The sequence below is a fragment of the Haliotis cracherodii genome, unplaced genomic scaffold (assembly GCF_022045235.1).
Source record: "Haliotis cracherodii isolate W230 unplaced genomic scaffold, xgHalCrac1.p SCAF_3, whole genome shotgun sequence".
NCBI classification, from domain to species: domain Eukaryota; kingdom Metazoa; phylum Mollusca; class Gastropoda; order Lepetellida; family Haliotidae; genus Haliotis; species Haliotis cracherodii.
Genome location: NW_027266286.1, coordinates 13186892 through 13331070, shown reverse-complemented (window position 1 = coordinate 13331070; position 144179 = coordinate 13186892). Strand labels below are relative to the sequence as shown.

The 144179-nt window shown below is 39.0% G+C and overlaps 5 protein-coding genes and 3 pseudogenes across 5 annotated transcripts; 5 read left to right on the top strand and 3 right to left on the bottom strand.

The window, feature by feature from the left end:
- Nucleotides 1-195: 195 nt before the first annotated feature.
- LOC139475233 (leucine-rich repeat-containing G-protein coupled receptor 4-like) lies at nt 196-4454 on the bottom strand (annotated as a pseudogene).
- Nucleotides 4455-12660: 8206 nt separating this feature from the next.
- On the top strand, nt 12661-14206 carry LOC139475232 (toll-like receptor 4; annotated as a pseudogene).
- An 11402-nt stretch (nt 14207-25608) lies between these two features.
- LOC139474590 (toll-like receptor 4) lies at nt 25609-28314 on the top strand. The gene has a single exon (XM_071257662.1). The coding sequence runs from the start codon at nt 25609-25611 to the stop codon at nt 28057-28059; it is 2451 nt and encodes an 816-aa protein (XP_071113763.1). The 3' UTR covers nt 28060-28314.
- Nucleotides 28315-43639: 15325 nt separating this feature from the next.
- On the bottom strand, nt 43640-46090 carry LOC139474591 (toll-like receptor 4). Its single transcript, XM_071257663.1, has one exon. The coding sequence runs from the start codon at nt 46088-46090 to the stop codon at nt 43640-43642; it is 2451 nt and encodes an 816-aa protein (XP_071113764.1).
- A 17914-nt stretch (nt 46091-64004) lies between these two features.
- LOC139474844 (toll-like receptor 4) lies at nt 64005-72840 on the top strand. The gene is made up of 2 exons (XM_071257992.1): nt 64005-64291; nt 70098-72840. Exon 2 carries the CDS (start codon nt 70103-70105, stop codon nt 72551-72553), a length of 2451 nt encoding a protein of 816 aa, XP_071114093.1. The 5' UTR covers nt 64005-64291; nt 70098-70102; the 3' UTR covers nt 72554-72840.
- Nucleotides 72841-86981: 14141 nt separating this feature from the next.
- Nucleotides 86982-89424, bottom strand: LOC139475925 (toll-like receptor 4; annotated as a pseudogene).
- Nucleotides 89425-107232: 17808 nt separating this feature from the next.
- LOC139474979 (toll-like receptor 4) lies at nt 107233-116080 on the top strand. The gene is made up of 2 exons (XM_071258182.1): nt 107233-107519; nt 113338-116080. The coding sequence occupies exon 2, from the start codon at nt 113343-113345 to the stop codon at nt 115791-115793; it is 2451 nt and encodes an 816-aa protein (XP_071114283.1). The 5' UTR covers nt 107233-107519; nt 113338-113342; the 3' UTR covers nt 115794-116080.
- A 19253-nt stretch (nt 116081-135333) lies between these two features.
- LOC139475727 (NXPE family member 3-like) lies at nt 135334-143573 on the top strand. The gene is made up of 4 exons (XM_071258915.1): nt 135334-135428; nt 137390-138046; nt 138367-138428; nt 142795-143573. Exons 1-4 carry the CDS (start codon nt 135334-135336, stop codon nt 143571-143573), a joined length of 1593 nt encoding a protein of 530 aa, XP_071115016.1.
- The last annotated feature ends 606 nt before the right edge of the window (nt 143574-144179 follow it).

The window sequence follows — 144179 nt, the reverse complement described above, 5'->3', positions numbered from 1 at the left end:
CATGACCATCACAAAAACGTAATGTCTTATTCCATAGAAATATTATGATAACACCTAAGGGACCGGCGCTTCAAGAGAAAGGGTGGGTAAGTAAAACTAATTTTAATTTTCCGGAAAATTCTTGAAAAAAAGTGATATTTCAGTGTGTTGAAAAAAATGAAATTGCCTGCCACAAAAAAATATGGATCTTGTATTTTAGAACTCTCTCACTCTCTCTCTCTCTCTCTCTCTCTCTCTCTCTCTCTCTCTCTCTCTCTCTCTCTCATTTAATCTTTCTTTAAGCATTCTAAAACTTTCAGAGTTTGTTATTGAGTTGTTAGCATTTTGTCAATTGCAGATTTCTCAAAGATAGCTTTCTGAAATCTGAGAATGATTGGAAAAAGGTATCACTTATATTACCAATGTCATTCCATGATAAGTAAACGTGATTTACATGTTCCAAACCATGTACACGTTTGAAATGTATGTTGTTCCAACCCAAACGAAAGGCCTTTAGGTTATCTGTATTGTGAAATGTCACATCTTGATCTGGAAGATTCATGTCAGTTACTCCCGTTGCATCAAAATATACAATATTGTGGTAATTGTGCTGCTGGAGGCCCAAACAGTTGTGTGTTTGGTATGCCATATACTAGTCGGGAAAACCCAAACAGTATTATGGAAAAAAAGCACCATCACCAACCAGAAAGTCTTTAGACACATCAAGCATTTCAATGCATCCCCTGAAAGGATCTTTATTGATAGAACCAGTTTCAATCAAGTATATACCATTTCTTCTCAATGATACATATATTTGTGTTAAATACTTCGTGTTCTTTTATGTTAGTATATCGTCATCAATGTCTTCCTTGTGTTGGACTGAAATAGTACTTGTCCCATTAAGCCAAATCCTACTCCTGTTCCTGCCTAAAAACGAATAGAGGATGTGTAAACTCTTCTGAATTCCTATTCCATTATGAGATAGTTGAAATAGCTTGGTTTCATTTAAACTCTGGAATATTGTATTTTAAAGGTTTTTTTTTTATTAAACAATCTCCTCCATAAACTAAACGCGAGTCCATTTGGAGAACTTTTAAATTGGCGAGTTTGGAATCTCGATTTAAGTCTAAATATATTCTGTGAAGGCTGCTGAGAGGAGGAAACACCCGATCAAAATATGATGTCAAATCATTCTTTTCAAAAGTTAATATATGCAAGTTCTTAAGGTCACGGAATATGTCACCAGTGAAGGAGTCATCGAGTTTGTTCTTGGCTGGTAAATTAAACAAGCCTCTGACGAACCTGGCTTGATTTTTGAGAGAGAGTTTGAATTATACAAAACGTGAGTCCATTTGGCGAGTTTGGAGAATCCGGAGCCTAAAACGGGTTCTGGAATTGAGTCTAAATATAGACTGTGAATGTTGATGAGAGGAGGAAACACCGGACCCGGATATGACGTCATACTATTTTTCTCAAGATTTAATGTATGCAAGTTCTTAAGGTCACGGAAAATGTCATCAGGGAAGGAGTTATCGAATCTGTTTTGGGCAAGTAACAACACCTTCAGATTAAACAGGCCTCTGAACACATCAGACTCGATTTGTGAGAGTGAGTTTGAATTAAGATTAAAAATGTGCCATTGCTCAGACTGGTTAGATTATTTCCACTATAGTCAACTGCGGCTATATTACATGGCAGATCATTTGGAATGTGTTGCAATTGTACCCCTTTGCAATCAGCAAATAAACCATATTGTTGGTCATAATGAAGAACACATGCATGCTTCTTCCCTCGGCAATAACTCGGCTGAAACAAATTCCATTTGACGTAAAGGTGATGGATGACACCAGGAGTTTGCGAAAGAGGTAAGCATGTCCTGCCCTCCCAAGGGCACCTGTTATTTACACTATTAGCATGAGAAATGTTTTTATGGCTTAGCTTTACACCCCACAGCTGTATTGCTGTTAAAACTACAAAAGACATATGTTAATTTTGAATTACGTCTGCTGTGTACAAAGTGCAGAGATTCTGCTGACTATGAGTAAAGGAAAACGTTAAAGAAATATATTCGTGTGTGTGTGTGTGTGTGTGTGTGTGTGTGTGTGTGTGTGTGTGTGTTTGTGTGTGTGTGTGGTGTTTTAATGTTCTTTTGTAATAGACTCATCACAGATAAATGCTACTAAGCTAATGTTGAACCACGGGAACTTCTTTCAACCAGCAGATTTATCGAACCAGTTCAAGTAAATACAAAACGTCATTGCAAGAGAATAAGCAGGCTCAATTATCCACCAAAACAGATTTGGCGTTTAGGGCAAATTTGCAATAATATCCTTGCAACAGAATGAGCTCATGATTATTTTACTCCTGTTTTTTCTTCAAATGGGATCCCGGCCACTGGAAAGAACGAAGCATCGGAAAAACACTAACGCCACTGATCAACCGTGAACAAAATTCCAAAGATCCCATACAATATACGTTGGACCATATCCATTAACCCACAGTGTTGCCTCGTGCAGGTTGACTTGACTAGATTGTTAGTTGTGCATGTCAGACATATTAAAGTGTCTTTGCTAGAGACATGTCTTGGTCATTGATACCTTACACCAACCTCAGACATTAACATTAAAGTACCAAAACTATTCCACCAGCAGTGACCCAATGACCTTTATATCATGTATATCAACATCTAGACATCTGTGGGATTCCGGGTCAAAATAGATTTTGCAACATACAAGTATACTTTTGTAAGATGCGACTAAATGGATCGGTGGTTAGATTCGGTGTCTGAAATGAATGCAGTATATATATGGTACTCACTTCGGATTTGGACATGATCTAAATTCAGCGTTGAAAAAAGACCTTGTTGATACAAGGGTGGTGTATGAATACAACATTTGGAGCTTATGAGCTTACAGACTGATCACTGAAGGTGCAAACTGGCAATAAAGAACGCAGCTTTCCCCAAGACCGATTATAGGAACTTTAAGATGTCGATTTCAAAATTCATAATAACAATTATACACACAAACATTACTAAGTTAGAAATACATGCAATACATCGGAAAATATAGCACCAAACTTGGTCCAGCTTAGGTAAGGGGGGTCCGCGAGACTCATCAAGTCATTTTGTCATTTTGTCTATGTGATTTCTTTGGAGCCCACTTGGTTCAAAGGGCACTGTTCTCATTTAATGAAAGCACAAGGTCGTAAATAGACAGAGATGATCTTTCAACATAATGTATTGTTTATTCGTGATGTTCTGAACTTAATAATACCACGACACTACAACAATATAAAGTGAGAGTCCATATACTCTGCCAAAACTCACTGACTTCAAGAAAAATAAAGTTTAGATGCTCATGCACAGTGTGTCTATGCATTGCTGGTGTATTGATTGAAATATAGCAGTGTCTACCGTGGGAAGATTATCTGTCAAGATGTAGAATAGACGTTTCAGAGTACAGTTGCACAGTGCTACGGACGTCTCGATGCGAATGACCAGACAATGTAAAAATAGTGATGAAACTGATTTTATTAAACACTGTTTTACGCCGCGTTTAGAAATATTCCACCAATATCACGGCGGCTACAACTATTGATGGGTCACCCATATAATTATGAACGATAGAACTGAAGGTCTCCTATTCACATCTAAAACTTATAATAAGCAAAGCCCCAGTTGTTACAGTCCATATTGATGTGAATGTTTGTGGCTGTAATATTCAAAACAATATTTGAACCATGCTAATTAATTCAGTATCAGGTAAACGCTGAGCAAATTTTCACAAATTTAAACATTGTGTTCATGGTCACAAATCGTATCGCCCGAACACAACTATTTGTCAGTTGCTGCTCGTGCAAATCAGGATATGGACACATGGTTATAAATAGTAGCGAATAACCGGAAACACGTCAAACAATGCGTCGATTTTTGAGTGTTGCAAGTCAACGTAGTGCTATTGGCATGCGACAATAGTCAACGTCAGATGGCTGCACGTCTTAACGTCACTTAGAGAGGTTTTGCGAGGCTGTGGTAGCGGTACCAGGATAGTTGAACAGTTGCCTATGCTTGAAGACCAGGCCGTCCGAGGGTCACAACAAAGAGGCAGGATAGGTACCTTGTGAACACTCTAACGCCAATAATGTCCGCATTAGCCAGGCCACCATACGAAGCAGATTGCGTTCTGTTGGTCTCTGTTCTCAACGTCTTGCAGTTCGTCCACCACTGACACTACGTGACAGACACGCTCGTTTGCAACGGTGCCGACATCATCAGCGTTGGAATCAACATCAGTGCTATGTAATGATGAAAGCAAACTAAAATGTGCTTTTATGATGGCCAAAGTTTTCATGATGCTACTGTAGTGGCGGATAATCCATTTGGGGGATGTTCGATAATGGTCTGGGGTGGCAAGGACACGATTACACGTTGTTGTTGGAAATCTCATTTCATGGAGTCGAGATACTGGCCCCATTGTGGTACCATTTGCAAAATATGACACTTCTCTTCATAACATTCAGGTTAAAGATGGATTTGCACGGTATACATTTATCTTGGTACAAAATCGGGACAGTAAGACATATCATGCAGTGAACACCTTTCAAACGAAATTTACCACAGTCTTATGACTCTGGGTAGATTAAGACCCACAGCAAAACATGTGTAACGAGGAGACAAATCCTTATCTGAACATCTTTTCCAAGTATAATGCAACTGATTCTTGGCATGCCACAAGAGAAATCAACAAGAAATTAAAATCTTTGTCATGGGGACACGCGAAGTTTCACAGACTGACGTGGCGCGAGCAACTTTCGGACGAGTGTGCCTCTGCCAAATACATTTCATCACTTGTCAATGTTGTTGGGTATTACCAGGATCTTCATGATCATTGTCGTCCAGGTTCCAGATTAGCAGTCTCCAGACCTTTTGGATGAGGTACCACATGTGATACTCGCATACCTACCACCGAAACACTCTCCAGGTCCACCAGTAAACCCGTTCTCTTAATTGTGCAAAACTTCACTTGACCAAGACCACTAAATAACAAACTATGAACACTTTTGTGAACGTATCCTTATACGGCTTTCACCAACGTTTAACCAGAAAACAAAACGCAAACAATGTGAAATCCTGAATCTAAATACTTAAGGAATCTGTTATCTGAATCTTTGACAAAAAAGATTCCCTTCAGAGTGAGGAACCGACATTCGAAACACAAGTACATTAGTCAAACGTCGTCTTTTGAGATCTTCTACACAAACACTATTCCTATACCTAGCTACAGACACATAAACAATCAACACACGTAAACGTATCTTTTAAAGTCTCAGTCATTCCTCTCAGTCACAGGGCACTGGTTACGACATTTCACGCTGCCTTTGAACATCCTGGACAAAACTTCCTATTGACACATTTCCTTTTGTAAGACTGTCATCGTGCATGTTGAAACTCTTAGGCGAGAAAACCCAATTTTATGTTTCCTTGCGAAATTTATCGTGACCTATAACCTACTTTATTCCCGTTCTTGCGTGTTTGTGTTAATCTAATGTCTTTCAACAATATGTTATACATTTTAGTCATTACACAAATAGCTTCTTTATCTGCTTGTGATGCTCACTGGTTGGTATTTATATATCCCAGATACACTGTATTGAATGAAATAATGTATTAACTTTTAAGTAATGTTGTCATTATTTGCCATTTCAACAGAAAGTCTCCAATGGAATAGTCACGTATCATGTATTTTCTACCAGCATCAGGGAGACAGTACAGAGTGTTTTGGTGGCGTTATAGCCATGATTAAGATCTGATCCATACTCGATTATTTACATTTGTATGTTTGTTGTTTAACGCCGCACTCAGCATTATTCCAGCTACACGACGGCGGTCTGTAAATAATCGAGTCTGGACCAGATAGTCCAGTGATTAACATCCACGAAATTTGGATCGATGCCATGCATCAACCATATCAGCGAGCCTGACCACCCTATCCAGTCAGTCGCCTTTTAAAACAAGCATAGTCGCTTTTTATGGCAAGTATGGGTTGCTGAAGTGCTATTCTACCCTGGTCCGATTATTTACAGACAGCCGCCATATAGCGGCGTTATACAACAAACAAACAAAAACATAGCTACGAATCCATTATAGTGTTTTCGGGACGATTCTCACCGGCCTATACAAAAGGTCTTCAAAGTGCACAATGAAAACTAATATTGACTTTTTGAATACTTAAAAGTCCCAACACTCTTAAAGTACATAAACGTATTTAATTTTAGAAATAATGTTTGCTCTATCCCATGTGTGATGTTATAAAGCACAGTTTTGTCCTGAACTGTATATTATACTGAGAACGCCCGCGTCTCAGTGCTCAGTTGACGTTATAATGGGGTAGAGCAAACTAGTAACTATAGCAAATTTAGAACTAACCTTGTGTTGTAATGATGATGGATTTGAAATATAATCTGTAGTTTGTAAATTGAAAATCTTCGAACAGGGCGATCTTATTGGCTGCTTCACCTAAATACCTGCAAAGAGACAAAATAGGTTTTAAACAGCTACAATTTTTAGGGTTTGGGTTCAGGTTGAAATAAGTCACATTTCATTATCTTGTCAGTGTTGGATTACATTTATTTCTTTATACTCATTTGGGTCAGTTTATCACGTGACTTGTAGGACCGAAGTAACACATGCATCGTAGGCAGTTTGGCGGGGCATAGGTGTTATAAGAGAGTTTATATATGTTATATATCCTGAGTTGTGTTAAGTTAAATACATCTATATTAATATTCACAGTGTAGACAATGCAAAACAGATAACAACATCTTGACTATTATTACCATGACCAACAATAAAGAGTCAATGTATGGGCCAGCTGCTTATAAATAAAGTCGGAACAAAGAGTGAATGAGTGAGTTTGATTTTACGCCGCCTTTAGCAATATTCCAGCAATATCACGGCGGGGGACACCAGGAATGGGATTCACACATTGTAGCCATGTCGGGAATCGAACCCGGGTCTTCGGCGTGACGAGCAAACGCTTTAACCACTAGGCTAACCGACCGCCCCTTCGAACAAAGATGTATATAGTTACATATATATATACATGTTTGGTTAGGCAGGCCCGTTGGCCATTGGAACGTGAGGTGGATGAGATGTGAATTCTGCATACATGTGTCGCACATACGGCACATTGCAGTATGACCGTGAATGGCTCCTTAGGGATAAATGGACAATGCTTTGTATCTGTCGGGAGTTGACTCTGGGGCAGCAACGACAGAGGCTGGTCGAGGTAGGCCTGGCAGATACTAACTGGATACCATGATTATGATTATGAATTACCTGCAAAATACAATTGGAATAAATGTTGTGGACCCATAGACTTGTGTTGTCACATGCAGAAGTCCCTGGTTGTTGTGTGTTCAGGTGTTCTCTGTCGTAAAATCCCACCCTATGTTTCCACCACCAAATGCAGCACATGTAAGCCATTGAAGTGGAGTGATTACAGAGCTGGTTGCACTTCATGATACGGTAACTAACGTGAATAGATCGATATTATTTCATAGCAATAAAGATTATGTCTTGGGATTGATAGTCTAATCACCCTGATAAGGTAGATAAAAAGTCTGTGTGCATGATTTGCGATTACGATTACTATGTGTAGGTCTGTGGCCTCTCAGTATTATGAATAAACACATATACAATTTGCGGTTTTACTTTAGGAACAGCGATACAAGGCGAGCCGCATTGTACAGAGTGTCTGGCCTTATGGATTATTAAATATACATGTACCACTATTCTGTTAAAGATGACAACCGAGTTACTGGGGCTTCCTGAATAACAATGTTCTCTTACTTCCAACACATTCCTTCTTACTCAAGCGGGGGCAGGCTGGCCCAGTCGTCTAATACACAACAATTCGCTTTGCAGATTTGCGTCCCTGGGGCACCTATGATCGTTGGTTCGAATCACGATTCGCCCCGACTTTGTTTCTTGGTTTGTAAGCACAATACCCGTGCTCGTGGGTTCCAACGAAGTGGTAAACGACTGAGACCTGCTTCACTTTTGGCTTCTCTCCCACATCAAACTGACACGCCATAGTATGAATGGAATACTATTCAAAGCGGCGTTATACCTCACTCGCTCACTACTTTCTCAAGCTAAAATACATCCTTACTTTCATACTTTTAAGGTTTCAGGAAAATATTTTCAGAGTTATTGAACTCTGTGAAGTTGTACATATGCTGTGGGAGTCACCGTTGCAAGATGCATGTGGGACTTGTTCTCTGCTGCTAATGCACGTTCGCCAAGGTCGCAAGTTGATCTTTACAGTGCATGGCACATGGCAACATACTCAAAAAAGACTTCAGATTCGGTCACACTGTCAACCTGCCCCTTCCACCCCCTGTAATAAGATGTAATATTAAACGGTGGGTCTCTAAAAACTTGTTTTGAGTTAAGAGCATGTCGAACGCTGATGCCAGATTACTCCATCAGTTACAATAGTATGTAGATCAATGCTGGATAAACCATTGAAATTGGAATGCTACATTACTCCATCAGTCACAATAGTATATAGATCAATGCTGGATAAACCGTTGAAATTGGGATGCTACATTATTCCATTAGTCACAATTGTATAAAGATCAATGCTGGGTAAACCGTTGAAATTGGGATGCTACATTATTCCATTAGTCACAATAGTATATAGATCAATGCCGGATATACCATGGAAATTGGGATGCTACATTACAACCATTAGTTACAATAGTTTATGGATCAATGCTGGATACACCATTGAAATTGGGATACTACGTTACTCTAAGCAGTGAACACCTTTCACACAAAATATACCACAGACAATATGATCTTGTCTGTCCCAAGCGCTCCCCTTCCCCATTCTACCCGTCATCTCCGATCAGCTGAACACACAGGAGAAATAGCACAAACTGCATAGTATGTGTACTTCCTTTGTATCAAAGCATCTACATGTTCATTTATCTCACCTGTAAGCACAATGTCTATCTCTCTGTGTGACAGGCTGCAGGTTACATATCCATAGAACAGTCCAGAGTGTATCTTCCGCCTTCAAGCCGTTCACTCACCCGTATACACAGCGAAGTTAACAATGCTGGGTTCCCCGAACATGAGGACCCGCATGAATAGGTTGACTGCGCATTGACTGACATTGAGTAAATTTGAATACTACTGGGGTATAAATATCAGGTTACTCGGGTTGGATGATGTGATTAGATTTTCTAACGATAACATAATTAAGTTTCACATCTTTAGTGTATGGTTGTTCTTTGAAGGGCAAGTAAAGTCAACATAGCAACTTTTCAAATTTTAATACTTTCGGCAATATTTAATCACAATTGCCTGACCAAAATTATATGTGACTGAAACGAAACATAGACATTGACAAACGACGAAATCGTCCTCCAAGTGAAACAATTCAAGGTGAATTCCTCTTGTTAGGGTTAAAACTAGTAAGGATAATTAATCAGTAATTACTTTGACCCGTCTTGTCCCGTCTTGGCCCAACCCGACCCCGCCCTGTCCGGCCCCACCTCAACGTAATCCCCCCATACTCAATAAACGTGTAAAGGAAACTAAAAGCGAAAAAACCCTTCCCACAGCCACAAACAATCTTTCCCAAAAGCAGATTCGATTTTACAATTCCGAGCATCATCAGAATGTGACTATGAATCACTATTACATAGTGGGGATACCAGGTGTTCGCGAAAGGATAAGCGTATATTGCCCCAACGGTGACACATGTCACAAACACATGCAAAGGCAAATCAATTGTTCACCGGAAAATAAACATGGGAACATGAGGAAATATATATTAGAAGCATTAAATAGGATTGAAACGTTGTGTTTGTATAATAAAGAAGTTGTTTTCCATAGTACTCCTTGTCATATTACTGTAGGTTAATGTTGCAGTTATACTGTGTGAGGTATATCAGTCTGAGCGCAAGGATCACTTTGTGCAACGGATATAAGTAAGTTTGAGAAAGTAAGTATTGAGTTGGAGTTCCGGGGCAGAATGGGTCCCTTCTACCCATCTTCAACCGACAAACAAGGTAGATAGATAGATAGAAACACAAGAAATCTCCCAGATGTGACCTGGTTAGTCGGTCGCACTATCGACCACCGATTTGTCTGGTCCAGATTTCAATTATGCTGCAATAATGCGGCATAAAACACCATTCACGCGGTCTCAATGAGAACGTCGCTTGTTCGCCACCATTCGAACATAGGATAACGAGCAATTCATTCGTGCCAAGCGATGACAGTAGATCATTCTTATGACACACCATTTTCATTCTTAAAACAATTTACACCGGGGATCTTGAAGTATTGGTGCCTGAGACCACTACACGGTTTTAGAAACTAATGAATCACACCAGAGAGAGTTTCACCATTCCGGTTAGGCTTCTACAGAGAGGGGTAATCCAAACAAACGCTGCCTGTGCTATTACAGCTGTAAGCCTTCGTTACGGATGACAGAATAAGAAAGGACGAATTATGGTTTCTTATTTTTTCTTCGACATTCATTTCTATGTCATGATTGACCCTCTATAAACTACTTAGAATGCACGTAGAAACTCATTTTGCTTCAATGACACAACATTCGTCATGCTTAAATGACATGACATTCGTCTTTCTTCAATGACATGACATTCGTCTTGCTTCAATGACATGATATTCGTCTTACTTCATTGACATGACATTCGTCTTACTTCATTGACATGACATTCGTCTTGCTTCAATGACATGACATTTTCGTCTTGCTTCAATGACATGACATTCGTCTTGCTTTAATGAGATGACATTCGTCTTGCTTCAATGACATGACATTTTCGTCTTGCTTCAATGACATGACATTCGTCTTGCTTTAATGAGATTACATTCGTCTTGCTTCAATGACATGACATTTTCGTCTTGCTTCAATGACATGACATTCGTCTTGCTTCAATGACATGACATTTTCGTCTTGCTTCAATGACATGACATTCGTCTTGCTTCAATGAGATGACATTCGTCTTTCTTCAATGACATGACATTTTCGTCTTGCTTCAATGACATGACATTCGTTTTGCTTCAATGAGATGACATTCGTCTTTCTTCAATGACATGACATTTTCGTCTTGCTTCAATGACATGACATTCGTCTTGCTTCAATGACTTGACAATCGTCTTGTTTCAATGACATGATATTCGTCTTGCTTCAATGACATGTGATATTTTCGAGCTGTAGTGTATGTAACAATCATTGCTCCAGCTGTAGTTCTGTAGCAAACGCAGGCGACATTTTAAACATATATTTACATGTAAATCTGCATACCTGTGTAAATATACACGTCTGAGTATACGTGTCACGTGAACGCGTTTACTCTTGTTTGTATAGTAACACCATGAGCAAAGTTGCACCTTGTCTGGAGCTGGTGGAAATGTAAATTGCACATTTTCACTGTAAGTATATGTTCCATGTATTATTGACGTGAATGAAAAATTAACATCAGAAGAACATTTCTTCATATTGTTGATTTCAATTCTTTCGAGCCTTTCATTGTATTGTTTCAATGTGAGCAAATGTTCTCACTGTGTAAAGCTGAAATAATGCGTTTCCTTCATAGTTCAATCTGTTTATTGGGGTGTGTGCTAATTATGTGAACGCAATGTAGGGTTTATGGTGTGCAAAGAACTATACTGAATCGACGAACACATTGCCTCACATCCGCACTGTAACTATCAACGTGTAAATACCTTTACCTTTAACCCTGTTTCACCTGACCGGAATTCGCGTTATATAATAATCTATGCTGTTTTATGGCAGTGTACTGTAGGGTTGAACAATGATTGTAGCCGTGTTATATTGTTTCTGGTGAGATTCGCGCAATGCATTATGTTTGGACCGTGATTAGCTGATTAGAGTGATTAGAGTACTATTTAATGTAAGCAGTTTTAAGGAAGTTACTATATTAAGTAATATGTAATGTTCTAGTGCCGCTAGACTGGTTAGGGCACTGTGTAGAAATTTCCAGTAGCTAGTTAGACTGTATATAAGGGGGCAAGAGTTTGCTTACGCATCTCTCAGGCATTTAATTATATCGAGACCAGTTTTCGTGAGAGGATCACTAATCGTCCCTGATTCCTTGCCTAGGCCCGTCTCGGAAGCTTGACCGCTGTTGCCGCCGTGAATATATATTCATTCTCATAAACATCTAGGACTTAGTCTCCAAGAAGATTGTATGTGGAACGATCACATTGATAGCCAAGTTAAGACAGTCAGTCCAATGATTCACTGTGTCAGGAGTTTTCGAGTATTGCTTAAATAGAAAAACACCGGAAACTATTTGATTATTGTTGCCACACATGGGACAACTGTACAAAAGAACAGACGTTACTACTTGAAAAGCTGAATCCAGATCCACTCAGAACTATTTGTGGGGCTGTTCGTGTCACTAGTCACGGTAAACTTTATAAAGAAACAAATCTTACGTCATTAGAAGAAAGAAGGCATTTTCAAAAGTTAAATATCTTTTATAAAATGGTTAACAATCTAGTACCGGACTATCTCTCAACCTTAGTTTCAAATAGAGTGTCGGATGCAAGTTATTATAATTTGAGAAACTGCTCACAGCTGCAAAACATAAAGTGTAAAACAAATAATTATGCCAAATCATTACAGGATTGAAGGATGTTTGAAAGTGTTTGCTTTGTCTGACAACTATATTGTTGGGGATGCAACTACAACGGTTTTCCTGTTTAGATTTTCTAAACTTGAATATTTTGATGTCAGCTTTCAAAGGCAGGATGATGAATTTGAGTTTTGTAACATTAAATGGAAACGTTTTAGTTTCCATAGAAATCAAATTGCCCCCTAACCTTATATATTTCGGTATTTCTGGTTCCATGGCAGTTGCCAGAGGTGTCAAAGAAATCGTCTTTCAAAACACACACAAACTTTAAACTGTAATGCTTGCTTCTAACTTGTTGTTTGGTTTAATGAACGTGAGGGGTTTGGAAAATGTGAGCAATGTTGATTTGTCAGGAAATAAGCTTGACAATGTGTTTGATTTTCACTCATTTGCAAACGCAAAGCGGTTATCTTTACGAAATTGCAAATTACATTTTGCCCTTGAACCCTTCAGTCCACACAGCAAATTCAATTCTATGTAATCTGTAGCATATTTGGATGATTCAATGAAACAGCTTCGATATATACAATTGCAACTACATCCACTTTGAGATACCATCATTCATCTAAATCTATCGCATAATGAGTTTGACTCAATTCCCATTGAAACACTTGATTATCCACGCCCTATCCATATCGATTTGTCATTCAACCTCATGGGATATCTGGATAAAGATACCAGATCGAGACTCGATTTGTCAGCTGAAAAAAACAACCCCAAACTTATTGTCCAAAGTAACACCTTTTCGTGTAGCTGTGAAAAATCTAGACTTCAGTCTTTGGTTGATGGATACACAAGCGATTGACGAGTATGACAGAAACTTCGCTAGCATTCTGAATAATGGCAGAATGACGGAAACCGTTGATATGGCCAACAATTATGGAAAGTCTCAATCGCCACTGTAGAGGCAAATTGAGCCTAAATCTCTCAGTCACATTTATGGTGGTAATATTTACTTCCATTTCTGCATCATACATGGTCTCCAAGAATCCAATACGATCGTAATACTTTGATGAGAATATTTGCATTAGGAATCAAATATTTAACACCCAAAGATTTTGCTTTCACCTTCTGTGTCGGATATTGTGACGTTGATATCCCTTTTATCTATCAGAAACTGCGACCAGCATTGGAACTGTGTAATTCCCCTGTACGTCTCTTCCTGAAGGATCGGGATGTTCTTCCGGGGGTTGTAGTCGCCGACGGTATCATTTGCGGTATCACTAACAGTTGGAAGTCTGTCCTGGTGATTTCAGATGACTTTCTTGAAGATGTGTCTCATTGGTCACAGTTTACTCTTGATGCAGCCCTGTACGCCTTATCGGATCTAATTCCTAACAGAATTATTGTGCTACTTGTGGGCGCTGAGCAGGTGGAGGATCTCCCCGAGTGCCTGCTAAATGTGGTGGAAGAGGAGTGCATACTACGTGTTGAGGATTACCAGGATGGGAATGAGACTCTGTGGAAGGATCTGAGAAAACTGTCAGTGTTTGTTGAGGTCATAAGTCCTCATTGTTAAAAACAGAACTGCTGTGCAGCAACCCAATATATGGTAGGGAGAGGGCTCAGCTGGTTGAAGTCTAGCTGCCCCATTGTAATGTTCTGGTAGTTGGCGTTTTGTGCCCCTTTTCATAATTGTGAAATGTCAGATGATTTGGCATCAGTGACAAATCTCTCCGATTTGCCAAAAGTATTGTGATCTGAATCTGAAACAATGTTTGACTTCATGAATTAATTGTAAATTAATTGTTATGAAAACATGTCTCCATAAATATTAAAAGTCTTCGGTATACTTACATCTGAACTTTTACAGTTTACATATCCTTTGATTTCTATATTTTCTTTTCAAATTAAGAATTTATCAGAAATGCATCCAAAGTGAGCTGTAATTTATTGCATATGTTTGTAAGGTAGCATTCAGTAAAAGTACGTATACTGAAAATAAGGTTGTTAAATGTAGTACTGCTGATATGAACATGTTTGGTTTTGATAATCGTTGATTATTACAAATATATCCATAACCGTGATTTTATCAGTGTATCTGGATTTTATTGTATCATCTATTTATTTGGCTTTTAACATCTGCTTATTTGGCTTTCATCATCTTTGTGTCTGGCTTAACCTTCAATTATTTTATTTAAATGGGAAATGTTTTACAAGTGTTTATAGAAGTTATTTAGGCGTCTATGTTCACATCAAATTACTTAATCTGTAAAAGCAGATGAAATATTTAGATACTTAGAAATCGTGGAAGAATCAGTTTTATTAACATTTTCAAAGAGGTTATAAAAATTTATCATCCAAAACTTGCTCCCACAGGAGATATCCCTTGGATGAGATCAAGCGATATCTTCACTCTCTATGTGTGTAGCTGAAATTTCATATTCATGCTACATCTTTACAGCCTTTGCTGTGTGATCACAAAAGAAAGCCTTTGTCATATGCTGTGTCCATGGCTGTGGTAAGACATGTGTTAGCTTCCAAGGGAATCAAGATGTGTCAGGACATTCCTTCCACGGCGGAGAATTCTGTCTGGCGAACTAATACAAAAGATGTAATTCTGGAAAAGTTCAGCTTCCCTAAGGTGTCTAGAAATTAGTTCTCAACATATTGCATTCCATACGTTTGGAGAGAGTGAGTGAGTGAGTGAGTATGGCTTTAGGCCTCTTTTAGAAATATTCCAGCAATAACACAGCGGGGGGACACCAGAAATGGGATTCACACATTGTGCCCATGTTGGGAATCGAACCCGGGTCTTCGGCGTGACGAGCGAACGCTTTAACCACTAGGCTACCCGACGGTCCCCCATACGTTTAGAACTTCTTTGTCATGTCAGCTTTGGGGTAACAGGCTTATGCATCTGTAATTTACTGTAAGTTTTAATCTCTTAAAATGCTCACTAAATTGCATTTTATCATCGTTTAAAGGCAACTTTATTACACTGGGCTGTTGTTTGACTTATCCGTCAGTCAGGTACATACATGCTATAGACCTTGCCTTTTTTTGTAGGACACAATGATTTTCTTGCCTTTGTGTATCAAAGATGCCTTTACTTTCAGAACATGTTTATTTATTTCTTTTGGTACTTTTATAGTTAACATTAGATGAGTCAAAGTTGTAATTTAGTGGATGGAAGACTGGAACGTAAGAATTTGTGTGAATGGTCTCGTGTTATCCATCAGACATGGAATGAGTTTGCGTGTTTTGATTGGTGGAGCTTAATACCGCCACGATTTGTCAAACATTCATTTATTCGGAGAGGCATACTCCGTATGAGTCTCCAAATGGCGATTTAAGGGGATCTGTTCTACTCCTCTTGCAGCGCCTGGCCAAGTTCCCCCAAAATGGCCGTCGGCCTATGACGTTGACGCACACGCCTCACTATCATGTCCCAGACGTGTTCAATTGGGGAAAGGTCTGGGCTCATTGTTGACCATAGCATTCTATGGATGTTATGTTGCTGGAGGTGAGCATTGACGATTCCTGCACGGTGCGCAATGGGCGTTGTCGTTCTGAAAGACCGTCAACCAACACGCCTTGCAAACGGGACAACAATGGGTGTCAGTATTTTGTCCCGATAGTACTGTCCAGTGACCATCCCTTGCACAATATGGAGTGGGGTTCAGCCAGTCATTGTGATGCCACCCCAAACCATAACAGATCCACCACTAAATCTGTCACGAGGTCTAAGGTTGACATTGGCTTGGCGTTCATTTCCACATCACCAGACACGAGCACGCCTATCAAGGAAGTGCAAACTGAACCGGGACTCTGAAAAAACGACACGTGACCAGTGAAGATTGCCCCATTTTCGGCGTTGTTTACACTATTGACATCTGTTGGCAATATGACGACTTACAACTGATGACACAACACGTGTCCGCTGAGCACTACGATGAGATGCACGTAGACCATTTCTAATCGTCTGATCCGTCACTCGTACGCCAGTAGTGTGGTGAACGTTTGCAGCAAATTGATTTGCAGTTTGGGCCCGATTTCGTCGATCTTGGTTTCGAAAGAGTCGATCCCATACTCTTGTCGTTGACCTGGGACGACCGGAATGGTGTTGATCGCCAACATTTTGGGATTGTTGGTACCTGTTCCATAGTCTGCTAATCACAGACAGTAAACATTGAACGTTTAGCCCACTGCACGCTGACTTCTTCAATTATACCGCTCCGAGTCAGCCAGCCTTGTTGTATAACCGTAATGTAGAGCGCAAGACAGGGTAACAACATGTAAACTGGGTTCCCGCGTGCATTGAGTGATGCGTCATCGTGCACATTTTACACAAAAGGTTCTGCTTTAATCATGATTTTCTCTTGTACATTTGATGTACATTATCAATTCTCACAACAATGGAAAGTTGTTTAATGATGGCAAATTACAATATGTCCCCGGCAACCTGAGCTGGTTGTATGTTGCAACTGATTGAATCAGTTGGTCAGGTTGGATTACTTGGTATTAATCTGCCAATACCCCACAGACCTCCCCGCGTTGCCGCATCACAAACAATGAATGATAAGTGAATCATAACTGTACAAAATGTATGATAAGCAGAACCAATAAAATTCACAGGAATAATGTTCAACAGGGATTAATCGACCTTCCTTGAAAGTTTCCAAACAGGTATGACACCCTACGCACGTGTGTGGCATTTTTACAGACGTTAACCCAGTGTACATGTTGTTACCCTGCCTTGCGCTCTACATTACGGTAATACAACAAGGCTGGCTGACTCGGAGCAGTTTAATGTGGCTGATAGGAGTATCCATGTTAAACTGCGGTATGGTATCTAAGTGGACTGGCACTATTCATCCGGCATCAGTACAAGCTCACGCGCGATGTATAATTGAAATACGCTTGTGCCATCTACGACTGTTCATCACTCTATACCACGTCTTATTGTGACTGTGGGAAGACCAGGATGTAAATTCAATTTGAATAGAGTCGAGACTTTGTCAAGGGTGGTTGGGTGATGCGTCATGTGTGCATAATTTACCCCAAATGTGCTGTGACAAAAGCTGATTTCTCAGTGCAATGGAGTGACAATGTATCTAATGTCAAACTGCTGCATGGTATCTCAATGGGCTAGCACAATATAACCGGTTTGAAAGTCCGAACTAGAAGAAGCAGCAACACACACACACAGCTGTCAGCTGTCTTGTAACTCTACACCAACGCATAGCTATGGCTGTGGAAATACAATTGCTAGCGTGACCAGGATGTGAATTCTATTTGAATACAGTCGAGGTTGTGTCAACGCATACGTCACGGATGACTGCACAATGTCTCAAGGGGTGATATATACAACTCAAAGTTTGCTGATGATCGTAGCGGGGCCACGATGACAGGTGTGCGCTACAAGGATGACATTCCGGATATCTAAGTGAGACCGTATGCTCGTGCAATCGGACCGGACTACGGATCTCATGGTCGATGGTCGATAACGCACGACCTCATCGTGCCAGGGTAGGTTGAGCCTGTTTAGAACAGGATACAATTGTCCGCATGGAGTGGCCAGCTCGGTGACCAGTGCTCAACCCCCTATTGAACACACGTTGAACGAGCTGCAGATCGCCCTCTCACGACGCCCTGTCCATTCTGCAACTTTACAGGAACTCGGTAAAATATTCTTACTGAAGAGTGGAACAATTTTCCCGTGGCAGCCATCCAGACACGGGGAGGTGAGACGACGGTGCCAAACTGTGATCGCATCAAGTGGATCACATACGCGCAACAGAGTTGTTCTTTTGAACAATGAATTTGGTTTCGTGATTTTGTGACGTTTCAGTTTGTGTCTCATTTTGACGGGTGATGTGACTGATTTTTAGTCACATATTTGTTGGCATTGTTTGGCACATGACAACTGAGTTTTGTCAATTAAATATGTCTTCACGCACATAATTTGACGTGTTACCTTTCAAATTAAAGTGGTGGTCCTTAGCAAATTGTGAGTAGTATTTTCCCGCGTGCATTGGGTGATGCGTCATCGTGCAGATTGTACACAAAAGGTGTTGATATATTTGATATCAAAAGACACGAGGGTGAGATTTTGTTTATCATCCAACATCATTCTTTCAACTTTTTCAATTTGTAGACAGTAATTAGCAGTGTCTTCAGTGTAAAAAGTACTGCAAACAGCTTTAGTAGCAGAGATATAAGTGATGTCATTTGATTGTGACGTCATGTTAACCAGTGACGTCACAATGGTTTGCAAAGCATTGTGATGTAATTTCATTGCAGCGATATCTACAGTGTAGATATCGCTTGATCTCATCTAAGCGATATCTTCTATGGGAGCCAGTTTTGGATGATAAATATAGAATACTAAACGAGCTCCCGTGTAATACCAATTTTATGAAACGAGTGAATAGTTCTGGTATCTGACGAGCAAAAGCGAGTCAGATACCACAACTATTCACGAGTTTCATAAAATTGGTTTTACACGGGAGCGAGTTTAGTATTTTATTTATTACTGGCCATTTATAACGTTTTTAGAATTATATTGTTGAGTGTGAATAGGCTGACACCTACACGATCCACGGCATAATCCAACTGTGTTAAACACAGCAATACTTAAAATACGTCAAAAGTTGAAACGTATGAATTTAATACCATCCAACGGTCCACAATTAGAAGTCGGGTGTCCGTTCCACAAAATTATCGTAGCGTTAAGGTTATCGCAACTCATATACTTTAATTTAGACCACGCTACCGTTGCGCTACCGTACGATCGCCTTGTGGAACGGGGCCTTGCACCTCAAAGTTTACAATCACGTCACAATACCCGATGACGTAATTTGTGGAATTTTGTTGCAAGATCCTTCGGCGAAACAATGCCATGTGACGTCAACCTAGCATCAAAGTTACTGGGGTCATCCAGTGTGCATAAGCTCCTCTCAGTGATCTATCATCTCCACACGCAATGTCGTTGAATAAGCCAAGGGATGTTGAGAGCTTTCAATGTTTGTTAGAGAAACGTGTTCCGAGAGTACAGAAGCACGCGTTTTGGTATTACACAATGTGTAATACAGCTGTATGTTTATTAAACGGGTGATCTCTTCACGGGCAAGTAATAAATTACAATATGTCCCCGGCAACCTGAGCTGGTTGTTTGTTGCAACTGATTGAATCAGTTGGTCAGGTTGGATTACTTGGTATTAATCACCAATCTGAGTTCCCATGAAATAAGTCGACTTGTTATGTGACAACAATTTAAAGCTAAATTGCAGTCTCACAACTTATTAATTTCACAGCATTAATATAGTGTGTGCATATCCCTGTGGACATATCTGAAGTAAGGACAAACAAGGACAACAAAAGTAATAAGATAACAAAAGGTGGAAACTAACAAGACAGGCAAGCAGATAATTGGCGATGATCAGCAAAAGACAATGGAAGCCAACACTTTACAGTAAGAGCTGAGTAAGCATATACTCGAAACGTTGTGTTTCCTCATAATAACGTTGACACCTATAAATTCACGGCAGTACTCCTAATGGCTTGTATTATTGGTGTGTGTTTTTTGTATGGCAAAATACTCAAAATGACTTCAGTCACACTATTATCCTTCCCCTTCCACTCCCTGTAAGAAAAGTGCAATATCGAACGGCGGGGTATGGGTTAATGTAGTTTCTAGAGATTAGAGTATGTCGTTCATTGAGGCTGTTCACTGAGCCGTATTGTGCAGCCAACCGTAAATAAAAGGACACTCCACTTATCTTCCTTATCCGTTGCCAGATACATACGAATCTGCAGAAGATATTACACGGGCTTTTCTTAACGTTGCTCATTAAGAGAATTAAGGTGGCCCTGGCCTTAATCAAAACTTCGGTTCTGGATTATTCAAATGAAGCATTGTCCGCCATGTGTATGATGTCTATCGTCAGTGATTCAATCGACACTGATTAGCTATATACTTCGCGTCGCGGGGCTGTCGCCCAGTGGGGATACGAGAGACACACGGACATCAGCGACTGAAGTATCACCTTTTCCTCCATCTACCATCCTAGCAGTATCTGACACTGGATTGAACACCTCCACACACGTAAAGTAACACTATTCACTCTTGTATTGTCATTTACCGATCAGTGTAACTTTGTGTTCTATGGCAGTAAATTCACATTTGATTGTTGTAATTGCTATTGATGGTACGTTATTATCACATACTGATTGGGTAGTCCCATGGTTGTTTGAATTATGTGTTTGTTCATTGTATATGGTCACGGTTCCAGGGGATTTTCAGTTGATCAAGCATGACTCGGATTTGGAACTTTACAAATAATCCCTGATAAGAAGAGATTATTTGTAATATTTGTAAAGTTAATGACGTATACACATCTTTATCATATAATGGGTAGATTTCTCGGCAGGATAAAGCCAACGGATAAAAACGATATCAGTTGGGGTCATATGCAGATAGAGATGCACAAAGGGCAGTTACTCTAGCGGACAGACCGATGGATTGCCGCGAAATGCAAATAAAAACAAATCTTGTTTTGCGTACATGCTGCTTCACCACTGCTTTAGAAACAGATTTCAGTTGTAACTATATTGGCTACTGTCACTGTGCGACTGACACATCACTTACCCTGTGACGTAATCAATACTGCGCGGATTCCACGAAAACTCGCAATGTTAAGGTAATGTTTTGGTAATGTTTATGAGAGAGGGAAATCGATTTTCAAGCACAGAATTAAAGAATGACATAATATGATAAAGAGGTTATCACGCTTGTGTGTTTGGGGATGGTAGATATCCTGTATTAGGAACAAACATTATGTATTTAGCTCGTCAAGGCTAAATAAATACAATGTTTATTCCTAATGCAGGATATTTACAATTTCTCTGCTCCAGTTATAGTGTCTGTAACATTCTCTGCTCCATCTATAGTCCATCTATATATCCTACTCAGGTAAGCTATACCCCGTTCACATTCACATCTCTCTCTCTATGTGTGTATATTTGCATACATGTGTAAATATAAACGCGTGAATATACGTGTCACGTGAACGTGTTACGTCTTGTGTCAGTATTGACGCCAGGTGCAACGTTGCAAATGTAAATTTGCACTGTAAGTATATGTTCCATGTATTATGGATATAAATAAAAAACACCACAGAACATTTCTTCGCAATACTGATTACAGTTCTTCCGAGTCGTTCATTGTATGTGAGTAAATGTACTCATGAGCAAATGTACTCACAGAGTAAAGCTGAAATAGTTTCCTTTATAGTTAAATCCGCTCATTGGAGTTCAATGTTTGTGCAAATTATGTGTACGAAATGTAGGGTTTATGATTTGCAAACAACTATACTGACTTGGCGAACGCATTGCCTCATATTGGCACTAACTATCAAGGAGCAAATACCTTTGCTACCCTGTGTTTACAACCTTCGTCAGTTATTCAAATATGGACCAAACAACCGTGACAAACCGTATCCCCGACTCACAGATACCATAATCCTTAATACAATCAAGGAAGGACCTTGTTTACATCCACAGAAAGTATTTGAGACAAGTCGAATAATACCATGTGGATTCTCAAAAAACTCAAAGGATTTGCTCGACCTTTTTGACCTTTCAGGAAAGAACCAAGTTCCATTTTGTCAAAACATTTGATTTTTCAACTGTGTACACTACCATCCCACATGACAAATGTAAGAAAAAACTTCACTTGATCTATGGGGCTTTTGTTACAAAGCTTAGTGACCACAGCAACAGTTACGAATTTATATTCAGCGGTTAAGGAAAATGAGTAAAAAATGAAAGCAAATGCTTTCTGAAGTTTACTGAGAAATGTGAATTGCCGGACGTCCTCATTGATAACGTAAAATTTGGGGGTAAGATATTTGGGCAAGGCGGAGGCATCTCCATGGGCACTTGGGCACTTGCTTATCTGTTTCTTTATGCATATGAATCGAACTTTCTGCTCGGATTGGCAAAGTCAAAACATGGTAATTTGGCCAAGAAGTTTAACTCAAGCTTAAGGTATATATCCATGATCTGATGTCGTTCAATAACAATCAATTAGCCAATTCCCTTTCACTGATTTACTCACCTGGACTTGAACTAAAGGAGACCGCTGAGGCCGCCTCATCTGTTTCATATTTAGATCTCTGCATAAAGAATCAAAGTGCCTTAATACTCTCCACAAGTCTGTATGACAAGAGGAATTACTTCAACTTTCCATCGTCAAATCCCCTTATGTCGAGCAATATTCCAGAAGCTCAAGCCTTTGGTGTTTACATTTTACCACTTTTTGAGATACAATAGAGCAAACTCTTTCTACCAAGATTTCAAAGAGCGTCATAGTACTCAAAAGCTGTTTGAAGAAGGTTACAACATATCAAGAGTTGTACATTAACTCACGCAATCCAGCACAGTGGATAGCGGTCAATAAACACATTTTAAAATAAGTTTTCCACAGATACGTGTATATTTGGCGTTGTGTGGTGTACGTGTCGGATCGGTGCGTGCCAGTTAATTAAATCTGTTTCCTGTTTCTAGTATCATAAGAAATCTCTTCTAAAAGCAGAGTCTAAAATACGATTCCGACTATATGATCAACATGGCTTTATGAATCACTATAAAATACTGATGATACCAGGTATTTGCGAAAAGGTGAGCGTTTCCTGCCCCATCAATGACACACGTGTCTAGTTGACTTTAGACTGATTCGTACAATCGACTTTGCTTTTGGCTGACATTTCTGATGAATATGTAATGTTTTTTTTAACTTTCGTCTCGCGTTATGACGCTGTCTGAACTTTATGCCAGTATATATATCATACAGTGCCCCTCATACATGATGAATATTGTCTGACAGGTGAAAGAAGTCCATGATAATATTTTGCACAATTAGCTTAAATATATTGATAGTTAAAATGCCAAATTTACATAAAAAACACAACACACATTAATGGATTTGCATTCGTCCTGTTCCAACCCCAAGATTGCCTCCTTGATTCGCCCGAATGCGTTAAAGTATCATTGTGTTGATCCCTGATGACAACTCTTAAAATTCCAGATTTCGACTTGTACCATAGTACGTCATACTTAATGAAGAATTTCTTTTATCGCCTTATGAAGTTTGGCTTTGTCCCAATTGACTTCATGCGCCTAGGGTAGATGTGTTTCAGCTAGTAATATTTTATCTCTTGAAACCCGTTTTGGTTTTAAAAAATAAAACCAGAAATTATTTCAAGATTACATACCAATTCATTTTCTTTTGTGCACCGACATTTGAAATCGAGAAACAAAGTGTTTTATTTTCCACCGTGTTTGTAATGCAGGCGAAATTAAATTTTTTTGATGTAATCTTCAAAAGTGTTTACGAAGTCGTTATTTTATACTACCTTGTGGTAGTCGTATGCATACTATTGTATTATTATTCTAAGTGGAAAAATATTGTATTGTAAGTTTTGTATATAAAGTTACCAATGTGTGGATTGATCATTATTCAACGTTGAAATGTTATCCTTATTCTGTTCAGAATTGATCACACATGAACAATGTTGTGTGATTGTAAATTTTGTATGTGTGAGTCAGAATTCATCGTTGAAAAGTGATCGATGTAGGACCCGTATTCTGGTCAAAATGTTTTTTGGGAGTTATTTCCTGTTGTTTGTTTTAAATATTAAACGTAATAATGTGAAGTGTCATTATTCAGCGTCGAAAATCAAATCAGGTGTACTGTTCAACAGGGATGTTTTGATTTTTACTTTTCAACAGAAAAAGGGGACATTTTGCATAGTTGAATAATGAACCAGGGTCACTTTTCAACGGGTCTCACTATTCAACGTTTCACCGGCGCTACCAACAAGAGTGTCTCTCCCGTCTCGGTTGATATACCTTCCGTTTGCTCTTCACCTCCCGCAGTCCCTGTCCACCCCCCCAAACAGGACGGTCATTTGAGACGATGGACTATGCTAGAAGGCCATGGTGGGCTGTTTGTAGACGTGGTTCGCGTCCTTCTTTGTTCAGTGAGACCCGTAAAGAGGTTAGAATTGGTCTTTGGCAACCTATGCTTATCGTGAGGCGTCTGTGCTTATCGTAAAAGGCGTCTTACGGGATTGGGTAATAATGCTCGCTGACTTGGTGGATGCATGTCATCTCATCCCATTTGGATAAATGTTCATGATATCAATCATTGGAACGTCAGAGAGCCGTCATACAGCTTGAATATTGCTGAGTGCGGCGTTAAATAACAAACAAAGTGTTCAGTGACTCCCTGCTGTGTTAATATAGTATTTAAAATGTTTACATATGTCACACACGGTCAAAAACCGGAAGAGACGTCTTCATACCAAGAAGGTGTACTTAACCGCTTGTCAATATATAAGGTTATAATCATTGTGGTAGATTAATATGCATAACTAAATGTACTTGATGTTTTATACTGATAAGTTGTCCTCAGTATATTGTCCTTTGAATATAATATTTTGATATCAATACTGACAACTTGTTGATTTGTTGATATTTTATTCCGCTTGACCCCAAACACGGGTGAGCGGCAACAACATCACACCCACAGTAAGTTTATATTATTCGGTGAATATCGCAGATATTCACTTCAAACAAAAGTCATTACGATACAGTACATACATTGTTTGTTTGCTTGGGTCTTTTGCAACTGTCTATCGTGGGAGAATGGATGACTCCTACACAGTAAAACCAATAATGGTATTAATGTGTTTCAAAAATACAAGATCGATGTATTCTTGTTGCAGGCCATTTCATTTTTTTCAACAGTGTGAATGAAGTATAATTCTTTTTTTTCATAAATTTTAGGGAACCATATTATTTTTCACATACGATCCACACTTCCCCAAAGAAGGATCGGTCACTTACGTGTCATTATAATATTTCTATGTATAAAGATTTGTGATGGTGATGTATTCTTTGGTTTCAGACATAATGCTGAGGGCACTGCTTGTTGTGCTGACAGTGAATCTGTGCCAAGGAAGTGGACATGTTTGTGACTTGTATTTTGACAAACAATATGGAGGCATCTTTGCTGACTGTACGGGGAGAAAACTCCAACAGGTTCCAAACTACCTTCCGGGAAACATAACAACCCTGGATATCAGTGGGAATGATCTGAAAATAGTCCAAAATAACACATTTTACAAATTTAACAAGCTCATTTATCTGAACATGAACATGAACCTTTTGTCAAAGTTTGAGCCACGGGCATTTAGTGGCTTGTTCAATCTTACCACTCTCCTTCTTGCCCGAAACAAATTAAGAGACGACAAAATGTCTTTCCCAGATGAACTTTTCCAGGACCTTACAAGTTTGCAAACTCTTAATATCGAACAGAATGAAATGTCCTCGTATCCAGATTGGGTGTTTCTTCCTCTCGTCAACCTCCACAGTCTGTATATTGACTCAGTTCCTGCTCCTTTGTTTGGTTCAGGATTCTCCAAACTAGCAAATTTGAAATTGTTACAGATGGATTCACGGTTTCTGTATGAAGGAACATGTTCAACCGCACATCTCACAAATGAAACATTTCAGAGTCTAATTGAAACCAAACTTGAAGTTTTGATTTTAAACTTTTGCTCACATTTATCACACTGCGAGTCTGGCGTTTTAGAGCCACTAATATTTCTAAAACATTTGGAACTTACCCATAATCAAATAGGAATTCACAATGCTTTACATCTTCTGCATCCCTTCGTAAAACAGAATATGAATAGAATTTGGTTCAATAGTACATTCAAGTTCAAAAGGCAAAATGAAAAAGACATTGTCGATAGAGTCCTAACTAAACAAAGTATGCGTTATTTGACCCAAATATGTGTCACTGAAGTATCTTTGAGAAGTAACCAAATATATTTGATTGAATTTGCATCAATTTACAAAGATCCGTTTGAAGGATGTGTGAAAGTGCTGGATGTGTCTGACAACTATATTGTTGGGGATGTGGTTATAATTTTTTTCCTGCTCAAATTTTCTAAACTTGAATATTTGGATGTCAGCTTTCAAAGACAGGATGATGACTTTCCAAGTTCTGCTACATTAAATGGAATGATTTCTGTAACAATCAAATTGCCCCCTAACCTTGTGTATTTTGGTTTTTCTGGTTCAATGACAGGTGCCAAAGGTATGAAAGAAATTGTCTTTCAAAACACACACAATCTTGAAACTGTAATGTTTGCTTTTAACTTCTTGTTTGGTTTAATGAACATGAGGGGTTTGGAAAATGTGAGTAATGTTGATTTGTCAGGAAATAAGCTTGCCAATGCGTTTGATTTTCACTCATTTGCAAACGCAAAGCGGTTATCTTTACGAAATTGCAAATTACATTTTGTCCTTGAACCCTTTAGTGCACACAGCATATTCAGTTCAATGAAATCTTTGGAATATTTGGATGTCTCCATGAATCAGCTCCGATTTATACAACTACTTCCACTTTCAGATACAATCGTTCATCTAAATCTATCGCATAATGAGTTTGATACCATTCCCATTGAAACACTTGATTATCCACGCCTTATCCATATCGATTTGTCATTCAACCTCATTGGATATCTGGATAAAGATACCAGATCGAAACTCGACTTGTCAGCTGAAAAGAACAACCTCAAACTTATTGTACAAGGAAACACCTTTTCGTGTAGCTGTGAAAATCTAGACTTCATTCTTTGGTTGATGGATACACCAGTGATTTCTGAGTCTGACAGGAACTTCGCGTGCATTCTGAATAATGGCACAATGACTGGAACCGTTGATGTGGCCCACAATTATAAAAGTCTAAATCGCTACTGTACAGGGAAATTGACCCTCAGTCTCTCAGTCACATTTATGGTGGTAATATTTACTTCCATTTCTGCATCATACATGCTCTCCAAGAATCCAATGCGATATCGTAATGCTTTGATGAGAATATTTGGATTAGGAATCAAATATTTAACACCCAAAGATTTTGCTTTCACCTTCTATATCGGATATTGTGGCGCTGATATCCCTTTTATCTATCAGAAACTGCGACCAGCATTGGAACTGCATAATTCCCCTGTACGTCTCTTTCTGAAGGATCGTGATGTTCTTCCGGGGGTTGTTATCGCCGACGGTATTATTTGCGGTATCACTAACAGTTGGAAGTCTGTCCTGGTGATTTCAGATGACTTTCTTGAAGATGTGTCTCAGTGGTCACAGTTTACTATTGATGCAGCCCTGTACTCCTTATCGGATCTTATTCCTAACCGTATTATTGTGCTACTTGTGGGCGCTGTGCAGGTGGAGGATCTCCCCGAGAGTCTGTTGAATGTGGTGGAAGAGGAGTGCATACTGCGTGTTGAGGATTACCAGAATGGAGGTGAGACTCTGTGGAAGGATCTGAGAAAAATTGCCGGTGATTGATAAGGTCAAACGTCTTCATTGTTAGAACTTCTATGCAGCAACCCAATGGATGGTAGGAAGAGAGTTCAACTGGTTGAGGACTAGCTGCCCTATTGCAATGTCCTGGTTGCTGTCGTTCTGTGTGCACCTTTTCATATTTTTTTAATGTCAGATGATTTGGCCAAAAAGTACTGTGATCTGAATTTGAAACAATGTTTGAAATTGTGAATTAATTGTAAATTAATTGTTATGAAAATATGTCTACATACATATGTAATGTCTTCGGTACACTTACATCTGTACTTATACGGTTTACATATCCCTTGAGTTCTATCTATTCCAATATGTTTTTGTTTTTTTTCAAATTAAGAATTTATCAGAATTGCATCCAAATGAGCTGTAATTTATGCGTATGTTTGTATGGTTGCATTCAGTATTAATTTAGAAATATGCATTTCCTTAAAACCCTTAATGATGTCAACCTTTGTAAATACATATCCGTTAATTGTAGTACAGCTGATATGTTTGGCTTTGATAATCGTTGATTATTACAAACATATCTATAACCATGATTTTATCTGTTTATCTGGCTTTTATTATCTATTTATATGGCTTTATCATCTATTTATATGGCTTTTAACATCTGTTTATTTGGCTTTCATTATCTGTTTGTCTGGCTTTTCTCATATATTTATCAGGCTTAACCTTTATGTATTTTGTTTAAAAGGGACAGGTTCTACAAATGGTTATAAAACTTATTTAGGCATCTATGTTTCCAGCAAATTACTTAATGTGTAAAAGCAGATGAAATCTTTAGAATCAGTGTTATTATAATTTCAAAAAAGGTAATAAAAATGTATCATCTAAAACTGTTTGCAACAAGAGATATCCCTTGGGTGAGATTAAGCTATATCTGCAGTGCAGATAACCGTGCATATGACTTCACAATCAAGTGACATCACTGAGAGCTCTGCTACTGAAGGTGTTGGCAGTGCGGTTTACACTAAAGACACTGCTTATTGCTGTCTACAAACTGAAATATTTGATATCTAAACTCACTCGGGTGAGATTGTCTATATCTACTTAATTTTATTGTACCTTGCTGGGTGTGTGATGTATACCATTCTAATGATTTTATTGAAAGGGCACAATGAAATGAAATGACAATACACCAATGCTTTGGTACAAGAAGAATGTTTTTATGTATATTAAACATTATTTATATACCTTTTTAGATACCTTTATGACGTAATTAATGATGAGACACTGTATTTAACTAAAAATATCAAATCTTTATCATACTTGTGAGAAACTACATGCTATTTATGCTGGAATCCTTTTTCAGTGCCCCAATGACTAATGCTATGCGGACTCTCAATATCAGTGCATGACGAACTGTATCCTATGCACATGACAATGCTATGTTTGTACAGTTGCTAGCGTGACCAGGAAGTGAATTATATTTGAATACAGGCTGTGTCAACATGTACGTCGCGGATGTCTGCACAATGTCTCAGGGGGTGATATATACAACTCAAAGTTGGCTGAGGATCAAGTTTTGAAGATATAAAAAATCATCTAACAAATAACAATTGATATATCACGGTACACAATTTGATGCACACTATTCTCAGTTCTGCAAAATAATAATACATGGTTATGGACAATATATACATCTTTAAAATCCAGATATAAGTGAGTGAGTTGGACTTCACGCCGTTTTAACAGTATTCCAGTTACATCACGGCGTGTCAGCTTAATGTGGGAGAAGAGCCCGAAGTCATGAAGATTCATGCGTATGCGTCCACTGGACAAGACGTGTTTTCGAGTGCTTCGTCAAATTCGAATTTTTATGCAGTTTTTATCAAGGCAATACAAGACAAGAACAAGATCAGATGGTAAATTAATTACGTTTATGATATATTTAAACGAAGTTGCACACTAATCGCCACATTCATCTGGATGGAGGGTGAAATCGTAATCGACAGCTTAAAGATAGTTCAGACGAGGTGAAGGTTGTAATGGCGGCCATTCACAATGTTCAGCGACAGACAGAGAAACAGACAGAGCAACCTCTACGTAAACCGTGCGCACATCCTAATTCCAAAGCACAAAGTAGTAGAAACAGACATGTCTCCCATGCAGAAACTAATGTGTGGAATAGACTTTGTCAGAGAGCTAAGCCGCAAAACAACGGCGTTGCCGATGTACAGACGCGTATTGTGTTGGCGGCCATTGAAGAATTCAAGAAATCTATCGACGTCAAGCTGGACTCATTAGAACAAAGATTCACTACAAAACTACGTAGAGAAATACATCAAGAAATCAACAACATGCGAGCAGAAATTGCAACACAGGGCGACGAGCTTGATCAGCGAATGAAAGATGTGCAAAAGGCGTGCACAACTGAAAATGAGCAAGTAACAGATAACACACATTTAAAGATCGTACTCATGAACATTCAAGAAACCAGCGGAGAGAGCACTGCCAACAAAGTGATGTCCGTGCTTAGGGACGGTATGAAAATGTCAAATGTGAAATTCACTAAGGTAGAGAGACGGCAGTCAGCAAATAAGAAGAAACCTGGTGTTGTCATAGCAACGTGTGAGACTAAAGACCAGAGACTGGAAATATTAAAGAAAAAGAAAGCACCGAAAATCTCAAAGAATTTCAGGAACGTTTTCATAGTCCCTTACAACACACCAGATGAGCAGCGTGAAATACACAAATCTCCGGACCCCCGTGCACGCCGTGGGGGACAGCAGACTACAGGTGCGGGGGTGGGGTGGGGGTGGGGGGCGGATCGTGTAAAATCAGGAGGGAGCCGATGGTGAGCAGAACCAACGACGTCAGCGTGACGTGGAGCGACGTTCAAGTGGTGGTGAATGGCACAGAGTGGAGAGGAGAGATAACCAGACGCGACATGGAGAGAGACGCAGAAGTTAGGTCAAATTGGAAATTCAGAGTAAATTGGTGGAGTGCAGACTGTAATTCGGACAGTCATATCTTTCGATATTAATGTGTTCAGGACTGTGAACTTGACATTATCAGTATCGCCGATACACATCTAAAAGGTGAGGACGCCATATGTGTCCCTGGATACATGGGGATGGGACACACAAGAACCAGCCTCCACCGTCGGGCCAGGCAAGGGTTCGGTGAGGTCGGCTTTCTCATGAAGGACTCTTTGTTACATACATGTGATTTTCATGTTTTAGATATAACGTACGATGGTATACTCGGGATGTCCCTTACAGATAAACTGTCTTAGTCTCAGCATGATATAGGGTTATGTTATCTTCCACCAGAAAACTCAAGGAGACGTGTTGATATCTATGAATTTCTTGATTCGTTGTTGTTTAACATTTATGAATTTCAAAAGACTGGTAGTGTCACAATATGTAGAATTGTAGAATTGGAATATGTCGAATTATATTGAAGGTATAGATTGTTTAGGTGAGAAAGATGTGGATAAATTTACTAGAAACAGGTATCGTGATATTTTATCTGATTTTTTAGTTAAAACCAATATTGGCGTTCTTTACAGCAGAAATTGTACGCTAAAAGAATTTACTTCCATTTCTACACGTGCCTCACCTGTGGTTGACTTTTACATAATTCCCCACGAAGATCTGCAGTGTTATGGAACGTTTAAGGTAGTGCGTGCAAGTGAGATTGTCAGCAGAGTTTGTGGTAGCTGTGGCTGTGGCGTGGTCCCTGATCATTCCATGTTGACATGTTAATCAAAGGTTTGAGTCATGTAATACTGATTATACAACAGAGTCCATCATATGACCTCACACGTATTCCCGAGCAGCTAATAAGGTCTCCTGAGACTATGCAGGTTTTGAGAGATAGTATCTGTATCTGTATCGTCGTGAAGGAACAAATAAGTATAAAGCTACGTCACAAGAAGATCACAATAGCCTCAGATGTTGATAATAGACGTAAAAGGGCGAAAAAGGTCTGGTGGACGGATGAGTTAACAGATAAATGGATTGATCTCTGACAGCATGAACGCAGGGTAGCACACTAGTTTAAATTACCTTACTGCGCGCAGTCAACCTAAACATGCAGGTGCTCATGTCCTGTTATGCGGAACGCTTCATTGTTGAACCTGCTGTGAGGCGACACACCAGGCTGATGGTATCACTCTGGACTTGGTGGCCATCTAAACTTGCAGCCTGTCACAGCGAGATATACCTTGAACTAAACAGGAAGCTATGCATGTGTATGTTTGGATAGATCAGGAACGAACGAGAACACATTCATGGTAATAATAAGTTCATTTCTATGAGTGAGTGCGTGAGTGAGTGAGTGAGTGGGTGAGTTGGATTTAACGCCGCTTTTAACAGTATTCCAGTTATATCACGGCGTGTCAGCTTAATGTGGGAGGAAAGCCCAAAGTGATGCAGGTCTCAGACGTTTACCACTTCGGTGAAACCCACGAGCTCGGACGTGGTGCTGACAAACCTAGAAACATAATCGGGGCGAACCGGGATTCGAACCCACAATAATAGGTTTCTGGCGTGCCCAAGGGACGCAACTCTGTACAGCGAATCGCGGCTCCTTAGACAACTGGGTCACCCTTGCCCCCATTTCTAGATATCTACTTAAAACCGTTGTACAATTCCGACAATATCATGTACATGTGTTTATGCATCAATTAGTGATGATGCCAGATCTTCTCGAGGCTTTAAGAAAACGAAATAATCAGGAATGATAACGCTGAATACCGTATGCATAAACAAAATGCAAGAGTAGTGAAGATATCATCCAAAGCTTTATTTTTAACAATTTAGAAACCTAGTACAAAACGTCACTACCATTTGAGTTTTCGTTATTTTCGCTGTCTCATTATGTTACTCTTTACTGAACTGTGTAATTTGATATGCTTGCAATCACAGACAAAACTGCGGTCAGAGTTTACCCGAGAAACATTGAATACTTCATGTCATCATATGCATTAGCTACAGTCTAATGATTAAGAAATATTTCTTCGTCTTTTATCTCATAAACATAATACTATTGATGCATTTTCGATTTAGACTTGTACAAGGAAGTCCGTGAGGCCCATCCTCGTCATCCCCAGGAAAATTTGTGTGGCGTCTTGTTTGCTTTCTGACTCTCTTTGTTAGGGGACAGACAAGGAAGTGTATTACATGCCCGCGTTTACTGCTTCGTTGCATTTTAAACACATTTCAGAAACAGGATATCTTCCCGTTGCGCTAGCACTATTTGTTGTGGGTTTTTATTTGCCCAAGAGTCATACAAACGTCAGTTTCGTACAGGGTCTTGTTGGTGAACGAAATGAGTGAGTGAGTGAGTTGGGTTGAACGCCGCTTTTAACAGTATTCCAGTTATATTACGGCGTGTCAGCTTAATGTGGGAGGAAAGCCCGAAGTGATGCAGGTGTCAGACATTTACCACTTCGGTGAAACGTAAAAACATAATCGGGGCGAAACGGATCGAACCCACAATCATAGGTTTCGGGCGTGGCCAAGGGACGCGAATCGCGGCGCCTCAGACGACTGGGCCGCCCATGCCCCCTGGTGAACGAAAGATGCAACTGCTTGTTTTGTGTTACTGTCCCGATTTTCTTACCAATGTACATGCATTCCGTTTAACTAAATTTTAGGAAGTGATGCCCAGTTTAATCAACTCTCGGATAAGAATAAACTGTGATACATGTCAGACAAAATGTGTATTTTTATGTACGAAACCTGCAAAGAAAGTTTTGACTTTGACAGGGGTGCATCTCTCTGTGATTGGCAGCACGTTGAAATGGCCATGAACAAGTCCAGAATATGCATCTTATGACGACAAAAGACCTTTTACTTCATACATACTCGTGTTCGTTTAAACTTATACTGTCATATCAATACAGAGTCTCACTTTTAGTAGAGAATAGGTCTTCAGCAACCCACGCTTAAACAACAAACAAACAAACAAACACTTTTAGTAATTCTTGTACATAAGTGCATCGTCTCTCATAACAATAGAAAGAGTGGCATGTCTTAATACTGTATTATAATGTTCAGTGTGAGACTTAAATAAACTAATGTGTCTGTCCGTCTGTATATTATACAAAACAATTACACATATGTGAATTATTAATAACGAACATTATATTTGTATTTTTTTCTAAAACAATATTGATCATTTGTGTAAATTAAAAAATCATATGGTTTACCTGAATTAATAATTTTGAATGTCAGAAGAGAGATGTAATTGTTATGCCTCAATAATTCACGCTGACAGTGCGTCTGTACACACTGATCGCAATATGGCTGCAATATTGCAGATGCGATGTACAATTTTAACTCACTCACTCTTTACACACTGGTTTCAATAAAGTATGCAACGTCCAAATAGTTGCGCATTGTTAGTTCATGAACATCATGTTGAGTTGAATAACTAGGATCAGTTTCAGAACGTCATCTAATGTTTCTGTCAGCTGCCCCTGCCTCCATCGCTGCTGTTGTGACATGGGATGAATCAATACTTAACGAAAGCAACTGTTGATTTCTTTCTGAGTGAGGGCTTATTCCCAATGCGATTGTGAGCTTGTATGTATATTCGTCAGAATTATAGAAGTTACGACAGGCAACGCGTTTACCTCTGATGACTTAAATCAATAGGATTGACAACTTTGTAAGCAGCCTTACCATGTAGCATAGAAACATATAAATGGGCGGTGCCTTGAACTTGATGCTTTTCACATAGAATTGGAAAGAGTCCTTTTAGAAACAATTCCGATCTTGGTGGTCTCAACAGCACAATTACCGACTGACAGTAAATGTTGTCAACGATCATTTAGTAATGATATGATATATATATTTCAAAATCATTTTGAAGACAAATCAACTGTACAAACCTAATTCAAGCAGTCGTACAATCTCTGATTAATGCGACATATACCCACTTTCACACAACCACTGTCCTGAGTGAAACTCCGTAACCATGCATGTTGGAATAAACTGTTTCCAACACTATATACCCACGCTGTCCCACCAGCTTCATCGAGCGTCTTAAGCAAAGACAGAAGATTGACAGGGAAATAACATAATTATCAAGATGTAATTTTACAACAGTTTCGTAAATAGTCGAGTCTTGACCAGACAATCTAGTGATTGACATCATGAGCATTGATCCACGCAATTGTTTGGTTTGTTGTTTAACGCCGCACTCAGCAATATTCCAGCTATATGACGGTGCTCTGTAAATAATCGAGCTTGGACCAGACAATCCAGTGATTGATATCATTAGCATCGATCCACCCAATTGGGATCGATGACATGCATGAACCAAGTCAGCGAACCTGACCACCCGATCCTGTTAGTCGCCTTTTACGGCTAGCAATAGTCACCTTTTACGGCAAGCATGGGTTGCTGAAGACCTATTCTACCCTGGAACCTTCACGGGGCCCAAGCAATTGGCATACAATGACATGCATCAACCAAGTCAGCGAACCAGATTCCGTTAGTTGCCTCTTACAACAAGCAGGGGTTGCTGAAGACCACGTAACTATCACTATTGAAAGAACGCTGACACTGAAACTTAATTGACGTAACCGGATTTTCATCAATACAAACTGTCATTCGTATTGTAGCATAATCTTTGAAACAGTCTGCGTTTGAACAAATCACGACCACTTCCGTCAATTTTGTTTTGACATAAAAGTACTGAAAATTTCATCGGGAATTTTTTTAGTAAATAGAGCTCACGGAAAATTCTAAATGAATGTGTGCCTCGACATAAACGCCTATTGTCTATTACCGTTAGGATATGTACTTTCTAATTATAACAATTATTGGTCATTAAGATTTCAAATAAGGGCGCTTACTTGACTTGCCACATTCGGTTGCTTCGATATTACGATTAATGTAGAAAAGTAGCAAACTTACAATACCGGCACTTTTACCGATATCCAGGCAGTGCATAGATTCTTTGGATTTGCCGAATGTACGTACTCGAGTTGAATGTTATACAATTTGGTTACACTGTGTGAAGAATCAAGATCGTTGTGACACTTTTAATACAATGTATACGTTTTTGATTCCGCGACGTCATTTCAGTGCGGCACCTAGCGTTGTGCAAAGCCAGCAGACGACCAGGAACCAAATCTACAGGTAACCTCGCTCTACATCGAACACACAGTATGTTTATCTCTTTATACGACTTGCCAGATAATTCAAATGAAAGTGCAACCTATCCGAACTGGTGCTATTGTGTTCGTATAACCTATTTAACAATAAAATGATCAAACAATATCAATCTGATGGCGACTTCTTTTTATAATAAAAATATGAATTGGGCAATTAAACGTATGGGGCATCTGGTACATCGGACAGGGCTTCAAGGAAGCGAATGGTCAATAAAAGGGTGAGGCGCTTCGCATGGCCTATTACAGAAGTATTATCAAATATCTCACCTTCGCTATCTCACGAAATGGAAACATGAAAGACCTGTGCTAGTCCACATAGTACATGTAGATGATATGATATGATAATAATGGTAAGATTTGGATACCACCTGATAAGAATGTATGGTTGCACATTAGGGTCATCGTGCGTTCAAGCATGTATATCTATTGGTGGATTCTTGGATGGCCGAGAGAAATTGCTGGGAGAAAAACTCAAAATTTTCATAAGATGAGAATTCAGTGACACACGATCAACACTGCCTCTATCAATCAAACACTGTCTGTATCAGTGACACACATTCAACACTGTCTGTATCAGCGACACACAATCAACACTGCCTGTATCAGTAACACACAATCAACATTGTATCAGAGACATACACTCAACACTGTCTGTATCAATGACACACAATCAACACTGTCTGTATCAAAGACACAAAATCAACACTGCCTGTAACAATGACACACAATCAACACTCTCTATCAGTGACACACAATCACCACTGACTGTATAAATGACACACGATCAACACTTCCTGTATCAGTGACACACAATTAACACTGTCTGTATCAGTGACACACAATCAACATTGCCTTATCACTGACACACAATCAACACTGCCTAAATTAGTGACACACAGTCAACACTGCCTGTATCAGTGACACACAATTAACACTGTCTGTATCAGTGAAACGCAGTCAACACTGCCTGTATCAGTGACACACATTCAACACTGCCTGTATCAGCGACACTCAATCAACACTGCCTGTATCAGTGACACACATTCAACACTGCCTGTATTAGTGACACACATTCAACACTGCCTGTATCAGTGACACACATTCAACATTGCCTGTATTAGTGACACACACTCAACACTGCCTGTTTCAGTGAAACACAAGCAACACTGCCTGTATTAGTTCCACACAGTCAACACTGCCTGTATCAGTGACACACATTCACCATTGCCTGTATTAGTGACACACAGTCAACACTGTCTGTATCAGTGACACACAATTAACACTGCCTGTATTAGTGACACACAGTCAACACTGCCTGTATCAGTGAAACACAGTCAACACTGACTGTATCAGTGACACACATTCAACACTGTCTGTATCAGTAACACACAATCAACATTGCCTTATCACTGACACACAATCAACACTGCCTGAATTAGTGACACACAGTCAACACTGCCTGTATCAGTGACACACATTCAACACTGTCTGTATCAGCGACACACAATCAACACTGCCTGAATCAGTAACACACAATCAACATTGTATCAGAGACATACACTCAACACTGTCTGTATCAATGACACACAATCAACACTGTCTGTATCAAAGACACAAAATCAACACTGCCTGTAACAATGACACACAATCAACACTCTCTATCAGTGACACACAATCACCACTGACTGTATAAATGACACACGATCAACACTTCCTGTATCAGTGACACACAATTAACACTGTCTGTATCAGTGACACACAATCAACAGTGTCTCTATCAGTGACAAACATCCAACACTGTCTGTATCAGTGACACACAATGAACACTGCCTGTATCAGTGACACACAATCAACAATGTCTGTATCAGTGACACACAGTCAACACTGCCTGTATCAGTGACACACAATCAACACTGCCTGTATTAGTGACACACAGTCAACACTGCCTGTATCAGTGACACACAATTAACACTGTCTATATCAGTGAAACACAGTCAACACTGCCTGTATCAGTGACACACATTCAACACTGCCTGTATCAGCGACATACAATCAACACTGCCTGTATTAGTGACACTCATTCAACACTGCCTGTATTAGTGACACACAGTCAACACTGTCTGTATCAGTGACACACAATTAACACTGTCTGTATCAGTGACACACATTCAACACTGCCTGTATCAGTGACAGAAAATCAACATTGTCTGTATTAGTGACACACAATCAACACTGCCTGTATCAGTGACACACAGTCAACAATGTCTGTATCAGTGACACACAATCAACACTGCCTGTATCAGTGACACACAGTCAACACTGCCTGTATCAGTGACACATGATCAACACTGCCTGTATCAACGACACACAATCAACACTGTCTGTATCAGTGATACACAATCAACACTACGAGAGTGAGAGTCAACCAACAACAAATAAGAGACCCCTCGTGACGGTGTATCCCACTCAGTCAACATATTGATCAATGTGCCAGGAATAAAGCACCAAAGATTATTCCCGTTTTAGAAATGCACTGAGAAAGATGAAAGAAAGTTATTTTATGAATACGTTCAAACCAAGACTAAATGGCCTCAAATAATTCAATTATTTCATACAATTATTGCACATTTTACTGCCACTACAATACTTATGTCTGTATTTCTGTATGTGTCGTACACCTGTCCCACATAATGTTATGCGTCTTATTGTGACGTCATAATGTTCGATCGCACTATGACGTCATACTATGTTAGAGTGCACTGTGGCGTCAAAACGGCGTAACGGTATAACTGTACCACATTCGTGAAACCGGTTGAGTAAATTATACAGCTCAATATATTTAACCCATCTGGATGCCGAGTTATTTTCTGACGCACATTTTCCTAAGATCGGAAAAGTGAAGGTTGTCCTATTTGATGGTGTAAATTTAACTGCAAATATTAAAACGGTTTTAAAAAAACACTTCTAAGTGTTGTCCGAGAATTTATTCTGCGTTGAAAACAGTAAATTTCTCCGCTTTTTATCGTTCACCGATAAAAGTACTGTGCGACGATTTTTTTTTATATTTAGAAGCTTTACGGAAACTGAGCGAACAAAATACTGCCTAATAACTGAACAACATAACTTCATATCAAATGGAGTTATATGCGTATGTATAACGACATACATTCAATGCCGAAAATAGCATGCCGTAAATGATGAAAACTGATTTTTCTCTATGACGTCAAACGGCGACAGAGAGGTTACACGCTTACAAAGAAAAGGGGGTATAACTCCGCTATGCTTAGCACAAGTTTATTGTAACTCAGGTCACTTGGTGAGAATTGGCTGTGGGTAAGGACAATATATTTTCGTGGTGTTTTGTTCACAAAGAACCAAACTATTCCAACACAAATATCGATATTGAAACTGTGTATGTTTAGTTATAAAAAACCCATCAGAAATTATGAAATGGTACTTCATAGAAAAGAGGTAATAGAGAAATGGATGGTCCTATCTTATCTATAACTAAGTCCTTAGATTCCAACATTCTCCTGATTGTGTACGTGTAATTTGACCAATGTTGCACCATTATTAATGGAGCACTAGTCTTATCATCAAATGTAAGAAAAAACCAAAATATATCACCATTCTTTTTGACGTCATGGCTGGTTTTATGTCTTTGGAGAACGAAGACACTGGTATTTTGATTAATATATCTCTCCCCTAATTTTCGTTCATGGTATGGAAAATCTCAATGTGTAAAACGGAATTTGACGCTTTTTCGTCATAAAATTATCAGGATAATCGTATAAGGTTGAACCAACGGGGTACCTGGCATGGGTTTTATTTTTTATACTTTTTACAATTCCTGAGGAAATAAAGTAAACAGTTTAATATCCTGTGATCACAATATTGAAAAAAGAATGAACCCATTGATTTTATAATGCAACATGAGAGGAATAATTCGTTAATTGTTTACAATTAAATTTTCGTTGTGTTCATGGAAATTCCTGCATTCTGATTAGGTGAATTGGTCACGTGTTATTGCATTCATTTCCCAATGAATGTAAAAATTAAGCCACGCCCACCGCGGCGCACTACTTTTATTACTGCGGAATGTCGGGGAATCCCAATTTTACAGTCGAGGGAATTCCCTTTCTGCTCACGTGTATCGTCATGCACAGGACATTTAGCGACTTTCATGCATATTCATTGTCCAAACTACCCTTTGAAACCGAAGGCCGAGAATGAATGAAACAGCAAACGTGCAGGCTCGCTCGCCTGTTTTTTTTCCCGCTCGCTTCGGTTCAACTTTCATGTCTTTGGGTTTCATTGCTAACTAGCATTTCTCCAACTGTGTTTTACCGTAATCAGGGAAGGAATGTTTGAACCACGCAGTAAATGACCATGTTATTTGAAACAGCCGCCTTCTCTTGGACATATTTCTTCCGGTTCGTTACAGTCTGACTGTTGCAGTTCTTTTCGCCTCTTGCCTTAATTGGCAGACCCAATGAACATTGTTTTAATCCCACTCTCCGTTGATTGGCTACTGACTGTGTAGGCGTGTCAAGTTATGTGCATAATTTAAACGATCACCTGATTCATGTCACGCCACTGTTTGTATTCCTACACCTGGAATGTTTATAAATGTCATTTTTGTCTGTTTTGATATATGCAACTGTTTTGGGTTAAACTATTGTAGATAAAACATGTTTTACGTTGTCGAATTTAATTATAAGCATTGACTGTACGCGGATTCATACAGTTTGCACATCGGTTTTTCGATTCATACCTCAATGAACCGTAAAAAATACACAGTCAATCCTTAAGTGACAAACGCGCACCTGGCGAATTGTTAGATATCACTGCACTGTATATCAAACGAAATTAAAAAACAATTCAATTCAGAAATGTGTGCATATAATTTAACGAAAAATATTATCCATTTTGTTAAAGTAATGTATTCAGTTTTAGTTCAATAAAATGAAACGGCTATTCATTGACATTGGTTATATGAATATTGACAAGAAATACGTACATGCCGCAGTTATATTGTCACTTCATCGTGTAACACTTGTCCAAACGAAACAATATAACAAACCAAAGGAAAGAAATATCGTATTCGACACTATAAACCTATCAATTTTTGTGTAAACAATGTTCAAACAAACAGGATATTTTCAAAGGTTCGTTCATACATGTTGTGGCCTATATTTACGTATGATATCATTTTGAACATTGACAAATATCCAAAGTGAAATTAATTATGTAAAGAAAATGTATAAAAGATATGCAAAATCAACATCATAACTGAAACTGTAAACAGCATGATACAATGATGTATCTATCGCAGCTAAGTTTGAAATATACGTGTCACATCGGCGTTCGTTTTTGCGTATTTTCTGAAACATTCGAAACGATTCTAGGGTTATCGGAGACGTTTTGGAATGATCATTGGTGATTTCATATAAGACAGATACCCGAGATTACTAATATATGCTATTTTTGAAATTCATTTCTCCGAGTAAATATCCGAAATTTAGATTTCAAAACATGCTGTAAACAACGTCGTGAGTGGTGATTTAGCAAATGTAAAAAATGGCATCATTTACGATGTATCTAATTTTCAGAGGTCATTTACAGTACTTTTGCTTGGTCTAAAAGCCAGTGGATGATATAGTGTATTTGTGTGGGTGATGTATTTCTAATTTTATTCGACTTCAAAGTGAGGGTTACAGAGGAGGGACATATATGTCCCTGCGCCATCCAGGGGGTTAAGAATTGACTTGCACAAGCTCCGACGTTCATACAATTTGGCCCCCACTCTATGAAGGTTCATGAACTCAAACAAAGTGATCTATACACATATATTTGGTATGTGTGACTTCATGTTTACACTGACAGCCATACAACAACCACATGTGTCGCGGAATAAAATAGTTCCTCAAACCGAGAGGTGACATGAGCTTATGAATGCTCAACATGCTCAACAGAACAATTTTTGTAGTTGCTGCAAACAAATGTACACAAATAATATCCTCATCAGAAGGGAAAGGTCTGTTAAGAACTACCTGAGTAAGTCAGTCACACTGACAGTGCGTCGTAATATATTTACATCAAGGCCAAGACGTCAAAATGACCGACACGATAAACGTGACGGGACAGATTTCCGAAGTTCTACTACCGTAGTTCTATTACGGTAGTTTGAATGTGCTTTTCTTCGTTTTGTTCTCTAAGATGGGTAGTAGCGAGGGTATCCTTGGACGGACATGCATCAAACTCTCTGACTTATCCAAATGTATGCTTAATCGCTAAGTTCAAGATTAAAGGGTCTAAATAATGAGAAACAACACTTCTGTATGTTTTCGTGCGGGGGAACTCCCAGGGGTTTCCCCAGGGATGTGGAAGTATGCCGTCAGTGTTTACGTCATTTCAACACGGTCTCTTGAAAAACGTATGAACATCAAATTGTGTCGTTCATACACTTATGAACGTCAATTTCGCGGTCATGTGACGGACTTCTCGTCCAATGGAAAAGCCGTATATCGTGTAAACTTCAATTAAAAAAATATATGTTTATATAATTTGCATAATGTTTAATAGATATAACACATTCTTTTACAGATTAAGTAATTTACTGGGAACATAGACGCCTAAAGAACTATAACCATTTGTAAAACATTTCTCGTATTAAATAAAAGTCAGATACATAATTGAAGGTAAGCCTGATAAACATATGATGAAAACCAGATACACAGATGACGAAAGCCAAATAAATAGATGATAAAAGCCGAATAAACAGATGATATAAGCCAGACAAATAGATGATAAAAGCCAAATACACAGATTATATCATAGTTTTGGATATGTTTGTGAAAATCAACGATTATCAAAGCTAAACATATTGACAGTACTACAAGTAACAGATATGTATTTACAAAGGTTGGCATCATTAATGGTTTCAAGGAAATGCCACTCTTATTTTCAGTATAAGTACTTTTGTATTTGAACTGAATCCTACCTTACAGAAATACACAAAAATTATATCCCAGTTTGGATGCAGTTCTGATGAAAAGAATTAATTGATTTGAAAAGAAACAAAACATATTGGAAAAGATAGAAATCAAAGGATGTGAAAAATGTATAAGTTCAGATGTAAGTTACACGAGTATGTGTATTGATGACACTTAATATTTATGCAGACCATTTGTCTTAACAATCAATTTACAATAAATGCACGATGTCAAACATTGTTTAAGATTTAGATCACAAAACATTTGGCAAATCTGAGAGATTTGTCACTGATGCCAAATCATCTGACATTTCAAAATATGAAAATGTGCACACAGAATGGCAACCACCGGGATACTACAATAGGGCAGCTTGTCCCCGACCAGTTGAGACCGTTCCCTACCATCCATTGAGTTGCTGCAATTAAGACGTTTGACCTTATCAAACACCGGCAGTTTTTCTCAGATCCTTCCACAAAGTCTCATCCCCATCCTTGTAATCCTCAACACGTAGTATGCACTCCTCTTCCACCACATTCAGCAGACTCTCAGGGAGATCCTCCACCTGCACGGCTCCCACAAGTATCACAATAATCCGGCTAGGAATCAGATCCGATAAGGAGTACAGGGCTGCATCAAGAGTAAACTGTGACCACTGAGACACATCTTCAAGAAAGTCATCTGAAATCACCAGGACAGACTTCCAACTGTTAGTGATACCGCCAATAATACCGTCGGCGATAACAACCCCCGGAAGAACATCCCGATCCTTCAGGAAGAGACGCACGGGGGAATTACACAGTTCCAATGCTGGTCGCAGATCCCTATAGACAAAAGGGATATCAGCGTCACAATATCCGATATAGAAGGTGAAAGCAAAATCTTTGGGTGTTAAATATTTGATTCCTAATCCAAATATTCTCATCAAAGCATTACGATATCGTATTGGATTCTTGGAGAGCATGTATGATGCAGAAATGGAAGTAAATATTACCACCATAAATGTGACTGAGAGACTGAGGGTCAATTTGCCTGTGCAGTAGCGATTTAGACCTTTATAATTGTGGGCCACATCAACGGTTCCCGTCATGGTGTCATTATTCAGAAGGCAAGCGAAGTTCCTGTCAGACTCATAAATCACTGGTGTATCCATCAACCAAAGAATGAAGTCTAGATTTTCACAGCTACACGAAAAGGTGTTTCCTTGTACAATAAGTTTGAGGTTGTTCTTTTCAGCTGACAAGTCGAGTTTCGATCTGGTATCTTTATCCAGATATCCAATGAGGTTGTATGACAAATCGATATGGATAAGGCGTGGATAATCAAGTGTTTCAATGGGAATGGTATCAAACTCATTATGCGATAGATTTAGATGAACGATTGTATCTGAAAGTGGAAGTAGTTGTATAAATCGGAGCTGATTCATGGAGACATCCAAATACTCTACAGATTTCATAGAATTGAATATGCTGTGTGCACTAAAGGGTTCAAGGGCAAAATGTAATTTGCAATTTCGTAAATATAACCGCTTTGCGTTTGCAAATGAGTGAAAATCAAACACATTGTCAAACTTATTTCCTGATAAATCAACATTGCTGACATTTTCCAAACTCCTCACGTTCATTAAACCAAACAACAAGTTAGAAGCAAGCATTACAGTTTCAAGTTTGTGTGTGTTTTGAAAAATGATTTCTTGGACACCATTGGCAGCTGCCATGTAACCAGAAAAACCGAAATATATAAGGTTTTGGGGCAACGTGACTGTTATAGAAGAGATTCCATTTAATGTTACAGAACTTGGAAAGTCATTATACCGTCTTTGAAAGCTGAAATCCAAATATTCAAGTTCAGAAAATCTGAACAAGAAAAACATTATACCTACATCCCCAATAAAATAGTTGTCAGACAAATCAATCTTTTTCAAACATCCTTCAAAAAGATCTTGGTATATAGATGGAAATTCAGTCACATATAACTGGTTGTTTCTCAAAGATACTTCAGTGACACATATTTGGGTCAAATAACGCATACTTTGTTTAGTTAGAACTCTATCGACAATGTCTTTTTCATTTTGCATTTTGAACTTGTATGTACTATTGAACCAAATTCTTTTCATATTCTGCTTTACGAAGGGATGGAGCAGATGTAAAGCATTGTGAATTCCTCTTTGATTATGGGTAAGTTCCAAATGTTTTAGAAATATTAGTGGCTCTAAAACGCCAGACTCGCAGTGTGATAAATGTGAGCAAAAGTTTAAAATCAAAACTTCAAGTTTGGTTTCAATTAAACTCTGAAATGTTTCATTTGTGAGGTGTGTGGTTGAACATGTTCCTTCATACAGAAACCGTGAATCCATCTGTAACAATTTCAGATTTGCTAGTTTGGAGAATCCTGGACCAAACAAAGGAGCAGGAACTGAGTCAATATACAGACTGTGGAGGTTGACGAGAGGAAGAAACACCCAATCTGGATAAGAGTACATTTCATTCTGTTTGATATTAAGAGTTTGCAAACTCATAAGGTCTTGGAAAAGTTCATCTGGGAAAGACATTTTGTGGTCTCTTAATTTGTTTCGGGCAAGAAGGAGAGTGGTAAGATTGAACAAGCCACTAAATGCCCGTGGCTCAAACTTTGACAAAAGGTTCATGTTCATGTTCAGATAAATGAGCTTGTTAAATTTGTAAAATGTGTTATTTTTGACTATTTTCAGATCATTCCCACTGATATCCAGGGCTGTTATGTTCCCCGGAAGGTAGTTTGGAACCTGTTGGAGTTTTCTCCCTGTACAATCAGCAAAGATGCCTCCATATTGTTTGTCAAAATACACGTAACAAACATGTCCACTTCCTTGGCACAGATTCACTGTCAGCAAAACAAGCAGTGCTCTCAGCATTATGTCTGAAACCAAAGAACGCATGACCATCACAAAAACGTAATGTCTTATTCCATAGAAATATTATGATAACACCTAAGGGACCGGCGCTTCTCGGGAAAGGGTGGGTAAGTAAAACTAATTTTAATTTTCCGGAAAATTCTTGAAAAAAGTGATATTTCAGCGTGTTGAAAAAAATGAAATTGCCTGCCACAAAAAAATATGGATCTTGTATTTTAGAACTCTTGTGTTGTTAGCATTTTGTAATTTGCAGATTTCTCAAAGATAGTTTTCTGACATTTGAGAATGATTGGAAAAAAGTATCACTTATATTACCAATATCATTCCCTGATAAGTAAACGTGATTTACATGTTCCAAACCATGTACACGTTTGAAATGTATGTTGTTACATCCCAAACGAAAGGCCTTTAGGTTATCTGTATTGTGAAATGTCACATCTTGATCTGGAAGATTCATGTCAGTTACTCCCGTTGCATCAAAATATACAATATTGTGGTAATTGTGCTGCTGGAGGCCCAAACAGTTGTGTGTTTTGGTATGCCATATACTAGTCGCTGGTAGCTAAGATCAAGATACTTTAAACGGGAAAACCCAGACATTATTATGGAAAAAAGCACCATCACCAACCAGAAAGTTTTTAGACACATCAAGCATTTCATTGCATCCCCTGAAAGGATCTTTATTGATAGAACCAGTTTCAATCAAGTATATACCATTTCTTCTCAATGATACATATATTTGTGTTTAATACTTCGTGTTCTTTTATGTTAGTATATCGTCATCAATGTCTTCCTTGTGTTGGACTGAAATAGTACTTGTCCCATTAAGCCAAATCCTACTTCTGTTCCTGCCTACAAAAGATTAGAGGATGTGTAAACTCTTCTGAATTCCTATTCCAATATGAGATAGTTGAAATAGCTTGGTTTCATTTAAACTCTGGAATGTTGTATTTTAAAGGGTTTTTTTTATTGAACAATCTCCTCCATAAACTAAACGTGAGTCCATTTGGAGAACTGTTAAATTGGCGAGTTTGGAATCTCGATTGAAGTCTAAATATATTCTGTGAAGGCTGGTCATTTTGTCATTTTGGCTATGTGATTTCACATAGTCCACTTGGTTCAAAGGGCACTGTTCACATTTAATGAAAGCACAAGGTCGTAAATAGACAGAGATCTTTCAACATAATGTTTTGTTTATTCGTGGTGTTCTGAACTTAAAAATACCACGAAGCTTGCACTACAACAATATAAAGCGAGAGTTCATATACTCTGCCAAAACTTACGGACTTCCAGAAAAATAAAGTTTTGATGCTCATGCGCAGTATGTCTATGCATTGGTGGTGTTTTGATTGAAATATAGCAGTGTCTACCGTGGGAAGATTATCCGTCAAGATGTAGAATAGACGCTTCAGAGTACAGTTGCACAGTGCTACGGACGTCTCGATGCGAATGACCAGACAATGTAAAAATAGTGATGAAACTGATGTTATTAAACACTGTTTTACGCCGCGTTTAGACATATTCCACCAATATCACGGCGGCTACAACTATTGATGGGTCACCCATATGATTATGAACGATAGAACTGTAGGTCTCCTATTCACATCTAAAACTTATAATAAGCAAAGCCCCATTTGTTACAGTCCATATTGATGTGAATGTTTGTGGCTGTAATATTCAAAACAATATTTGAACCATGCTAATTAATTCAGTAGCAGGTAAACGCTGAGCAAATTTTCACACATTTAAACATTGTGTTCATGGTCACAAATCATATCGCCCGAACACAACTATTTGTCAGTTGCTGCTCGTGGAAATCAGGATATGGACACATGGTTATAAATAGTAGCGAATAATAGGAAACAAGTCAAACAATGCGTCGATTTTTGAGTGTTGCAAGTCAACGTAGTGCTATTGGCATGCGACATAGTCAACGTCAGATGGCTGCACGTCTTAACGTCACTCAGAGAGGTTTTGCGAGGCTGTGGTAGCGGTACCAGGATAGTTGAACAGTTGCCTATGCTTGAAGACCAGGCCGTCCGAGGGTCACAACAAAGAGACAGGATAGGTACCTTGTGAACACTCTAACGCCAATAATGTCCGCATTAGCCAGGCCACTAGACGAAGCAGATTGCGTTCTGTTGGTCTCCGTTCTCAACGTCTGGCAAATCGTCCACCACTGACACTACGTCACAGACACGCTCGTTTGCAACGGTGCCGACATCATCAGCGGGGAAGGGTGTGTGTGTGTTAGTGTGTGTGTGTTAGTGTGTTAGTGTGTGTGTGTGTTAGTGTGTGTTAGTGTGTGTGTGTGTGTTAGTGTGTTAGTGTGTGTGTGTGTGTGTGGTGTTTTAATGTCTCGGCCCATACAATTCTTTTGTAACAGGCTCATCACAGATAAATGCTACTAAGCTAATGTTGAACCACGGGAGCTTCTTTCAACCAGCAGATTCATCGAACCAGTCCAAGTAAATGCAAAACGTCAATGCAAGAGAATAAGAAGGCTCAATTATCCGCCGAAACAGACTCTATTTGGCGTTAAGGTCTAATTTGCAATAATATCCTTGCAACAGAATGGGCTCATGATTATTTTACTCCTGTTTTTTCTTCAAATGGGATCCCGGCCACTGGAGTGAGTGAGTGAGTGAGTTGGGTTTAAGGCCGCTTTTAACAGTATTACAGTTATATCACGGCGTGGCAGCTTAATGTGGGAGGAAAGCCCGAAGTGATGCAGGTCTCAGACGTTTACCACTTCGGTGAAACCCACGAGCAGGGGTATGGTGCTGACAAACCTAGAAACATAATCGGGGCGAACCGGGATTCGAACCCACAATCATAGGTTTCTGGCGTGCCCAAGGGACGCAACTCTGCACAGCGAATCGCGGCGCCTTAGACGACTGGGCCACCCTTGCCCCCCGGGCCACTGGAAAGAACGAAGCATCGGAAAAAACACTCAACGCCAGTGATCAACCGTGAACCGTGTGCACAGGGGTTTCATATGGTGTTGGCTAAAATATAACACTTCTCTTCATAACATTTAGTTTAAAGATGGATTCGCACGGTATACATTTATCTTGGTACAAAATCGGGACAGTAAGACATATCATGCAGTGAACACCTTTCAAACGAAATTTACCACAGTCTTATGACTCTGGGTAGATTAAGACCCACAGCAAAACGTGTGTAACGAGGAGACAAATCCTTATCTGAACATCTTTTCAAAGTATGATGCAACTGATTCTTGGCATGCCACAATAGAAATCAACAAGGAATTAAAATCTTTGTCATGGGGACACGCGAAGTTTCACAGACTGACGTGGCGCGAGCAACTTTCGGACGAGTGTGCCTCTGCCAAAGACATTGCTACTAGGCAATGAAAACATATAACGGACATGACAAAAAACCTACTTTCATCACTTGACAATGTTATTGGGTATTACCAGGATCTTTATGATCATTGTCGTCCAGGTTCCAGATTAGCAGTCTCCAGACCTTGTGGATGAGGTACCACATGTGATACTCGCATACCTACCACCGAAACACTCTCCAGGTCCACCAGTAAACCCGTTCTCTAAATTGTGCAAAACTTCACTTGACCAAGACCACTAAATAACAAACTATGAACACTATTGTGAACGTATCCTTTTTCGGCTTTCACCAAAGCTTAACCAGAAAACAAAACGCAAACAATGTGAAATCCTGAATCTAAATACTTAAGGAATCTGTTATCTGCATCTTTGATAAATAAGATTCCCTTCAGAGTGAGGAACCGACATTCGAAACACAAGTACATTAGTCAAACCTCGTCTTTTGAGATCTTCTACACAAACACTATTCCTATACCTAGCTTCAGGTACATAAATAATCAACGTATCTTCAAAGTCTCAGTCAGTCCTCTCAGTCACAGGGCACTGGTCACGACATGCCACACTGCCTTTGAACATCCTGGACAAAACTTCCTATTGACACATTTCCTATTGTAAGACTGTAATCGTGCATGTTGAAACTCTCAGGCGAGAAAACCGAATTTTATGTTTCCTTGCGAAATTTATGGTGACACATAACCTACTTTATTTTCGTTCTTGCGTTTTTTTGTTAATCTAACGTCTTTCAACGTTTCAAGGTTATACATTTTAGTCATTGCACAAATAGCTTCTTTATCTGCTTGTGATGCACACTGGTTGGTATTTATACATCCCAGATACACTGTATTAAATGAAATAATGTATTCACTTTTAAGTAATGTTGTAAATATTTGCCATTTCAACAGAAAGTCTCCAGTGGAATTAATATGTTACCAGCATCAGGGAGAGTACAGAGTGTTTTGGTGGCGTAACAGCCATGATTAAGATCTGATCCATACTCGATTATTTACATTTGTTTGTTTATTGTTTAACGCCGCACTCAGCAATATTCCAGTTACATGACGGCGGTCTGTAAATAATCGAGTCATGACCAGACAATCCAGTGATTGACATCATGAGCATCGATCCACGCATTTAGGATCGATGACATGCATCAACCAAGTCAGCGAGCCTGATCACCTGATCCCGTCAGTCGCCTTTAAAGACAAGCATAGTCGCTTTTTATGGCAAGTATGGGTTGCTGAAGACCTATTCTACCCTGGGCCGATTATTTACAGACCGCCGTCATATAGCTGAGTGCGTCGTTAAACAACAAACAAACAAAAACATAGCTACGAATCCATTATAGTGTTTTTGGACGATTCTCACCGGCCTATACAAAACGCCTTCAAAGTGCACAATGAAAACTAATATGGACTTTTTGAATACTCAAAAGTCCCAACACTCTTTAAGTACATAAACGTATTTAATTTTAGAAATAATGTTTGCTCTATCCCACATGTGATGTTATAAAGCACAGTTTTGTCCTGAACTGTATATTATACTAAGAACGCCTGCGTCTCAGTGCTCAGTTGACGTTATAATGGGGTAGAGCAAACAAGTAACTATAGCAAATTTAGAACTAACCTTGTGTTGTAATGATGATGGATTTGAAATAAAATCTGTAGTTTGTAAATTGAAAATCTTCTAACAGGGCGATCTTATTGGCTGCTTCACCTAAATACCTGCAAAATAGGTTTTAAACAGCAATACAGAGTCAATGTATGGGCCAGCTGCTTATAAATAAAGTCGGAACAAAGAGTGAGTGAGTGAGTGAGTTTGATTTTACGCCGCCTTTAGCAATATTCCAGCAATATCACGACGGGGGACACCAGAAATGGGATTCACACATTGTACCCATGTCAGGAATCGAACCCAGGTCTTCCGCGTGAGGAGCGAACGCTTTAACCACTAGGCTAACCGACCGCCCCTTCGAACAAAGACGTATATAGACACATATATGCGTGTTTGGTTAGGCAGGCCTGTTGGCCACTGAAACGTGAGGTGGATGAGATGTGAATTCTGCATACATGTGTCGCACATGCGGCACATGGCAGTCTGACCGTGAATGGCTCTTTAAGGATAAATGGGCAATGCTTTCTATTGGTCTGGAGTTGACCCTGGGGCAGCAGCGAGAGAGGTTGGTCGAGGTAGGCCTGACAGATACTAACTGGATACCATGCTTATGATTATGAATTACCTGCAAAATACCATTGGAATAAATGTTGTGGACCCATAGACTTGTGGTGTCACATGCAGAAGTCCCTGGTTGTTGTGTGTTCAGGTGTTCTCTGTCGTACAATCCAACCCTATGTTTCCACCACCAAATGCAGCACATGTAAGCCATTAAAAATGGAGTGATTACAGAGCTGGTTGCACTTCATGATACGGTAACTAACGTGAATAGATCGATATGATTTCATAGCAATAAAGATTATGTCTTGGGATTGATAGTCTAATCACCCTGATAAGGTAGATAAAAAGTCTGTGTGCATGATTTGCGATTACGATTACTATGTGTAGGTCTGTGGCCCCTCAGTATTACTTTAGGAACAGCGATACAAGGCGAGCCGTATTGTACAGAGTGTTTGGCCTGATGGATTATTAAATATACATGTACCGCTATTCTGTTAAAGATGACATACGAGTTACTCGGGGTTCCCGAATAAAAATGTTCTCTTGCTTCCAACACATCCCTACTTACTCAAGCGGGGCAGGGTGGCCCAGTCGTCTAATACACCGCAATTCGCTATGCAGATTTGCGTCCCTTGGGCACCTATGATCGTGGGTTCGAATCACGATTCGCCCCAATTATGTTTCTTGGTTTGTCAGCACAATACCCGTGCTAGTGGGTCCAACGAAGTGGTAAACGGCTGAGACCTGCTTCACTTTGGGCTTCCCTCCAACATAAAACTGACAAGCCATGGTATGAATGGAATACTATTCAAAGCGGCGTTATATCCACCTCACTCGCTCACTACTTTCTCAAGCTAAAAATACATCCTTACTTTCATACTTTTAAGGTTTCAGGAAAATATTTTCAGAGTTATTGAACTCTGTGAAGTTGTACATATGCTGTGGGAGTCACCGTTGCAAGATGCATGTGGGACATGTTCGAACATTCTCTGCTGCTAATGCACGTTCGCCAAGGTCGCAAGTTGATCTTTACAGTGCATGGCACACGGCAACATACTCAAAAAAGATTTCAGATTCCGTCACACTGTCAACCTGCCCCTTCCACCCCCTGTAATAAGATGTAATATTAAACGGTGGGTCTCTAAAAACTTGTTCAGAGTTATAATTAAGAGCATGTCGAACACTGATGCCAGATTACTCCATCAGTCACAACAGTATGTAGGTCAATGCTGGATAAACCATGGAAATTGGGATGCCACATTACTCCATCAGTCACAATAGTATATAGATCAATGCTGGATAAACCATTGAAATTGGGATGCTACATTACTCCATTAGTCACAATAGTATATAGATCAATGCTGGATAAACCATTGAAATTGGGATGCCACATTACTCCATCAGTCACAATAGTATATAGATCAATGCTTGATAAACTATTGAAATTTGGATGCTACATTACTCCATTAGTTACAATAGTATATAGATCAATGCTTGATAAACCATTGAAATTGGGATGCTACATAACTCCATAAGTTACAATAGTATATAGATCAATGCTGGATATACTATGGAAATTGGGATGCTACATTACTCCATTAGTTACAATAGTATATAGATCAATGCTGGATATACCATGGAAATTGGGATGCTACATTACTCCATTAGTTACAATAGTATATAGATCAATGCTGGATATACCATGGAAATTGGGATACTACATTACTCCATCAGTCACAATTGTATATAGATCAATGCTGGATAAGCCATGGAAATTGGGATGCTACATTACTCCATCAGTCACAATAGTATATAGATCAATGCTGGATAAACCATTGAAATTGGGATGCTACATTACTCTATCAGTCACAATAATATATAGATCAATGCTGGATATACCATGGAAATTGGGATGCTACATTACTCCATTAGTTACAATAGTATATAGATCAATGCTGGATAAACCATGGAAATTGGGATGCTACATTACTCCATCAGTCACAATTGTATATAGATCAATGCTGGATAAGCCATGGAAATTGGGATGCTACATTACTCCATCAGTCACAATGGTATATAGATCAATGCTGGATAAACCATGGAAATTGGGATGCTACATTACTCCATCAGTCACAATGGTATATAGATCAATGCTGGATAAACCATGGAAATTGAGATGCTACATTAATCCATCAGTTACAATAGTATATAGATCAATGCTGGATAAACCATTGAAATTGGGATGCTACATTACTCCATACGTCAAAATAGTATATAGATCAATGCTGGATAAACCATTGAAATTGGGATGCTACATTACTCCATTAGTTACAATAGTATATAGATCAATGCTGGATAAACCATTGAAATTGGGATGCCACATTACTCTATCAGTCACAATAGTATAAAGATCAATGCTAGATAAACCATTGAAATTTGGATACTACGTTACTCTAAGCACTGAACACCTTTCACACAAAAAATATACCACAGACAACTGATCCTGCCTGTCCCCAGCGCTCTCCTTCCCCATTCTACCCGTCATCTCCGATCATCTGAACTCAGGTAACTATAAGAGAAATAGCACAAACTGCATAGTATGTGTACTTCGCTTGTATCAAAGCATCTACATGTTCATCTACCTCACCTGTGAGCACAAGGTCTATCTCTCTGTGTGACGGGCTGCAGGTTACATAACCATAGAACAGTCCAGAGTGTACCTTCCGCCTTCAAGCCGTTCACTCACCTGTATACAATGTAAACAACGCTGCGTTCCCCGAAAAAGAACATGAGAACCCGCATGAATAGGTTGACTACGCGCACTATTGGGGTACAAATATCAGGTTACTCGGGCTGCATGAAGTGATTAGATTTTCTAACGATAACATAATTAAGTTTCACATCTTTAGTGTATGATTGTTCTTTGAAGGGCAAGTAAAGTCAACAAAGCAACCTTTCAAATTTTAATACTTTAGGCAATATTTAATCACAATTACTTGACCAAAATTATATGTGACAGAAACGAAACATAGACATTGACAAACGACGAAATCGTCCTGCAAGTGAAACAATTCAAGGGGAATTCCCCTTGTTAGGGTTAAAACTCGTGAGGATAATTAATCAGTAATTATTTTGACCTGTCTTGTCCCGTCTTGGCCCGACCCGACCCCGCCCTGTCCGGCCCCACCTCAACGTAATCCCCCCATACTCAATAAACGTGTAAAGGTAACTGAAAGCGACAAAACCCTTCCCACAGCCACAAACAATCTTTCCCAAAAGCAGATTCGATTTTACAATTCCGAGCATCATCAGAATGTGACTATGAATCACTATTACATAGTGGTGATACCAGGTGTTCGCGAAAGGATAAGCGTATATTGCCCCAACGGTGACACATGTCACAAACACATGCAAAGGCAAATCAATTGTTCACCGGAAAATAAACATGGGAACATGCAGAACTTTATTTTAGAGGCAATAAATAGGATTGAAACGTTGTGTTTGTATAAAAAAGAAGTTGTTTTCCATAGTCCTCCTTGTCATATTACTGTAGGTTAATGTTGCAGTTATACTGTGTGAGGTATATCAGTCTGAGCGCAAGGATCACTTTGTGCAACGGATATAAGGTTCTGAGAAAGTAAGTATTGAGTTGGAGTTCCGGGGCAGAATGGGCCCCTTCTACCCATCTTCAACCGACAAACAAGGTTGATAGGTAGATAGAAACACAGGAAATCTCCCAGATGTGACCTGTGTAGTCGGTCTCACTATCGACCACCGATTTGTCTGGTTCAGATTTCGATTATGCTGCAATAATGCGGCATAAAACACCATTCACGCGGTCTCGATGAGAACGTCGCTTGTTCGCCACCATTCGAACATAAGATAACGAGCAATTCATTCGTGCCAAGCGATGACAGTAGATCCTTTTTTTGACACACCATTTTCATTCTTAAAACAATTTACACCGGGGATCTTGAAGTATTGGTGCCTGAGACCACTACACGGTTTTAGAAACTAATGAATCACACCAGAGAGAGATTCACCATTCCGGCTAGGCCTCTACAGAGAGGGGTTATCCAAACAAACGCTGTCTGTACTATTACAGCTGTTAGCCTTGGTTACGGATGACAGAATAAGAAAGGACGAATTATGGTTTCTTATTTTTTCTTCGACATTCATTTCTATGTCATGATTGACCCTCTGTAGTAAACTACTTGGAATGCACGTAGAAACTCATTTTGCTTCAATGACACAACATTCGTCTTGCTTCAATTACATGACATTCGTCTTTCTTCAATGACATGACATTCGTCTTGCTTCATGGACGTGACATTCGTCTTGCTTCAATGACATGATATTCGTCTTGCTTCAATGACATGACATTCGTCTTGCTTCAATGGCATGACATTCGTCTTGCTTCAATGACATGACATTCGTCTTGCATCAATGACATGATATTCGTCTTGCTTCAATGACATGTGATATTTTCGAGTCGTGTGACGCATGACGCCTGGGCGGGGTCGCTCTGATTCCTTTAGATTGTCAACTACTGGAAGTGTTTACAATTATGTCTATGTTTAAACTAGGCTTTAAAGCATTAGGCCCAGGGAAAAGCTGTAACTTGTGTTATAGGGTATCCTGCGAAGTGGGGTTTACTTTCTCGGGTTGTCTACCTGTCGGTGAGCCGGACCTTACTTTGAAGTTTAAGGTACTTACGCGTGTGGTCAGTCGATACGTAGAACTGTCCAGTCACCAGCTACAACTGACCGTTGTAGGAGCAGCATCTTATGTTATATATTCATCCTCCAGTGCTATTTGATGGTGAACCTCGCTGACAGTGTCCCACTTGACGCATAAATCACGCCCTGACACTCGTCCAACGTTAGCAAGCTTGCGGGCTTATCTGACATATACGTATGACTCGTATTTGGAAATTGAAAAATAATTTCTTTTCTTATAGGACATACTATTGTTAACGACGTAAACACATCTTTATGCAACATATCAAGCTGTCCACATTGATTATCAGCAAGAATGGCAGGAAGGAAATTAAGGAGGAAATTTCTTGCAAAACATTTTGCATTGAAGGATACAAAAGCCAGGCCGACATGTCAATAAAACCTCAGGAAATGATGTCTGACAAACATGCCCATGGTTGTCATCCGTCACGTTTAGTGTACATTGCAGGGCGATTTTCAGCGTTGATGTTGCGAACTATAAAACCACCTCCAGCAGGTAATTCTTTTACTCCAATTATTTCGTGTCTGTAACATTCTCCGCTCTAGCTGCGTTGTCTGTAACTTTCCCTGCTCAAGCTGTAGTGTTTGTAACATTCTATTCTCTAGCCATACTGTCTGTAACATGCTCTGCTTCAGTTATTGTGTCTGTAACATTCCTTGCTCTAGCTGCGGTGTCTATAACATTCTCTGCCTCAGTTGTAGTTTTTTTGACATTCTCTTTTCCAGCTAAACTGTGATTGTAACATTTTCTTGTCCAGCTTTAGTGTCTGCTGCATTCATTACTTCAGTTGTAGTGTCCGTAACATTCTCTGCTTCAGCTATAGTGTATGTACGATTCCCTGCTTAGCTTCAGTTGCAGTGTCTACTCTAGCTGAAGTGACTGTAACATTCTCCGCTCTAGCAGCGGTGTCTGTAACATTTCCTGATCAAGCTGTAGTGTTTCTAACATTCCTTTCTCCAGCTGTAGTATATGTAACACTCTCTGCTATAGTGTCTGTAACAATCTCTTGTCCAGCTGTAGTATATGTAACACTCACTGCTATAGTGTCTGTAACATTCTCTGCGCTTCGGCCGCGGTGTCTAGACCATTCTCTGCCTCAGTTAAAGTGTCTGTAACATTCTCTGGTCCAGTTGCAGTGTCTGCGACAGTCTCTGCTCCAGTTGCAGTGTCTATTACCTTCCCTGTTTCAGCTGAAGTGTCTGTAACATTCCCTGCTTCAGCTGAAGTGTCTGTAACATTCCCTGCTCCAGCTGAAGTGTCTGTAACATTCCCTGCTTCAGCTGAAGTGTCTGTAACATTCCCTGTTCCAGCTGAAGTGTCTGTAACATTCCCTGTTTCAGCTGAAGTGTCTGTAACATTCCCTGTTCCAGCTGAAGTGTATGTAACATTCTCTTCTCTAGCCATACTGTCTGGAACAGTTTCTGCTCCAGTTATAGTGTCTGCAACGTTCCTTTCTCCAGCTGTAGTATATGTAATACTCCCTGCTATAGTGTCTGTGACAATCTCTTTCCAGCTATAGAGTCTCCAACATGTTCTACTTTAGTTATAGTGTCTGTAACATTCTCTGCGCTTCGGCCGCGGTGTCTATAACATTCTCTGCCTCAGTTATAGTGTCTGTAACATTCATTGCTCCAGATATTCTGTGTCTGTAACATTCTCTGGTCCAGTTGCAGTGTCTGTGACTGTCTCTGGTCCAGTTGCAGTGTCTGTTACCTTCCCTGTTTCAGCTGAAGTGTCTGTAACATTCCCTGTTTCAGCTGAAGTGTCTTTAACATTCTCTGTTCCAGCTGAAGTGTCTGTAGCATTCTCTGTTCCAGATGTAGTGTTTGTAACATTCTCTATTCCAGATGTAGTGTCTGTAACATTTGCTGCTCCAACGTCAGTGTCCGTAAAAACTCCTGCTTAAGTTATACTGTAACTGTGACATTCTCTTCTCCAACTATAGTGTATGTAACACTCTCTATCCCAGGTATTCAGTGTCTGTAACACTCTCTGCTTCAGTTATTGTGTCTGTAACATTCCCTGCTCCAGCTGTAGTGTCTGTAACAGTCCCTGCTCTAGCTGTAGTGTCTTTAACATTCTCTGCTTCAGCTGTTGTGTATGTAACAATCATTGCTCCAGCTGTAGTGTCTGTAGCAAACGCAGGCGACCTTTTAAACATATATTTACATGTAAATCTGCATACCTGTGTAAATATACACGTCTGAGTATACGTGTCACGTGAACGCGTTTTCTCTTGTGTGTATAGTAACACCATGAGCAAAGTTGCACCTTGTCTGGAGCTGGTGGAAATGTAAATTGCACATTTTCACTGTAAGTATATGTTCCATGTATTATTGACATGAATGAAAAATTAACATCAGAAGAACATTTCTTCACATTGTTGATTTCAATTCGCTCGAGCCTATCATTGTATTGTTTCAATGTGAGGAAATGTTCTCAAAGTGTAAAGCTGAAATAATGCGTTTCCTTCATAGTTCAATCCGTTTATTGAAGTTTGTGCTAATTATGTGTACGCAATGTAGGGTTTATGATGTGCAAAGAACTATACTGAATCGACGAACACATTGCCTCACATCCGCACTGTAACTATCAACGTGTAAATACCTTTACCTTTAACCCTGTTTCACCTGACCGGAATTCGCGTTATATTTTAATCTATGTTGTTATATGGCAGTGTGTTTTAGGGTTGAACAATGATTGTAGCTGAGTTATATTGTTTCTGGTGAGATTCGCGCAATGCATTATGTTTGGACAATGATTAGTTGTCAGGAAAGGAGTACTATTTGATGTAAGCAGTTTTAAGGAAGTTACTATATTTAGATGCTAGTCTGATATGTAATGTTCTAGTGCCGCTAGACTGGTTAGGTTACTGTGTAGAAATTTCCAGTAGCTAGTTAGACTGTATATAAGGGGGCAAGAGTTTGCTTACGCATCTCTCAGGCATTTCATTATATTGAAACCAGTTTTCGTGAGAGGATCACTAATCGTCCCTGATTCCTTGTCTAGGCCCGTCTCGGAAGCTTGACCGCCGTCGTCGCCGTGAATATATATTCATTCTCATAAACATCTAGGACTTAGTCTCCAAGAAGACCGTATGTGGAACGATCACATTGATAGCCCAGTTGAGAAAGTCAGTCCAATGATTCACTGTGTCAGGAGTTTTCGAGTATCGCTTAAATAGAAAAACACCGGAAACTATGCATAAATCTTTCATATTACCGATATTTGATTATTGTTGCCACACATGGGACAACTGTACAAAAGAAAAGACGTTACTACTTGAAAAACTGAATTTAGATCCACTCAGAACTATTTGTGGGGCTGTTCGTGTCACTAGTCACGGTAAATTTTATAAAGAAACAAATATTACGTCATTAGAAGAAAGAAGGCATTTTCAAAAGTCTGCAAATAGCCTGCCGTAAATGATAAAAAAACTGATTTACCGCTATGACGTCAAAAGGCGACAGAGAGGGTTACACACGTTCAAAGGAAAGGGGGCATAACTCCGCTATGCATAGCACTAGTTTATTGTAACTAGGGTCACTTGGTGAGAATTTGCTGTGGGTAAGGACAGTGTATTTTCGTGGTGTTTTGTTTACTAGGAACCACACTATTCCAACACAAATATCGATATTGAAACTGTATACGTTGAGGCATAAAAAACCCATCAGAAATGATGAAATAATACTTCATAAAAAATGAGTGATAGCGAAATGGATGGCCCTATGTAAACCATAGATTAGTCCTTAGATTCCAACATTCTCCTGATTGTGCAAGTGTAATTTGACTAATGTTGCACCTATCTAATTGGATCACTGGCAGTATCATCAAATGTAATTAATTACTAAGAAAATGACACAATTCTAATTTTCGTTCATGATATGGAAAAAGTCCATGTGTAAAACGGAATTAGACGCTTTTTCGACACAACATAAAAAGACTGCGTTTACCATGTAAATAATGTCTTGAATAGATAAACAATTCAATAATGTACAGTGTATCTTAATTGCACAAGACACGCACCTGTTTGGCATCAAATTTACGTAATCAGGTACTCAAAAAATTATTTCATACCAAACAAAATTATTATTCAATATCGGACATGTATTTGTTCATTATTATGTAATTATTTCTCATCATCTTGTCTCAAAATTATACCATAAAAGATCCGAAGAAAGCTCTCTTGGTACTGAATAATCAGGATAATCGTATAAGGATAATCGTCCACCAACGGGGTACATGGCACGGGTTATATTTTAAAACTATTTTACAATTCTTGTATAAATATAGTCAACAGTTTAATATCTTGTGGTCACAATATTTGATAAAGGATGAACCCATTGATTATATAATGCGAAACTAGAGGAATAATTCATTAGTCGTTTGTGACTAACGCGCACCTGGCGAATCGTTAGATGTCACTGTTCTGTATGTCAAACGGCATAAAAAAAAATCCAAGACAAGGACAATTCTTCTAGAAATGTGTGCATATATTTTAACGACAAATAATATCAATTTCCTTTAAGTTATATCTTCAGTTTAGTTATACAGCTATTCGTTGACACTGTTTATATGAACTTATAATATTGACTATTCGCTCCCTAGAAAAACATACATGTTGCAGCTGCATTTACATTTCATCTAGTATCACTTGTCCAAAATAAAGAAATATCGTATATGACACATATAAACTTATCAATTTCATATGTAAACATTGTTCAAACAAACAGGATATTATTAAAGGTTCATACATGTTGTGGCCTATATCTACTTATGATATCATACTGAACATTGATTAATATCCAAAGTGAAATTAAATGTGTGAAAAAATGTACACAAAACATGCACGATCTACATCATAATTGAAACTGTAAATAGACTGCTAGGACACAATGATCGTGTGTACTTTCATTCAAGGACCTTCACCTCAAAGAAATTACCTAATATGTATAACATATGTTGACGTATGACATCACTACCGGTGACCGACTTTTACAAAATGGCGTGTTCACTGTCTACAGTACGCGGGATTTTACGAGGGGACTTTCGTTGATTCAGGGTTCGTATATACATAAATGTGACATGTAAGAAATCAGACCCATTCTGACAATCTGTGTACTGTTATTTTTTGTTATATTTTTCATTGAACGGAAATTCCGATAAATACCGATAAATACCGTTGTCGTTGTGCGTGATTTTGCGTCAGTCATGGCGTCACACTGGACAGGATCTTCGACAAGTTCTGTTGAAAATGTCAAATCATTGCAATGTATGTATTCCCTAATTCACCCTACGATTCTCTTCCCGTGTATATTCTGAAAATGCTGAGCCAATGTACTCAACGAATAGACAAATGGCTTTGTTTACATTTCCAACAAGTGCACTTTTTTCAGCGTTCGTTTTAACACCTCATTTATTTTGCTTCATTACATCTAGACAATTTGTATTGTGACAAAGACCATTTGGCATTTGATTCTAAAATGTATGAGGAATTCAAGGATGTAGGTATCGCAGCTGATTTTAAAATATACGTGATGGTATTTGCGTCTCATTACCGGTGTACGTATAACGTGATTTTGTAAACACTATCCAATATGGCTGACACAAAACGACAGAGCAAATAAAGGTAAAAAGCCCCAGTGGCAACAAACTGAAGGAATATCAAAACTTGAATAATAGGCGGTAGACTCTGGGAGTGGGGTAGAATATATGCCAGTTCATCACCGGTTAGACCAACGATGTAAAAAATGGTAGAACGATGAAATCTATATCTCTCAAAGAACTCTTCGTCGTTGTACAGATCAAGAGGGTTGAATCAGTCTCGAAATGTCCGATGAATTGCTATTTTGGCCTTTTTAGCCCGTAGGCGACGCATGAGGCGAACAACCTCCGACATCTTTCTTGCTTCAAATTTTGTCTTAAGTCTACTCAGGGGCAGTCTTAGGACTTAAGATCAAATTTTGTCTTAGGCTTAAAATATTCTCATAGATTGTGCTTCGTGATCCCCGATTTAAGACAAAATATGATCTTAAGTTGGTTTCCTGATCCCGGGCCATGGAATGAGCTATTGGAATCTTACATAGACAATTTGTCATATAGCACGGAGTGCCGTATCCAACAGTGTCTGGACGGAAGCGGGACAGTTACCGACTATTGACTATAATATCTGATGAGACAACAGTCTTATACAATTTGTTTTGGCAAAATCTGAGAATAAAATTCGTATTATTGATTAACAAAATAATTATAATTGAAAGTTATTTTTTATAGCCTCAGTGTATGGACTATTAATCCAGACCCTTATACAAGGGACAACATGACTTCTGAACGATTTTAAAAAAATCAATCTATTTTGTGGCAACTGGTAGGAATTATTGACGCAATTGGTTAAATGCCTTTAACGAAAGTTTTGCTGAAGTAATCACGCCCCGTTCGGTTCAGGTAGACTCAGGAGAAGACATATCATTGTTTGGTCACTACTTCATGACATACATGTTTTCAAAAAGTTTATGATTATAATGAACGAATAGGGAATACATTACACCCGGTATTGAAGTATGACAATAGATGTTATAACTACCAACGAGCTTGATAGACGATAGGGGTAAGAGGGGAAATTTCCAAGTTTGCCTGTCGTGATTGGTGGAGCGTAATACCGCCACGATTTGTCAAACATTCATTTATTCGGAGAGGCATACTCCACATGTTTGAGGCATTGTTTGGCACATGACAACGGAGTTTTGTTAATTAAATATGTCTTCGCGCAATACTGCACATAATTTGACGTATTACCTTTCAAAGTGGTGGTCCTTAGCAAATTATGAGTAGTATTTTCCCGCGTGCATTGAGTGATGCGTCATCGTGCACATTTTACACAAAAGGTTCTGATTTAATCATAATTTTCTCTTGTACATTTGATGTACATTATCAATTTTCACAACAATGGAAAGTTGTTTAATGATGGCAAATTACAATATGTCCCCGGCAACCTGAGCTGGTTGTTTGTTGCAACTGATTGAATCAGTTGGTCAGGTTCGATTACTTGGTATTAATCACCAATCTGAGTTCCAATGAAATAAGTCGACTTGTTATGTCTCACAACTTATTAATTTCACAGCATAAATGTAGTGTGTGCATATCCCTGTGGACATATCTGAAGTAAGGACAAACAAGGACAACAAAAGTAATAAGATAACAAAAGGTGGAAACTAACAAGACAGGCAAACAGATAATTGGCGATGATAGGTGATCAGCAAAATACAATGGAAGCCAACACTTTACAGTAACTAGAGCTGAGTAAGCATATACTCCGAAACGTTGTGTTTCCTCATAATAACGTTGACACCTATAAATTCACGGCAGTACTCCTAATGGCTTGTATTATTGGTGTGTTTTTTTGTATGGCAAAATACTCAAAATGACTTCAGTCACACTATTATCCTTCCCCTTCCACTCCCTGTAAGAAAAGTGCAATATCGAACAGCGTGGTATGGGTTAATATAGTTTCTAGAGATTAGAGTATGTCGTTCATTGAGGCTGTTCACTGAGCCGTATTGTGCAGCCAACCGTAAATAAAAGGACACTCCACTTATCTTCCTTATCCGTTGCCAGATACATACGAATCTGCAGAAGATATTACACGGGCTTTTCTTAACGTTGCTCATTAAGAGAATTAAGGTGGCCCTGGCCTTAAAAAAGACTTCGGTTCTGGATTATTCAAATGAAGCATTGTCCGCCATGTGTATGATGTCTATCGTCAGTGATTCAATCAACACTGATTAGCTATATACTTCGCGTCGCGGGGCTGTCGCCCAGTGGGGATACGAGAGACACACGTACATCAGCGACTGAAGTATCACCCTCTCCTCCATCTACCATCCTGGCAGTATCTGACACTGGATTGTACACCTCCATACACGTAAAGTAACACTATTCACTCTTGTATTGTCATTTACCGATCAGTGTAACTTTGTGTTCTATGGCAGTAAATTCACATTTGATTGTTGTAATTGCTATTGATGGTACGTTATTATCACATACTGATTGGGAAGTCCCATGGTTGTTTGAATTATGTGTTTGTTCTTTGTATATGGTCATGGTTCCAGGGGATTTTCAGTTGATCAAGCATGACTCGGATTTGGAACTTTACAAATAATCCCTGATAAGAAGAGATTATTTGTAATATTTGTAAAGTTAATGACGTATACACATCTTTATCATATAATGGGTAGATTTCTCGGCAGGATAAAGCCAACGGATAAAAACGATATCAGTTGGGGTCATATGCAGATAGAGATGCACAAAGGGCAGTTACTCTAGCGGACAGACCGATGGATTGCCGCGAAATGCAAGTAAAAACAAATCTTGTTTTGCGTACATGCTGCTTCACCACTGCTTTAGAAACAGATTTCAGTTGTAACTATATTGGCTACTGTCACTGTGCGACTGACACGTCACTTACCCTGTGACGTAATCAATATTGCGTGGATTCCAGGAAAACTCGCAATGTTTAGGTAATGTTTATGAGAGAGGGAAATCGATTTTCAAGCACAGAATTAAAGAATGACATTATATGATAAAGAGGTTATCACGCTTGTGTGTTTGGGGATGGTAGGTATCCTGTATTAGGAATAAACACTATGTATTTAGCTCGCCAAGGCTCAATAAATACAATGTTTACTCCTAATGTAGGATATTTACCATCCCCAAACACCCTCGCGTGATAACCTGTATTCATTCATTTTATTTCCAAAACATATAGGCCACAGGCCTTTGTGCACAAAAGCTGAGTAACCGCTATTTATGCAACATTGTAGCTGTCCGCGTTACTAGGTCTTAATAGCATAAAGAAAGCATTTTTGCTTTGATGGATATTAAAGCAAGGCCGACGAGGAAAAATATAACGTGACAATAAAACCTCAGGAAATGATGTCTGACAAACACGTCCATGGTTGTCATCCGTCCCTTTTAGTGTACATTGCAGGGCGATTTTAAGCGTTGATGTTGCGAACTATAAAACCATTCATCCTTAACGTAGGTGTAATTTCTTAGATTCCGTCGTGCATAGTTTAAAAAATTAATAGCATTGTGTGTACCTTTGCTCCAGCATTTGACGTTCTCTGCTCAAGTTGTAGCGTCTGTAACATTCTCTGCTCCATCTATAGTGACTGTAACATTGCCTACACCAGTTGTAGTGTCTATACCAGTCTGTGTATCAAACGCATGAACCATTTTAAACATTTATTTACAATTACTCACACGAGTATATATACTCAGGTATACTATACCCCGTTCACATGCACATCTCTCTCTATATGTGTGTAAATATAAACGCGTGAATATACGTGTCATGTAAACATGTTACTTCTTGTGTCTATATTAACACCAGGTGCAACGTTGCACCTTGTCTGGAGCTGGTGCAAATGTAAATTTACACAAGAGCAAATTTTCACTCTAAGTATATGTTCCATGTATTATGGAAAAAATAAAAAAACACTACAGAACATTTCTTCGCAATACTGATTACAATTCTGGCGAGTCTTTCATTGTATGTGAGTAAATGTACTCACAGAGTAAAGCTGAAATAATGAGTTTCCTTTATAAATTAAATCCGCTCATTGGAGTTCAAAGTTTGTGCAAATTATGTGTACGAAATGTAGGGTTTATGATGTGCAAACAACTATACTGAATTAGCGAACGCATTGCCTCATATCGGCACTAACTATCAAGGAGCAAATACCTTTGCTACCCTGGGTTTACAACCTTCGTCAGTTATTCAAATATGGACCAAACAACCGTGACAAACCGTATCCCCGACTCACATATACCATAATCATTAATACAATCAAGGAAGGACCTTCTTTACAGCCACAGAAAGTATTTGAGACAAGTCGAATTTATATCATGTAGATTCTCAAAAAACTCAAAGGATTTGCTCGACCTTTTTGACCTTTCAGAAAAGAACCAAGTTCCATTTTGTCAAAACATTTGATTTTTCATTTTTGTACACCACCATCCCACATGACAAACGTAAGGAAATACTTCACTTGATCTATGGGGCTTTTGTTACAAAGCTTAGTGACCACAGCAACAGTTACGAATTTATATTCAGCGGTTAAGGAGAATGAGTAAAAAATGAAAGCAAATGCTTTCTGAGAAATGTGAATTGCCGGACGTCCTCATTGATAACGTAAAATTTGGGGGTAAGATATTTGGGCAAGGCGGAGGCATCTCCATGGGCACTTGGGCACTTGCTGATCTGTTTCTTTATGCATATGAATCGAACTTTCTGCTCGGATTGGCAAAGTCAAAACATGGTAATTTGGCCAAGAAGTTTAACTCAAGCTTAAGGTATATATCCATGATCTGATGTCGTTCAATAACAATCAATTAGCCAATTCCCTTTCACTGATTTACTCACCTGGACTTGAACTAAAGGAGACCGCTGAGGCCGCCTCATCTGTTTCATATTTAGATCTCTGCATAAAGAATCAAAGTGCCTTAATACTCTCCACAAGTCTGTATGACAAGAGGAATTACTTCAACTTTCCATCGTCAAATCCCCTTATGTCGAGCAATATTCCAGAAGCTCCAGCCTTTGGTGTTTACATTTTACCACTTTTTGAGATACAATAGAGCAAACTCTTTCTACCAAGATTTCAAAGAGCGTCATAGTACTCAAAAGCTGTTTGAACAAGGTTACAACATATCAAATAAAGTAATCAAGTAAAATGTGGAGGACATTTCCAACTTCGACGCACCAGGGACAAAAGTGATGACCGATGCAATTCGCTATTATAACTTGCACCATATGTTCCCATGTTTTTTCAGGTGAACTATTGACTTGCTTTTGCACGTGTTTGTGATGGGTGCCAACGGTGGGGCAGGATACGCTCACCTTTTCGCAAACATCTGGTATCATCACTATTTGATAGTGATTCATAAACACATCCTCATGATATAGTCAGACTCTGCTTTATGCAGAGATATCTATTTTTTTTTCGCTTTATTCACCCGACCAGAATCGACGTAATATCAAAAGTTATGTCTACCAAATATAAGGGAAAAATGAATTTAAATTTGGTTTGAAAAGCAGCAAGTGAATCCTTAGAATTCAGTTGTACATTAACTCACGCAATCCAGCACAATGATAGCGGTCAATGAACACATTTTAAAATAAATTTACCACACATACGTGTATATTTGGCGTTGTGTGGTGTACCGCGGTACGTGTCGGATCGGTGCGTGTCAGTTAATTAAATCTGACTTTGGGCTGTTTCCTGTTTCTAGTATCATAAGCATTCTCTTCTAAAAGCAGAGTCTATTATACGATTCCGACTATATGATCAACATGGCTTTATGAATCACTATAAAATACTGATGATACCAGGTATTTGCGAAAAGGTGAGCGTTTCCTGCCCCGTCAATGACACACGTGTCTAGTTGACTTTAGACTGATTCGTACAATCGACTTTGCTTTTGGCTGACATTTCTGAAGAATATGTAATGTTTTTTCAACTTTCGATTCGCGTTATGACGCTGTCTGAACTTTATGCCAGTAGATATATCATACAGTGCCCCTCATTCATGATGAATATTGTCTGACAGGTGAAAGAAGTCCATGATAATATTTTGCACAATTAGCTTAAATATATTGATAGTTAAAATGCCAAATTTACATAAAAACACAACACACATTAATGGATTTGCATTCGTCTTGTTCCAACCCCAAGATTGCCTCCTTGATTCGCCCGAATGCGTTAAAGTATCATTGTGTTGATCCCTGATGACAACTCTTAAAATTCCAGATTTCGACTTGTACCATAGTACGTCATACTTACTGAAGAATTTCTTTTATCGCCTTATGAAGTTTGGCTTTGTCCCAGTTGACTTCATGCGCCTAGGGTAGATGTGTTTCAGCTAGTAATATTTTATCTCTCGAAACCCGTTTTGGTTTTAAAAAATAAAACCAGAAATTATTTCAAGATTACATACCAATTCATTTTCTTTTGTGCACCGACATTTGAAATCGAGAACAAAGTGTTTTATTTTCCACTGTGCTTGTAATGCACGCGAAAGTAAAATTTTTTGATGTAATCTTCAAAAGTGTTTACGAAGTCGTTATTTTATACTGCCTTGTGGTTGTCGTATGCATACTATTGTATTATTGTATTAAGTGGAAAAATATTGTATTGTAAGTTTTCTATATAAAGTTATTGTATTGTAAGTTTTGTATATAAAGTTATCAATGTGTGGATGGATCATTATTCAACGTTGAAATGTTATCCTTATTCTGTTCAGAATTGATCACACATGAACAATGTTGTGTGATTGTAAATTTTGTATGTGTGAGTCAGAATTCATCGTTGAAAAGTGATCGATGTAGGACCCGTATTCTGGTCAAAATGTTTTTTGGGAGTTATTTCCTGTTGTTTGTTTTAAATATTAAACGTAATAATGTGAAGTGTCATTATTCAGCGTCGAAAATCAAACCAGGTGTACTGTTCAACAGGGATGTTTTGATTTTTACTTTTCAACAAAAAAAGGGGATATTTTGCATAGTTGACTAATGAACCAGGGTCACTTTTCAACGGGTCTCACTATTAAACGTTTCACCGGCGCTACAATCACCAACAAGAGTGTCTCTCCCGTCTCGGGTGATATACCTTCCGTTTGCTCTTCACCTCCCGCAGTCCCTGTCCACCCCCCAAACAGGACGGTCATTTGAGACGATGGACTATGCTAGAAGGCCATGGTGGGCTGTTTGTAGACGTGGTTCGCGTCCTTCTTTGTTCAGTGAGACCCGTAAAGAGGTTAGAATTGGTCTTTGGCAACCTATGCTTATCGTGAGGCGTCTGTGCTTATCGTAAAAGGCGTCTTACGGGATGGGGTGATCATGCTCGCTGACTTGGTGGATGCATGTCATCTCATCCCATTTGGATAAATGTTCATGATATCAATCATTGGAACGTCAGAGAGCCGTCATACAGCTTGAATATTGCTGAGTGTGGCGTTAAATAGCAAACAAAGTGTTCAGTGACTCCCTGCTGTGTTAATATAGTATTTAAAATGTTTACATATGTCACACACGGTCAAAAACCGGAAGAGACGTCTTCATACCAAGAAGGTGTACTTAACCGCTTGTCAATATATAAGGTTATAATCATTGTGGTAGATTAATATGCATAACTAAATGTACTTGATGTTTTATACTGATAAGTTGTCCTCAGTATATTGTCCTTTGAATATAATATTTTGATATCAATACTGACAACTTGTTGATTTGTTGATATTTTATTCCGCTTGACCCCAAACACGGGTGAGCGGCAACAACATCACACCCACAGTAAGTTTATATTATTCGGTGAATATCGCAGATATTCACTTCAAACAAAAGTCATTACGATACAGTACATACATTGTTTGTTTGCTTGGGTCTTTTGCAACTGTCTATCGTGGGAGAATGGATGACTCCTACACAGTAAAACCAATAATGGTATTAATGTGTTTCAAAAATACAAGATCGATGTATTCTTGTTGCAGGCCATTTCATTTTTTTCAACAGTGTGAATGAAGTATAATTCTTTTTTTTCATAAATTTTAGGGAACCATATTATTTTTCACATACGATCCACACTTCCCCAAAGAAGGATCGGTCACTTACGTGTCATTATAATATTTCTATGTATAAAGATTTGTGATGGTGATGTATTCTTTGGTTTCAGACATAATGCTGAGGGCACTGCTTGTTGTGCTGACAGTGAATCTGTGCCAAGGAAGTGGACATGTTTGTGACTTGTATTTTGACAAACAATATGGAGGCATCTTTGCTGACTGTACGGGGAGAAAACTCCAACAGGTTCCAAACTACCTTCCGGGAAACATAACAACCCTGGATATCAGTGGGAATGATCTGAAAATAGTCCAAAATAACACATTTTACAAATTTAACAAGCTCATTTATCTGAACATGAACATGAACCTTTTGTCAAAGTTTGAGCCACGGGCATTTAGTGGCTTGTTCAATCTTACCACTCTCCTTCTTGCCCGAAACAAATTAAGAGACGACAAAATTTCTTTCCCAGATGAACTTTTCCAGGACCTTACAAGTTTGCAAACTCTTAATATCGAACAGAATGGAATGTCCTCGTATCCAGATTGGGTGTTTCTTCCTCTCGTCAACCTCCACAGTCTGTATATTGACTCAGTTCCTGCTCCTTTGTTTGGTTCAGGATTCTCCAAACTAGCAAATTTGAAATTGTTACAGATGGATTCACGGTTTCTGTATGAAGGAACATGTTCAACCGCACATCTCACAAATGAAACATTTCAGAGTCTAATTGAAACCAAACTTGAAGTTTTGATTTTAAACTTTTGCTCACATTTATCACACTGCGAGTCTGGCGTTTTAGAGCCACTAATATTTCTAAAACATTTGGAACTTACCCATAATCAAATAGGAATTCACAATGCTTTACATCTTCTGCATCCCTTCGTAAAACAGAATATGAATAGAATTTGGTTCAATAGTACATTCAAGTTCAAAACGCAAAATGAAAAAGACATTGTCGATAGAGTCCTAACTAAACAAAGTATGCGTTATTTGACCCAAATATGTGTCACTGAAGTATCTTTGAGAAGTAACCAAATATATTTGATTGAATTTGCATCAATTTACAAAGATCCGTTTGAAGGATGTGTGAAAGTGCTGGATGTGTCTGACAACTATATTGTTGGGGATGTGGTTATAATTTTTTTCCTGCTCAAATTTTCTAAACTTGAATATTTGGATGTCAGCTTTCAAAGACAGGATGATGACTTTCCAAGTTCTGCTACATTAAATGGAATGATTTCTGTAACAATCAAATTGCCCCCTAACCTTGTGTATTTTGGTTTTTCTGGTTCAATGACAGGTGCCAAAGGTATGAAAGAAATTGTCTTTCAAAACACACACAATCTTGAAACTGTAATGTTTGCTTTTAACTTCTTGTTTGGTTTAATGAACATGAGGGGTTTGGAAAATGTGAGTAATGTTGATTTGTCAGGAAATAAGCTTGCCAATGCGTTTGATTTTCACTCATTTGCAAACGCAAAGCGGTTATCTTTACGAAATTGCAAATTACATTTTGTCCTTGAACCCTTTAGTGCACACAGCATATTCAGTTCAATGAAATCTTTGGAATATTTGGATGTCTCCATGAATCAGCTCCGATTTATACAACTACTTCCACTTTCAGATACAATCGTTCATCTAAATCTATCGCATAATGAGTTTGATACCATTCCCATTGAAACACTTGATTATCCACGCCTTATCCATATCGATTTGTCATTCAACCTCATTGGATATCTGGATAAAGATACCAGATCGAAACTCGACTTGTCAGCTGAAAAGAACAACCTCAAACTTATTGTACAAGGAAACACCTTTTCGTGTAGCTGTGAAAATCTAGACTTCATTCTTTGGTTGATGGATACACCAGTGATTTCTGAGTCTGACAGGAACTTCGCGTGCATTCTGAATAATGGCACAATGACTGGAACCGTTGATGTGGCCCACAATTATAAAAGTCTAAATCGCTACTGTACAGGGAAATTGACCCTCAGTCTCTCAGTCACATTTATGGTGGTAATATTTACTTCCATTTCTGCATCATACATGCTCTCCAAGAATCCAATGCGATATCGTAATGCTTTGATGAGAATATTTGGATTAGGAATCAAATATTTAACACCCAAAGATTTTGCTTTCACCTTCTTTGTCGGATATTGTGGCGCTGATATCCCTTTTATCTATCAGAAACTGCGACCAGCATTGGAACTGCATAATTCCCCTGTACGTCTCTTTCTGAAGGATCGTGATGTTCTTCCGGGGGTTGTTATCGCCGACGGTATTATTTGCGGTATCACTAACAGTTGGAAGTCTGTCCTGGTGATTTCAGATGACTTTCTTGAAGATGTGTCTCAGTGGTCACAGTTTACTATTGATGCAGCCCTGTACTCCTTATCGGATCTTATTCCTAACCGTATTATTGTGCTACTTGTGGGCGCTGTGCAGGTGGAGGATCTCCCCGAGAGTCTGTTGAATGTGGTGGAAGAGGAGTGCATACTGCGTGTTGAGGATTACCAGAATGGAGGTGAGACTCTGTGGAAGGATCTGAGAAAAATTGCCGGTGATTGATAAGGTCAAACGTCTTCATTGTTAGAACTTCTATGCAGCAACCCAATGGATGGTAGGAAGAGAGTTCAACTGGTTGAGGACTAGCTGCCCTATTGCAATGTCCTGGTTGCTGTCGTTCTGTGTGCACCTTTTCATATTTTTTTAATGTCAGATGATTTGGCCAAAAAGTACTGTGATCTGAATTTGAAACAATGTTTGAAATTGTGAATTAATTGTAAATTAATTGTTATGAAAATATGTCTACATACATATGTAATGTCTTCGGTACACTTACATCTGTACTTATACGGTTTACATATCCCTTGAGTTCTATCTATTCCAATATGTTTTTGTTTTTTTCAAATTAAGAATTTATCAGAATTGCATCCAAATGAGCTGTAATTTATGCGTATGTTTGTATGGTTGCATTCAGTATTAATTTAGAAATATGAAAACTGTAAATAAGGGTTGCATTTCCTTAAAACCCTTAATGATGTCAACCTTTGTAAATACATATCCGTTAATTGTAGTACAGCTGATATGTTTGGCTTTGATAATCGTTGATTATTACAAACATATCTATAACCATGATTTTATCTGTTTATCTGGCTTTTATTATCTATTTATATGGCTTTATCATCTATTTATATGGCTTTTAACATCTGTTTATTTGGCTTTCATTATCTGTTTGTCTGGCTTTTATCATATATTTATCAGGCTTAACCTTTATGTATTTTGTTTAAAAGGGACAGGTTCTACAAATGGTTATAAAACTTATTTAGGCATCTATGTTTCCAGCAAATTACTTAATGTGTAAAAGCAGATGAAATCTTTAGAATCAGTGTTATTATAATTTCAAAAAAGGTAATAAAAATGTATCATCTAAAACTGTTTGCAACAAGAGATATCCCTTGGGTGAGATTAAGCTATATCTGCAGTGCAGATAACCGTGCATATGACTTCACAATCAAGTGACATCACTGAGAGCTCTGCTACTGAAGGTGTTGGCAGTGCGGTTTACACTAAAGACACTGCTTATTGCTGTCTACAAACTGAAATATTTGATATCTAAACTCACTCGGGTGAGATTGTCTATATCTACTTAATTTTATTGTACCTTGCTGGGTGTGTGATGTATACCATTCTAATGATTTTATTGAAAGGGCACAATGAAATGAAATGACAATACACCAATGCTTTGGTACAAGAAGAATGTTTTTATGTATATTAAACATTATTTATATACCTTTTTAGATACCTTTATGACGTAATTAATGATGAGACACTGTATTTAACTAAAAATATCAAATCTTTATCATACTTGTGAGAAACTACATGCTATTTATGCTGGAATCCTTTTTCAGTGCCCCTATGACTAATGCTATGCGGACTCTCAATATCAGTGCATGACGAACTGTATCCTATGCACATGACAATGCTATGTTTGTACAGTTGCTAGCGTGACCAGGAAGTGAATTATATTTGAATACAGGCTGTGTCAACATGTACGTCGCGGATGTCTGCACAATGTCTCAGGGGGTGATATATACAACTCAAAGTTTGCTGAGGATCAAGTTTTGAAGATATAAAACATCATCTAACAAATAACAATTGATATATCACGGTACACAATTTGATGCAAACTATTCTCAGTTCTGCAAAATAATAATACATGGTTATGGACAATATATACATCTTTAAAATCCAGATATAAGTGAGTGAGTTGGACTTCACGCCGTTTTAACAGTATTCCAGTTACATCACGGCGTGTCAGCTTAATGTGGGAGAAGAGCCCGAAGTCATGAAGATTCATGCGCATGCGTCCACTGAACAAGACGTGTTTTCGGGTGCTTTGTCAAATTCGAATTTTTATGCAGTTTTTATCAAGGCAATACAAGACAAGAACAAGATCAGATGGTAAATTAATTACGTTTATGATATATTTAAACGAAGTTGCACACTAATCGCCACATTCATCTGGATGGAGGGTGAAATCGTAATCGACAGCCTGAAAGATAGTTCAGACGAGGTGAAGGTTGTAATGGCGGCCATTCACAATGTTCAGCGACAGACAGAGAAACAGACAGAGCAACCTCTAGGTAAACCGTGCGCACATCCTAATTCCAAAGCACAAAGTAGTAGAAACAGACATGTCTCCCATGCAGAAACTAATGTGTGGAAAATACTTTGTCAGAGAGCTGTGCCACAAAACAACGGCGTTGCCGATGTACAGACGCGTATTGTGTTGGAGGCCATTGAAGATCTCAAGAAATCTATCGACGTCAAGCTGGACTCATTGGAACAGAGACTCACTACAAAACTACGTAGAGAAATACATCAAGAAATCAACAACATGCGAGCAGAAATTGCAACACAGGGCGACGAGCTTGATCAGCGAATGAAAGACGTGGAAAAGGCGTGCACAAATGAAAATGAGCAAGTAACAGATAACACACATTTAAAGATCGTACTCATGAACATTCAAGAAACCAACGGAGAGAGCACTGCCAACAAAGTGATGTCCGTGCTTAGGGACGGTATGAAAATGTCAAATGTGAAATTCACTAAGGTAGAGAGACGGCAGTCAGCAAATAAGAAGAAACCTGGTGTTGTCATAGCAACGTGTGAGACTAAAGACCGGAGACTAGAAATATTAAAGAAAAAGAAAGCACCGAAAATCTCAAAGAATTTCAGGAACGTTTTCATAGTCCCTTTCAACACACCAGATGAGCAGCGTGAAATACACAAATCTCCGGACCCTCGTGCACGCCGTTGGGGACAGCAGACTACAGGTGCGGGGGTGGGGTGGGGGGCGGATCGTGTAAAATCAGGAGGGAGCCGATGGTGAGCAGAGCCAACGACGTCAGCGTGACGTGGAGCGACGTTCAAGTGGTGGTGAATGGCACAGAGTGGAGAGGAGCGATAACCAGACGCGACATGGAGAGAGACGCAGAAGTTAGGTCAAATTGGACATTCAGAGTAAATTGGAGGAGTTCAGACTGTAATTCGGACAGTCATATCTTTCGATATTAATGTGTTCAGGACTGTGAACTTGACATTATCAGTATCGCCGATACACATCTAAAAGGTGAGGACGCCATATGTGTCCCTGGATACATGGGGATGGGACATACAAGAACCAGCCTCCACCGTCGGGCCAGGCAAGGGTTCGGTGGGGTCGGCTTTCTCATGAAGGACTCTTTGTTACATACATGTGATTTTCATGTTTTAGATATAACGTACGATGGTATACTCGGGATGTCCCTTACAGATAAACTGTCTTAGTCTCAGCATAATATAGGGTTATGTTATCTTCCACCAGAAAACTCAAGGAGACGTGTTGATATCTATGAATTTCTTGATTCGTTGTTGTTTAACATTTATGAATTTCAAAAGACTGGTAGTGTCACAATATGTAGAATTGTAGAATTGGAATATGTCGAATTATATTGAAGGTATAGATTGTTTAGGTGAGAAAGATGTGGATAAATTTACTAGAAACAGGTATCGTGATATTTTATCTGATTTTTTAGTTAAAACCAATATTGGCGTTCTTTACAGCAGAAATTGTACGCCAAAAGAATTTACTTCCATTTCTACACGTGCCTCACCTGTGGTTGACTTTTACATAATTCCCCACGAAGATCTGCAGTGTTATGGAACGTTTAAGGTAGTGCGTGCAAGTGAGATTGTCAGCAGAGTTTGTGGTAGCTGTGGCTGTGGCGTGGTCCCTGATCATTCCATGTTGACAAAGGTTTGAGTCATGTAATACTGATTATACAACAGAGTCCATCATATGACCTCACACGTATTCCCGAGCAGCTAATAAGGTCTCCTGAGACTATGCAGGTTTTGAGAGATAGTATCTGTATCTGTATCGTCGTGAAGGAACAAATAAGTATAAAGCTACGTCACAAGAAGATCACAATAGCCTCAGATGTTGATAATAGACGTAAAAGGGCGAAAAAGGTCTGGTGGACGGATGAGTTTACAGATAAATGGATTGATCTCTGACAGCATGAACGCAGGGTAGCACACTAGTTTAAATTATCTTACTGCGCGCAGTCAACCTAAACATGCAGGTGCTCATGTCCTGTTATGCGGAACGCTTCATTGTTGAACCTGCTGTGAGGCGACACACCAGGCTGATGGTATCACTCTGGACTTGGTGGCCATCTAAACTTGCAGCCTGTCACAGCGAGATATACCTTGAACTAAACAGGAAGCTATGCATGTGTATGTTTGGATAGATCAGGAACGAACGAGAACACATTCATGGTAATAATAAGTTCATTTCTATGAGTGAGTGCGTGAGTGAGTGAGTGAGTGGGTGAGTTGGATTTAACGCCGCTTTTAACAGTATTCCAGTTATATCACGGCGTGTCAGCTTAATGTGGGAGGAAAGCCCAAAGTGATGCAGGTCTCAGACGTTTACCACTTCGGTGAAACCCACGAGCTCGGACGTGGTGCTGACAAACCTAGAAACATAATCGGGGCGAACCGGGATTCGAACCCACAATAATAGGTTTCTGGCGTGCCCAAGGGACGCAACTCAGTACAGCGAATCGCGGCTCCTTAGACAACTGGGTCACCCTTGCCCCCATTTCTAGATATCTACTTAAAACCGTTGTACAATTCCGACAATATCATGTACATGTGTTTATGCATCAATTAGTGATGATGCCAGATCTTCTCGAGGCTTTAAGAAAACGAAATAATCAGGAATGATAACGCTGAATACCGTATGCATAAACAAAATGCAAGAGTAGTGAAGATATCATCCAAAGCTTTATTTTTAACAATTTAGAAACCTAGTACAAAACGTCACTACCATTTGAGTTTTCGTTATTTTCGCTGTCTCATTATGTTACTCTTTACTGAACTGTGTAATTTGATATGCTTGCAATCACAGACAAAACTGCGGTCAGAGTTTACCCGAGAAACATTGAATACTTCATGTCATCATATGCATTAGCTACAGTCTAATGATTAAGAAATATTTCTTCGTCTTTTATCTCATAAACATAATACTATTGATGCATTTTCGATTTAGACTTGTACAAGGAAGTCCGTGAGGCCCATCCTCGTCATCCCCAGGAAAATTTGTGTGGCGTCTTGTTTGCTTTCTGACTCTCTTTGTTAGGGGACAGACAAGGAAGTGTATTACATGCCCGCGTTTACTGCTTCGTTGCATTTTAAACACATTTCAGAAACAGGATGTCTTCCCGTTGCGCCAGCACTATTTGTTGTGGGTTTTTATTTGCCCAAGAGTCATACAAACGTCAGTTTCGTACAGGGTCTTGTTGGTGAACGAAATGAGTGAGTGAGTGAGTTGGGTTGAACGCCGCTTTTAACAGTATTCCAGTTATATTACGGCGTGTCAGCTTAATGTGGGAGGAAAGCCCGAAGTGATGCAGGTGTCAGACATTTACCACTTCTGTGAAACGTAAAAACATAATCGGGGCGAAACGGATCGAACCCACAATCATAGGTTTCGGGCGTGGCCAAGGGACGCGAATCGCGGCGCCTCAGACGACTGGGCCGCCCATGCCCCCTGGTGAACGAAAGATGCAACTGCTTGTTTTGTGTTACTGTCCCGATTTTCTTACCAATGTACATGCATTCCGTTTAACTAAATTTTAGGAGTTTAATCAACTCTCGGATAAGAACAAACTGTGATACATGTCAGACAAAATGTGTATTTTTATGTACGAAACCTGCAAAGAAAGTTTTGACTTTGACAGGGGTGCATCTCTCTGTGATTGGCAGCAAGTTGAAATGGCCATGAACAAGTCCAGAATATGCATCTTATGACGACAAAAGACCTTTTACTTCATACATACTCGTGTTCGTTTAAACTTATACTGTCATATCAATACAGAGTCTCACTTTTAGTAGAGAATAGGTCTTCAGCAACCCACGCTTAAACAACAAACAAACAAACAAACACTTTTAGTAATTCTTGTACATAAGTGCATCGTCTCTCATAACAATAGAAAGAGTGTCATGTTTTAATACTGTATTATAATGTTCAGTGTGAGACTTAAATAAACTAATGTGTCTGTCCGTCAGTATATTATACAAAACAATTACACATATGTGAATTATTAATAACGAACATTATATTTGTATTTTTTTCTAAAACAATATTGATCATTTGTGTAAATTAAAAAATCATATGGTTTACCTGAATTAATAATTTTGAATGTCAGAAGAGAGATGTAATTGTTATGCCTCAATAATTCACGCTGACAGTGCGTCTGTACACACTGATCGCAATATGGCTGCAATATTGCAGATGCGATGTACAAATTTAACTCACTCACTCTTTACACACTGGTTTCAATAAAGTATGCAACGTCCAAATAGTTGCGCATTGTTAGTTCATGAACATCATGTTGAGTTGAATAACTAGGATCAGTTTCAGAACGTCATCTAATGTTTCTGTCAGCTGCCCCTGCCTCCATCGCTGCTGTTGTGACATGGGATGAATCAATACTTAACGAAAGCAACTGTTGATTTCTTTCTGAGTGAGGGCTTATTCCCAATGCGATTGTGAGCTTGTATGTATATTCGTCAGAATTATAGAAGTTACGACAGGCAACGCGTTTACCTCTGATGACTTAAATCAATAGGATTGACAACTTTGTAAGCAGCCTTACCATGTAGCATAGAAACATATAAACGGGCGGTGCCTTGAACTTGATGCTTTTCACATAGAATTGGAAAGAGTCCTTTTAGAAACAATTCCGATCTTGGTGGTCTCAACAGCACAATTACCGACTGACAGTAAATGTTGTCAACGATCATTTAGTAATGATATGATATATATATTTCAAAATCATTTTGAAGACAAATCAACTGTACAAACCTAATTCAAGCAGTCGTACAATCTCTGATTAATGCGACATATACCCACTTTCACACAACCACTGTCCTGAGTGAAACTCCGTAACCATGCATGTTGGAATAGACTGTTTCCAACACTATATACCCACGCTGTCCCACCAGCTTCATCGAGCGTCTTAAGCAAAGACAGAAGATTGACAGGGAAATAACATAATTATCAAGATGTAATTTTACAACAGTTTCGTAAATAGTCGAGTCTTGACCAGACAATCTAGTGATTGACATCATGAGCATTGATCCACGCAATTGTTTGGTTTGTTGTTTAACGCCGCACTCAGCAATATTCCAGCTATATGACGGTGCTCTGTAAATAATCGAGCTTGGACCAGACAATCCAGTGATTGATATCATTAGCATCGATCCACCCAATTGGGATCGATGACATGCATGAACCAAGTCAGCGAGTCTGACCACCCGATCCTGTTAGTCGCCTTTTACGGCTAGCAATAGTCACCTTTTACGGCAAGCATGGGTTGCTGAAGACCTATTCTACCCTGGAACCTTCACGGGGCCCAAGCAATTGGCATACAATGACATGCATCAACCAAGTCAGCGAACCAGATTCCGTTAGTTGCCTCTTACAACAAGCAGGGGTTGCTGAAGACCACGTAACTATCACTATTGAAAGAACGCTGACACTGAAACATAAATTGACGTAACCGGATTTTCATCAATACAAACTGTCATTCGTATTGTAGCATAATCTTTGAAACAGTCTGCGTTTGAACAAATCACGACCACTTCCGTCAATTTTGTTTTGACATAAAAGTACTGAAAATTTCATCGGGAATTTTTTTAGTAAATAGAGCTCACGGAAAATTCTAAATGAATGTGTGCCTCGACATAAACGCCTATTGTCTATTACCGTTAGGATATGTACTTTCTAATTATAACAATTATTGGTCATTAAGATTTCAAATAAGGGCGCTTACTTGACTTGCCACATTCGGTTGCTTCGATATTACGATTAATGTAGAAAAGTAGCAAACTTACAATACCGGCACTTTTACCGATATCCAGGCAGTGCATAGATTCTTTGGATTTGCCGAATGTACGTACTCGAGTTGAATGTTATACAATTTGGTTACACTGTGTGAAGAATCAAGATCGTTGTGACACTTTTAATACAATGTATACGTTTTTGATTCCGCGACGTCATTTCAGTGCGGCACCTAGCGTTGTGCAAAGCCAGCAGACGACCAGGAACCAAATCTACAGGTAACCTCGCTCTACATCGAACACACAGTATGTTTATCTCTTTATACGACTTGCCAGATAATTCAAATGAAAGTGCAACCTATCCGAACTGGTGCTATTGTGTTCGTATAACCTATTTAACAATAAAATGATCAAACAATATCAATCTGATGGCGACTTCTTTTTATAATAAAAATATGAATTGGGCAATTAAACGTATGGGGCATCTGGTACATCGGACAGGGCTTCAAGGAAGCGAATGGTCAATAAAGGGGTGAGGCGCTTCGCATGGCCTATTACAGAAGTATTATCAAATATCTCACCTTCGCTATCTCACGAAATGGAAACATGAAAGACCTGTGCTAGTCCACATAGTACATGTAGATGATATGATATGATAATAATGGTAAGATTTGGATACCACCTGATAAGAATGTATGGTTGCACATTAGGGTCATCGTGCGTTCAAGCATGTATATCTATTGGTGGATTCTTGGATGGCCGAGAGAAACTGCTGGGAGAAAAACTCAAAATTTTCATAAGATGAGAATTCAGTGACACACGATCAACACTGCCTCTATCAATCAAACACTGTCTGTATCAGTGACACACATTCAACACTGTCTGTATCAGCGACACACAATCAACACTGCCTGTATCAGTAACACACAATCAACATTGTATCAGAGACATACACTCAACACTGTCTGTATCAATGACACACAATCAACACTGTCTGTATCAAAGACACAAAATCAACACTGCCTGTAACAATGACACACAATCAACACTCTCTATCAGTGACACACAATCACCACTGACTGTATAAATGACACACGATCAACACTTCCTGTATCAGTGACACACAATTAACACTGTCTGTATCAGTGACACACAATCAACATTGCCTTATCACTGACACACAATCAACACTGCCTGAATTAGTGACACACAGTCAACACTGCCTGTATCAGTGACACACAATTAACACTGTCTGTATCAGTGAAACGCAGTCAACACTGCCTGTATCAGTGACACACATTCAACACTGCCTGTATCAGCGACATACAATCAACACTGCCTGTATCAGTGACACACATTCAACACTGCCTGTATTAGTGACACACATTCAACACTGCCTGTATCAGTGACACACATTCAACAATGCCTGTATTAGTGACACACACTCAACACTGCCTGTTTCAGTGAAACACAAGCAACACTGCCTGTATTAGTTCCACACAGTCAACACTGCCTGTATCAGTGACACACATTCACCATTGCCTGTATTAGTGACACACAGTCAACACTGTCTGTATCAGTGACACACAATTAACACTGCCTGTATTAGTGACACACAGTCAACACTGCCTGTATCAGTGAAACACAGTCAACACTGACTGTATCTGTGACACACATTCAACACTGTCTGTATCAGCGACACACAATCAACACTGCCTGTATCAGTAACACACAATCAACATTGTATCAGAGACATACACTCAACACTGTCTGTATCAATGACACACAATCAACACTGTCTGTATCAAAGACACAAAATCAACACTGCCTGTAACAATGACACACAATCAACACTCTCTATCAGTGACACACAATCACCACTGACTGTATAAATGACACACGATCAACACTTCCTGTATCAGTGACACACAATTAACACTGTCTGTATCAGTGACACACAACTAACACTGTCTGTATCAGTGACACACAATTAACACTGTCTGTATCAGCGACACACAATCAACAGTGTCTCTATCAGTGACAAACATCCAACACTGTCTGTATCAGTGACACACAATGAACACTGCCTGTATCAGTGACACACAATCAACAATGTCTGTATCAGTGACACACAGTCAACACTGCCTGTATCAGTGACACACAATCAACACTGCCTGTATTAGTGACACACAGTCAACACTGCCTGTATCAGTGACACACAATTAACACTGTCTATATCAGTGAAACACAGTCAACACTGCCTGTATCAGTGACACACATTCAACACTGCCTGTATCAGCGACATACAATTAACACTGTTTGTATCAGTGAAACACAGTCAACACTGTCTGTATCAGTGACATACAATTAACACTGTCTGTATCAGTGACACACATTCAACACTGCCTGTATCAGTGACACAAAATCAACACTGTCTGTATTAGTGACACACAATCAACACTGCCTGTATCAGTGACACACAGTCAACAATGTCTGTATCAGTGACACACAATCAACACTGCCTGTATCAGTGACACACAGTCAACAATGTCTGTATCAGTGACACATGATCAACACTGCCTGTATCAACGACACACAATCAACACTGTCTGTATCAGTGATACACAATCAACACTACGAGAGTGAGAGTCAACCAACAACAAATAAGAGACCCCTCGTGACGGTGTATCCCACTCAGTCAACATATTGATCAATGTGCCAGGAATAAAGCACCAAAGATTATTCCCGTTTTAGAAATGCACTGAGAAAGATGAAAGAAAGTTATTTTATGAATACGTTCAAACCAAGACTAAATGGCCTCAAATAATTCAATTATTTCATACAATTATTGCACATTTTACTGCCACTACAATACTTATGTCTGTATTTCTGTATGTGTCGTACACCTGTCCCACACAATGTTATGCATCTTATTGTGACGTCATAATGTTCGAATTCGGTATAACTGTACCACATTCGTGAAACCGGTTGAGTAAATTATACAGCTCAATATATTTAAACCCATCTGGATGCCGAGTTATTTTCTGACGCACATTTTCCTAAGATCGGAAAAGTGAAGGTTGTCCTATTTGATGGTGTAAATTTAACTGCAAATATTAAAACGGTTTTAAAAAAACACTTCTAAGTGTTGTCCGAGAATTTATTCTGCGTTGAAAACAGTAAATTTCTCCGATTTTTATCGTTCACCGATAAACGTACTGTGCGACGATTTTTTTTTATATTTAGAAGCTTTACGGAAACTGAGCGAACAAAATACTGCCTAATAACTGAACAACATAACTACATATCAAATGGAGTTATATGCGTATGTATAACGACATACATTCAATGCCGAAAATAGCATGCCGTAAATGATGAAAACTGATTTTTCTCTATGACGTCAAACGGCGACAGAGAGGTTACACGCTTACAAAGAAAAGGGGGTATAACTCCGCTATGCTTAGCACAAGTTTATTGTAACTCAGGTCACTTGGTGAGAATTGGCTGTGGGTAAGGACAATATATTTTCGTGGTGTTTTGTTCACAAAGAACCAAACTATTCCAACACAAATATCGATATTGAAACTGTGTATGTTTAGTTATAAAAAACCCATCAGAAATTATGAAATGGTACTTCATAGAAAAGAGGTAATAGAGAAATGGATGGTCCTATCTTATCTATAACTAAGTCCTTAGATTCCAACATTCTCCTAATTGTGTACGTGTAATTTGACCAATGTTGCACCATTATTAATGGAGCACTAGTCTTATCATCAAATGTAAGAAAAAACCAAAATATATCACCATTCTTTTTGACGTCATGGCTGGTTTTATGTCTTTGGAGAACGAAGACACTGGTATTTTGATTAATATATCTCTCCACTAATTTTCGTTCATGGTATGGAAAATCTCAATGTGTAAAACGGAATTTGACGCTTTTTCGTCATAAAATTATCAGGATAATCGTATAAGGTTGAACCAACGGGGTACCTGGCATGGGTTTTATTTTTTATACTTTTTACAATTCCTGAGGAAATAAAGTAAACAGTTTAATATCCTGTGATCACAATATTGAAAAAAGAATGAACCCATTGATTTTATAATGCAACACGAGAGGAATAATTCGTTAATTGTTTACAATTAAATTTTCGTTGTGTTCATGGAAATTCCAGCATTCTGATTAGGTGAATTGGTCACGTGTTATTGCATTCATTTCCCAATGAATGTAAAAATTAAGCCACGCCCACCGCGGCGCACTACTTTTATTACTGCGGAATGTCGGGGAATCCCAATTTTACAGTCGAGGGAATTCCCTTTCTGCTCACGTGTATCGTCATGCACAGGACATTTAGCGACTTTCATGCATATTCATTGTCCAAACTACCCTTTGAAACCGAAGGCCGGGAATGAATGAAACAGCAAACGTGCAGGCTCGCTCGCCTGTTTTTTTTCCCGCTCGCCTCGGTTCAACTTTCATGTCTTTGGGTTTCATTGCTAACTAGCATTTCTCCAACTGTGTTTTACCGTAATCAGGGAAGGAATGTTTGAACCACGCAGTAAATGACCATGTTATTTGAAACAGCCGCCTTCTCTTGGACATATTTCTTCCGGTTCGTTACAGTCTGACTGTTGCAGTTCTTTTCGCCTCTTGCCTTAATTGGCAGATCCAATGAACATTGTTTTAATCCCACTCTCCGTTGATTGGCTACTGACTGTGTAGGCGTGTCAAGTTATGTGCATAATTTAAACGATCACCTGATTCATGTCACGCCACTGTTTGTATTCCTACACCTGGAATGTTTATCAATGTCATTTTTGTCTGTTTTGATATATGCAACTGTTTTGGGTTAAACTATTGTAGATAAAACATGTTTTACGTTGTCGAATTTAATTATAAGCATTGACTGTACGCGGATTCATACAGTTTGCACATCGGTTTTTCGATTCATACCTCAATGAACCGTAAAAAATACACAGTCAATCCTTAAGTGACAAACGCGCACCTGGCGAATTGTTAGATATCACTGCACTGTATATCAAACGAAATTAAAAAACAATTCAATTCAGAAATGTGTGCATATAATTTAACGAAAAATATTATCCATTTTGTTAAAGTAATGTATTCAGTTTTAGTTCAATAAAATGAAACGGCTATTCATTGACATTGGTTATATGAATATTGACAAGAAATACGTACATGCCACAGTTATATTGTCACTTCATCGTGTAACACTTGTCCAAACGAAACAATATAACAAACCATTACAGTGCGTCGTAATATATTTACATCAAGGCCAAGACGTCAAAGTGACGGGACAGATTTCCGAAGTTCTACTACCGTAGTTCTATTACGGTAGTTTGAATGTGCTTTTCTTCGTTTTGTTCTCTAAGATGGGTAGTAGCGAGGGTATCCTTGGACGGACATGCATCAAACTCTCTGACTTATGTATGCTTAACCGCTAAGTTCAAGATTAAAGGGTCTAAATAATGAGAAACAACACTTCTGTATGTTTTCGTGCGGGGGAACTCCCAGGGGTTTCCCCAGGGATGTGGAAGTAGTCCGTCCGTGTTTACGTCATTTCAACACGGTCTCTTGAAAAACGTATGAACATCAAATTGTGTCGTTCATACACTTATGAACGTCAATTTCGCGGTCATGTGACGGACTTCTCGTCCAATGGAAAAGCCGTATATCGTGTAAACTTCAATTAAAAAAATATATGCTTATATAATTTGCATAATGTTTAATAGATATAACACATTCTTTTACAGATTAAGTAATTTACTGGGAACATAGACGCCTAAAGAACTATAACCATTTGTAAAACATTTCTCGTATTAAATAAAAGTCAGATACATAATTGAAGGTAAGCCTGATAAACATATGATGAAAGCCAGATACACAGATGACGAAAGCCAAATAAATAGATGATAAAAGCCGAATAAACAGATGATATAAGCCAGACAAATAGATGATAAAAGTCAAATACACAGATTATATCATGGTTATGGATCTGTTTGTGAAAATCAACGATTATCAAAGCTAAACATATTGACAGTACTACAAGTAACAGATATGTATTTACAAAGGTTGGCATCATTAATGGTTTCAAGGAAATGCCACTCTTATTTTCAGTATAAGTACTTTTATATTTGAACTGAATCCTACCTTACAGAAATACACATAAATCATATCCCAGTTTGGATGCAGTTCTGATGAAAAGAATTAATTGATTTGAAAAGAAACAAAACATATTGGAAAAGATAGAAATCAAAGGATGTGAAAAATGTATAAGTTCAGATGTAAGTTATACGAGTATGTGTATTGATGACACTTAATATTTATGCAGACCATTTTTCTTAACAATCAATTTACAATAAATGCACGATGTCAAACATTGTTTAAGATTTAGATCACAAAACATTTGGCAAATCTGAGAGATTTGTCACTGATGCCAAATCATCTGACATTTCAAAAATATGAAAATTTGCACACAGAATGGCAACCACCAGGATATTACAATAGGGCAGCTTGTCCCCAACCAGTTGAGACCGTTCCCTACCATCCACTGAGTTGCTGCAATTAAGACGTTTGACCTTATCAAACACCGGCAGTTTTTCTCAGATCCTTCCACAAAGTCTCATCCCCATCCTGGTAATCCTCAACACGTAGTATGCACTCCTCTTCCACCACATTCAGCAGACTCTCGGGGAGATCCTCAACCTGCACGGCGCCCACAAGTAGCACAATAATCCGGCTAGGAATCAGATCCGATAAGGAGTACAGGGCTGCATCAAGAGTAAACTGTGACCACTGAGACACATCTTCAAGAAAGTCATCTGAAATCACCAGGACAGACTTCCAACTGTTAGTGATACCGCAAATAATACCGTTGGCGATAACAACCCCCGGAAGAACATCCAGATCCTTCAGGAAGAGACGCACGGGGGAATTCCAATGCTGGTCGCAGATTCCTATAGACAAATGGGATATCAGCGTCACAATATCCGATATAGAAGGTGAAAGCAAAATCTTTGGGTGTTAAATATTTGATTCCTAATCCAAATATTCTCATCAAAGCATTACGATATCGTATTGGATTCTTGGAGACCATGTATGATGCAGAAATGGAAGTAAATATTACCACCATAAATGTGACTGAGAGACTGAGGGTCAATTTGCCTGTGCAGTAGCGATTTAGACCTTTATAATTGTGGGCCACATCAACGGTTCCCGTCATTGTGCCATTATTCAGAAAGCAAGCGAAGTTCCTGTCAGACTCATAAATCACTGGTGTATCCATCAACCAAAGAATGAAGTCTAGATTTTCACAGCTACACGAAAAGGTGTTTCCTTGTACAATAAGTTTGAGCTTGTTCTTTTCAGCTGACAAGTCGAGTTTCGATCTGGTATCTTTATCCAGATATCCAATGAGGTTGAATGACAAATCGATATGGATAAGGCGTGGATAATAAAGTGTTTCAATGGGAATGGTATCAAACTCATTACGCGATAGATTTAGATGAACGATTGTATCTGAAAGTGGAAGTAGTTGTATAAATCGGAGCTGATTCATGGAGACATCCAAATATTCCACAGATTTCATAGAACTGAATATGCTGTGTGCGCTGAAGGGTTCAAGGGCCAAATGTAATTTGCAATTTCGTAAAGATAACCGCTTTGCGTTTGCAAATGAGTGAAAATCAAACACATTGTCAAACTTATTTCCTGATAAATCAACATTGCTCACATTTTCCAAACCCCTCACTTTCATCAAACTAAACAACAAGTTAGAAGCAAGCATTACAGTTTCAAGTTTGTGTGTGTTTTGAAAAATGATTTCTTGGACACCATTGGCAGCTGCCATGTAACCAGAAAAACCGAAATATATAAGGTTTTGGGGCAACGTGACTGTTATAGAAGAGATTCCATTTAATGTTACAGAACTTGGAAAGTCATTATACCGTCTTTGAAAGCTAAAATCCAAATATTCAAGTTCAGAAAATCTGAACAAGAAAAACATTATACCTACATCCCCAATAAAATAGTTGTCAGACAAATCAATCTTTTTCAAACATCCTTCAAAAGGATCTTGGTATATAGATGGAAATTCAATCAGATATAACTGGTTACTTCTCAAAGATACTTCAGTGACACATATTTGGGTCAAATAACGCATTCTTTGTTTAGTTAGAACTCTATCGACAATGTCTGTTTCATTTTGCATTTTGAACTTGTATGTACTATTGAACCAAATTCTTTTCATATTCTGCTTTACGAAGGGATGGAGCAGATGTAAAGCATTGTGAATTCCTATTTGATTATGGGTAAGTTCCAAATGTTTTAGAAATATTAGTGGCTCTAAAACGCCAGACTCGCAGTGTGATAAATGTGAGCAAAAGTTTAAAATCAAAACTTCAAGTTTGGTTTCAATTAGACTCTGAAATGTTTCATTTGTGAGATGTGCGGTTGAACATGTTCCTTCATACAGAAACCGTGAATCCATCTGTAACAATTTCAGATTTGCTAGTTTGGAGAATCCTGGACCAAACAAAGGAGCAGGAACTGAGTCAATATACAGACTGTGGAGGTTGACGAGAGGAAGAAACACCCAATCTGGATAAGAGTACATTTCATTCTGTTCGATATTAAGAGTTTGCAAACTTGTAAGGTCTTGGAAAAGTTCATCTGGGAAAGACATTTTGTGGTCTCTTAATTTGTTTCGGGCAAGAAGGAGAGTGGTAAGATTGAACAAGCCACTAAATGCCCTTGGCTCAAACTTTGACAAAAGGTTTATGTTCATGTTCAGATAAATGAGCTTGTTAAATTTGTAAAATGTGTTATTTTGGACTATTTTCAGATCATTCCCACTGATATCCAGGGTTGTTATGTTTCCCGGAAGGTAGTTTGGAACCTGTTGGAGTTTTCTCCCCGTACAGTCAGCAAAGATGCCTCCATATTGTTCGTCAAAATACAAGTAACAAACATGTCCACTTCCTTGGCACAGATTCACTGTCAGCACAACAAGCAGTGCTCTCAGCATTATGTCTGAAACAAAAGAACGCATGACCATCACAAAAACGTAATGTCTTATTCCATAGAAATATTATGATAACACCTAAGGTACCGGCGCTTCTCGGGAAAGGGTGGGTAAGTAAAACTAATTTTAATTTTCCGGAAAATTCTTGAAAAAAGTGATATTTCAGCGTGTTGAAAAAAATGAAATTGCCTGCCACAGTAAAATATGGATCTTGTATTTTAGAACTCTTGTATTGTTAGCATTTTGTAATTTGCAGATTTCTCAAAGATAGCTTTCTGACATTTGAAAATGATTGGAAAAAAGTATCACTTATATTACCATTATCATTCCCTGATAAGTAAACGTACGCGTGATTTACATGTTCCAAACCATGTACACGTTTGAAATGTATGTTGTTACATCCCAAACGAAAGTCCTTTAGGTTATCTGTATTGTGAAATGTCACATCTTGATCTGGAAGATTCATGTCAGTTACTCCCGTTGCATCAAAATATACAATATTGTGGTAATTGTGCTGCTGGAGGCCCAAACAGTTGTGTGTTTTGGTATGCCATATACTAGTCGCTGGTAGCTAAGATCAAGATACTTTAAACGGGAAAACCCAGACATTATTATGGAAAAAAGCACCATCACCAACCAGACACATCAAGCATTTCATTGCATCCCCTGAAAGGATCTTTATTGATAGAACCAGTTTCAATCAAGTATATACCATTTCTTCTCAATGATACATATATTTGTGTTTAATACTTCGTGTTCTTTTATGTTAGTATATCGTCATCAATGTCTTCCTTGTGTTGGACTGAAATAGTACTTGTCCCATTAAGCCAAATCCTACTTCTGTTCTGTTCTGTTAAATTGGCGAGTTTGGAATCTCGATTTAAGTCTAATTATATTCTGTGAAGGCTGGTCATTTTGTCATTTTGTCATTTTGGCTATGTGATTTCACATAGTCCACTTGGTTCAAAGGGCACTGTTCACATTTAATGAAAGCACAAGGTCGTAACTAGACAGAGATCTTTCAGCATAATGTTTTGTTTATTCGTGGTGTTCTGAACTTAAAAATACCACGAAGCTTGCACTACAACAATATAAAGCGAGAGTTCATATACTCTGCCAAAACTTACGGACTTCCAGAAAAATAAAGTTTTGATGCTCATGCACAGTGTGTCTATGCATTGGTGGTGTTTTGATTGAAATATAGCAGTCTCTACCGTGGGAAGATTATCCGTCAAGATGTAGAATAGACGCTTCAGAGTACAGTTGCACAGTGCTACGTACGTCTCGATGCGAATGACCAGACAATGTAAAAATAGTGATGAAACTGATGTTATTAAACACTGTTTTACGCCGCGTTTAGACATATTCCACCAATATCACGGCGGCTACAACTATTGATGGGTCACCCATATGATTATGAACGATAGAACTGAAGGTCTCCTATTCACATCTAAAACTTATAATAAGCAAAGCCCCATTTGTTACAGTCCATATTGATGTGAATGTTTGTGGCTGTAATATTCAAAACAATATTTGAACCATGCTAATTAATTCAGTATCAGGTAAACGCTGAGCAAATTTTCACACATTTAAACATTGTGTTCATGGTCACAAATCATATCGCCCGAACACAACTATTTGTCAGTTGCTGCTCGTGCAAATCAGGATATGGACACATGGTTATAAATAGTAGCGAATAACAGGAAACACGTCAAACAATGCGTCGATTTTTGAGTGTTGCAAGTCAACGTAGTGCTATTGGCATGCGACATAGTCAACGTCAGATGGCTGCACGTCTTAACGTCACTCAGAGAGGTTTTGCGAGGCTGTGGTAGCGGTACCAGGATAGTTGAACAGTTGCCTATGCTTGAAGACCAGGCCGTCCGAGGGTCACAACAAAGAGACAGGATAGGTACCTTGTGAACACTCTAACGCCAATAATGTCCGCATTAGCCAGGCCACTAGACGAAGCAGATTGCGTTCTGTTGGTCTCCGTTCTCAACGTCTGGCAAATCGTCCACCACTGACACTACGTCACAGACACGCTCGTTTGCAACGGTGCCGACATCATCAGCGGGGAAGGGTGTGTGTGTGTTAGTGTGTGTGTGTTAGTGTGTGTGTGTGTTAGTGTGTGTGTGTGTTAGTGTGTGTGTGTGTGTTAGTGTTAGTGTGTGTGTTAGTGTGTGTGTTAGTGTGTGTGTGTGTGTGTGGTGTTTTAATGTCTCGGCCCATACAATTCTTTTGTAATAGGCTCATCACAGATAAATGCTACTAAGCTAATGTTGAACCACGGGAGCTTCTTTCAACCAGCAGATTCATCGAACCAGTCCAAGTAAATGCAAAACGTCAATGCAAGAGAATAAGCAGGCTCAATTATCCGCCGAAACAGACTCTATTTGGCGTTTAGGTCTAATTTGCAATAATATCCTTGCAACAGAATGGGCTCATGATTATTTTACTCCTGTTTTTTCTTCAAATGGGATCCCGGCCACTGGAGTGAGTGAGTGAGTGAGTTGGGTTTAAGGCCGCTTTTAACAGTATTACAGTTATATCACGGCGTGGCAGCTTAATGTGGGAGGAAAGCCCGAAGTGATGCAGGTCTCAGACGTTTACCACTTCGGTGAAACACACGAGCACGGGTATGGTGCTGACAAACCTAGAAACATAATCGGGGCAAACCGGGATTCGAACCCACAATCATAGGTTTCTGGCGTGCCCAAGGGACGCAACTCTGCACAGCGAATCGCGGTTTCACAGGGTGTTGGCTAAAATATGACACTTCTCTTCATAACATTTAGTTTAAAGATGGATTCGCACTGTATACATTTATCTTGGTACAAAATCGGGACAGTAAGACATATCATGCAGTGAACACCTTTCAAACGAAATTTACCACAGTCTTATGACTCTGGGTAGATTAAGACCCACAGCAAAACGTGTGTAACGAGGAGACAAATCCTTATCTGAACATCTTTTCCAAGTATGATGCAACTGATTCTTGGCATGCAACAATAGAAATCAACAAGCAATTAAAATCTTTGTCATGGGGACACGCGAAGTTTCACAGACTGACGTGGCGCGAGCAACTTTCGGACGAGTGTGCCTCTGCCAAAGACATTGCTACTAGGCAATGAAAACATATAACGGACATGACAAAAAAACTACTTTCATCACTTTACAATGTTATTGGGTATGACCAGGATCTTTATGATTATTGTCGTCCAGGTTCCAGATTAGCAGTCTCCAGACCTTGTGGATGAGGTACCACATGTGATACTCGCATGCCTACCACCGAAACACTCTCCAGGTCCACCAGTAAACCCGTTCTCTAAATTGTGCAAAACTTCACTTGACCAAGACCACTAAATAACAAACTATGAACACTTTTGTGAACGTATCCTTATACGGCTTTCACCAAAGTTTAACCAGAAAACAAAACGCAAACAATGTGAAATCCTGAATCTAAATACTTAAGGAATCTGTTATCTGCATCTTTGATAAATAAGATTCCCTTCAGAGTGAGGAACCGACATTCGAAACACAAGTACATTAGTCAAACCTCGTCTTTTGAGATCTTCTACACAAACACTATTCCTATACCTAGCTTCAGGTACATAAATAATCAACGTATCTTCAAAGTCTCAGTCAGTCCTCTCAGTCACAGGGCACTGGTCACGACATGCCACACTGCCTTTGAACATCCTGGACAAAACTTCCTATTGACACATTTCCTATTGTAAGACTGTAATCGTGCATGTTGAAACTCTCAGGCGAGAAAACCGAATTTTATGTTTCCTTGCGAAATTTATGGTGACACATAACCTACTTTATTTTCGTTCTTGCGTTTTTTTGTTAATCTAATGTCTTTCAACGTTTCAAGGTTATACATTTTAGTCATTGCACAAATAGCTTCTTTATCTGCTTGTGATGCACACTGGTTGGTATTTATACATCCCAGATACACTGTATTAAATGAAATAATGTATTCACTTTTAAGTAATGTTGTAAATATTTGCCATTTCAACAGAAAGTCTCCAGTGGAATTAATATGTTACCAGCATCAGGGAGAGTACAGAGTGTTTTGGTGGCGTAACAGCCATGATTAAGATCTGATCCAGACTCGATTATTTACATTTGTTTGTTTATTGTTTAACGCCGCACTCAGCAATATTCCAGCTACATGACGGCGGTCTGTAAATAATCGAGTCTGGACCAGACAATCCAGTGATTGACATCATGAGCATCGATCCACGCATTTGGGATCGATGACATGCATCAACCAAGTCAGCGAGCCTGATCACCTGATCCCGTCAGTCGCCTTTAAAGACAAGCATAGTCGCTTTTTATGGCAAGTATGGGTTGCTGAAGACCTATTCTACCCTGGGCCGATTATTTACAGACCGCCGTCATATAGCTGAGTGCGTCGTTAAACAACAAACAAACAAAAACATAGCTACGAATCCATTATAGTGTTTTTGGACGATTCTCACCGGCCTATACAAAACGCCTTCAAAGTGCACAATGAAAACTAATATGGACTTTTTGAATACTCAAAAGTCCTAACACTCTTTAAGTACATAAACGTATTTAATTTTAGAAATAATGTTTGCTCTATCCCACATGTGATGTTATAAAGCACAGTTTTGTCCTGAACTGTATATTATACTAAGAACGCCTGCGTCTCAGTGCTCAGTTGACGTTATAATGGGGTAGAGCAAACAAGTAACTATAGCAAATTTAGAACTAACCTTGTGTTGTAATGATGATGGATTTGAAATAAAATCTGTAGTTTGTAAATTGAAAATCTTCGAACAGGGCGATCTTATTGGCTGCTTCACCTAAATACCTGCAAAATAGGTTTTAAACAGCAATACAGAGTCAATGTATGGGCCAGCTGCTTATAAATAAAGTCGGAACAAAGAGTGAGTGAGTGAGTGAGTGAGTGAGTTTGATTTTACGCCGCCTTTAGCAATATTCCAGCAATATCACGACGGGGGACACCAGAAATGGGATTCACACATTGTACCCATGTCAGGAATCGAACCCAGGTCTTCGGCGTGAGGAGCGAACGCTTTAACCACTAGGCTAACCGACCGCCCCTTCGAACAAAGACGTATATAGACACATATATGCATGTTTGGTTAGGCAGGCCTGTTGGCCACTGAAACGTGAGGTGGATGAGATGTGAATTCTGCATACATGTGTCGCACATGCGGCACATGGCAGTCTGACCGTGAATGGCTCCTTAGGGATAAATGGGCAATGCTTTCTATTGGTCTGGAGTTGACCCTGGGGCAGCAGCGAGAGAGGTTTGTCGAGGTAGGCCTGACAGATACTAACTGGATACCATGCTTATGATTATGAATTACCTGCAAAATACCATTGGAATAAATGTTGTGGACCCATAGACTTGTGGTGTCACATGCAGAAGTCCCTGGTTGTTGTGTGTTCAGGTGTTCTCTGTCGTAAAATCCCACCCTATGTTTCCACCACCAAATGCAGCACATGTAAGCCATTAAAAATGGAGTGATTACAGAGCTGGTTGCACTTCATGATACGGTAACTAACGTGAATAGATCGATATGATTTCATAGCAATAAAGATTATGTCTTGGGATTGATAGTCTAATCACCCTGATAAGGTAGATAAAAAGTCTGTGTGCATGATTTGCGATTACGATTACTATGTGTAGGTCTGTGGCCCCTCAGTATTACTTTAGGAACAGCGATACAAGGCGAGCCGTATTGTACAGAGTGTTTGGCCTGATGGATTATTAAATATACATGTACCGCTATTCTGTTAAAGATGACATACGAGTTACTCGGGGTTCCCGAATAAGAATGTTCTCTTGCTTCCAACACATCCCTACTTACTCAAGCGGGGCAGGGTGGCCCAGTCGTCTAATACACCGCAATTCGCTATGCAGATTTGCGTCCCTTGGGCACCTATGATCGTGGGTTCGAATCACGATTCGCCCCAATTATGTTTCTTGGTTTGTCAGCACAATACCCGTGCTAGTGGGTCCAACGAAGTGGTAAACGGCTGAGACCTGCTTCACTTTGGGCTTCCCTCCAACATAAAACTGACAAGCCATGGTATGAATGGAATACTATTCAAAGCGGCGTTATATCCACCTCACTCGCTCACTACTTTCTCAAGCTAAAAATACATCCTTACTTTCATACTTTTAAGGTTTCAGGAAAATATTTTCAGAGTTATTGAACTCTGTGAAGTTGTACATATGCTGTGGGAGTCACCGTTGCAAGATGCATGTGGGACATGTTCGAACATTCTCTGCTGCTAATGCACGTTCGCCAAGGTCGCAAGTTGATCTTTACAGTGCATGGCACACGGCAACATACTCAAAAAAGACTTCAGATTCCGTCACACTGTCAACCTGCCCCTTCCACCCCCTGTAATAAGATGTAATATTAAACGGTGGGTCTCTAAAAACTTGTTCAGAGTTATAATTAAGAGCATGTCGAACACTGATGCCAGATTACTCCATCAGTCACAATAGTATGTAGGTCAATGCTGGATAAACCATGGAAATTGGGATGCCACATTACTCCATCAGTCACAATAGTATATAGATCAATGCTGGATAAACCATTGAAATTGGGATGCTACATTACTCCATCAGTCACAATAGTATATAGATCAATGCTGGATAAACCATTGAAATTGGGATGCCACATTACTCCATCAGTCACACTAGTATATAGATCAATGCTTGATAAACTATTGAAATTTGGATGCTACATTACTCCATTAGTTACAATAGTATATAGATCAATGCTTGATAAACCATTGAAATTGGGATGCTACATTACTCCATAAGTTACAATAGTATATAGATCAATGCTGGATATACTATCGAAATTGGGATGCTACATTACTCCATTAGTTACAATAGTATATAGATCAATGCTGGATAAACCATGGAAATTGGGATGCTACATTACTCCATTAGTTACAATAGTATATAGATCAATGCTGGATATACCATGGAAATTGGGATACTACATTACTCCATCAGTCACAATTGTATATAGATCAATGCTGGATAAGCCATGGAAATTGGGATGCTACATTACTCCATCAGTCACAATAGTATATAGATCAATGCTGGATAAACCATTGAAATTGGGATGCTACATTACTCCATTAGTTACAATAGTATATAGATCAATGCTGGATATACCATGGAAATTGGGATACTACATTACTCCATCAGTCACAATTGTATATAGATCAATGCTGGATAAGCCATGGAAATTGGGATGCTACATTACTCCATCAGTCACAATAGTATATAGATCAATGCTGGATAAACCATCGAAATTGGGATGCCACATTACTCCATCAGTCACAATAGTATATAGATCAATGCTGGATAAACCATTGAAATTGGGATGCTACATTACTCCATTAGTTACAATAGTATATAGATCAATGCTGGATATACCATGGAAATTGGGATACTACATTACTCCATCAGTCACAATTGTATATAGATCAATGCTGGATAAGCCATGGAAATTGGGATGCTACATTACTCCATCAGTCACAATAGTATATAGATCAATGCTGGATAAACCATCGAAATTGGGATGCCACATTACTCCATCAGTCACACTAGTATATAGATCAATGCTGGATATAGCATTGAAATTGGGATGCTACATTACTCCATTAGTTACAATAGTATATAGATCAATGCTGGATAAACCATGGAAATTGGGATGCTACATTAATCCATCAGTTACAATAGTATATAGATCAATGCTGGATAAACCATTGAAATTGGGATGCCACATTACTCTATCAGTCACAATAGTATATAGATCAATGCTAGATAAACCATTGAAATTGGGATACTACGTTACTCTAAGCACTGAACACCTTTCACACAAAAAATATACCACAGACAACTGATCCTGCCTGTCCCCAGCGCTCTCCTTCCCCATTCTACCCGTCATCTCCGATCATCTGAACTCAGGTAACTATAAGAGAAATAGCACAAACTGCATAGTATGTGTACTTCGCTTGTATCAAAGCATCTACATGTTCATCTACCTCACCTGTGAGCACAAGGTCTATCTCTCTGTGTGACGGGCTGCAGGTTACATAACCATAGAACAGTCCAGAGTGTACCTTCCGCCTTCAAGCCGTTCACTCACCTGTATACAATGTAAACAACGCTGCGTTCCCCGAAAAAGAACATGAGAACCCGCATGAATAGGTTGACTACGCGCACTATTGGGGTACAAATATCAGGTTACTCGGGCTGCATGATGTGATTAGATTTTCTAACGATAACATAATTAAGTTTCACATCTTTAGTGTATGATTGTTCTTTGAAGGGCAAGTAAAGTCAACAAAGCAACCTTTCAAATTTTAATACTTTAGGCAATATTTAATCACAATTACTTGACCAAAATTATATGTGACAGAAACGAAACATAGACATTGACAAACGACGAAATCGTCCTGCAAGTGAAACAATTCAAGGGGAATTCCCCTTGTTAGGGTTAAAACTCGTGAGGATAATTAATCAGTAATTATTTTGACCTGTCTTGTCCCGTCTTGGCCCGACCCGACCCCGCCCTGTCCGGCCCCATCCCAACGTAATCCCCCATACTCAATAAACGTGTAAAGGTAACTGAAAGCGACAAAACCCTTCCCACAGCCACAAACAATCTTTCCCAAAAGCAGATTCGATTTTACAATTCCGAGCATCATCAGAATGTGACTATGAATCACTATTACATAGTGGTGATACCAGGTGTTCGCGAAAGGATAAGCGTATATTGCCCCAACGGTGACACATGTCACAAACACATGCAAAGGCAAATCAATTGTTCACCGGAAAATAAACATGGGAACATGCAGAACTTTATTTTAGAGGCAATAAATAGGATTGAAACGTTGTGTTTGTATAAAAAAGAAGTTGTTTTCCATAGTCCTCCTTGTCATATTACTGTAGGTTAATGTTGCAGTTATACTGTGTGAGGTATATCAGTCTGAGCGCAAGGATCACTTTGTGCAACGGATATAAGGTTCTGAGAAAGTAAGTATTGAGTTGGAGTTCCGGGGCAGAATGGGCCCCTTCTACCCATCTTCAACCGACAAACAAGGTTGATAGGTAGATAGAAACACAGGAAATCTCCCAGATGTGACCTGTGTAGTCGGTCTCACTATCGACCACCGATTTGTCTGGTTCAGATTTCGATTATGCTGCAATAATGCGGCATAAAACACCATTCACGCGGTCTCGATGAGAACGTCGCTTGTTCGCCACCATTCGAACATAAGATAACGAGCAATTCATTCGTGCCAAGCGATGACAGTAGATCCTTCTTTTGACACACCATTTTCATTCTTAAAACAATTTACACCGGGGATCTTGAAGTATTGGTGCCTGAGACCACTACACGGTTTTAGAAACTAATGAATCACACCAGAGAGAGATTCACCATTCCGGCTAGGCCTCTACAGAGAGGGGTAATCCAAACAAACGCTGTCTGTGCTATTACAGCTGTTAGCCTTGGTTACGGATGACAGAATAAGAAAGGACGAATTATGGTTTCTTATTTTTTCTTCGACATTCATTTCTATGTCATGATTGACCCTCTGTAGTAAACTACTTGGAATGCACGTAGAAACTCATTTTGCTTCAATGACACAACATTCGTCTTGCTTCAATTACATGACATTCGTCTTTCTTCAATGACATGACATTCGTCTTGCTTCATGGACGTGACATTCGTCTTGCTTCAATGACATGATATTCGTCTTGCTTCAATGACATGACATTCGTCTTGCTTCAATGGCATGACATTCGTCTTGCTTCAGTGACATGACATTCGTCTTGCATCAATGACATGATATTCGTCTTGCTTCAATGACATGTGATATTTTCGAGTCGTGTGACGCATGACACCTGGGCGGGGTCGCTCTGATTCCTTTAGATTGTCAACTACTGGAAGTGTTTACAATTATGTCTATGTTTAAACTAGGCTTTAAAGCATTAGGCCCAGGGAAAAGCTGTAACTTGTGTTATAGGGTATCCTGCGAAGTGGGGTTTATTTTCTCGGGTTGTCTACCTGTCGGTGAGCCGGACCTTACTTTGAAGTTTAAGGTACTTACGCGTGTGGTCAGTCGATACGTAGAACTGTCCAGTCACCAGCTACAACTGACCGTTGTAGGAGCAGCATCTTATGTTATATATTCATCCTCCAGTGCTATTTGATGGTGAACCTCGCTGACAGTGTCCCACTTGACGCATAAATCACGCCCTGACACTCGTCCAACGTTAGCAAGCTTGCGGGCTTATCTGACATATACGTATGACTCGTATTTGGAAATTGAAAAATAATTTCTTTTCTTATAGGACATACTATTGTTAACGACGTAAACACATCTTTATGCAACATATCAAGCTGTCCACATTGATTATCAGCAAGAATGGCAGGAAGGAAATTAGGGAGGAAATTTCTTGCAAAACATTTTGCATTGAAGGATACAAAAGCCAGGCCGACATGTCAATAAAACCTCAGGAAATGATGTCTGACAAACATGCCCATGGTTGTCATCCGTCACGTTTAGTGTACATTGCAGGGCGATTTTCAGCGTTGATGTTGCGAACTATAAAACCACCTCCAGCAGGTAATTCTTTTACTCCAATTATTTCGTGTCTGTAACATTCTCCGCTCTAGCTGCGTTGTCTGTAACTTTCCCTGCTCAAGCTGTAGTGTTTGTAACATTCTATTCTCTAGCCATACTGTCTGTAACATGCTCTGCTTCAGTTATTGTGTCTGTAACATTCCTTGCTCTAGCTGCGGTGTCTATAACATTCTCTGCCTCAGTTGTAGTTTTTTTGACATTCTCTTTTCCAGCTAAACTGTGATTGTAACATTTTCTTGTCCAGCTTTAGTGTCTGCTGCATTCATTACTTCAGTTGTAGTGTCTGTAACATTCTCTGCTTCAGCTATAGTGTATGTACGATTCCCTGCTTCAGCTTCAGTTGCAGTGTCTACTCTATCTGAAGTGACTGTAACATTCTCCGCTCTAGCTGCGGTGTCTGTAACATTACCTGATCAAGCTGTAGTGTTTCTAACATTCCTTTCTCCAGCTGTAGTATATGTAACACTCTCTGCTATAGTGTCTGTAACAATCTCTTGTCCAGCTGTAGTATATGTAACACTCACTGCTATAGTGTCTGTAACATTCTCTGCGCTTCGGCCGCGGTGTCTAGACCATTCTCTGCCTCAGTTAAAGTGTCTGTAACATTCTCTGGTCCAGTTGCAGTGTCTGCGACAGTCTCTGCTCCAGTTGCAGTGTCTATTACCTTCCCTGTTTCAGCTGAAGTGTCTGTAACATTCCCTGCTTCAGCTGAAGTGTCTGTAACATTCCCTGCTCCAGCTGAAGTGTCTGTAACATTCCCTGCTTCAGCTGAAGTGTCTGTAACATTCCCTGTTCCAGCTGAAGTGTCTGTAACATTCCCTGTTTCAGCTGAAGTGTCTGTAACATTCCCTGTTCCAGCTGAAGTGTATGTAACATTCTCTTCTCTAGCCATACTGTCTGGAACAGTTTCTGCTCCAGTTATAGTGTCTGCAACGTTCCTTTCTCCAGCTGTAGTATATGTAATACTCCCTGCTATAGTGTCTGTGACAATCTCTTTCCAGCTATAGAGTCTCCAACATGTTCTACTTTAGTTATAGTGTCTGTAACATTCTCTGCGCTTCGGCCGCGGTGTCTATAACATTCTCTGCCTCAGTTATAGTGTCTGTAACATTCATTGCTCCAGATATTCTGTGTCTGTAACATTCTCTGGTCCAGTTGCAGTGTCTGTGACTGTCTCTGGTCCAGTTGCAGTGTCTGTTACCTTCCCTGTTTCAGCTGAAGTGTCTGTAACATTCCCTGTTTCAGCTGAAGTGTCTTTAACATTCTCTGTTCCAGCTGAGGTGTCTGTAGCATTCTCTGTTCCAGATGTAGTGTTTGTAACATTCTCTATTCCAGATGTAGTGTCTGTAACATTTGCTGCTCCAACGTCAGTGTCCGTAACAACTCCTGCTTAAGTTATACTGTAACTGTGACATTCTCTTCTCCAACTATAGTGTATGTAACACTCTCTATCCCAGGTATTCAGTGTCTGAAACACTCTCTGCTTCAGTTATTGTGTCTGTAACATTCCCTGCTCCAGCTGTAGTGTCTGTAACAGTCCCTGCTCTAGCTGTAGTGTCTTTAACATTCTCTGCTTCAGCTGTTGTGTATGTAACAATCATTGCTCCAGCTGTAGTGTCTGTAGCAAACGCAGGCGACCTTTTAAACATATATTTACATGTAAATCTGCATACCTGTGTAAATATACACGTCTGAGTATACGTGTCACGTGAACGCGTTTTCTCTTGTGTGTATAGTAACACCATGAGCAAAGTTGCACCTTGTCTGGAGCTGGTGGAAATGTAAATTGCACATTTTCACTGTAAGTATATGTTCCATGTATTATTGACATGAATGAAAAATTAACATCAGAAGAACATTTCTTCACATTGTTGATTTCAATTCGCTCGAGCCTTTCATTGTATTGTTTCAATGTGAGGAAATGTTCTCACAGTGTAAAGCTGAAATAATGCGTTTCCTTCATAGTTCAATCCGTTTATTGAAGTTTGTGCTAATTATGTGTACGCAATGTAGGGTTTATGATGTGCAAAGAACTATACTGAATCGACGAACACATTGCCTCACATCCGCACTGTAACTATCAACGTGTAAATACCTTTACCTTTAACCCTGTTTCACCTGACCGGAATTCGCGTTATATTTTAATCTATGTTGTTATATGGCAGTGTGTTTTAGGGTTGAACAATGATTGTAGCTGAGTTATATTGTTTCTGGTGAGATTCGCGCAATGCATTATGTTTGGACAATGATTAGTTGTCAGGAAAGGAGTACTATTTGATGTAAGCAGTTTTAAGGAAGTTACTATATTTAGATGCTAGTCTGATATGTAATGTTCTAGTGCCGCTAGACTGGTTAGGTTACTGTGTAGAAATTTCCAGTAGCTAGTTAGACTGTATATAAGGGGGCAAGAGTTTGCTTACGCATCTCTCAGGCATTTCATTATATTGAAACCAGTTTTCGTAGGAGGATCACTAATCGTCCCTGATTCCTTGTCTAGGCCCGTCTCGGAAGCTTGACCGCCGTCGTCGCCGTGAATATATATTCATTCTCATAAACATCTAGGACTTAGTCTCCAAGAAGACCGTATGTGGAACGATCACATTGATAGCCCAGTTGAGAAAGTCAGTCCAATGATTCACTGTGTCAGGAGTTTTCGAGTATCGCTTAAATAGAAAAACACCGGAAACTATGCATAAATCTTTCATATTACCGCTATTTGATTATTGTTGCCACACATGGGACAACTGTACAAAAGAAAAGACGTTACTACTTGAAAAACTGAATTTAGATCCACTCAGAACTATTTGTGGGGCTGTTCGTGTCACTAGTCACGGTAAACTTTATAAAGAAACAAATATTACGTCATTAGAAGAAAGAAGGCATTTTCAAAAGTCTGCAAATAGCCTGCCGTAAATGATAAAAAAACTGATTTACCGCTATGACGTCAAAAGGCGACAGAGAGGGTTACACACGTTCAAAGGAAAGGGGGCATAACTCCACTATGCTTAGCACTAGTTTATTGTAACTAGGGTCACTTGGTGAGAATTTGCTGTGGGTAAGGACAGTGTATTTTCGTGGTGTTTTGTTTACTAGGAACCACACTATTCCAACACAAATATCGATATTGAAACTGTATACGTTGAGGCATAAAAAACCCATCAGAAATGATGAAATAATACTTCATAAAAAATGAGTGATAGCGAAATGGATGGCCCTATGTAAACCATAGATTAGTCCTTAGATTCCAACATTCTCCTGATTGTGCAAGTGTAATTTGACTAATGTTGCACCTATCTAATTGGATCACTGGCAGTATCATCAAATGTAATTAATTACTAAGAAAATGACACAATTCTAATTTTCGTTCATGATATGGAAAAAGTCCATGTGTAAAACGGAATTAGACGCTTTTTCGACACAACATAAAAAGACTGCGTTTACCATGTAAATAATGTCTTGAATAGATAAACAATTCAATAATGTACAGTGTATCTTAATTGCACAAGACACGCACCTGTTTGGCATCAAATTTACGTAATCAGGTACTCAAAAAATTATTTCAAACCAAACAAAATTATTATTCAATATCGGACATGTATTTGTTCATTATTATGTAATTATTTCTCATCATCTTGTCTCAAAATTATACCATAAAAGATCCGAAGAAAGCTCTCTTGGTACTGAATAATCAGGATAATCGTATAAGGATAATCGTCCACCAACGGGGTACATGGCACGGGTTATATTTTAAAACTATTTTACAATTCTTGTATAAATATAGTCAACAGTTTAATATCTTGTGGTCACAATATTTGATAAAGGATGAACCCATTGATTATATAATGCGAAACTAGAGGAATAATTCATAAGTCGTTTGTGACTAACGCGCACCTGGAGAATCGTTAGATGTCACTGTTCTGTATGTCAAACGGCATAAAAAAAAATCCAAGACAAGGACAATTCTTCTAGAAATGTGTGCATATATTTTAACGACAAATAATATCAATTTCCTTTAAGTTATATCTTCAGTTTAGTTATACAGCTATTCGTTGACACTGTTTATATGAACTTATAATATTGACTATTCGCTCCCTAGAAAAACATACATGTTGCAGCTGCATTTACATTTCATCTAGTATCACTTGTCCAAAATAAAGAAATATCGTATATGACACATATAAACTTATCAATTTCATATGTAAACATTGTTCAAACAAACAGGATATTATTAAAGGTTCATACATGTTGTGGCCTATATCTACTTATGATATCATACTGAACATTGATTAATATCCAAAGTGAAATTAAATGTGTGAAAAAATGTACACAAGACATGCACGATCTACATCATAATTGAAACTGTAAATAGACTGCTAGGACACAATGATCGTGTGTACTTTCATTCAAGGACCTTCACCTCAAAGAAATTACCTAATATGTATAACATATGTTGACGTATGACATCACTACCGGTGACCGACTTTTACAAAATGGCGTGTTCACTGTCTACAGTACGCGGGATTTTACGAGGGGACTTTCGTTGATTCAGGGTTCGTATATATATAAATGTGACATGTAAGAAATCAGACCCATTCTGACAATCTGTGTACTGTTATTTTTTGTTATATTTTTCATTGAACGGAAATTCCGATAAATACCGATAAATACCGTTGTCGTTGTGCGTGATTTTGCGTCAGTCATGGCGTCACACTGGACAGGATCTTCGACAAGTTCTGTTGAAAATGTCAAATCATTGCAATGTATGTATTCCCTAATTCACCCTACGATTCTCTTCCCGTGTATATTCTGAAAATGCTGAGCCAATGTACTCAACGAATAGACAAATGGCTTTGTTTACATTTCCAACAAGTGCACTTTTTTCAGCGTTCGTTTTAACACCTCATTTATTTTGCTTCATTACATCTAGACAATTTGTATTGTGACAAAGACCATTTGGCATTTGATTCTAACATGTATGAGGAATTCAAGGATGTAGGTATCGCAGCTGATTTTAAAATATACGTGATGGTATTTGCGTCTCATTACCGGTGTACGTATAACGTGATTTTGTAAACACTATCCAATATGGCTGACACAGAACGACAGAGCAAATAAAGGTAAAAAGCCCCAGTGGCAACAAACTGAAGGAATATCAAAACTTGAATAATAGGCGGTAGACTCTGGGAGTGGGGTAGAATATATGCCAGTTCATCACCGGTTAGACCAACGATGAAAAAAATGGTAGAACGATGAAATCTATATCTCTCAAAGAACTCTTCGTCGTTGTACAGATCAAGAGGGTTGAATCAGTCTCGAAATGTCCGATGAATTGCTATTTTGTCCTTTTTAGCCCGTAGGCGACGCATGAGGCGAACAACCTCCGACATCTTTCTTGCTTCAAATTTTGTCTTAAGTCTACTCAGGGGCAGTCTTAGGACTTAAGATCAAATTTTGTCTTAGGCTTAAAATATTCTCATAGATTGTGCTTCGTGATCCCCGATTTAAGACAAAATATGATCTTAAGTTAGTTTCCTGATCCCGGGCCATGGAATGAGCTATTGGAATCTTACATAGACAATTTGACATATAGCACGGAGTGCCGTATCCAACAGTGTCTGGACGGAAGCGGGACAGTTACCGACTATTGACTATAATATCTGATGAGACAACAGTCTTATACAATTTGTTTTGGCAAAATCTGAGAATAAAATTCGTATTATTGATTAACAAAATAATTACATTGAAAGTTATTTTTTATAGCCTCAGTGTATGGACTATTAATCCAGACCCTTATACAAGGGACAACATGACTTCTGAACGATTTTAAAAAAATCAATCTATTTTGTGGCAACTGGTAGGAATTATTGACGCAATTGGTTAAATGCCTTTAACGAAGGTTTTGCTGAAGTAATCACGCCCCGTTCGGTTCAGGTAGACTCAGGAGAAGACATATCATTGTTTGGTCACTACTTCATGACATACATGTTTTCAAAAAGTTTATGATTATAATGAACGAATAGGGAATACATTACACCCGGTATTGAAGTATGACAATAGATGTTATAACTACCAACGAGCTTGATAGACGATAGGGGTAAGAGGGGAAATTTCCAAGTTTGCCTGTCGTGATTGGTGGAGCGTAATACCGCCACGATTTGTCAAACATTCATTTATTCGGAGAGGCATACTCCACATGTTTGAGGCATTGTTTGGCACATGACAACGGAGTTTTGTTAATTAAATATGTCTTCACGCAATACTGCACATAATTTGACGTATTACCTTTCAAAGTGGTGGTCCTTAGCAAATTGTGAGTAGTATTTTCCCGCGTGCATTGAGTGATGCGTCATCGTGCACATTTTACACAAAAGGTTCTGATTTAATCATAATTTTCTCTTGTACATTTGATGTACATTATCAATTTTCACAACAATGGAAAGTTGTTTAATGATGGCAAATTACAATATGTCCCCGGCAACCTGAGCTGGTTGTTTGTTGCAACTGATTGAATCAGTTGGTCAGGTTCGATTACTTGGTATTAATCACCAATCTGAGTTCCAATGAAATAAGTCGACTTGTTATGTCTCACAACTTATTAATTTCACAGCATAAATGTAGTGTGTGCATATCCCTGTGGACATATCTGAAGTAAGGACAAACAAGGACAACAAAAGTAATAAGATAACAAAAGGTGGAAACTAACAAGACAGGCAAACAGATAATTGGCGATGATAGGTGATCAGCAAAATACAATGGAAGCCAACACTTTACAGTAACTAGAGCTGAGTAAGCATATACTCCGAAACGTTGTGTTTCCTCATAATAACGTTGACACCTATAAATTCACGGCAGTACTCCTAATGGCTTGTATTATTGGTGTGTTTTTTTTGTATGGCAAAATACTCAAAATGACTTCAGTCACACTATTATCCTTCCCCTTCCACTCCCTGTAAGAAAAGTGCAATATCGAACAGCGGGGTATGGGTTAATATAGTTTCTAGAGATTAGAGTATGTCGTTCATTGAGGCTGTTCACTGAGCCGTATTGTGCAGCCAACCGTAAATAAAAGGACACTCCACTTATCTTCCTTATCCGTTGCCAGATACATACGAATCTGCAGAAGATATTACACGGGCTTTTCTTAACGTTGCTCATTAAGAGAATTAAGGTGGCCCTGGCCTTAAAAAAGACTTCGGTTCTGGATTATTCAAATGAAGCATTGTCCGCCATGTGTATGATGTCTATCGTCAGTGATTCAATCAACACTGATTAGCTATATACTTCGCGTCGCGGGGCTGTCGCCCAGTGGGGATACGAGAGACACACGTACATCAGCGACTGAAGTATCACCCTCTCCTCCATCTACCATCCTGGCAGTATCTGACACTGGATTGTACACCTCCATACACGTAAAGTAACACTATTCACTCTTGTATTGTCATTTACCGATCAGTGTAACTTTGTGTTCTATGGCAGTAAATTCACATTTGATTGTTGTAATTGCTATTGATGGTACGTTATTATCACATACTGATTGGGAAGTCCCATGGTTGTTTGAATTATGTGTTTGTTCTTTGTATATGGTCATGGTTCCAGGGGATTTTCAGTTGATCAAGCATGACTCGGATTTGGAACTTTACAAATAATCCCTGATAAGAAGAGATTATTTGTAATATTTGTAAAGTTAATGACGTATACACATCTTTATCATATAATGGGTAGATTTCTCGGCAGGATAAAACCAATGGATAAAAACGATATCAGTTGGGGTCATATGCAGATAGAGATGCACAAAGGGCAGTTACTCTAGCGGACAGACCGATGGATTGCCGCGAAATGCAAATAAAAACAAATCTTGTTTTGCGTACATGCTGCTTCACCACTGCTTTAGAAACAGATTTCAGTTGTAACTATATTGGCTACTGTCACTGTGCGACTGACACATCACTTACCCTGTGACGTAATCAATACTGCGCGGATTCCACGAAAACTCGCAATGTTAAGGTAATGTTTTGGTAATGTTTATGAGAGAGGGATATCGATTTTCAAGCACAGAATTAAAGAATGACATTATATGATAAAGAGGTTATCACGCTTGTGTGTTTGGGGATGGTAGGTATCCTGTATTAGGAATAAACACTATGTATTTAGCTCGCCAAGGCTCAATAAATACAATGTTTACTCCTAATGTAGGATATTTACCATCCCCAAACACCCTCGCGTGATAACCTGTATTCATTCATTTTATTTCCAATACATATAGGCCACAGGCCTTTGTGCACAAAAGTTGAGTAACCACTATTTATGCAACATTGTAGCTGTCCGCGTTACTAGGTCTTAATAGCATAAAGAAAGCATTTTGCTTTGATGGATATTAAAGCAAGGCCGACGAGGACAAATATAACGTGACAATAAAACCTAAGGAAATGATGTCTGACAAACACGTCCATGGTTGTCATCCGTCCCTTTTAGTGTACATTGCAGGGCGATTTTAAGCGTTGATGTTGCGAACTATAAAACCATTCATCCTTAACGTAGGTGTAATTTCTTAGATTCCGTCGTGCATAGTTTAAAATATTAATAGCATTGTGTGTACCTTTGCTCCAGCATGTGACGTTCTCTGCTCAAGTTGTAGCGTCTGTAACATTCTCTGCTCCATCTATAGTGACTGTAACATTGCCTACACCAGTTGTAGTGTCTATACCAGTCTGTGTATCAAACGCATGAACCATTTTAAACATTTATTTACAATTACTCACACGAGTATATATACTCAGGTATACTATACCCCGTTCACATGCACATCTCTCTCTATATGTGTGTAAATATAAACGCGTGAATATACGTGTCATGTGAACATGTTACTTCTTGTGTCTATATTAACACCAGGTGCAACGTTGCACCTTGTCTGGAGCTGGTGCAAATGTAAATTTACACAAGCGCAAATTTTCACTCTAAGTATATGTTCCATTTATTATGGAAAAAATAAAAAACACTACAGAACATTTCTTCGCAATACTGATTACAATTCTGGCGAGTCTTTCATTGTATGTGAGTAAATGTACTCACAGAGTAAAGCTGAAATAATGAGTTTCCTTTATAAATTAAATCCGCTCATTGGAGTTCAAAGTTTGTGCAAATTATGTGTACGAAATGTAGGGTTTATGATGTGCAAACAACTATACTGAATTAGCGAACGCATTGCCTCATATCGGCACTAACTATCAAGGAGCAAATACCTTTGCTACCCTGGGTTTACAACCTTCGTCAGTTATTCAAATATGGACCAAACAACCGTGACAAACCGTATCCCCGACTCACATATACCATAATCATTAATACAATCAAGGAAGGACCTTCTTTACAGCCACAGAAAGTATTTGAGACAAGTCGAATTTATACCATGTAGATTCTCAAAAAACTCAAAGGATTTGCTCGACCTTTTTGACCTTTCAGAAAAGAACCAAGTTCCATTTTGTCAAAACATTTGATTTTTCATTTTTGTACACCACCATCCCACATGACAAACGTAAGGAAATACTTCACTTGATCTATGGGGCTTTTGTTACAAAGCTTAGTGACCACAGCAACAGTTACGAATTTATATTCAGCGGTTAAGGAGAATGAGTAAAAAATGAAAGCAAATGCTTTCTGAGAAATGTGAATTGCCGGACGTCCTCATTGATAACGTAAAATTTGGGGGTAAGATATTTGGGCAAGGCGGAGGCATCTCCATGGGCACTTGGGCACTTGCTGATCTGTTTCTTTATGCATATGAATCGAACTTTCTGCTCGGATTGGCAAAGTCAAAACATGGTAATTTGGCCAAGAAGTTTAACTCAAGCTTAAGGTATATATCCATGATCTGATGTCGTTCAATAACAATCAATTAGCCAATTCCCTTTCACTGATTTACTCACCTGGACTTGAACTAAAGGAGACCGCTGAGGCCGCCTCATCTGTTTCATATTTAGATCTCTGCATAAAGAATCAAAGTGCCTTAATACTCTCCACAAGTCTGTATGACAAGAGGAATTACTTCAACTTTCCATCGTCAAATCCCCTTATGTCGAGCAATATTCCAGAAGCTCCAGCCTTTGGTGTTTACATTTTACCACTTTTTGAGATACAATAGAGCAAACTCTTTCTACCAAGATTTCAAAGAGCGTCATAGTACTCAAAAGCTGTTTGAACAAGGTTACAACATATCAAATAAAGTAATCAAGTAAAATGTGGAGGACATTTCCAACTTCGACGCACCAGGGACAAAAGTGATGACCGATGCAATTCGCTATTATAACTTGCACCATATGTTCCCATGTTTTTTCAGGTGAACTATTGACTTGCTTTTGCACGTGTTTGTGATGGGTGCCAACGGTGGGGCAGGATACGCTCACCTTTTCGCAAACATCTGGTATCATCACTATTTGATAGTGATTCATAAACACATCCTCATGATATAGTCAGACTCTGCTTTATGCAGAGATATCTATTTTTTTTTCGCTTTATTCACCCGACCAGAATCGACGTAATATCAAAAGTTATGTCTACCAAATATAAGGGAAAAATGAATTTAAATTTGGTTTGAAAAGCAGCAAGTGAATCCTTAGAATTCAGTTGTACATTAACTCACGCAATCCAGCACAATGATAGCGGTCAATGAACACATTTTAAAATAAATTTACCACACATACGTGTATATTTGGCGTTGTGTGGTGTACCGCGGTACGTGTCGGATCGGTGCGTGTCAGTTAATTAAATCTGACTTTGGGCTGTTTCCTGTTTCTAGTATCATAAGCATTCTCTTCTAAAAGCAGAGTCTATTATACGATTCCGACTATATGATCAACATGGCTTTATGAATCACTATAAAATACTGATGATACCAGGTATTTGCGAAAAGGTGAGCGTTTCCTGCCCCGTCAATGACACACGTGTCTAGTTGACTTTAGACTGATTCGTACAATCGACTTTGCTTTTGGCTGACATTTCTGAAGAATATGTAATTAATGTTTTTTCAACTTTCGATTCGCGTTATGACGCTGTCTGAACTTTATGCCAGTAGATATATCATACAGTGCCCCTCATACATGATGAATATTGTCTGACAGGTGAAAGAAGTCCATGATAATATTTTGCACAATTAGCTTAAATATATTGATAGTTAAAATGCCAAATTTACATAAAAACACAACACACATTAATGGATTTGCATTCGTCTTGTTCCAACCCCAAGATTGCCTCCTTGATTCGCCCGAATGCGTTAAAGTATCATTGTGTTGATCCCTGATGACAACTCTTAAAATTCCAGATTTCGACTTGTACCATAGTACGTCATACTTACTGAAGAATTTCTTTTATCGCCTTATGAAGTTTGGCTTTGTCCCAGTTGACTTCATGCGCCTAGGGTAGATGTGTTTCAGCTAGTAATATTTTATCTCTCGAAACCCGTTTTGGTTTTAAAAAATAAAACCAGAAATTATTTCAAGATTACATACCAATTCATTTTCTTTTGTGCACCGACATTTGAAATCGAGAACAAAGTGTTTTATTTTCCACCGTGCTTGTAATGCACGCGAAAGTAAAATTTTTTTATGTAATCTTCAAAAGTGTTTACGAAGTCGTTATTTTATACTGCCTTGTGGTTGTCGTATGCATACTATTGTATTATTGTATTAAGTGGAAAAATATTGTATTGTAAGTTTTGTATATAAAGTTATTGTATTGTAAGTTTTGTATATAAAGTTATCAATGTGTGGATGGATCATTATTCAACGTTGAAATGTTATCCTTATTCTGTTCAGAATTGATCACACATGAACAATGTTGTGTGATTGTAAATTTTGTATGTGTGAGTCAGAATTCATCGTTGAAAAGTGATCGATGTAGGACCCGTATTCTGGTCAAAATGTTTTTTTGGAGTTATTTCCTGTTGTTTGTTTTAAATATTAAACGTAATAATGTGAAGTGTCATTATTCAGCGTCGAAAATCAAACCAGGTGTACTGTTCAACAGGGATGTTTTGATTTTTACTTTTCAACAAAAAAGGGGATATTTTGCATAGTTGACTAATGAACCAGGGTCACTTTTCAACGGGTCTCACTATTAAACGTTTCACCGGCGCTACAATCACCAACAAGAGTGTCTCTCCCGTCTCGGGTGATATACCTTCCGTTTGCTCTTCACCTCCCGCAGTCCCTGTCCACCCCCCAAACAGGACGGTCATTTGAGACGATGGACTATGCTAGAAGGCCATGGTGGGCTGTTTGTAGACGTGGTTCGCGTCCTTCTTTGTTCAGTGAGACCCGTAAAGAGGTTAGAATTGGTCTTTGGCAACCTATGCTTATCGTGAGGCGTCTGTGCTTATCGTAAAAGGCGTCTTACGGGATGGGGTGATCATGCTCGCTGACTTGGTGGATGCATGTCATCTCATCCCATTTGGATAAATGTTCATGATATCAATCATTGGAACGTCAGAGAGCCGTCATACAGCTTGAATATTGCTGAGTGCGGCGTTAAATAGCAAACAAAGTGTTCAGTGACTCCCTGCTGTGTTAATATAGTATTTAAAATGTTTACATATGTCACACACGGTCAAAAACCGGAAGAGACGTCTTCATACCAAGAAGGTGTACTTAACCGCTTGTCAATATATAAGGTTATAATCATTGTGGTAGATTAATATGCATAACTAAATGTACTTGATGTTTTATACTGATAAGTTGTCCTCAGTATATTGTCCTTTGAATATAATATTTTGATATCAATACTGACAACTTGTTGATTTGTTGATATTTTATTCCGCTTGACCCCAAACACGGGTGAGCGGCAACAACATCACACCCACAGTAAGTTTATATTATTCGGTGAATATCGCAGATATTCACTTCAAACAAAAGTCATTACGATACAGTACATACATTGTTTGTTTGCTTGGGTCTTTTGCAACTGTCTATCGTGGGAGAATGGATGACTCCTACACAGTAAAACCAATAATGGTATTAATGTGTTTCAAAAATACAAGATCGATGTATTCTTGTTGCAGGCCATTTCATTTTTTTCAACAGTGTGAATGAAGTATAATTCTTTTTTTTCATAAATTTTAGGGAACCATATTATTTTTCACATACGATCCACACTTCCCCAAAGAAGGATCGGTCACTTACGTGTCATTATAATATTTCTATGTATAAAGATTTGTGATGGTGATGTATTCTTTGGTTTCAGACATAATGCTGAGGGCACTGCTTGTTGTGCTGACAGTGAATCTGTGCCAAGGAAGTGGACATGTTTGTGACTTGTATTTTGACAAACAATATGGAGGCATCTTTGCTGACTGTACGGGGAGAAAACTCCAACAGGTTCCAAACTACCTTCCGGGAAACATAACAACCCTGGATATCAGTGGGAATGATCTGAAAATAGTCCAAAATAACACATTTTACAAATTTAACAAGCTCATTTATCTGAACATGAACATGAACCTTTTGTCAAAGTTTGAGCCACGGGCATTTAGTGGCTTGTTCAATCTTACCACTCTCCTTCTTGCCCGAAACAAATTAAGAGACGACAAAATTTCTTTCCCAGATGAACTTTTCCAGGACCTTACAAGTTTGCAAACTCTTAATATCGAACAGAATGGAATGTCCTCGTATCCAGATTGGGTGTTTCTTCCTCTCGTCAACCTCCACAGTCTGTATATTGACTCAGTTCCTGCTCCTTTGTTTGGTTCAGGATTCTCCAAACTAGCAAATTTGAAATTGTTACAGATGGATTCACGGTTTCTGTATGAAGGAACATGTTCAACCGCACATCTCACAAATGAAACATTTCAGAGTCTAATTGAAACCAAACTTGAAGTTTTGATTTTAAACTTTTGCTCACATTTATCACACTGCGAGTCTGGCGTTTTAGAGCCACTAATATTTCTAAAACATTTGGAACTTACCCATAATCAAATAGGAATTCACAATGCTTTACATCTTCTGCATCCCTTCGTAAAACAGAATATGAATAGAATTTGGTTCAATAGTACATTCAAGTTCAAAACGCAAAATGAAAAAGACATTGTCGATAGAGTCCTAACTAAACAAAGTATGCGTTATTTGACCCAAATATGTGTCACTGAAGTATCTTTGAGAAGTAACCAAATATATTTGATTGAATTTGCATCAATTTACAAAGATCCGTTTGAAGGATGTGTGAAAGTGCTGGATGTGTCTGACAACTATATTGTTGGGGATGTGGTTATAATTTTTTTCCTGCTCAAATTTTCTAAACTTGAATATTTGGATGTCAGCTTTCAAAGACAGGATGATGACTTTCCAAGTTCTGCTACATTAAATGGAATGATTTCTGTAACAATCAAATTGCCCCCTAACCTTGTGTATTTTGGTTTTTCTGGTTCAATGACAGGTGCCAAAGGTATGAAAGAAATTGTCTTTCAAAACACACACAATCTTGAAACTGTAATGTTTGCTTTTAACTTCTTGTTTGGTTTAATGAACATGAGGGGTTTGGAAAATGTGAGTAATGTTGATTTGTCAGGAAATAAGCTTGCCAATGCGTTTGATTTTCACTCATTTGCAAACGCAAAGCGGTTATCTTTACGAAATTGCAAATTACATTTTGTCCTTGAACCCTTTAGTGCACACAGCATATTCAGTTCAATGAAATCTTTGGAATATTTGGATGTCTCCATGAATCAGCTCCGATTTATACAACTACTTCCACTTTCAGATACAATCGTTCATCTAAATCTATCGCATAATGAGTTTGATACCATTCCCATTGAAACACTTTATTATCCACGCCTTATCCATATCGATTTGTCATTCAACCTCATTGGATATCTGGATAAAGATACCAGATCGAAACTCGACTTGTCAGCTGAAAAGAACAACCTCAAACTTATTGTACAAGGAAACACCTTTTCGTGTAGCTGTGAAAATCTAGACTTCATTCTTTGGTTGATGGATACACCAGTGATTTCTGAGTCTGACAGGAACTTCGCGTGCATTCTGAATAATGGCACAATGACTGGAACCGTTGATGTGGCCCACAATTATAAAAGTCTAAATCGCTACTGTACAGGGAAATTGACCCTCAGTCTCTCAGTCACATTTATGGTGGTAATATTTACTTCCATTTCTGCATCATACATGGTCTCCAAGAATCCAATGCGATATCGTAATGCTTTGATGAGAATATTTGGATTAGGAATCAAATATTTAACACCCAAAGATTTTGCTTTCACCTTCTTTGTCGGATATTGTGGCGCTGATATCCCTTTTATCTATCAGAAACTGCGACCAGCATTGGAACTGCATAATTCCCCTGTACGTCTCTTTCTGAAGGATCGTGATGTTCTTCCGGGGGTTGTTATCGCCGACGGTATTATTTGCGGTATCACTAACAGTTGGAAGTCTGTCCTGGTGATTTCAGATGACTTTCTTGAAGATGTGTCTCAGTGGTCACAGTTTACTATTGATGCAGCCCTGTACTCCTTATCGGATCTTATTCCTAACCGTATTATTGTGCTACTTGTGGGCGCTGTGCAGGTGGAGGATCTCCCCGAGAGTCTGTTGAATGTGGTGGAAGAAGAGTGCATACTGCGTGTTGAGGATTACCAGAATGGAGGTGAGACTCTGTGGAAGGATCTGAGAAAAATTGCCGGTGATTGATAAGGTCAAACGTCTTCATTGTTAGAACTTCTATGCAGCAACCCAATGGATGGTAGGAAGAGAGTTCAACTGGTTGAGGACTAGCTGCCCTATTGCAATGTCCTGGTTGCTGTCGTTCTGTGTGCACCTTTTCATATTTTTTTAATGTCAGATGATTTGGCCAAAAAGTACTGTGATCTGAATTTGAAACAATGTTTGAAATTGTGAATTAATTGTAAATTAATTGTTATGAAAATATGTCTACATACATATGTAATGTCTTCGGTACACTTACATCTGTACTTATACGGTTTACATATCCCTTGAGTTCTATCTATTCCAATATGTTTTTGTTTTTTTCAAATTAAGAATTTATCAGAATTGCATCCAAATGAGCTGTAATTTATGCGTATGTTTGTATGGTTGCATTCAGTATTAATTTAGAAATATGAAAACTGTAAATAAGGGTTGCATTTCCTTAAAACCCTTAATGATGTCAACCTTTGTAAATACATATCCGTTAATTGTAGTACAGCTGATATGTTTGGCTTTGATAATCGTTGATTATTACAAACATATCTATAACCATGATTTTATCTGTTTATCTGGCTTTTATTATCTATTTATATGGCTTTATCATCTATTTATATGGCTTTTAACATCTGTTTATTTGGCTTTCATTATCTGTTTGTCTGGCTTTTATCATATATTTATCAGGCTTAACCTTTATGTATTTTGTTTAAAAGGGACAGGTTCTACAAATGGTTATAAAACTTATTTAGGCATCTATGTTTCCAGCAAATTACTTAATGTGTAAAAGCAGATGAAATCTTTAGAATCAGTGTTATTATAATTTCAAAAAAGGTAATAAAAATGTATCATCTAAAACTGTTTGCAACAAGAGATATCCCTTGGGTGAGATTAAGCTATATCTGCAGTGCAGATAACCGTGCATATGACTTCACAATCAAGTGACATCACTGAGAGCTCTGCTACTGAAGGTGTTGGCAGTGCGGTTTACACTAAAGACACTGCTTATTGCTGTCTACAAACTGAAATATTTGATATCTAAACTCACTCGGGTGAGATTGTCTATATCTACTTAATTTTATTGTACCTTGCTGGGTGTGTGATGTATACCATTCTAATGATTTTATTGAAAGGGCACAATGAAATGAAATGACAATACACCAATGCTTTGGTACAAGAAGAATGTTTTTATGTATATTAAACATTATTTATATACCTTTTTAGATACCTTTATGAAGTAATTAATGATGAGACACTGTATTTAACTAAAAATATCAAATCTTTATCATACTTGTGAGAAACTACATGCTATTTATGCTGGAATCCTTTTTCAGTGCCCCAATGACTAATGCTATGCGGACTCTCAATATCAGTGCATGGCGAACTGTATCCTATGCACATGACAATGCTATGTTTGTACAGTTGCTAGCGTGACCAGGAAGTGAATTATATTTGAATACAGGCTGTGTCAACATGTACGTCGCGGATGTCTGCACAATGTCTCAGGGGGTGATATATACAACTCAAAGTTTGCTGAGGATCAAGTTTTGAAGATATAAAACATCATCTAACAAATAACAATTGATATATCACGGTACACAATTTGATGCAAACTATTCTCAGTTCTGCAAAATAATAATACATGGTTATGGACAATATATACATCTTTAAAATCCAGATATAAGTGAGTGAGTTGGACTTCACGCCGTTTTAACAGTATTCCAGTTACATCACGGCGTGTCAGCTTAATGTGGGAGAAGAGCCCGAAGTCATGAAGATTCATGCGCATGCGTCCACTGAACAAGACGTGTTTTCGGGTGCTTTGTCAAATTCGAATTTTTATGCAGTTTTTATCAAGGCAATACAAGACAAGAACAAGATCAGATGGTAAATTAATTACGTTTATGATATATTTAAACGAAGTTGCACACTAATCGCCACATTCATCTGGATGGAGGGTGAAATCGTAATCGACAGCCTGAAAGATAGTTCAGACGAGGTGAAGGTTGTAATGGCGGCCATTCACAATGTTCAGCGACAGACAGAGAAACAGACAGAGCAACCTCTAGGTAAACCGTGCGCACATCCTAATTCCAAAGCACAAAGTAGTAGAAACAGACATGTCTCCCATGCAGAAACTAATGTGTGGAAAATACTTTGTCAGAGAGCTGTGCCACAAAACAACGGCGTTGCCGATGTACAGACGCGTATTGTGTTGGAGGCCATTGAAGATCTCAAGAAATCTATCGACGTCAAGCTGGACTCATTGGAACAGAGACTCACTACAAAACTACGTAGAGAAATACATCAAGAAATCAACAACATGCGAGCAGAAATTGCAACACAGGGCGACGAGCTTGATCAGCGAATGAAAGACGTGGAAAAGGCGTGCACAAATGAAAATGAGCAAGTAACAGATAACACACATTTAAAGATCGTACTCATGAACATTCAAGAAACCAACGGAGAGAGCACTGCCAACAAAGTGATGTCCGTGCTTAGGGACGGTATGAAAATGTCAAATGTGAAATTCACTAAGGTAGAGAGACGGCAGTCAGCAAATAAGAAGAAACCTGGTGTTGTCATAGCAACGTGTGAGACTAAAGACCGGAGACTAGAAATATTAAAGAAAAAGAAAGCACCGAAAATCTCAAAGAATTTCAGGAACGTTTTCATAGTCCCTTTCAACACACCAGATGAGCAGCGTGAAATACACAAATCTCCGGACCCTCGTGCACGCCGTTGGGGACAGCAGACTACAGGTGCGGGGGTGGGGTGGGGGGCGGATCGTGTAAAATCAGGAGGGAGCCGATGGTGAGCAGAGCCAACGACGTCAGCGTGACGTGGAGCGACGTTCAAGTGGTGGTGAATGGCACAGAGTGGAGAGGAGCGATAACCAGACGCGACATGGAGAGAGACGCAGAAGTTAGGTCAAATTGGACATTCAGAGTAAATTGGAGGAGTTCAGACTGTAATTCGGACAGTCATATCTTTCGATATTAATGTGTTCAGGACTGTGAACTTGACATTATCAGTATCGCCGATACACATCTAAAAGGTGAGGACGCCATATGTGTCCCTGGATACATGGGGATGGGACATACAAGAACCAGCCTCCACCGTCGGGCCAGGCAAGGGTTCGGTGGGGTCGGCTTTCTCATGAAGGACTCTTTGTTACATACATGTGATTTTCATGTTTTAGATATAACGTACGATGGTATACTCGGGATGTCCCTTACAGATAAACTGTCTTAGTCTCAGCATAATATAGGGTTATGTTATCTTCCACCAGAAAACTCAAGGAGACGTGTTGATATCTATGAATTTCTTGATTCGTTGTTGTTTAACATTTATGAATTTCAAAAGACTGGTAGTGTCACAATATGTAGAATTGTAGAATTGGAATATGTCGAATTATATTGAAGGTATAGATTGTTTAGGTGAGAAAGATGTGGATAAATTTACTAGAAACAGGTATCGTGATATTTTATCTGATTTTTTAGTTAAAACCAATATTGGCGTTCTTTACAGCAGAAATTGTACGCCAAAAGAATTTACTTCCATTTCTACACGTGCCTCACCTGTGGTTGACTTTTACATAATTCCCCACGAAGATCTGCAGTGTTATGGAACGTTTAAGGTAGTGCGTGCAAGTGAGATTGTCAGCAGAGTTTGTGGTAGCTGTGGCTGTGGCGTGGTCCCTGATCATTCCATGTTGACATGTTAATCAAAGGTTTGAGTCATGTAATACTGATTATACAACAGAGTCCATCATATGACCTCACACGTATTCCCGAGCAGCTAATAAGGTCTCCTGAGACTATGCAGGTTTTGAGAGATAGTATCTGTATCTGTATCGTCGTGAAGGAACAAATAAGTATAAAGCTACGTCACAAGAAGATCACAATAGCCTCAGATGTTGATAATAGACGTAAAAGGGCGAAAAAGGTCTGGTGGACGGATGAGTTAACAGATAAATGGATTGATCTCTGACAGCATGAACGCAGGGTAGCACACTAGTTTAAATTACCTTACTGCGCGCAGTCAACCTAAACATGCAGGTGCTCATGTCCTGTTATGCGGAACGCTTCATTGTTGAACCTGCTGTGAGGCGACACACCAGGCTGATGGTATCACTCTGGACTTGGTGGCCATCTAAACTTGCAGCCTGTCACAGCGAGATATACCTTGAACTAAACAGGAAGCTATGCATGTGTATGTTTGGATAGATCAGGAACGAACGAGAACACATTCATGGTAATAATAAGTTCATTTCTATGAGTGAGTGCGTGAGTGAGTGAGTGAGTGGGTGAGTTGGATTTAACGCCGCTTTTAACAGTATTCCAGTTATATCACGGCGTGTCAGCTTAATGTGGGAGGAAAGCCCAAAGTGATGCAGGTCTCAGACGTTTACCACTTCGGTGAAACCCACGAGCTCGGACGTGGTGCTGACAAACCTAGAAACATAATCGGGGCGAACCGGGATTCGAACCCACAATAATAGGTTTCTGGCGTGCCCAAGGGACGCAACTCTGTACAGCGAATCGCGGCTCCTTAGACAACTGGGTCACCCTTGCCCCCATTTCTAGATATCTACTTAAAACCGTTGTACAATTCCGACAATATCATGTACATGTGTTTATGCATCAATTAGTGATGATGCCAGATCTTCTCGAGGCTTTAAGAAAACGAAATAATCAGGAATGATAACGCTGAATACCGTATGCATAAACAAAATGCAAGAGTAGTGAAGATATCATCCAAAGCTTTATTTTTAACAATTTAGAAACCTAGTACAAAACGTCACTACCATTTGAGTTTTCGTTATTTTCGCTGTCTCATTATGTTACTCTTTACTGAACTGTGTAATTTGATATGCTTGCAATCACAGACAAAACTGCGGTCAGAGTTTACCCGAGAAACATTGAATACTTCATGTCATCATATGCATTAGCTACAGTCTAATGATTAAGAAATATTTCTTCGTCTTTTATCTCATAAACATAATACTATTGATGCATTTTCGATTTAGTCTTGTACAAGGAAGTCCGTGAGGCCCATCCTCGTCATCCCCAGGGAAATTTGTGTGGCGTCTTGTTTGCTTTCTGTCTCTCTTTGTTAGGGGACAGACAAGGAAGTGTATTACATGCCCGCGTTTACTGCTTCGTTGCATTTTAAACACATTTAAGAAACAGGATATCTTCCCGTTGCGCTAGCACTATTTGTTGTGGGTTTTTATTTGCCCAAGAGTCATACAAACGTCAGTTTCGTACAGGGTCTTGTTGGTGAACGAAATGAGTGAGTGAGTGAGTTGGGTTGAACGCCGCTTTTAACAGTATTCCAGTTATATTACGGCGTGTCAGCTTAATGTGCGAGGAAAGCCCGAAGTGATGCAAGTGTCAGACATTTACCACTTCGGTGAAACGTAAAAACATAATCGGGGCGAAACGGATCGAACCCACAATCATAGGTTTCGGGCGTGGCCAAGGGACGCGAATCGCGGCGCCTCAGACGACTGGGCCGCCCATGCCCCCTGGTGAACGAAAGATGCAACTGCTTGTTTTGTGTTACTGTCCCGATTTTCTTACCAATGTACATGCATTCCGTTTAACTAAATTTTAGGAAGTGATGCCCAGTTTAATCAACTCTCGGATAAGAATAAACTGTGATACATGTCAGACAAAATGTGTATTTTTATGTACGAAACCTGCAAAGAAAGTTTTGACTTTGACAGGGGTGCATCTCTCTGTGATTGGCAGCAAGTTGAAATGGCCATGAACAAGTCCAGAATATGCATCTTATGACGACAAAAGACCTTTTACTTCATACATACTCGTGTTCGTTTAAACTTATACTGTCATATCAATACAGAGTCTCACTTTTAGTAGAGAATAGGTCTTCAGCAACCCACGCTTAAACAACAAACAAACAAACAAACACTTTTAGTAATTCTTGTACATAAGTGCATCGTCTCTCATAACAATAGAAAGAGTGGCATGTCTTAATACTGTATTATAATGTTCAGTGTGAGACTTAAATAAACTAATGTGTCTGTCCGTCTGTATATTATACAAAACAATTACACATATGTGAATTATTAATAACGAACATTATATTTGTATTTTTTTCTAAAACAATATTGATCATTTGTGTAAATTAAAAAATCATATGGTTTACCTGAATTAATAATTTTGAATGTCAGAAGAGAGATGTAATTGTTATGCCTCAATAATTCACGCTGACAGTGCGTCTGTACACACTGATCGCAATATGGCTGCAATATTGCAGATGCGATGTACAATTTTAACTCACTCACTCTTTACACACTGGTTTCAATAAAGTATGCAACGTCCAAATAGTTGCGCATTGTTAGTTCATGAACATCATGTTGAGTTGAATAACTAGGATCAGTTTCAGAACGTCATCTAATGTTTCTGTCAGCTGCCCCTGCCTCCATCGCTGCTGTTGTGACATGGGATGAATCAATACTTAACGAAAGCAACTGTTGATTTCTTTCTGAGTGAGGGCTTATTCCCAATGCGATTGTGAGCTTGTATGTATATTCGTCAGAATTATAGAAGTTACGACAGGCAACGCGTTTACCTCTGATGACTTAAATCAATAGGATTGACAACTTTGTAAGCAGCCTTACCATGTAGCATAGAAACATATAAACGGGCGGTGCCTTGAACTTGATGCTTTTCACATAGAATTGGAAAGAGTCCTTTTAGAAACAATTCCGATCTTGGTGGTCTCAACAGCACAATTACCGACTGACAGTAAATGTTGTCAACGATCATTTAGTAATGATATGATATATATATTTCAAAATCATTTTGAAGACAAATCAACTGTACAAACCTAATTCAAGCAGTCGTACAATCTCTGATTAATGCGACATATACCCACTTTCACACGACCACTGTCCTGAGTGAAACTCCGTAACCATGCATGTTGGAATAGACTGTTTCCAACAATATATACCCACGTTGTCCAACCAGCTTCATCGAGCGTCTTAAGCAATGACAGAAGATTGACAGGGAAATAACATAATTATCTGGATGTAATTCTACAACAGTTTCGTAAATAGTCGAGTCTGGACCAGAGAAACCAGTGATTGACATCATGAACATTGATCCACGCAATTGTTTGGTTTGTTGTTTAACGCCGCACTCAGCAATAGTACAGCTATATGACAGTGGTCTGTAAATAATCGAGTCTGGACCAGACAATCCATTGATTAATATCATTAGCATCGATCCACCCAATTGGGATCGATGGCATGCATCAACCAAGTCAGCGAACCTGACCACCTGATCCTGTAAGTCGCCCTTTACGGCTAGCAATGGTCACCTTTTACGGCAAGCATGGGTTGCTTAAGACCTATTCTACCCCGGAATCTTCACGGGGCCCACGTAATTGGCATACAATGACATGCATCAACCAAGTCAGCGAACCTGAGCACCAGATTCCGTTAGTTGCCTCTTAGAACAAGTATGGGTTGCTGAAGAGCACGGTTCTATCACTATTGAAAGAACGCTGACACTGAAACTTAATTGACGTAACCGGATTTTCATCAATACAAACTGTCATTCGTATTGTAACATAATCTTTGAAACAGTCTGCGTTCGAACAAGTCACGACCACTTCCGTCAATTTTGTTTTGACTTAAAAGTACAGAAAATTTCATCGGGAATTGTTTTAGTAAATAGAGCTCACGGAGAATTCTAAATGAATGTGTACCTAGACATAAACGCCTATTGTCTATTACCGTCAGTATATGTACCTTCTAATGATTAAAATATTGGCTATTTGGATTTCAAACAAGAGCACTTACTTGACTTGCCACATTCGGTTGCTTCGATATTACGATTAATGTAGAAAAGTAGCAAACTTACAATACCGGCACTTTAACCAATAGCCAGGCAGTGCATTGATCTTTTGGATTTTCTGAATGTACGTACTCGAGTTGAATGTCATACAATTTGGTTACACTATGTGAAGAATCAAGATCGTTGTGACACTTTTGATAGAATGAATACGTTTTTGATTCCGCGACGTCATTTCAGTGCGGCACCAAGCGTTGTGCAAAGCCAGCAGACGACCAGGAACCAAATCTACAGGTAACCTCGCTCTACATCGAACACACAGTATGTTTATCTCTTTATACGACTTGCCAGATAATTCAAATGAAAGTGCAACCTATCCGAACTGGTGCTATTGTGTTCGTATAACCTATTTAACAATAAAATGATCAAACAATATCAATCTGGTGGATACTTCTTTTTATAATAAAAATATGACTCGGGCAATTAAACGTATGGGACATCTGGTACATCGGACAGCGCATCAAGGAAGCCAGTGATCAAAACAGGGGTGAGGCGCTTCACACGGTCTATTACAGAAGTGTTATTAAATATCTCACCTTTGCTTGTCATGAAATGGAAATATGAAAGACCTGTGCTTGTCATCCACACATACATGTAGTAAATGTAGATGATATGATATAAGAATAATAGTAACATTTTGATATCATTTGATTAGAAGGTATGGTTGCAGCTCATGATCAAACCTGTTTTAATGCCAGTGATACACAATGTAAAATGACAAAACGTTTGATTTAAACATGTTTTATTGCGGAAAATCAAACGGACAAGGCACAAGTGATACACTTACGGGGCTTCTCCTACATACATTTCTTGACAATGTAATATGTGAATAATGTTAGTGCAGAAAAAATGTACAGTGAAATGGAATTATATACAGGTAAAGAGAAAATATAATAACACACACACATATATATATATATATATATTATTACACTCAAACACATATACATAAACACATACATGTTATACGCGTATACGTATATACATAAGATACATTTATATTCATTGGTATACAATATTACATTTATGAAAGATATATATAATACCGCAGTAGTTAACAAACTATTAGGCATTTTATAATTAAGTGAAGGGTGGGAAATAGAGAATATAACTAAGATGTGATAATTACATTGAATGCTGTTGTTTTATATCAAATTCAGAGTTATAACGAATGACAAAAACGAATAGAAAAACAAAATAAAATATGAAATATAACTTAGACTTTTTGTGCTGAAACAGTCATGTATTAAATGTGTCACATTAAAAAGTCACATGTAAAACAAGATACTTTAGAAGTAGCTTGTGATAAATATCATTCATATTACATTAAAATAAATTTAAAATCTGATTGCTTCTACAATAAATTGATGGACATGTTTTAAAACTTAGTTAGTTTGTTCTTCGGATAGATTTTTGTAACCATTGAGAATTGTTTCTAAATTGGTCTTAGTCCCTATATTCCTTATGTTGATAAACAAAGATTGTCTCATTAAAGTATATTTTTCACATTCAAGAAAATAGTGAAAAGCATTTTCGCATGGGGAACCGCAAGAGCAAGAAATACTGTCTGACAAATTTACCCGAAAGAAATCATCATATGAATTGCAACATACAATGAAAATGTCTTAGTCTTGTGTGGATAGTATCAGTTTCACGCTTTCCATAACTGAAATAATATACAGATTTAATAACAATTGGATAAATTTTTCAATGCAGCTACAGAGAGACCATTTTTATTTTTTTCATTTTGTGAATTCCATCGTTTAAAAGAGTCTATAATAAATGATTTATTAAACGTCCTTGTTCTGGCAAAAGGCCATGTTCTGTTTGTTTCGTAGGTTATAATTTGAAGCAGCTGATCTTTTGTTGGCAAACTAATCATTTAGATATGAGGGACATTCATTAATTATTATTTTTGCACTGTCGTAATTTTTTTAATTTTGCGTCTCTCTTTTAGTGGTAGCCAGCCGCTTTCGAAATATAGACTTTCTCTCGAGGTAAATTTGGTCAAACCTGTAAGAATTCTGTTCAAGTATATTTTCGTTTAGCAGAACAGTTGACCCATACTTCCGATGAGTATACAAGAATAAGTCTTATAAATGTGATAGATTTCGACATATTATATTTATCTAATTCATAAGCAAGTGGGGCGGTTGGGTTGCATAGTGGTTAAAGCGTAAGCTTGTCACGCCGAAGACCCGGGTTCGATTCCCGACATGGGTACAATGTGTGAATCCCATTTCTGGTTTCCCCCGCCGTGATATTGCTGGATTACTGCGGCGTAAAACTATACTCACTCACACATTATGATTAAGTTTATGGATAGCTGAAACCGTTCTCTGTTGACCTAGCAATAATTGAAACATGTGCAGTCCATTTCGTAAACGCCTCACACTTTCAGGCGATTGTAAATGGGAAGGATATTATCTCCCGTCATCTGTTGCCAGCTATCGGATTTAACATCATGCATCTGTGTGGCAATCATTAGCGATTGTATCAAATGTTGTCCACTGGTGTACTGTATCATCCACTGTATAAATATCATATGTTATCTATCCCCTGGTGTTACATGAACTCACGAGTTGATTATTCATATTGATTATTCCATAATGACACATCCTTCTCTACGTTGTCCACTTCGGGTTAAAAGCACCAAACTTGACACACTGAACCATTCCGAACATCTCTTGATAAGGATCCAACTCTGCAGAGCCCCCAAGTGGCCGAAAATCCATGATGGCCGTCAATATGGTTAAAATCTCTAATAATATCATTATATACTCAACATATCATAATTGTCTGGTGTATGTTTTTACAGATATTCACAGTAATGCATTCAAGATTAATTGCATTTTTTTGGTATATAAATCACATATAGTTTGCAGCGCCCCTTGTTTTTTCAGATGAGCAACTTGACGTTGCATGTGTTTATGACGGATGCCAACAGTAGGGAAGGATACCTCACATTGTCGCCAACGCTGGTATCAATACGGGTTAATAAACACCTGCTTATGAAACTGTCGGAAGTGTAAAATGGACTCTGCTAAAAGCAGAAATTTCTTATGAGTGATTGAGTATGGTTTTACGCCGCTTTTAGCAATATTCCAGCAATATCACGGCGTGACGAGCAAACACTTTAACCACTAGGCTACCTTACCGCCCGATTTCTTATGATTATGGAAGGGTTTTCATGCACCCTCCAACACCCCCGGGTGTTATGCTGGCTGGCTACATGCATATGTTTCAGAGAGGATAGGATGTGAAGATGGCAGAACAAGAAACCACAATTTTGAATTTTGAGAAAGTAATATTTGAAGTTTGAAGTTAAACACTAGTACCTCGTCTACGCCCATAGAAGGGGCATATACTGTATGTGATGTTTCATTGGATAACCCGACTTCAATCGTGGAACATTGTTTGAAACCAAACAAATGTTTCAGTATGCAGTCGTGGAATACAGTGATTTACATGAAACAAGTAGCATATGCATGTTACCCGTACACTTAGTTGAAAACCGCATGACCCAAGCGCAGTGGAGGAAACACATAAGAAACATCTGTCACGTGTGAGCAGTGATTTAACATGATTGGTGTTTCCATACTTTATCCAAGCTTACATAAGCTTGAAACTGATGATTCCTATGTATTAGGTGAAACTCCCCATTTGATAAACAGTTCTGTCCTGTCCGAAACCAGCAATGCAACTCCACCTGATGTTATTTCTCTCTGTGGCAGTCTGTTTGACTGAGGGCACAACGTTGGCCGGAAAAGGTAAGCTAAGGAAGGGATGAATGTAAACAAATTTACCATTTGAGTTGACTAGATGATGTCTTTAAATACACGTCTAGGCATAATTTGTGTGTTTGTGTTTTTACCTGTGTATGGGACACGGGGTGCCCAGTGTCCTAAGGTGCCACAAATCGCTGTGTCGTGTTACGCGACATAATTGAGACACTCATTATGGGTTCGAATCCCTGATTATGATTCAATGATCGAAACCCGATGTGGGTGTCCCAAGTCTGGAATGATACAAAATTAAAGAAATTTAAGCTGTCCACACGCACACACGCACATGAAGACGCACACGCACACAAAACATATTTCCAGAAGTGCATATGACTGTCTTTCTTAGGTAAATAGAAGCATGTAACTTTACACAGATGCAGCAGTCTTAACGTTCTCCTGTTACAGACATGTAGTGAGTGAGTGAGTTGGGTTTAACGCCGCTTTTAACAGTACTCCAGTTATGTTATAGGCATGTACATTACCGCCGTCGTATAGCTGGAATATAGCTGAGTGCGGCGTTAAAAAAAAGAAAAGAAAAAAAGTATGTACATTAGATATAGATACAGAATGCTATCTCGTTTCGTTTGCATGCACGCGTGTGTCCTTCTTGTATTGTAGAAAGATTCACATATACAACACACGCCCATTCTTCCTTCAATCTTAAAACTGAAACTTTGAAGGGCACAATGAACTGGAACTAATACTGAATTACATATAGATCATACCTTGACAAATAATTGTCAATATCATCAGCCAGTGTTGGTAGTGTTTGTATTGTCCAAAGAATTCCTTAATAAATACAAAACGATTACCCTATGTCACATATACGACTTTTGAGAGCGTAAAAACCCGTACACTTATTCATTGGACAAAAGACGTGGAACACGTTGTAAATATTATGAAAAAAATCTATTTTATTATAATTCCTTTAAATTCAATTCTAAAGTACTTGTGAAATACAGTTAAACTGACGTTAGGTCGGCTTTCCCGCCAGGTGAGACTAGATATCCGATTTTAGTACATTTTTGTTTAAGCAATACTTTTCAGTTATACAACAGTTCTCTTTCCATTACACTGTCTGGTTATCAAATATGCGTTCAGATGTCGGTTATGTAAATATCTACCACATAAATTTATATACGCAGAGAGTCATACATACATACATACATACATACATACATACATACATACATACATACATACATACATACATACATACATACATACATACATACATACATACATACATACATACATACATATGTTATACACAGTCACAGTGAAGCTCTTCGTATTGTTATCAACGTCAACTGTGTCTCCACACTAAGTAGGATGTCTCTCCATCTGTGTGGTTTACCCAATTACACATGTTAACTGTGATAACACCATTGTCACCACGATGGGACCGGTGAGGTATCCTAGTGGTTAAAGCCTTTTCTCCTCACGCCGGAAACCCAGCTTCGTATCCCCACATAGGTACAATGTGTGAAGTCCATTTCTGGAGTCCCCCGCCATTACATTGCTGTAGGTTGCATTACCATATGCAAGTTCATATATTTGTAGATTTGTCAATTTCAGGTTACAATTTTCCGGGCACTTTTACTAACAGTTGGTAAAGGTCCATCTGACATTGGCCATGGGTATAGCCCTACAACTTGGGTATTCCCTGTATCAGGTAAGAATGGGAATTTGAATATCCAGAACTGTTAGATACCCCATGATATATCATGTATCTAATACCAATATTACGCTGATATGATATTTGAAGTTATTTAGTCAAGTTATTCCTTGTTCAATAGCTGAAGGAAATCATCAATATATCATAATATTTTTTGTTACTCTTCTCACATGTGTGCCATCGCCTGTCATCTGGACCATGACATGTTTGAGATCAGGATCAGTTTTCTAGATCTCTGCAGTTTATGCTTCTATCTTTGATGTCATGTCCTTCAGATAGTTTTCAGATTTTTATAAAATACCGAAGATCGTTTTTGTTTGTGTTGCTGCCATTTCAAAAGAGAAATATATACCCAAATATTTGTCCTTCGTAGTTTATAGCTTTATCTCTATAAAGCATTTCTCTCGTTTTGATGATAGTTTACCGCCATTTAATAAAATGCACACAATTACCTTAGTTTTTTTCCATGTTGACAGTTAACAATGATTTATCATAAATCTCTTCTGATGCATTAATTTGACGCTGCAAACCATTTATAGAACCAGACATAATTACAATGTCGTCAGCAAATAGCAAACAGCAAACCCGATTTTAAATAATTATCTGGATGTAACTATGTTGCATGCCGTTTTGAATATTATATTCTATTTCCATGGCTAATTCATTAATAAAAACGAAAAAGGAAAGGGACTAAGAATACAACCCAACATGATTCCAATATTACTTTAAACTTCATCGGGTTTAAATACCGTTTATTCGTACCACAGCTTTTACTTGTTCATATATGGCTGAGGGTAATTTTGACATATTACAGTGCCTTAGTAAATACCACAATCTATAATGTTGTACTGTTTTGACAGCTTTACTAAAACTAACAATCTGTCCTTCCTAGATAGATGCCGTTGAATTCATGAAAACAATATATATAGTATAATAGTGTCTTGGACCTAGGCTGAGATCAGTCTAGAGTGACTTGAACCTAAGCTGAGATCACTCTAGAGTCACTTGGGCCTTGGCTGGGATCACTCTAGAGTCACTTGGGCCTTCGCTGAGATCAGTCTAGAATGACTTGGGTCCAGACTGAGATCACTCTAGAGTGACTTTGGCCTAGGCTGAGATCACTCTAGAGTCACTTGGGCCTTGGCTGAGATCACTCTAGAGAGACTTGGGCCTAGGCTGAGATCACTCTAGAGTCACTTGTGCCTAGGCTGAGATCAGTCTAGAGTCACTTGGGCCTTGGCTGGGATCACTCTAGAGTCACTTGGGCCTTCGCTGAGATCAGTCTAGAATGACTTGGGTCCAGACTGAGATCACTCTAGAGTGACTTTGGCCTAGGCTGAGATCACTCTAGAGTCACTTGGGCCTTGGCTGAGATCACTCTAGAGAGACTTGGGCCTAGGCTGAGATCACTCTAGAGTCACTTGTGCCTAGGCTGAGATCAGTCTAGAATGACTTGGGTCTAGACTGAGATCACTCTAGAGTGACTTTGGCCTAGGCTGAGATCACTCTAGAGTGACTTTTGCCTAGGCTGAGATCAGTCTAGAGTCACTTGGGCCTTCGCTGAGATCAGTCTAGAATGACTTGGGTCCAGACTGAGATCACTCTAGAGTGACTTTGGCCTAGGCTGAGATCACTCTAGAGTCACTTGGGCCTTGGCTGAGATCACTCTAGAGAGACTTGGGCCTAGGCTGAGATCACTCTAGAGTCACTTGTGCCTAGGCTGAGATCAGTCTAGAATGACTTGGGTCTAGACTGAGATCACTCTAGAGTGACTTTGGCCTAGGCTGAGATCACTCTAGAGTGACTTTTGCCTAGGCTGAGATCAGTCTAGAGTCACTTGTGCCTAGGCTGAGATCAGTCTAGAATGACTTGGGTCTAGACTGAGATCACTGTAGAGTGACTTTGGCCTAGGCTGAGATCACTCTAGAGTGACTTTTGCCTAGGCTGAGATCACCCTAGAGTCACTTGGGCCTTGGCTTAGATCACTCTAGAGAGACTTGTGCCTAGGCTGAGATCAGTCTAGAATGACTTGGGTCTAGACTGAGATCACTCTAGAGTGACTTTGGCCTAGGCCGCAATTAGTCTAGCATGACTTTGGCCTAGGCTGAGATCACTCTAGAGTCACTTGTGCCTAGGCTGAGATCAGTCTAGAATGACTTGGGTCTAGACTGAGATCACTCTAGAGTGACTTTGGCCTAGGCTGAGATCACTCTAGAGTGACTTTTGCCTTGGCTGAGATCAGTCTAGAGTCACTTGTGCCTAGGCTGAGATCAGTCTAGAATGACTTGGGTCTAGACTGAGATCACTGTAGAGTGACTTTGGCCTAGGCTGAGATCACTCTAGAGTGACTTTTGCCTAGGCTGAGATCACTCTAGAGTCACTTGGGCCTTGGCTGAGATCACTCTAGAGAGACTTGTGCCTAGGCTGAGATCAGTCTAGAATGACTTGGGTCTAGACTGAGATCACTCTAGAGTGACTTTGGCCTAGGCCGCAATTAGTCTAGCATGACTTTGGCCTAGGCTGAGATCACTCTAGAGTCACTTGTGCCTAGGCTGAGATCAGTCTAGAATGACTTGGGTCTAGACTGAGATCACTCTAGAGTGACTTTGGCCTAGGCTGAGATCACTCTAGAGTGACTTTTGCCTAGGCTGAGATCATTCTAGAGTCACTTTGGCCTTGGCTGAGATCACTTTAGAGTGACTTTGGCCTTGGCTGAGATCACTCTAGCATGACTTTGGCCTAGGCTGAGGTCACTCTAGAATGACTTGGGTCTAGACTGAGATCACTCTAGAGTGACTTTGAACTAGGCCGCAATTAGTCTAGCGGGACTTTGGCCTAGGCTGAGATCACTCTAGAGTGACTTTTGCCTAGGCTGAGATCATTCTAGAGTCACTTTGGCCTTGGCTGAGATCACTTTAGAGTGACTTTGGCCTTGGCTGAGATCACTCTAGGATGACTTTGGCCTAGGCTGAGGTCACTCTAGAATGACTTGGGTCTAGACTGAGATCACTCTAGAGTGACTTTGAACTAGGCCGCAATTAGTCTAGCGGGACTTTAGCCTAGGCTGAGATCACTCTAGAATGACTTGTGCCTAGGCTGAGATCACTCTAGAATGACTTGAGCCCAGGCGAAATCACTCTTGAGTGTGTTGAGCCTGGGTTGAGCCTGGGCCGCCCCGCCCTCATGGGTTCACTTGACTATCCAGGCTCAAATAACCAACCCCCTTACTACTTCAAATGTCTATGTGTTCTGGTTTGATTGTGTATAAATCTACAGATTTATTGGAGGCCATGTGATTGGTGTCCAGATGTTGTTTGAATCACACATGTGCCCAACTTCGTGTGTACAGCTGTAATCCCAAATGTCTACGTCGTGTGCAGAAACTGTTCATGATATCAATACTATCAACAATGCGTCCTTCATGTACATACATTCGATATGGTCCCAGTTTGCAGATAAGAGACCGCTGCTTTTTTTCATTTTCTAGCATAGACGTTTTCTACTTTGTACAACTATGGTTGTTTACAGCATGAGTATTGATTGACAACACCTGGTGTAACATAATGTATGTAATCTCTAGGTTTGTTTGACATGGACATTTGATATTGACAGGGCCACACATTTCAGCAAGAGGTAGCTGATGTGGTTGAAATAATATTTTCTCACGGGAAGCAATGGTTAAAATTGGCAAACTGAACAGGCAACAAGTTATTCGTATCTACCTTTAAAATAACGCGTGTTGAGCCCAACGGGGAGTGATCTGAGCCTGGAGTGTGAGTGAGTTGGTTTTAATGCCGCTTTTAACATTATTCCAGTTATATCACGGCGTGCCAGCTTAATGTGGGAGGAAAGCCCGAAGTGATGCAGGTCTCAGACGTTTACCACGTCCATGTTTTGCATGACCAGCTGATAGGAAGAAACGCTATATGTCAGTGTGATGGAAGGCAAGTGCTCGAAAGGGAAACTAAAAACATTCAAGAAGTCGAGTATGTGTCAACGAAAAGAAATATGTGGTTAGAGATGGGGAGGGAGGAGAGAAAAACATATACATTTCTTTGATAGGCATTTAGAAGTTGGCGTACTAAGTAAGGATAAGAATTTATGGATGAACAATTGTAATAAGCTCTTAATTGTAATAAAGAAGTTGTTCATCCAGCTCTTAATTGTTATAAAGAAGTTGTTCATCCATAAATTCTTATCCTTACTTAAGACATATACAGAGAGCACGGACAGACGGGGAAGAAAAGCAGCAGTATAGGCCGAGTCCATGAGAGTGGATAGTAGATGCAGCAGAAAGGCAGGGACAAATTGATTTTAATGTTATAGTGCAATATCCCAGCAATAGAGCGATCAATTGATCGAGGTGTAGACAGCCAAAGACAAGACAGAAATAGCTTGTTAAAGATAGGAACAGATAGGCGAAAAACAGGGCGAAGGAAATCCAGATTCAACCGAGAGAAAAAGAGAGATACATGTATCTACAGAAAGAGAAGGCTAAAGATATATTTGCCAGGTGGTGCAATAATGTTCATATCACTGCATACATTACTATTTTGCAAGGTTTAGCTGAATTGCATTAACTTGACGATATTTAAGAGAAGGGCTGCATGTAATAATTTATGTGACTATATCTCACAAATAACAGGGAGAACGTTTGAGGTTTGAGGAATTAAGGTCACGATCAAGACTAAAGCTTGTTTAAATGTTCGAACAGAATACAAGCCAAACAGTTTTTTTAGATATTTGGCAGGCAAGTTGTTCATCTATTTATCTTATCCTTACGCTCCACCTTACATTATGAACGAGAACATGTCATCAAACATTTGTCAAGCTCGAGTGACAAAACTCTTTGCAGAAATCTACAACCGTTATTTGAGGATTATCAAGCATCTGGGGTTTCAATTGGCCATGCTAGAAATCTAGTCTTAGTTTGGACAAGTGCACACCATCACAATTTATATCATGACAATACGTTTCAGTTTGCTGTGGAAGGCGTATGCTTAATTATCAGTTATCATTGATTATTATGCCATTACCAATGTATGTATACCCGAAAAGCTGTGAAGCAACATACCTGGTATCATTGATATGATATTGTATTAATATCTGGACCACAGTGACATTTATGACGCAAGTTAGTTTCAAACAATATGTTATTAGTGTTTGTCCTGTTAGTGTCCCACAATCTGTCGGATCTTCTTACATCAAGTATAAGGTACAGGAGGACAAGAGAAACAGAACTGGTCCCAGTATTGTGGGACATACCACCACGCCCCAACTACACTACACTGTGAGTGAGTGAGTGAGTGAGTGAGTTGGGTTTAACGCCGCTTTTAACAGTATTCCAGTTATATCACGGCGTGTCAGCTTAATGTGGGAGGATCATAGGTTTCTGGCGTGCCCAAGGGACGCAACTCTGCACAGCGAATCGCAGCGCCTTAGACGACTGGGCCACCCGTGCCCCCACAATACACTGTGACACAAACCTACCTTGTGAGGCTAATCGTGTCCTCAACATGTTTTACAAACCTTCTTCAGTATCCATTGCAATCCTTGCCTTTTCTCAAGTGAAACTGCACGTTTCAGACACGGACATGTTTGAGTGAGTGAGTGAGTGAGTGAGTGAGTGAGTGAGTATGGTTTTACGCCGCTTTTTGCAATATTCCAGCAATATCACGGCGGGGGACACCAGAAATGGGCTTCACACATTGTACCCATGTCGGGAATCGAACCCGGGTCTTCGGCGTGAAGAGCGAACGTTTTAACCACTAGGCTACCCGACCGCCCCTAGGACATGTTTGAAGATATTTCGAGTTTTAGGATACAGATTGTCAATGCAGGTATTAAGCTGAACTCTTTTCCATGTCAGTAAATACTGTAGTCCGTTGCATAGCTTTCGCAAGCTTATTTTGTTTTTGTTTTAAATGTGCTTTTTTTTCTCGAAAACCACTGTTACGTGTGACGTATTTCCACGCGCAATATTTTCATCCTCATTGCCAAGACGCCAACACACACATCCCTCAAACATCTTTGTTTATAGACATTTCTCTTCTGCGATGGCAGGTGTTTGTACGCTGATATTTAACGCACTCTTCGATTATTTGGACATATAATGCAAACGGTAGCCTCATGAATCAGTCTTATTTTAAAGGGATCTGGGATCGAAGTTGTAGGGCAATATGAAGGAGCGTAAAATTCGTATATTTGTCTGTCTGATGTTTGTTTGTGGAGTGTTAATTACCTTCGTGGATATGGACATGTTCAAACGCCCATTGTAAGTATATCATTGTTTTCAGATCACAATATAATTAGCCATTGTCCTAATCTAAACAGTATCTGGTATCAACGTTGTAGGGCAATATTGAGGAGCGTAATATCCGTATCTTTGTCTGTCTGATGTTTGTTTGTGACGAGTTCATTGCCTTCGTGTATATGGACATTTTCAAACGTTCATTGTAAGTATACCATTGTTTTCAGCCCACTTTATAAATATCATTGTCCTAATATAAACGGATCTAAACTGGATCTAGCATCAACGTTGTAGGGCAATATGGAGGAGTGATACATCCGTATCTTTGTCAGTCTGAGGTTTATTTGTGGGGCGTTAATTGCCTTCGTGAATATGGACACTTTCAAACGCTCGTTGTAAGTGTATCATTGTTTGACGCCCATGTGTATTTTTATTGCACCGTTTAAGTATTATCCCTTTACTTTGTCTCTACAAAGGGAACAAATGCATGGTTCTTCAAAAGGTAATGTTTTTTTAAGTCATTGTTTCTGCAGAATGCCGATACAAGTTACAGAAAAACATCGGGTCAGGTATTTTCTTTGATGTATACTTATAAAGCGCACACCAAAGTAAGCATTCCTAGGACATACAGCATAAAAGCCACCTCATTTTGCTACAAACAGCTCATGCTCATCACAGTCATTTAAGTATAAATATAAAGCGACAAAAACATTCATATAAATCATAAGAAATCTCTGCTACAAACAGATTCCATTGTACAATTCCGAGTGTATCATAAGCATGTGTTTATGAGTCACTCTCAAAAAGTGACGATACAAGGTGTTTTTACCTTAGCTTGTGTTTTTGACGGTTGCCAACAGTGGGGCAGGATACGCCCACCTTTTCGCAAACGTCTGGTATCATCACTACTATTGAATAGTGAAAGGGATTTGTCGGTTTTATTACCATGTGCTATAACACAGTGGCCTTTTGCAATCTCATTAAAATCGGATCTTACTCCTCGCTACCGCTAAACAAAGATCTGAGGAATTCCCATTTCAGGTCACGTCAGAACGACCTTTCATCCGATCTATCAGAGCGTCGCTTACCAGATATGGACATTCGGAATGTGTTTTCTAATCATGTAACCTCTAAACGATTCGGGGTATTCCGAACAACAGAACTTTCCGGTATATACGACTGATTCCTTCAAAACCATCGCCCATCCCTCGCTTCATTGGAATGAACATCTAAAAAGAGCAGAGACTTTCCATAGCCCATGGGCCATACAATTTCGGTCATCTATTTGGACATTTCAGAATTCTATTTTAATTCACTTTTCGAAATGAGAACTAAGTCAAAATAATTTCAAAGCGTGGTCTGGAATGGATATCGCCAATTTTAAGCTAGTGCCATAAAGCTCGAGAAAACTGCTTACTGACTGGCTTTTGTGACCTGATATGTGATGTCCTCAGATCTTTGTTTTGCGAGAGCAAGATCTGATTTGATCGTGATTGAATAAAAACCCCACTTAGATTAGCGAGCTTCTTGGAGAGTACGTGCCTAGGGAGATCTCTCAGATCAAGCTACCAGTCCCTACTCTCTATGCCAAGTGTTTGAACGGCGACTTTTGGAGGTCGGAGCTTCGCGAAAGTTGCCCCTGAGCTATGGAATAGGCTGCCATTGGCTATCAGGAACATTGACAGTCCTACTTTGTTCCGATCAAGACTCAAAATCTATCTTTTCACCAAATATTTCTTGGAGTATTGAGGCTGTGTGTTCTCTTAGCTGTGTAATGTCTCTCTTTTTTTGTGTAGACTCAAATGAAGCGCTTTTGAGCAGTTCTTCGAACTGGATACCAGCGCTATATAAATCTGTAATTATTATTATTATTATTATTATTATTATTATTATTATTATTATTGTTGTTGTTGTTGTTGTTGTCTTATGAGTCAGATTTACAAAAGTGTGCTTAGTTATACGTACACGCATTTCTATCATTTCAGTACACAACTACACAATTTAACGTTTCAACAGGAGCAAGTATTAGGACGCCGCTATCTCTCAGAGCATGATTTACTCCTCTCAACTATACATAACCATCCAAAGTTTGCCAATGCAAACACCTCTCGTATATATCTAAAACATTATCAACCATCGTACTCGTTGGGGGAACAGATCAAAGTTCAAATAGATCTGTTTGATAGGGATGGTAACCGGAAGTCAACTGGGGGCGACCATCTGAGAGTGTGGATGGAAGATCCCAAGACTTCAGCATCCGTCTGCGGTGAGGTTTTCGACCACAATGATGGAAGTTACACTGGTGTTTTCAAAGCCACTTGGGCCGGACAGGCTGTGATACGCGTATTTATTGCAACACGAAGAGAGGAGTTGGCTCTGTATTACAGAATTTTCAAGCAATACTCCAGTATATGGACAGCATATGCTGATTTCAAAAAGAAACCGCTGTCTGAAACATCGAGATGCTCGGCAAACCAACCGAGTATTTCAAAGACCAACGAGTGGTGTAACTTTACAACTCAGAACGATGGTTTTCCTTGGTTTTGCAAGAAGACTAATTTACCCTGTGATACATGGACAAAATCCTACACTGGCCCGACTAATTTCAAACTTGATACTTCTGATAAAGACATCCTTACGTGGTACGTACTTACTTACCTCATTATTTGTGTTATTAACGCTTCACATCTGTGCCATCGTTAAGCTGTTGCCACCTTGCATCCTGCCTTGAATTGAACCTATTACTGACTTTGAAGACTATTTTTTCATAACGCTGAAATAGTTGGCATGTCGCCGTCAAGATATGGCATACCTCGCAATGTCATTTATCACTCATAATAATCACTCACTCACTATATGTTATACTATCATCAAACAGACACAAATTTCAATGACCAATTTTAATGAGAAGTTGCGTAACTATTGTATCAAATCGTTGTCAGTTTGTTTCTTTTCCACCCAGGTCAGGTAAAGACCCTGCACCTGATACCCTACCAATGGCCTTAAATGTATCTATAAAGAAAGGTGAGTATTCATATCAGAAAAATGTAAGTTATCATATGTCATTTTTTGCTAAACCTATGTCTTGAAATACTGGACCTATCAAATGTACACTCTTCAAAAAAAAAAAGAAACGCACAGGTAGTATGTAGTTTATTGAACCTGACTACACAAAAAATCCGCTATATAAATTAGATATATGTTATTGAAAAATGTTGTAGGCCTGATATTCGACAGACGGTGCGTCAAAACGCAGCTATTGTCGATTTGCAATGTCTTAAACGGCATTGTTTTCACACTTGTTAAAAAATGTCATGGAGGAAAACAGTAAGGCAAAATGCACGTGCAAGTTATGACTTTTGTAACTCGTGGTAGAGGCTATTAAAAGGCAAGCATAAGCCAATAATTGGTCATTCAATTGTCAACATTCTTCAAGTTCGAAAATGCCGAGACTCAGGGCTGCCGATCGGAACATCGCCATAGGAAGTATCCAAAGAAGGGAATCGCAGTCTTCTGTTGCACGCCACTTCAACGTCCACCACAGCACCATTTGCCGCCTTTGGGACCGATACACACATTTCAATTCCACTGCAGACAGTCCGGGGTGGGGGGTGGGGGGCATATCCTACACCACAAGATCCGACTTCGTTGTGGATGAGGGACATTTGACAGCAAATCGCTGCATGAATCAAATTCTTCAACCTAACCTTCTTCCAATCAATATAATAATAATAATAATAATAATAATAATATAGTTTATTAATGTGTCATGTGTACATAATACTTTTTTACTGGCCTAAGAGACACCTAAAATTATACAATCAATAAAATACATAGATAAAACATTATAACTAATGATATCTGCATATGTATACAGCAACCCTGCCCCCCCCCCCCCCCCGCCCCACTCCACAGACACACGGACATATACTCTCACGCAAGTTCAACCTAGTCACCAGTTCACATACCGTAGCACCCCACCCCCACCCCCACCCCCACCCACTCCCCCTTCCCCCATATATATGTCCCAGATCAGCGAGTCACAAAAATTCAACTCGGTCACTCAATCACACGCATTATTCATTATGACCCACCCACATTCAATCATGCACAAGTTCAACCGTGTCAATCAACCATTCTTTATTCAATCTGCCCAACCCTTCCTAGCACACACCCATATACGCCCCAAGTCACACCATGTCGCACAGTCATGCATATATTTTAATCCAGTCATTCTGTTTATCCACAATCCCCTTGGTCAGTCTGTCATATTTCAAATTTTCTACTCAATCACCTTCTCTCACAAATAATATACAACATATGGACACATAATTGTACATAAGGATATTGTTCACTAAAAACAGATATTTTTTATATTATGGTAGTTTGGATAGGCACAAACTACTAATCTACTTAATCACAATCTCTCACCAATAATGTACAACATATGAACATAGAATTATACATAAGGATATTGTTCTCTTAAAACAGATATTTTTATATTATGGTAGTTTGGATAAGCACATACGCCTTTTGCTGTACATAGTGTGCAATCATTGAGATAACTGGTACTGAATGTTGACATTTTTAGGGCAGCCACAGACACAGAAATTTGTTTCTTGTATTTTAACTATGTTAAATATAGACAGTCTGATATCTTTATAGAAGTTGCATTCTACAACAAAACGAAATTCATCCTCTATGGCTTGCTTGTCACAGAGAGTACATAGTCTTTCTGAAAGAGGAGTGATGGGCTTGGTATATCTTCCACATTCTATATTCATTGGCAGGTTACCAGAACGCAATGATGCTAATACACTTCTATATTGCCTTGGTAGAGACATTTTAACTTAATGACATGTTTCAATTTATTATTGAAATAATCTATAACTTCTTAACATGTTTCCTTGTGAAATATTTTTGTCCTTAAATCAATGACCGCCAGAAGGAGAGCTGTTTCAACAGGACAACGCTCCACTGCACACAGCTCGTGTCACGGTAGACTACCTTAATTTAATGCCAACATCAACGACTTGCAATGGCCGTCGAGATGACATGACAATGAACAGTTTTCAATGCCTTTATGCAACGACAACATGTGACTATCGTGCTCGAAAATTTCGTATTTGTATCTATGATATGAAATCAAATATATAGACTTTTTAGGTACGATAAATTTATTAGAAATCTACCTGTGCGTTTCTCTTTTTGAAGAGTGTATATAAAACGTCAACACCAAAGCAAAATGGGCGTAAAAAGCAAAATAGCTGTAAAACTTATGTGAATGAATCTCTGAGAATCAGTGATGACACCAGGTGTTTTCAAAGAGGGTAAGCATGACCTCTCACAATGTACATAAAAAGTAAGTGTTTGTTTGTTGCCTGGCAAATGTATTCCTGTCACACGACGGCGGCCTTTAAACAATCCAAAAAGAAGGAGGTGATGTGAAATTGGGTTTAACGTCGCGTCCAGGATAATTGCACTTATATAGCGACGTGCATGTACGTGTGTGTGTTTGTGTGGCTGCTTGTACGTACTAGTCCGGACTGATGCCGATTTATAGTGCTAGCTCACTGAGGTACCATGCCGCAGTTTAACATGAATATCCCAATCAGACACAGTATACTGACTCCGAGCCGACCAGTCCTTGTTTTAGCCCCTTAATGCCGAGCGCCAGACAGAGTAACAACAAGTACCATATTTTAACGTCTTTTGGTATGATGCGGCCGGGTACATGGGCACAATGTGTGAAGCCCATTTCTGGTGCCCCCCGTCGTGATGTTGCTGGAATATTGTTAAAAGCGGCGTAAAGACACACACACTTACTACACATGCATCTTTTGGACTTATGATATAGTGGAATACACATACATACATGTAACTAAAATGAGTGAAAAGGGCAGATTTTTAGAACTTCATTTGAAAGCTTTAACATGAGCAAGTCCGAGACACGTGGCCATACTCACTCACTATTAGCTAGAAATATACGCAAACAACATGTAATACATATAGAGGATTATATCAGACGTACTCAGTCTGGATTTTGAGAAAAACTGTGACAGAATTGTTGTTGAATTCTGACACCAGTAACACCTGCACAGATCAATCACCATTAGCCGCCTGTGTCGACAGGTAAGGGGACATAGAGCTGCAATGTCGAAAGGTGTACACCAATAACACTATGATTGTCCAGGTAACTGAAATCAATCCCAAGGACAACTGTCAGCTACACCTAGGTCATTGCCCCACAAAAGACTGTCCCCAAGTAACATGACATGATACGCATCTCTGGAAACCGTCTAGTCAACACACGATTTTAGTATGTTCGTACTATATTCAAACCATGCATGAACACAGTATTATAATGATGATCATGATTTTTTGTCATTTAAATACATTTCACCATCTACGTGTACATTTAGAATATTATGCCACATATTTTCAAAAACTTCACATTGTAAGTTCTGTAAATTGAATTATGGTACAGCAAATAGTACTTGTCAGGGATTTCTGAAACATTTTTTCTCGTGTTTTAAGAGGGGCAGTTTTCTTAGGGAACAGGGAGCAGTTACAGATCGGGCAGCTTACTGAATTCAGTTATCCTGATAACTATTATATATAATGGCGTAGAGATCTCCACGTAGGGATCATGTTGATCAGTCTCCACGAATGTAAGAAATGGTTATAACACGCGGGATTCTGGCCGCAAAAACTCCAATCAGAGCACAATGTTCACTGTTTCACAGTTCAGTTTAAGACAATGTTCGGGTTTTCGTACTCAGTGCAGGTATTGGTAAATTTAAGCTGACTTAATAGACTTAAACAATTCAGCTCCCAATTGAAGTCAATTCCCTCATCTCTGAACTCTGAAGTTTTTCAGTTATTAGGGTACCGAAATACTCCCAAAGGGATTATATTGCTTCGATGGGTATACCAAGCCCCGATCTGACACATTGTTTGATCGGTGGGTACAGCCTGCAGCTATCATGATATTCTCGATCGACTGGTGTACTTGTTCATTACTGGATCGCATGACTTGTATGTTTACCAGCCGTGTAATGTCAAGACACGGGGAGTGAATGGTAAGTACGATTGTGATCCTCGTGGACCTCAACAGCTGCCCTACATCGCATGGTCATACTTGGTAGTCATGGGATCCGGAGAAATTCCTCTTGCAGAGTACTTGCAAAGACCATGTCAAGATTGTGAGGTGCTACGTGACGTTTGTGCGACCACGTTAATGTCGAACGAGATGCATGTGGGCGGGAACCGTCTAAGTCCTTCATCACTTCGGGATTCCCTGCCACACTGAGCTAGCACCGCGTTACATATGTGAAATACTGTTAAAATGAGCGTTAAACCAAACTCAAATGTTTCTAATTAATTGCAGTTGGAAAATCATCATTGCTGACGCCGCCTGATATCTCCTGTAATAATTTACCAGCAAAAGTGACCTGGCAGCAGAAATCTCCAAACGGTTATTTTCACAACAATAAGTGGCATTCGCTAATGTGTCATGACACACTGCCACGCACCATAGATACTTACAGACAATGCTTGAAAGGAAGGACGCTATGGCTTCATGGGGATTCAACAAGTGCCCAATTCAAGACAGCTCTTCACTCCTTCTTGCGCTTTCCTTCACATGCAGATGCTCATGTACCTGTTATTGACAAAGATCCGTTACACAATTTTTCAGTTTCCTGGCATGCTCACGAATTACCGTTCTACCATGGAGCTCGACACTACCCAAGATATTCGAACCAAGCTCAGCACATCATGATGGACCGTCTCCCGAACACCACCAAGGACATCGTAGTGTTATATTTGTACGTTCATTTCACACTTGTCCACCCGGGTGAGTTTCGGCGACATGTTCGACGACTTGTTCCATCTGCAAAGAACCTCTTGGCACGCGCCCCTAATGTTACACTTGCAGTTCGTGGCCCACATGCATATTTCAGAGGGACACAAAGTTTGATATCCTACTGGGGTCTCATATATTCTGATATTTGGCATGAGGAATTCGCTCCATTGCATGACAAGATTGTTTATTTAGATTTCTGGGATTTGACCATGGCGAAACGTTCTAGAAAAGTTCATCCAAGAATGGACACAGTGCACCAAATGGTACGCAGCATGATGTCATTGTTGTGCTTTAGGAAATGATTCAATACAGAGACAATATATCAGGATCCCATTTGACTATGTAGCACATCAATAGAACATTCATTTTTGACTTCACCAATGCATTTGAGACACAGTCTGGAGAGTAGGTTCCTGGTTAATATAACAAAGATATGGTGTTTAGGCAGGTTTATAAAACAATTTAATAACATGCAAAAGAATATATCCAACCGCACAAACAGACCATCCACGTTGGGATTATTTTAATAAACAAATGACCAACCCTGCGATCCAGTGGAAAGAGCGTCTGCCCGGAGAGCGGCATGCAGAAAAAGATATACTGTCCCCGAAAATTCTTGAAAAATAATAATTATGCTTCAGACTGTTGACAAAAAAAAATCATGGTTGCAAGGATGTGATTTTCTTTAAACAAAAACAGGAACATATCTTTGAATTTAAAAAAAATCTGGCTATGGAGCTGTAGCTGAAAATGTCTAATCACCACACCCATTCTGGGTTCATCATTCAGGGTTCATCACTCTGGGTTCATCACTCTGGGTTCATCATTCTGGGTTCATCATTCTGGGTTCATCATTCAGGGTTCATCATTCTGGGTTCATTATTCTGGGTTCATCACTCTGGGTTCAT

Bases quoted from the DNA above. Each gene is read 5' to 3' on its own strand.
- LOC139474590 (XM_071257662.1), top strand. From the start codon at position 25,609: ATGCTGAGGGCACTGCTTGTTGTGCTGACAGTGAATCTGTGCCAAGGA.
- LOC139474591 (XM_071257663.1), bottom strand. From the start codon at position 46,090: ATGCTGAGAGCACTGCTTGTTTTGCTGACAGTGAATCTGTGCCAAGGA.
- LOC139474844 (XM_071257992.1), top strand. From the start codon at position 70,103: ATGCTGAGGGCACTGCTTGTTGTGCTGACAGTGAATCTGTGCCAAGGA.
- LOC139474979 (XM_071258182.1), top strand. From the start codon at position 113,343: ATGCTGAGGGCACTGCTTGTTGTGCTGACAGTGAATCTGTGCCAAGGA.
- LOC139475727 (XM_071258915.1), top strand. From the start codon at position 135,334: ATGAAGGAGCGTAAAATTCGTATATTTGTCTGTCTGATGTTTGTTTGT. The intron at 138,047-138,366 runs GTACGTACTTAC...TTTTCCACCCAG, and splicing joins GATAAAGACATCCTTACGTG to GTCAGGTAAAGACCCTGCAC. The intron at 138,429-142,794 runs GTGAGTATTCAT...AATTAATTGCAG, and splicing joins AAATGTATCTATAAAGAAAG to TTGGAAAATCATCATTGCTG.